This window comes from Coregonus clupeaformis, unplaced genomic scaffold, assembly GCF_020615455.1.
Source record: "Coregonus clupeaformis isolate EN_2021a unplaced genomic scaffold, ASM2061545v1 scaf0586, whole genome shotgun sequence".
In the NCBI taxonomy this organism is placed as follows: Eukaryota; Metazoa; Chordata; class Actinopteri; order Salmoniformes; family Salmonidae; genus Coregonus; species Coregonus clupeaformis.
In genome coordinates this window covers 108,478-252,656 of record NW_025534041.1, presented here as the reverse complement: position 1 = coordinate 252,656, position 144,179 = coordinate 108,478, and the positions used below count along the sequence as shown (strand labels likewise).

At 44.8% G+C, this 144,179-nt stretch overlaps 3 protein-coding genes and 1 long non-coding RNA gene across 4 annotated transcripts; 2 read left to right on the top strand and 2 right to left on the bottom strand.

Annotated features, from left to right (window-relative positions):
- The first annotated feature begins 14,019 nt into the window (after window positions 1-14,019).
- Window positions 14,020-24,918, top strand: LOC121555349 (peptidyl-prolyl cis-trans isomerase A). The gene is made up of 6 exons (XM_041869183.2): window positions 14,020-14,307; window positions 18,328-18,358; window positions 19,880-19,968; window positions 20,103-20,199; window positions 20,757-20,832; window positions 24,266-24,918. Exons 1-6 carry the CDS (start codon window positions 14,146-14,148, stop codon window positions 24,399-24,401), a joined length of 591 nt encoding a protein of 196 aa, XP_041725117.1. The 5' UTR covers window positions 14,020-14,145; the 3' UTR covers window positions 24,402-24,918.
- Window positions 24,919-38,996: 14,078 nt separating this feature from the next.
- Window positions 38,997-102,010, bottom strand: LOC121555350 (zinc finger CCHC domain-containing protein 24-like). Its single transcript, XM_041869184.2, has 5 exons — window positions 101,943-102,010; window positions 101,431-101,743; window positions 93,571-93,771; window positions 40,644-40,808; window positions 38,997-40,280 (listed from the first exon to the last, which is right to left on the bottom strand). Exons 1-5 carry the CDS (start codon window positions 102,008-102,010, stop codon window positions 40,167-40,169), a joined length of 861 nt encoding a protein of 286 aa, XP_041725118.1. The 3' UTR covers window positions 38,997-40,166.
- A 5,703-nt stretch (window positions 102,011-107,713) lies between these two features.
- On the bottom strand, window positions 107,714-111,431 carry LOC121555346. Its single transcript, XR_005997886.1, has 5 exons — window positions 111,257-111,431; window positions 110,946-111,016; window positions 110,361-110,600; window positions 109,744-109,797; window positions 107,714-107,814 (listed from the first exon to the last, which is right to left on the bottom strand). It is a non-coding gene; the product is annotated as an uncharacterized LOC121555346 (long non-coding RNA).
- A 2,556-nt stretch (window positions 111,432-113,987) lies between these two features.
- Window positions 113,988-130,512, top strand: LOC121555345 (myosin-7-like). Its single transcript, XM_041869181.1, has 40 exons — window positions 113,988-114,021; window positions 114,138-114,190; window positions 115,837-116,045; window positions 116,175-116,318; window positions 116,413-116,569; window positions 116,668-116,695; window positions 116,790-116,895; window positions 116,997-117,089; window positions 117,193-117,256; window positions 117,344-117,442; window positions 117,639-117,742; window positions 117,840-117,978; window positions 118,083-118,201; window positions 118,411-118,560; window positions 118,672-118,842; window positions 119,030-119,339; window positions 119,452-119,528; window positions 119,681-119,886; window positions 119,988-120,111; window positions 122,354-122,490; window positions 122,580-122,835; window positions 123,678-123,920; window positions 124,009-124,185; window positions 124,429-124,574; window positions 124,699-124,789; window positions 124,885-125,274; window positions 125,440-125,566; window positions 125,668-125,786; window positions 125,883-126,079; window positions 126,261-126,444; window positions 126,548-126,713; window positions 126,825-126,949; window positions 127,047-127,355; window positions 127,516-127,719; window positions 127,824-128,120; window positions 128,254-128,358; window positions 128,445-128,540; window positions 128,635-128,769; window positions 129,822-129,869; window positions 130,276-130,512. Exons 3-39 carry the CDS (start codon window positions 115,845-115,847, stop codon window positions 129,840-129,842), a joined length of 5,817 nt encoding a protein of 1,938 aa, XP_041725115.1. The 5' UTR covers window positions 113,988-114,021; window positions 114,138-114,190; window positions 115,837-115,844; the 3' UTR covers window positions 129,843-129,869; window positions 130,276-130,512.
- The last annotated feature ends 13,667 nt before the right edge of the window (window positions 130,513-144,179 follow it).

The window sequence follows — 144,179 nt, the reverse complement described above, 5'->3', positions numbered from 1 at the left end:
ACGTACATGAAAGGCACTGGATCAGAGCTAAGAGGTACAAAGCTATCATTTTGCATATATATATATTTACATATGAACAGGTTTGATTTAGTAGGCACCCCAAATCTGTAACAATCACCTTAAAGTATAGTCTTTCTGTGGAAAATACAGTTTCAAATGGGGAAAACAAAAAACAGTTAGGCTTAGGAAGGATCTGCAGGGGATGCAATGACATAATGGCTATCTGTTGGCCCTAGGATAGGCCTGTACATATGTAAATGAATAGAGACTTGTGAACAGAAATATATTCATTTTCACCTGGGTATGTGCATTGTTTTATTCAGAATACTATTAAAAAGCTTGCAACCCCTCTATTGGATGAAGACATGGCTGACTATGGAAAATTTAAAATGTCTTAGTTAGTTAAACTGTTCGCTGGTCTGTGGAGAAATCTCTTCTTGGCATTTTCGTTCCCCTTCTCTGTAATATACTTTGACCTCATTTGTTACCTAGGGGGACTGGGACAGCAATGTTTGACCGACATGTTGATATTGAGCCTATGTGTGCTAGTCTTATCACCTGCATATCTGAGGCGCTACGGTAAAACAATATGAAGAAAATACCAGGGGGGATGCTAGAGGGGGGAAGGGTCAAAACCAAAAACAGATTGTAACCAAATCTACAGTTTGTACAATTTTGTAGATCATTTTGTAGATCATGCTCAAATAGAGAGAAAGAAATCAAAATGGTACAAATCTAAGGTGATTAATTCACGAAAAAAAACATTAGTCATTCGTCTCTGTTTGTACAATCATTTCATATTCTAATAACTGGTCAGAAAAAAAAAGGAACTAATTGTGATTTTTAGTCTTGCAGAATTATTGTATGTAGCTTAGATGGTGTGACAAGCGAATATTTATCTAATAAATATGTATTCAGATGATACCTGTAAACCATTGTTTTCTTTGTCATTGGTTATTTTTCTGGATTGTAAATATGCCTCAAATTGAGGCTCTATACCATATAACTGAATAGTCAGAAGGACATGTTATGTGAGTAGGTATGTTTATTTGATTTTAAAAAACAGTAATGTATTGTAAATTATTTGTAAAGAAATTTACACTAACCACATTTCCATCCACAGTTTTTTTTTTGCAAAGTAAACTTGGAGTCACATGATGATATGGTGTGTGGTCCTCCCACTACCACTCGGGGAAACCGTGCAGTTTATTACAAATACAGGGGGGGAAATACAGGCGAAAAAATACAGGGAAAATATGTGTCCTTTCTTTATGAAACACCATTTTCCTCCACCATGGTGATTGGCTAATGCCTAGAAATGCTAGTCCCAGATGTTGCGTATCGCGTTCAGCCAATCAGATTGCAGCAGTCTGTTTACCCCTGGCTAAACGCAGGGCTCAACATCAGGAAGTAGCATTAGCCACTAGCATGGTGGTGGAAAATTGTGTTTCATAAAACATTTACATTTACATTTTAGTCATTTAGCAGACGCTCTTATCCAGAGCGACTTACAGTTAGTGAGTGCATACATTATAATTTTTTAGAATTGTTTTTTTATTTGTATTTTTTTATACTGGCCCCCCGTGGGAATCAAACCCACAACCCTGGCGTTGCAAACGCCATGCTCTACCAACTGAGCTACCTCCCTGCCAGCCATTCCCTCCCCTACCCTGGACGACGCTGAGCCAATTGTGCGCCGCCCCATGGGTCTCCCGGTCGCGGCCGGCTACGACAGAGCCTGGATTCGAACCAGGATCTCTAGTGGCACAGCTAGCACTGCGATGCAGTGCCTTAGACCACTGCGCCACTCGGGAGACAAAGAAAGAAAGAATGCATATTCTCTGAGGGTTTTTTTCTGCCTTCTAGCCATTAAATCTGTACTCCCTGTTCACCCACGACTGCGTGGCCACGCACGACTCCTACTACATGATGAGATTATTATGGACAAAAGAGCGAGATTATTTTTATTTGTCAAACGGCAGCCAGGCATCGATCATCATGTCTCCAGAATAAGACCCTCGATATTGGAAAGGAGCATCAAGCTCATCACCGTGCACTTTCACCACCCTGTGAAGTTCATCCTTATTTATTTTATCTGTAGCCTAATAAACTGCATGCGTTCCCCGAGTCGTAGTTGGAGGACCACACACCATATCATTGCGTGACTCCAGGTTTACTTTGATATGATGGTAGCCTAGCGGTTAAGAGCGTTGAGCTAGCAACGGAAAGGTTGCTGGTTCGAAGCACCTAGCCGATTAGGTGAAATGTCTTGTAAATCCCTCTGGATAAAAGTGTCTGTTAAATATGCGTTTGACTACCACCACCGATTTATTTACGCTAGCTATGCTACCAGTTTATATGAATGGGAGTTAGCATTTAGCAGTCACTTCTTCTAAACCTGAAAAGGGACAACTTCCTAAATGGTATTGTTGATGATCACAAGTTTACTGGAGAACGGAGACCAAGTAGAGACTTTCGGACAAGGTGGATGATTGTATAATATGAGGCAGTTTATTCAGAGGTAAAGATATCTGTAAATAGCGTGCACGGACCCGTTCGTCAACCTCGTAGGGAGATATCTGAGAGAGCGAGCCCCTAAACATTGTGTGCTGACATTTTATACAATAAAATAAAGTAGGTTGATTCTAGTAGTTCTGATCTTCTGATTGGTCCTGATGAGTTGGTCGAGGTCACTTCCATTGCATTGGCTCTGAGTCGGGTTCTCTGTCTTCAGATGTTCAGCCTAAGAGAAGGGGGTTTTTGTGTGTGTGTGCTTAACAATGATGATGTGTGTGTGTGTGTGTGCGTGTGTGTATGTGTGTGTGTGTGTGTGTGTGTGTGTATGTGTGTGTGTGTGTATGTGTGTGTATGTGTGTGTGTGTGTATGTGTGTATGTTTAACAATGATGATGTGTGTGTGTGTGTGTGTGTGTATGTGTGTGTGTGTGTGGGGGTGTGTGTGTGTATGTCCTCAGAGCAATAACTCGTGTGCATTGGGAGAACTGAGAGACCTATGGCGTGGGTGTTGTCCATAGCCACCTGCTGATAAGGCCGACAAGATAGAAGTCTTTGTGCATTGTATTAAATCCAAAGGCCCAACACAAGATGGGTTATGCACAAGATTTTAGTCAGACCAAGCTATAACATAATATATTTACTACGACAAATCCCTCTCTTCACGTCTCCCCAGAGACGTGACCAAGTAACAGTAAAGAAGGAAAACTTAAGACGTGACACAAGCTAACAGTGTAATTGGCAAAATAGGGAAAACTTTATCAGAAGATAAAGTTTTACATTCCCCCTCTTCACGTCTCACAAGAGACGTGACATAAAGCTTAAATGCTGCAATTTGGCAAAATAGGGAAAACTTTATCAGAAGATAAAGTTTTACATTCCCCCTCTTCACGTCTCACAAGAGACGTGACAAAAAGCTTAAATGCTGCAATTGGCAAAATAGGGAAAACTTTATCAGAGGATAAAGTTTTACATTCCCCCTCTTCACGTCTCACAAGAGACGTGACAAAAAGCTTAAATGCTATTCATCATCCAGATATCCTTGGTCAGCATCGTCAATAGCAAGCAAAGGAAACATCTGACCGTTATCTGCAGGATGTGGATCAATAGCGGTGGTTATAATCCTGGTTGTCAGCGTCCGTATGCATGGAATGCAACAGCATCCACAAAGCACTAGAATTGCAGCAAAAACAGAGATGGATACAAGTATAGAAGAAACAAGCGTTTTATATTTACCAAACGCATCCATCCAAGAGTCCCACATTGAAGTATCCACCCCTGAGTGGCTCTTCATTTTGCCATTAAGAGTTCGTAACCCTTCCAGGGCGGCAGTCAAGCTGCCATCTGTGGCTGTATTGTTGGGAATAAAGGTACAACATTGTTCACCAAACATAGCACATACTCCTCCTTTTTCAGCCAGGAGCATGTCGACAGCAATACGATTTTGGAAAGCCATGAGAGAGGTCGCAGCCAACTGGCCATGCACCGCCTCAAAACCTTGTTGTGTCCAATTGCCTAATTTTTGAACATTAAAATGGACATAATTGATTCTGTCAACATTTTTATTAATTGTGCACCACCAGCAAAATGAAGATTCAAAACCTGCGGCTACTTGGTCAATCAATTTATACTCATCTGGTACCCCCCTAGGGACCCCAATTGCATCAATGTAGGTTGGGTCCCCATGAGTAGGGCCCACAGCGCGCCTGGTCCTGGTAGGAATTAAGTCAGACACATGGGTCACCAGCTCCTGAACACCTGTTGGATACACAGAAATTGGTAGCAAAAGAGAGACTAGTGCACAGGTGCCTGTGGCATTTCCAGGCAGTCCATCAAACAGATGAACGCCTCCACACCACCACCAGACATCAGCCCTGGAAACAGGTTTAAACTCAGCATTAGGCGTATAGATAAACCGACACCATCCAACAGGTACCATACCCAACAATGGTAGACCTTTCGTGAGATTAACACAGGTAAAGTTAGCTCTAGCCACCTGATAGGAAAAAATTGGTTTCTTAGTTGCTTTAGTAACCAAGGGATGAACTACGTCCCATAGTGTACAATTGGCGGAAGGGTTGTCATGTTTCATGACAGACAGGAAGCATTCTGGCGTAATGGCGGCAGGGATAATGCGAAGCAATGGCCGTGCCCCCATACAAACCACACAACTCTGATGAGTCACCTTTGCGCTTCCTCAGTCAACAAGAGCCAGTTGTTAGAAAGGCCGGAGACACCTGTAGCGGTCAGGATTGCATCATCCAAAGTAGGTGGAGTGGTAAGTAAAATAATAGAATTATTCTTATTACCATTTTCATTAATAGCCTGTGCTTTTGTGTTATTAATATGACAAATTCGAACATTCCAATGGACTGGTGCAGTGGTACAGCTTACATAAGGAGCAAGTCTAAAGTCCTGGCAGCCTAATGCAATACCAGGATAGATAGTAAATTTGAGTCCTTTAGAGTTTTTTGTCAAAGTCAAGAGTTTCCTCCATTGTTTTCCTAATGTAGTAGAGGTGCAACTGGACCAGTCATAATTAGTCTCACATACCAAGTTTGTCCAAGTCCAATCGCTATGGGTGACCCCCACTGTCATATACCAGTCCCAGTCACGGTAGTAGGAAAGGTCTCTGAAGTCTACCCACGGCACTGTCGCAGTAGTGGTAACATTAAAGGGTATACATAATGTGGTGCTTCTATACAATTGTCTGGGCCCACAGGAAAGGGTGTTAGAGACAACTTGTCGTTTATTTACGTGGTGGCTGTGGCTTACATTCTGATCTGGGCTCAATGTGTCGGAGTGCAGGTTGGTCGGACGTATGGTTGTGGCATTGAATGTGTCGTTAGGTTTACTAGTGGGTGTAATGGGTGTCTGTGTCATGTGCTGTACTGACCAGAGTATGATTCCTAGAGTAACCCCAATAGTTACAATCAGCAAAACAAGGAGTGGAGCAGAGCACCCCAGTCTCTCCCATGGTGGTCTGTCCCTCCTCTGTTTTTCCCCTCCAGTATCTGAAGATGGGAGTCTCCTCCACATATTCAGATAGTGTTGGTGTCAAGAATTTGATCCGAATTTAATGTGATTAAATCACTTCTGACTTCAGTCAGGGTTCTGGAAGGAGTTGGTGCTGGTGTACAATGTGTCAAGTGGTGCCAAGGTGCGCCTGATTTACCTTTGACCTGGACTGAGTGTGAAGTAACCTCCTTCACTTCGTACGGTCCAGTCCACCTGGGATCTTGCCACTTTCTCTTGTGAACCTTGATCCTTACCCAGTCGCCAACTTTTACCTTCAGCAGCGCCGGATCTCCCCGTCAGCTCCCCCTCTTGGACCTTGTGAATCTGTTTGGAGAGAGCTGCAGAGAGTTCCGTTAGTTTTCTCACATATTCAGACATTACAATTTGTTGTACATCAAGGGCGGGCATATGACCTCCCTCCCTTGGTGGACCAGGCATGACTCTACCAGTCATAATCTCATGTGGAGAGAGATGGGTGCCTGCTCCTGGAGAGGCTCTCATGGCCATCAACGCCAGGGGCAGAGCTTCAACCCACGTCAACTTTGAACCTGCACATACCTTGGCTATCTTAGCCTTCAAAGTTTGATTGGCGCGTTCCACGAGGCCCTGAGATTGCGGCCGGTACACAGACCCAAACTTGTGCACAATGCCGAACCTCTCCTCCACCTGTCTCAGGTGTTGGTTACTGAAATGGGACCCGTTGTCGGATCGAATTTGTCTTGGAACCCCATACCTTGGTATGAGTTCAGTCTGCAGCCACTTAATAACTGACCTAGCATCCTCACGTGCTGTTGGTATTGCCTCAACCCATTTGGAGAATCGATCTACCATTACCAATAAGTACCTTTTCCCATTAGTTACATTATCAGCCCCCATGTCAGTGTAATCTATGCTAATGTCCTGAAAACATGCATTAGGTACTGGGTATGAACCCATGGGTGTTTGGAAAGGTTTCTTTGGGTTGTGGCTGCCACAAATGCTGCACTCATCACAAAACAAGTCTGTCATGTCCTTAATGTGTGGGTGCCACCAAATATGGGAAACCTTCTGTAAAGTTTTGAGTTTCCCTTCATGGGTGGGCCCATGAGCCTCACGTATCAGCTCGGGACAGAGATTAGCTGGGGCCACCAACCTGCCGTCATGGCATCTCCAAAGTTCATCAGGTCCTTTGGTGGCTCCCATCTGTCCCCATACCGAGTGCTCATACGGGCCCGCTGTGAATTGTAGTTCCTTTATGTGTTGGTCTGTGAGTTCTGTTCTAACTGGTTGAGTCTGCAGCACCATCTGTCTTGGAGTGTAGCCCCCCAGCTTTCTTGGCTGCTTTGTCAGCTGCGTCATTTCCCTCGCTGACTTTGTTCTTGAGTTGCTGATGTCCTTTGCACTTCATGATGGCCACCTGCTCAGGTAGTGAGACTGCTTTTATCAGTCTCTCCATTTGTGCCTTGTGTTTGATCGGAAGGTTTCCTGTTGTGGTGAAGTTACGTCTGACCCATTGTGGTCCATCTGTATGGACTGCTCCATGAGCATATGCTGAGTCAGTGTAGATGTTCACAGTCTTTCCTTCAGCCTTTTCCAGGGCTTGAGTCAAACCAATGATCTCGGCTAGTTGGGCTGAGGCAGGTTGTGGGATGATGTCTGATTCCAGGGTCACGTGTGACCCGTCTGGAAGCTGCTGTACCACTGCATATGCTGCTATGTTCCCTTCTTCTCCTCTATAGCAGCATCCATCGGTGTACAACCATAGATCAGGATTGGTAAGGGGTTCGTTTCCCAAGTCTGGTCGCAGTTTCAGTTCCTGTGCCGCCCTCTCTTCGCAGGAGTGTGCCAACCCTTCTTCTGCATTGAGTGCGTCTGCCATGTTTTTGTCGGTGTTGACAAAAGTAATGTGTGATTGGGTGCATTTATTCTGGATTTTGTTCTTTCTTTCAGCGCTGAACGTGAATTCCTTGCTCATCAGATATGCTGCAACCCCATGGTGCGTATGGATTTCCAATTTGTGGCACATTACCAGGTGGGCGGTTTTTTCAATAGCTTTTGCCACTGCAGCCACGTACCTGGAACATGTTGTCTGACCTGCTTCAATATGGTCCAACTTAGAGGAATGATACATCAGTACTCTTCTCTCCCCCTCTTGTTTCTGAAAAAGGATGGAAGAAGTGAACCCCTCCTTTTCAGAAACATCAAGATGAAATTTGTTTTTGTAGTCGGGTGCTGTCAGAGCTGCTGCCACCGAGAGATCGGTTTTTAGGAGAGCAAATGCTGTTGATGCTTCAGGTGTCCAGGTAAGTGAGGAGTGTAAGTTTCTTGGTCCTGCTTCTCTCACTATTTCTCTCAGTGGTTCAGTCCTGGATGTGTAGTCAGGGATGTGGGTACGGCTGTACCCTGTCAACCCCAGGAAGGACAACATGCCTGACACTGTGATGGGACGTGGATGATGGAGTATGGAATCTCGGTGGGATTTCGAGAGACCAGCACCTTCTCCTGAGATTTCTCTGCCAAGGAAAAGGACAGTTCTGCGACAGGACTGGACTTTGCTCATTTTGACCTTGTAGCCTTTGACAGCCAAGAAGTCAAGTAGGGTTTTTGTCATTTGTAGACAGAGATCAGATGTGGGAGCCCCCAGCAAAAGGTCATCTACATATTGGATGAGTATCACTCCTTCAGGGATTTTCAATTCAGCCAGGTGTGTCTTTAGGATATGATTGAAGATTCCGGAGAACACCTGTAACCCTGTGGAAGAACCGAATACGTATACTGTTGATGTTCATATGTGAAGGCAAAGAGAGGCTGTGAAGCCTCATCCAGTGGAATGCTGAAGAAGGCATTAGCCAGATCCACAACGGTGAAGTATTGGTGTTTTGGTGAGAGATTACTCAGTGTAATGTGAGGGTCAGGGACAGGTAGGTCAATGGGTGCAGTGACGTCGTTCACTGCTCGGAAGTCTTGTACCATCCGGTATGTTTCACCTCCTGTTTTCAAGACTGGTAAGATTGGTGTGTTCCATGGAGACACAGTGCGATATATGACACGAGCTCCCAACAACCCATCTATGGTTGGTTTGATCCCCATGGTCTGTTCAGGTTTCAGACGGTACTGTGTTCGGTAGATAGGAATTTGATCAGGGTTGAGTAAGGTGATGGTGACTGGTGCCACCTGTAGTTGTCCAACATCAAATGGGGTGTGTGTCCATATGCCTTCATCAATGGTGGAAAGCAGTGCTTGTGATGAGGGGTGGTCTGTGTAAGGTTTACCATGGTGTCTTGGGAGAGTCAAACGTTCAGGAAGGCAATGTTCCTCTGTGTCAACTGTCATAAACCTCCACATGTTCTCAGTGGTGGCTTTGATTATTCCTGGAGTTTGGGTGGGTTCCCACTGGAGTTTGGATGCTCTTCTGATCATAGGCCCAAGGCTCCTTGCTTCAAAACCGTTTCCAACTGCCAGTGTAACATGGGGAGCAGATTCTTCGCCCAGTAGGTACCAGGATTTCAAATGGGAAGGTAGGATAACCGGAGCAGCCACTCCTTCCTGTCCACACACTATGGTACAACATCTGATTGTTGGTGTCAGGTGCATCATGTTTTCATCCCAGTCATCGGTATATGGGTTGACATCATTATCAGTCACATTAAGTGTACAGTGGATTTCAGCTTGAGGAGTCTTGTATGGGTGAAATGTGTAAATGAGTTGTCTCAGCTGGTTGAACTTGAATTGAACCTCAGGGGTTCCTTTGCCGGATTCGATGCACTTCAACCAGTATATTTCTTGGGTCAGGGAGAGCACTGGGGTTGGGATGATGGGTAGCATCAGCACCCTAACTGGATGAACTGGTGTGGAGGTAATGGGATCAATGGAAACCTCCACACCCTTTTCGGTAAGGTAGATTGAACATTTCAGTTTGCACAATAGGTCCCTTCCTAATAGGTTGATTGGACAGTTGGGACAATATAGGAATTGATGCTTCAAATTGGAAGGGCCCCATTGGAAGAGCAATGGTATGGTCTTAGTGCCATGTTCCCCTCTAGGTGTCCTCCTTGCACCACGAACACAGGCGCTTGTACCACTGCAGGACTTAGGAATGGGTTATAAGGGTTAGTTGGAGGAGTGGGTGTGTATGCGGGTGGTGTGCTCTTCGCTTCCTGTGGCAGGGTCGGATACAGTGGTGCTGAGGGCGCTGGTATGTCACTCATGGACTGTGTCCCCACTATTGGTGTTGTCTCAGTTGTGGGTTCAATCACCACACCCATCATGTCTGGTTTCTTGTATGGGTGTGCTCGTCGTGTTTCCTCAATTGCCCACGTACCTATCCTTAGCTCAGCCTCTGCTCTCTCTCTGTGTTTAGTCCCTTCCTTCTTGAATAAGTGAGACTTATTCCTTTCCACTTCACTTTCTGTTCCTTCCCTCACTGCCTCCCCTAGCTCTTTCTCCATAGAGGTGAGTTGCCCTTTAGACGGGGCACCCCGCTAAAGTAACCTGCCTGTGTCCATTTGAGTTTCACTCCCTCCCACACTTTCTTCACTGTCTTATACTGTTCTTTCCCTCCCGCTCTATCCTGTATTTTTTGATCTAGATATTCATTAAATTTGAGTTTTGGGACGGTAGTGGTTGCCATGGTTATACAGTTTATTAGACTATCTTGGTGCTCTTAGCCCGTCACTGGCCGAATCCAGCAATGTATTCTTGGCGCTGACTGAGATTTATCTCTGATGTCCCACCCTCGTACACAAAAAATGTTCAATGCTTTATTATTAGGAATTATTTTGCAAAAGGTATTATTGTTTTTCAATTATTCGAATTATTATATATTTTCCCAAAAGGTATCAGAACCGCCCTTTTGGAACAATATATTAACAAACCCGAGCGCTCCCAAAACAATCATCAATCTAATTCTAGGGATTTATTTAGCAAAAGTTATTATTGTTTTTTCAGGTATTCGAGTTTTTATATATTTTCCCAAAAGGTATCAGAATCGCCCTTTTGGAAGAATATATTAGCAAACTCGAGCGCTCCTAAAATAATTACCAATTTAATTTTGGGAATTATTTTGCAAAAGTTATTATTGTTTTTCAGGTATTCGAGTTATTATATATTTTCCCAAAAGGTATCAGAATCGCCCTTTTGGAAGAATATATTAGCAAACTCGAGCGCTCCTAAAATAATTATCAATTTAATTTTGGGAATTATTTTGCAAAAGTTATTATTGTTTTTCAGGTATTCGAGTTATTATATATTTTCCCAAAAGGTATCAGAATCGCCCTTTTGGAAGAATATATTAGCAAACTCGAGCGCTCCCAAAATAATTATCAATCTAATTTTAGGAATTATGAAAATACCAACACCACAAGAGGGAAAAAGTTCAAGTCAGCTTTTAGCGCAGCGGCTACATAACAGGCAAAATAGGACTCAGTGGTCCTCTTAAAAGTTATCCACTAGTTAGTCTCATGAAACGGCCAATCTTACACAACATTCAGGTTATCATTTCAACAATTACATTTTCATTACATATCAGCATCAACACACGAATTCAGTTTAAGTTCCTCACAGTACATATAGTTGAGTGCCACGTCAACCAATTGCCCGACTATCTGAACTCGTATTTTTTTTATTATTTTTTTTTATTCTCCTCAAGGAGACTCCCAGTCGTTTAAACCATTCAACTGGCGTCTAGTCGGGAGAACCTTTTCTGGACTTGGATTCTCACGGAATTAACTCAACCCGACTATCTGAATCTTTTTATCAAGTCACCAGATCCTTCTCTTGTGGATCAAATAAAAAGGGTCCATCGCTTGTGGACCAAAACCTCTGTAATAGGCTCCTCACTAGAAAGCCGCATTTCAACAGGAAATAAAACCACTGTAACTAGACTTCTTCTCTTAGAGTCACATTTCAACAGTAAAAACCTAAGATTTCAGATATCAACAGTAAAAATAAAAAGGGTCCGTCTCTCGTGAACCACAACCTCTGTAACTAGACTCCTCCCCTAGAGAGTCACATTTCAACAGTAAGAACCTAAAGAATTCAGATATCTTTACATATGTGCCTTTTGAGTCATAATAGATATGTTATAAATTTATCAGTAATCCATACTCACGCCCAGTACTACTGATCATAATTTGGGTTTATCCTACAATACAATATGCAGATTTTGTTTTAACAGGTTCTGCTTACCTTTGTATTGACGGCCGTCTAGATCAGTTTCCTGAGGCGAGCTGGATTCCCGGCTGCTCCTGCGGACAGGTCACCCGTCCTTTCAGATCCGTCTCTTACTTGTCTCCTGTCTCTATCAACTTTTATGGACCGAATTCAGAGTTAGAAAACCATCCTCTGCTACCAAGTTTGTTGATGATCACAAGTTTACTGGAGAACGGAGACCAAGTAGAGACTTTCGGACAAGGTGGATGATTGTATAATATGAGGCAGTTTATTCAGAGGTAAAGATATCTGTAAATAGCGTGCACGGACCCGTTCGTCAACCTCGTAGGGAGATATCTGAGAGAGCGAGCCCCTAAACATTGTGTGCTGACATTTTATACAATAAAATAAAGTAGGTTGATTCTAGTAGTTCTGATCTTCTGATTGGTCCTGATGAGTTGGTCGAGGTCACTTCCATTGCATTGGCTCTGAGTCGGGTTCTCTGTCTTCAGATGTTCAGCCTAAGAGAAGGGGGTTTTTGTGTGTGTGTGCTTAACAATGATGATGTGTGTGTGTGTGTGTGTGTGCGTGTGTGTATGTGTGTGTGTGTGTGTGTATGTGTGTGTGTGTGTATGTGTGTGTATGTGTGTGTGTGTGTGTATGTGTGTATGTTTAACAATGATGATGTGTGTGTGTGTGTGTGTGTGTGTATGTGTGTGTGTGTGTGGGGGTGTGTGTGTGTATGTCCTCAGAGCAATAACTCGTGTGCATTGGGAGAACTGAGAGACCTATGGCGTGGGTGTTGTCCATAGCCACCTGCTGATAAGGCCGACAAGATAGAAGTCTTTGTGCATTGTATTAAATCCGAAGGCCCAACACAAGATGGGTTATGCACAAGATTTTAGTCAGACCAAGCTATAACATAATATATTTACTACGACAGTATGCAGCAAAAACAGCCAAAAATACTGAACAAAAATACAAACGCAACATGCAACCATTTAAAAGATTTTGCTGTTACAGTTCATAGAAGGAAATCAGTCAATTGAAATAAATTAATTAGGCCCTAATCTATAGATTTCACATGACTGGGCAGGGGCACAGCCATGGGTGGGCCTGGGAGGGCAAAGGCCCACCCACTTGGGAGCCAGGCCCAGCCAATCAGAATGAGTTTTTCCCCAAAGGGCTTTATTACAGAAATAGTCCTCAGCACCCCATGCGAATATCCCGCAGGTGATGAAGCCAGATGTGGAGGTCATGGGCTGGCGTGGTTACACGTGGTCTGCGGTTGTGAGGCCGGTTGGACGTACTGCCAAATTCTCTAAAATGACGTTGGAGGCAGCTTATGGTAGAGAAATGAACATTCAATTCTCTGGCAACAGCTCTGGTGGACATTCATGCAGTCAGCATGCCAATTGCACTCTATGGCATTGTGTTGTGTGACAAAACTGTACATTTTAGAGTGGCCTGTTATTGTCCCCAGCACAAGGTGCACCTGGTTAATGATCATGCTATTTAATCAGCTTCTTGATATGCCACAACTGTCAGGTGGATGGATTATCTTGACAAAGGATAAAATGCTCACTAACAGGGATGTAAACAAATTTGTGCACAACATTTGAGATAAATAAATATTTTTGTGCATATGGAACCTTTCTGGGATCTTTTATTTCAGCTCATGAAACATGGGACCAACACTTTACATGTTGCAATTATATTTTTGTTCAGTGTATATCCAAATCGGACTTTAGTAACCACATTGACCTCTTTACTGCATCTATCTATGCATAGAAACAGTTATGGGGTCTAACACCAACAGGGAACGCGCAAAAATGGTACACAGCATCATCTGGATATGTGTGCAACAAAAGTTCAACGTTCACCTTCTGCTACCATTTCTGTCAAGCCGTTACGCTTACAGTTTGACGCATATGTTAGATAAATCCAACGTATGCAACCACACAGAACCCACCCCAACCGCTTCTGCAAAGCAACGCTACAAGGGAAACGCCGCGTTCCATTGGAAATGAAATTGCACTTCTATTGTTTCCAAACTGCAAGACACTATCGGTGTGTTCGAGGCGTAATGGTCGTCCCTCGCCGAACTGCGCATGTGCACGCCGTCAAATCAAAGGCACTCCTTCAATATAAAGTTGTTTTTTGACGAAAATGAAAACTTGTCAGTTTGTCACTTTCATGAGGTTGGAGTAGATAACGTGTTCAACTATTTAAGAAATTGGCTCGAATCTAGGTTGTGCCTTTAGATTTCGAGAAAATTAACAACTAAGGAAGAATTGTTCACTTCTCAAACCCCGGCCTGGTTCGCAGCGTTCCCGGAAATCTCGCGATGTTGCGCCTCTGGGTTTAGAAACTCTTCCGAGTGATTGGGAAGAACTTCCTCCTGGCCATCGGCGGCATATGGAAGCACCTGACGTGGTATTTCACTCCATCTCAAGTCCATTCTGTGTTCACACGCAGCCTTAAAATGCTACTTACCGCTTTACCGAGTCGGGTCAAGCTCATTTCGGGATGTTCGTTGGCGTTTACCGCCGCTCGGATGTATTCTGCCGGCCCTGCAGCCACCAACCCAGTCGTCTACTTTGACATTGCTGCTGACCACCAGCCCGTCGGAAGAGTAACCTTCGAGGTGAGTTCAGTTGTCTTGACCAGGAACTTGATCCGATGGCTAGGTAACTAGGCTATTAAATGTGCATTTGTTTAGATTATTTTGGCCTCGGCCTTTGAGATAACGAGTAGGCATCGTATAATGCACCAGTTGTAACTTGAAACCAACGTGAAGACCGCTCAGTTGGACCTACAGCACAATGAATGAACATGCTAGGCCTACTGTACAAACTAGCTACTAGTCTGATTAATCCGCCTGTAATACCCTATTCATTGGGGAGTAAACGGCCTGAAACGAATGCCTGCAAAATCGTGTAAATATGCCTTATGTCCACCAGATGCATCAACGCTTTGCGTTCCGGCCGAAGTCATTCATTGGCAATGGAGCAGCATTGGGTGCCGCATGCGTTCAATATTTTCAACTCATAATTTGATTAATGTGTGGTGGGACCAACGGAAGCACACACAGACTATAACTAACTAGCATTTTAACTAGTTAAATGAAAAGCGAAGAAAGTGTGTCAAATGTGGATGCGGGCTAGACATCCAGCAAAACAAAACGCATATACATCTGGAGGACATCGGGCATTACGCGCCAGAACATTTAATAAAAGTACATTTAAACGGTTGTCGGTGCCGTTTGTCCATAAATTGCTCGAAATTTGAAACAACATATACACAGGAAAGTATTGTTTACCAGACGTTTTAAATATGTATATGGTTCACTTCGGCACCGAGGTAAAATTAGTTTTATATTGGATATTTATAGCTGATGAACCAAGCATGCCATGACAATAAAAAATAAAAAGTAGGTTGGAGCACAAACACCTTTTGTGTGAATTCATCATTTTTATTCAAATCTTAAATTATTGTTTAAAAAAAAAAAAGTGTATATACAGTACCAGTCAAAGGTTTGGACACACCTACTCATTTTTTAAAATTATTTTTTTAAACAATTTTCTACATTGTAGAATATTAGTGAAGACATCAAAACTATGAAATAACACATATGGAATCATGTAGTAACCAAAAAAAGTGTTAAACAAATCAAAATATATTTGAGATTCTTCAAACAGCCACCCTTTGCCTTTATGACAGCTTCACCTGGAATACTTTTCCAACAGTCTTGAAGGAGTTCCCACATATGCTGAGCACTTGTTGGCTGCTTTTCATTCACTCGGTTTGGGATGAGTCGGACCACAATCTCAATTGGGTTGAGGTCGGGGGATTGTGGAGGCCAGGTCATCTGATCCAGCACTCCATCACTCTCCTTCTTGGTAAAATAGCCCTTACACCACCTGGAGGTGTGTTGGGTCATTGTCCTGTTGGAAAAACAAATGATAGTCCCATTAAGCCCAAACCAGATGGGATGGCGTATCGCTGCAGAATGCTGTGGTAGCCATGCTGGTTAAGTGTGCCTTGATTTCTAAATAAATCACAGACCGTGTCGCCAGCAAAGCACCCCTACACCATCACACCTCCTTCTCCATGCTTTACGGTGGGAAATACACATGCGGAGATCATCCTTTCACCCACATCGCGTCTCACAAAGACACGGCGGTTGGAACCAAAAATCTCAAATTTGTACTCCAGACCAAAGGACGAGTTTCTACCCGTCTAATGTCCATTGCTCATGTTTCTTGGCCCAAGCAGGTCTCTTCTTCTTAATGGTGTTCTTCAGTAGTGGTTTCTTTGCAGCAATTCGACCATGAAAGCCTGATTCACGCAGTCCCCTCTGAACAGTTGATGTTGAGATGTGTCTGTGACTTGAATTCTGTGAAGCATTTATTTGGGCTGCAATGTCTGAGGATGGTAACTCTAATGAACTTATCCTCTGCAGCAGAGGTAACTCTGGGTCTCCCATTCCTGTGGCGGTCCTCATGAGAGCCAGTTTCATCATAGCGCTTGATGGTTTTTGTGACTGCACTTGAAGAAACGTTCACAGTTCTTGAAATGTTCTGTATTGACTGACCTTCATGTCTTAAAGTAATGATGGACTGTCGTTTCTCTTTGGTTGTTTGAGCTGTTCTTTCCATAATATGGACTTGGTCTTTTACCAAATAGGGCAATCTTCTGTATACCCCCCCTACCTTGTCACAACACAACTGATTGGCTGGAACGCATTAAGGAAAGAAATTCCACAAATTAACTTTTAAGAAGGCACACCTGTTAATTGAAATGCAATCCAGTTGACTACCTCATGAAGCTGGTTGAGAGAATGCCAAGAGTGTGCAAAGCTGTCAACAAGGCAAAGGGTGGCTATTTTTGAAGAATCTCAAATAAAATATATTTAGATTTGTTTAACACTTTTTTGGTTACTACATGATTCAATGTGTTATTTCATAGTTTTGATGTCTTCACTATTATTCTGCAATGAAAAAATAAAGAAAAACCCTTGAATGAGGAGGTCCAAACTTTTGACTGGTAGTGTACATACAGTGCATTCGGAAATTGTTCAGACCCCTTTTCCACATTTTGTTACGTTACAGCCTTATTCTAAAATTTATTAAATTGTTTTTTTTCTTCACTATGACGAAGCAAAAACAGGTTCAGACATTTTTGCAAGTTTATAAAAAATAAAAACAGATATACCATTTACATAGGTATTCAGACCCTTTACTCAGTACTTTGTTGAAGCACCTTTGGCAGCGATTACAGCCTCAAGTCTTCTTGGGTATGACGCTACAAGCTTGGCACACCTGTATTTGGGGAGTTTCTCCCATTCTTCTCTGCAGATCCTCTCCAGCTCTGTCAGGTTGGATGGGGAGCGTCGCTGCACAGCTACTTTCAGGTCTCTCCAGAGATGTTCGATCAGTTTTAGTCCGGGCTCTGGCTGGGCCACTCAAGGACATTCAGAGACTTGTCCCGAAGCCACTCCTGCGTTGTCTTGGCTGTGTGCTTAGGGTTGTTGTCCTGTTGGAAGGTGAACCTTCGCCCCAGTCTGAGGTCCTGAGCGCTCTGGAGCAGGTTTTCATCAAGGATCTCTCTGTACTTTGCTCTGTTCATCTTTCCCTCGATCCTGACTAGTATCCCAGTCCCTGCCGCTGAAAAACATCCCCACAGCATGATGCTGCCACCACCATGATTCACTGTAGGTATGGTGCCAGGTTTCCTCCAGATGTGATGCTTGGCATTCAGGCCAAAGAGATCAATATTGGTTTCATCAGACCAGAGAATCTTGTTTCTCTTGGTCTGAGAGTCTTTAGGTGCCTTTTGGCAAACTCCAAGCGGGCTGTCATGTGCCTTTTACTGAGGAGTGGCTTCCGTCTGGCCATTCTACCATAAAGGCCTGATTGGTGGAGTGCTGCAGAGATGGTTGTCCTTCTGGAAGGTTCTCCCATCTCCACAGAGGAACTCTAGAGCTCTGTCAGAGTGACCATCAGGTTCTTGGTCACCTCCCTGACCAAGGCCCTTCTCCCCTGATTGCTCAGTTTGGCCGTGCGGCCAGCTCTAGGAAGAGTCTTGGTGGTTCCAAACTTCTTCCATTTAAGAATGATGGAGGCCACTGTGTTCTTGAGGACCTTCAATGCTGCAGAAATGTTTTGACACCCTTCCCCAGATCTGTGCCTCGACACAATCCTGTCTCAGAGCTCAACATATAGACAGGTGTGTGCCTTTCCAAATCATGTCCAATCAATTGAATTGACCACAGGTGGACTCCAATCAAGTTGTAGAAACATCTCAAGGATGATCAATGGAAACAGGATGCACCTGAGCAAAATTTAGAGTTTCATAGCAAAGGGTCTGAATACTTACGTAAATAAGGTATTTCTGTTTTTCTGTTCTTTCCTGTGGATATTTAGCCTACAATATCAAGCAGCATGAGGACGAACCGCACAGACAACTGGTAGAGTTTTTAAATATCATTTTATTCAACATTCTGGCTTGGAAATAACATTTTACACGATTTTCCAGGCATTAGTTTCAGGCTGTATATATATTCAGGTTATATACCAAGTCATTGTGTATTACAGCCTGATTTAATCAGATTAGCTGCATGCAACTGACTGTCTCATAACTACCTATTTTTTTTATTTTGCAGCTGAACGCTGATGTTGTGCCCAAAACAGCAGGTAGGGGGAGAACAACAACTATTCAATAGTTTGATCAAATTTTTTTTATTTTTTATTTTAGTCATTTAGTAGACGCTCTTATCCAGAAAGCGACTTACAGTTAGTGAAAGTTTATTGGTGGCGTACACCGTTTTGCCGACGTTATCACAGGTGCAGTGACATGCTTATTAGGTGGTGGGAGGAGGGTTATCCTGGAGAGATGCCCTCCTGTAGGTTTACATCTATCTAGTCCAGGGCTCTCCAACCCTGTTCCTGGAGAGATACCCTCCTGTAGGTTTACATCTATCTAGTCCAGGGCTCTCCAACCCTGTTCCTGGAGAGCTACCCTCCTGTAGGTTTACATCTATCTAGTCCAGGGCTCTCCAACCCTGTTCCTGGAGAGATACCTCTGTAGCTCAGCTGGTAGAGCACGGCGCTTGTAACGCCAAGGTAGTGGGTTCGATCCCCGGGACCACCCATACACAAAAATGTATGCACGCATGACTGTAAGTCGCTTTGGATAAAAGCGTCTGCTAAATGGCATATTATTATTATTATTATTATTATTATACCCTCCTGTAGGTTTACATCTATCTAGTCCAGGGCTCTCCAACCCTGTTCCTGGAGAGATGCCCTCCTGTAGGTTTACATCTATCTAGTCCAGGGCTCTCCAACCCTGTTCCTGGAGAGATACCCTCCTGTAGGTTTACATCTATCTAGTCCAGGGCTCTCCAACCCTGTTCCTGGAGAGCTACCCTCCTGTAGGTTTACATCTATCTAGTCCAGGGCTCTCCAACCCTGTTCCTGGAGAGCTACCCTCCTGTAGGTTTACATCTATCTAGTCCAGGGCTCTCCAACCCTGTTCCTGGAGAGATACCCTCCTGTAGGTTTACATCTATCTAGTCCAGGGCTCTCCAACCCTGTTCCTGGAGAGATACCCTCCTGTAGGTTTACATCTATCTAGAGCAGGACTCTCCAACCCTGTTCCTGGAGAGAGATACCCTCCTGTAGGTTTACATCTATCTAGTCCAGGGCTCTCCAACCCTGTTCCTGGAGAGATACCCTCCTGTAGGTTTACATCTATCTAGTCCAGGGCTCTCCAACCCTGTTCCTGGAGAGAGACCCTCCTGTAGGATTTCACTCCAACCCTAATCTAGCACACCATATTCTAATAATTAGCTGGTTGATACGCTTAATCAGGTTAGTTACAACTGGGTTTGGAGCGAAAACCTACAGGAGGGTATCTCTCCAGGAACAGGGTTGGAGAGCCCTGGACTAGATAGATGTAAACCTACAGTAGGGTATCTCTCCAGGAACAGGGTTGGAGAGCCCTGGACTAGATAGATGTAAACCTACAGGAGGGTATCTCTCCAGGAACAGGGTTGGAGAACCCTGGACTAGATAGATGTAAACCTACAGGAGGGTATCTCTCCAGGAACAGGGTTGGAGAGCCCTGGACTAGATAGATGTAAACCTACAGGAGGGTATCTCTCCTGGAACAGGGTTGGAGAACCCTGGCTAAACATTGTTTCTCCCTCTCAGAGAACTTCAGAGCACTGTGCACAGGAGAACATGGCTTTGGCTACAAGGGATCCATCTTCCACAGGGTCATACCTCAGTTCATGTGCCAGGTGGGTAAAGTCATGTTTAGTTGTTCCTAGTGATAACCTAGACCTTTTTCATTGTGGGAACTCATTGTATCTTGGCCCCACACACGTAAGCCTGTCTCTGACCCCTCTCAATGTGTGTGTTCAACACACTCTAGGGGGGAGACTTCACTAATCACAATGGAACCGGAGGGAAGTCTATCTATGGACCCAAATTCAAAGACGAGAACTTCAAATTGAAGCACACAGGACCTGGTAAGTGATTCACCCTTTCTGTTTGTTGGCTGGGTTCAAATTAGGCTGAGTGCCAGTCTGTCTGTGCTATCATGCCAACTCCCAATCATTCATTATCATGTGAAAGAAATGGCTTGACGGTGACTGCAATGGAATTGACAAGTGCACAAACAGATCTGGGACCATGCTAGATTAAAATGTATTTGCAGAATACTGTAGCCTACCTTTGGGCTATTTGAATGAACCCCCTCCGTACCACTAGATGGCAGCATTGCACTGCTGATATTTAAACGAGCGCTTAACGGCATAACCAATTGAATGTGGTCGCGGACGATTTACCTATTTCGGTTAACACAGCCATAAGGAATCAATTGACCAAATATTGCTTTTCTTAGCTGTTTCTGATTGGGCCTCTTGATAGATGGATGGCTAACTTGATATCAAGGATGTTGTCATAGTAACTCAACTAACTGAAACTCAGCTTGTCTTCAGCAGTGCAGTGTGTGCAGTACCTCCACTGACTTGCCTGGCAGCACTTAGGGTCTAGTTACGCAATGTACCGTTTCTTTTCCATTTAGGTATTCTGTCAATGGCCAACGCTGGGCCCAACACCAACGGCTCTCAGTTCTTCATCTGCACCGACAAGACAGAGTGGTACGTACAGACAGACAGACAGACAGACAGACAGACAGACAGACAGACAGACAGACAGACAGACAGACAGACAGACAGACAGACCAGTGGTACAGACAGACATACAGACAGACCGACCAGTGGTACAGACAGACAGACAGACAGACCAGTGGTACGTACAGACAGACAGACAGACAGACAGACCAGTGGTACAGACAGACAGACAGACCTCCAGGCAGACCTCCAGGCAGACAGACAGACCTCCAGGCAGACAGACAGACCTCCAGGCAGACAGACAGACCTCCAGGCAGACAGACAGACCTCCAGGCAGACAGACAGACCTCCAGGCAGACAGACAGACCTCCAGGCAGACAGACAGACCTCCAGGCAGACAGACATACCTCCAGGCAGACAGACCAGTGGTACAGACAGGCAGACAGACCAGTGGTACAGACAGACAGACAGACCAGTGGTACAGACAGACCTCCAGGCAGACAGACAGACCTCCAGGCAGACAGACAGACCTCCAGGCAGACAGACAGACCTCCAGGCAGACAGACAGACCTCCAGGCAGACAGACAGACCTCCAGGCAGACAGACAGACCTCCAGGCAGACAGACAGACCTCCAGGCAGACAGACAGACCTCCAGGCAGACAGACAGACCTCCAGGCAGACAGACCTCCAGACAGACAGACCTCCAGACAGACAGACAGGCAGACAGACCAGTGGTACCTCCAGACCTCCAGACCGACCAGGTCCTGCTGTGTTCATAAAGCGTCTGAGGAAGACTGCTGCTTTACGGTGCCTTTAGGAAGGATTCAGACCCCTGGACTTTTTCCACATTTTGTTACGTTACAGCCTTATTCTAAAATTGATTAAATAAATAAAAATCCTCATCAATCTACACACAATACCCCATAATGACAAAGTGAAAACAGGTTTTTAGAAATGTTTGCAAATGTATTAAAAATAATAAACAGAAACCTTATTTACTTTTATTTACTTTATTTACACAACATGCCTACCACTTTGAAGATGCAAAATATTTTTTTTGTGTGAAACAACTTGAGTGTGCATAACTATTCACCCCCCCCCCCAAAGTCAATACTTTGTAGAGCCACCTTTTGCAGCAATTACAGCTGCAAGTCTCTTTGGGTATGTCTCTATAAGCTTGGCACATCTCGCCACTGGGATTTTTGCCCATTCTTCAAGGCAAAACTGCTCCAGCTCCTTCAAGTCCCTGCTGATGAAAAACATCCCACAGCATGATGCTGCCACCACCATGCTTCACTGTGGGGTTGGTGTTCTCTGGGTGATGAGAGGTGTTGGGTTTGCGCCAGACATAGAGTTTTCCTTGATTGCCAAAAAGCTCAATTTTAGTTTCATCTGACCAGAGTACCTTCTTCCATATGTTTGGGGAGTCTCCCACATGCCTTTTGCCGAACACCAAACGTGTTTGCTTATTTTTTTCTTTAAGCAATGGCTTTTTTCTGGCCACTCTTCCATAAAGCCCAGCTCTGTGGAGTGTGTAGCTTAAAGTGGTCCTATGGACAGACACTCCAATCTCCACTGTGGAGCTTTGCAGGTCCTTCAGGGTTATCTTTGGTCTCTTTGTTGCCTTTCTGATTAATGCCCTCCTTGCCTGGTCTGTGAGTTTTGATGGGCGGCCCTCTCTTGGCAGGTTTGTTGTGGTGCCATATTCTTTCCATTTTTTAATAATGGTTTTAATAGTGCTCCGTGGGATGTTCAAAGTTTCTGATATTTTTTTATAACCCAACCCTGATCTGTACTTCTCCACAACTTTGTCCCTGACCTGTTTGGAGAGCTCCTTGGTCTTCATGGTGCCGCTTGCTTGGTGGTGCCCCTTGCTTAGTGGTGTTGCAGAATCTGGGGCCTTTCAGAACAGGTGTGTGTATATATACTGAGATCATGTGACACTTAGATTGCATACAGGTGGACTTTATTTAACTAATTATGTAACTTCTGAAGGTAATTGGTTGCACCAGATCTTATTTAGGGACTTCATAGCAAAGGGGGTGAATATATATGCACGCACCACTTTTCCGTTATTTATTTTTTAGAATTTTTTTAAACAAGTTATTTTTTTCATTTCACTTCACCAATTTGGACTATTTTGTGTATGTCCGTTACATGAAATCCAAATAAAAATCAATTTAAATTACAGGTTGTAATACAACAAAATAGGAAAAACGCCAAGGGGGATGAATACTTTTGCAAGGCACTCTTCCTAGAGCTGGCCGCCCGGCCAAACTGAGCAATCAGGGGAGAAGGGCCTTGGTCAGGGAGGTGACCAATAACCTGATGGTCACTGACAGAGCTCCAGAGTTCCTCTGTGGAGATGGTTGTCCTTCTGGAAGGTTCTCCCATCTCTGCAGCACTCCACCAATCAGGCCTTTATGGTAGAGATGCCAGACAGAAGCCACTCCTCAGTAAAAGGCACATGATAGCCCGCTTGGAGTTTGCCAAAAGGCACCTAAAGACTCTCAGACCAAGAGAAACAAGATTCTCTGGTCTGATGAAACCAAGATTGAACTCTTTGGACTGAATGCCAAGCATCACGTCTGGAGGAAACCTGGCACCATCCCTACGGTGAAGCATGGTGGTGGCAGCATCATGCTGTGGGGATGTTTTTCAACGGCAGGGACTGGGAGACTAGACAGGATCGAGGCAAAGATGAACGGAGCAAAGTACAGAGATCGTTGATGAAAACCTGCTCCAGAGCGCTCAGCACCTCAGACTGGGGCGAAGGTTCACCTTCCAACAGGACAACGACCCTAAGCACACAGCCAAGACAACGCAGGAGTGGCTTCGGGAAAAGTCTCTGAATGTCCTTGAGTGGCCCAGCCAGAGCCCGGACTTGAACCCGATCTACCATCTCTGGAGAGACCTGGAATTAGCTGTGCAGCGACGCTCCCCATCCAACCTGACAGAGCTTGAGAGGATCTGCAGAGAAGAATGGGAGAAACTCCCCAAATACAGGTGTGCCAAGCTTGTAGTGTCATACCCAAGAAGACTCGAGGCTGTAATCGCTGCCAAAGGTGCTTCGACAAAGTACTGAGTAAAGGGTCTGAATACTTATGTAAATGTGATATTTCATTTTTATCTGTTATACATTTGCAAAAATGTCTTAACCTCTTGTTTTGTCATTAAGGGGTATTGTGTGTAGATTGACGGGGGGGAACAATTTAATCAATTTTAGAATAAGGCTGTAACGTAACAAAATGTGGAAAAAGTCAAGTGGTCTGAATACTTTTCCGAAGGCACTTTAGGATCAGTTATGCCATTTATATCATAAAGAATAATATTGTACGGACAGTGAGGACCTGATCCTAGATAAGCTGAGACGCTTTCTAAATACAGACCCCAGACCATTATGACTTTCTTTCCCAGTCCGGGGGGAAATATAATACACCTCTTCATCTTCTATCTCAGGCTGGATGGCAAGCATGTTGTGTTTGGCGCTGTGACCCAGGGACTGGACGTGATCAGGAAAGTGGAGATGTTCGGATCCCGGTCCGGCCGCACCTCCAAGAGGATCACCATCGCAGACTGTGGAGAGCTTAAGTAGCCTGGGAGTCCCAAATTGCATCATATTCCCTATATAGTGCACGGCAGAGGGAGATGGGACACAGGCATGGAGCGGGGCGCGATGGTTTCTATGTGAACTGGTCGATGGCAGGGTGGTGGCCCGCATGTGGTTTTATTTGGCCCCCGAAGTTTTCTGAGGAAAAAAACATTTATTTTTTATTGTTGGACATAAAAGACTATAAAAAAACATCAGGAAATGAGTTTCAAGTGATTTTAATTTAAAAAATAATTTTCCAAGTATTCCCACACATAATAGAGACACGTGATCGCATACAAACGTAAGCAAGGTTTGAAATGATCAGCATAGGTCTTCCTCTTTTAAACGCAGCCATTGTGTCTGTTCTGAGTGTTGACAATAGTGGATTATTTTTCAGGGATATTGTGTCAAACACTGTTTGGGGGGGGAAAGGGAGAGTTAGACTTATTCTGTGATGGATCTTTTCGATAAATAACTCCTCCAATGTGAACGTGTCCAATAAACCAGTTTTGTGTGTGTGCGTACGCATCAGTCAAAATGTTTTGCGGTGGGGATCGGCAGTAACATCTGAGATGAGGGTTTTAATTTCCTCTTGTGGAGAAACAGCTTGGCTCTGAATGTGTTGTATTTGGCTCTGCCTTCCATTTCACCAATGATCTTGTTAAGTCAGGAAGAACCATTTTATTTTGGGCTGGGTTTGACTAATACAAGTAGGATGAGAAGATTCAGTTGCTTATCTTGTCTGAATGATCTTTGTCACGTTGGAGTGGAAAGACTAACATGAAGAGGTGGAATTGTTCACATATACCAGCTCCGGACTAGACTATGCTAGCTAGGTTTCTACCCAATTGCTGACAGATTTTCATGTGAATATTCTTAAAATCAGCATAAAGTAATGTGCACATTTTCCCACCAGAGATGTTTCCATCAAATTGAGTTTTTGCGGATGAAAGGCTGACGCTGTGCAAATAAAAAGTACTTTTGTGGGTCAATTCCCATGTAGCCTACCGAAGTGGAATGGGTTTCCATCACATTTTCAACTCTATTGATGGTTTTGTCACTAGAAAATGGTGCGTTATGTAGCGAATGTGCCCACTCTGGTCTTGGCATGTGTGCTCTAGCTTGCGGAGATAGTCTACGTGATGAGATTATTATGGACACAAAAGAGCAAGATGATTTTGTATTTGTCAAATGGCAACCGAGCATCTATCTGCATGCTTTCCCGAGTTGTAGTGGGAAAACCTCACACCAATTGTACTTCCATATGATGGTTATTATATCAATATTTGCACAAAGGCGTTGCCATTTCTCGCGTAATTAATGTTCGACACAAAGATCCCACCTTGCCTGGTGCATTTTGTTCTGTCGTCACTGGAAAGCTTACCGCGAAATTTGCTGTCATTAATTGTATTTTTTTTCTTACATGTGCTGTGCTCGCATACTGGGGGGGAAAAAATGTAATACAGCAAGTTAATCATTTAAAAAAGATTTGTATACAAATATCCCAAAAATTGTTGTCCACGTTTAATTTTCCACAGCCAACAACACAAGTAGTCTAAGCAACAGCAAAATCAGACAACCCCATAGAGTAGTTTACCTATTCCATTGTTCAGCGTGTCGAATTCTATGCAAGAAAATAATATTCCTCTGTATACTCAGTTTTTGTAGCCTAAAACATTCTTCATGCAGTCGCGGGAAAACAAATTTTTTTGAAAGTAGTTTTGATAAAATGGATCACTGAGCTTTCTAGATTTATGTTGATAAAACAAGTTTACTGGAGAACTGAGACCAAGTAGAGACTTTGGACAGGGTGGATATGGTATAATAAAGGCAGTTTATTCAGAGGTAAAGATATCTGGAATAGCGTGCACGGACCCGTTCGTCAAACTCGTAGGGAGTTTATCAGAAGAGAGCCCCGAAACATTGTGTGCTGACATTTTATACAATAAAATGAAGTAGGTTGAATCTAGTAGTTCTGATCTTCTGATTGGTCCTGATGAGTTGGGCGAGGTCCCCTCCAGGTTAGTATCACTGTTGCATTGGCTCTGAGTCGGGTTCTCTGTCTTCAGATGTTCAGCCTAAGAGAAGGGGATTTTTGTGTGTGTGTGTGTGTGTGTGTTTAACAGTGATGATGTGTGTGTGTGTGTGTGTGTGTGTGTGTTATCAGTGATGATGTGTGTGTGTGTGTGTGTGTGTTTATCAGTGATGATGTGTGTGTGTGTGTGTGTGTGTCCTCAGAGCAAGAACTCGTGAGTTGGAAGAACTGAGAGACCTATGGCGTGGGTGTTGTCCTTAGCCACCTGCTGACAAGGCTGACAAGATAGGACTCTTTTGTCCATTGTATTGAATACAAAGGCCCAACACAAAATGGGTCATGCACAAGATTTTAGTCAGACCAAGCTATAACATTATATATTTACTACGACATTTACTAGTCTACCCTTATTTCTCAAAGCAATTAGTAAAATGCACCGTTTTAGAAGCAGAGTTATTAGCAGCAGTATGTAACCAGTAGGCTACATTTATATTTACGCTACATTAACCTTGGTTGGCTGAGTGCAGTGTAATGTTTTTTTTTTGGGGGGGGCGGGGTCTTTAAAGTCATCAATATATTACTATAACTAGCAAGAAGATAGCCAAATGTTTAGCCTTTACAGTTTGATCTAGCTAATGATTAGCCGAATGTTTAGCCTTTACAGTTTGTGATCTAGCTAATGATTAGCCGAATGTTTAGCCTTTACAGTTTGTGATCTAGCTAATGATTAGCCTTTACAGTTTGTGATCTAGCTAATGATTAGCCTTTACAGTTTGATCTAGCTAATGATTAGCCTTTACAGTTTGATCTAGCTAATGATTAGCCTTTACAGTTTGATCTAGCTAATGATTAGCCTTTACAGTTTGTGATCTAGCTAATGATTAGCCTTTACAGTTTGATCTAGCTAATGATTAGCCTTTACAGTTTGTGATCTAGCTAATGATTAGCCTTTACAGTTTGATCTAGCTAATGATTAGCCTTTACAGTTTGATCTAGCTAATGATTAGCCTTTACAGTTTGTGATCTAGCTAATGAATAGCCTTTACAGTTTGATCTAGCTAATGATTAGCCTTTACAGTTTGATCTAGCTAATGATTAGCCTTTACAGTTTGATCTAGCTAATGATTAGCCTTTACAGTTTGATCTAGCTAATGATTAGCCTTTACAGTTTGATCTAGCTAATGATTAGCCTTTACAGTTTGATCTAGCTAATGATTAGCCTTTACAGTGTGATCTAGCTAATGATTAGCCTTTACAGTTTGTGATCTAGCTAATGAATAGCCTTTACAGTTTGATCTAGCTAATGATTAGCCTTTACAGTTTGATCTAGCTAATGATTAGCCTTTACAGTTTGATCTAGCTAATGATTAGCCTTTACAGTTTGATCTAGCTAATGATTAGCCTTTACAGTTTGATCTAGCTAATGATTAGCCTTTACAGTGTGATCTAGCTAATGATTAGCCTAATGTGGTAAATGGGCAATCCTCAGCCTATTAATTACTAGCCACTATGCTACATCAGGTGGGCTGCATCAGGTGGGCTACATCAGGTGGGCTACATCAGGTGGGCTACATCAGGTGGGCTGCATCAGGTGGGCTACATCAGGTGGGCTGCATCAGGAGGTAATAACTATTGCTAAATAGATCACCTGCCTGATCGTATGGACTAATAAGTTATATTGGGATCATTTCTGGAGGGTGTTTATATTGTCTGCATTTTATTTTCATTTTGTAATAGGATGTCATCGTAGGCCTCTGGGTTCATGTCCAAGGAAACACGTGTAATAGGATGTCATTGTAGGCCAATGGGTTCATGTTCAAGGAAACACGTGCACACTGACCGTAGCGCCGAACCTACCGAGTTGATTTATGCCCTGTAGAATGTTTTAATTGTATGTCGCCGTCAGTAATACCCACATACGTATTACATTTCACTTCAGTCCACTGACTATTCATCTCTTTCAATTTGTAGCCTACATGTTGCTTCACTCCATTACATCGTTCATTTATATTTCTTTCCTCTATCAAGTCTGTGTGGTCGTTCCTGATGGTCGTTCCCGAGTGGCGCAGTGGTCTAAGGCTGTGCCACTAGAGATCCTGGTTCGAATCCAGGCTGTGTCCGGGAGACCCATGGGGCGGCGCACAATTGGCCCAGCGTCGTCCAGGGTAGGGTAGAGCATGGCATTTGCAACGCCAGGGTTGTGGGTTCGATTCCAGTATAAAAAATAAAAATGTATGCACTCACTAACTGTAAGTCGCTCTGGATAAGAGCATCTGCTAAATGACGTAAATGTAAAATGTAGTGGTTCATATTAGGCTAACGTATTACAAGTTTAGGACATGTAGCCTATTTGAATCATTATGGAACGCAGACCACGTAGCAGTTTGAACTGTTTACGACTGAACTGTTGTCATTTAGGGTGGATTTATATTGTTTAACCCCTAATATACACGTTTCTCATCTTCCAATATTTCATGGATTGAACAATTGGATATGGTGACTTTCAGGATGAAGCAAACCCCTATTTTTCATTCACTAATGTCATAAAAATAAAGGGAACACTAAAATAACACATCCTAGATCTGAATGAATGAAATAATCTTATTAAATACTTTTTTCTTTACATAGTTGAATGTGCTGACAACAAAATCACACAAAAATTATCAATGGAAATCAAATTTATCAACCCATGGAGGTCTGGATTTGGAGTCACCCTCAAAATTAAAGTGGAAAACCACACTACAGGCTGATCCAACTTTGATGTAATGTCCTTAAAACAAGTCAAAATTAGGCTCAGTAGTGTGTGTGTGGCCTCAACGTGCCTGTATGACCTCCCTACAACGCCTGGGCATGCTCCTGATGAGGTGGCGGATGGTCTCCTGAGGGATCTCCTCCCAGACCTGGACTAAAGCATCCGCCAACTCCTGGACAGTCTGTGGTGCAACGTGGCGTTGGTGGATGGAGCGAGACATGATGTTCCAGATGTGCTCAATTGGATTCAGGTCTGAGGAACGGGCGGGCCAGTCCATAGCATCAATGCCTTCCTCTTGCAGGAACTGCTGACGCACTCCAGCAACATGAGGTCTAGCATTGTCTTGCATTAGGAGGAACCCAGGGCCAACCGCACCAGCATATGGTCTCACAAGGGGTCTGAGGTTCTCATCTTGGTACCTAATGGCAGTCAGGCTACCTCTGGCGAGCACATGGATGGCTGTGCGGCCCCCCAAAGAAATGCCACCCCACACCATGACTGACCCACCGCCAAACCGGTCATGCTGGAGGATGTTGCAGGCAGCAGATCGTTCTCCACGGCGTCTCCAGACTCTGTCACGTGCTCAGTGTGAACCTGCTTTCATCTGTGAAGAGCACAGGGCGCAAGTGGCGAATTTGCCAATCTTTGTGTTCTCTGGCAAATGCCAAACGTCCTGCACGGTGTTGGGCTGTAAGCACAACCCCCACCTGTGGACGTTGGGCCCTCATACCACCCTCATGGAGTCTGTTTCTGACCGTTTGAGCAGACACATGCACATTTGTGGCCTGCTGGAGGTCATTTTGCAGGGCTCTGGCAGTGCTGCTCCTTGCACAAAGGCGGAGGTAGCAGTCCTGCTGCTGGGTTGTTGCCCTCCTACGGCCTCCTCCACGTCTCCTGATGTACTGGCCTGTCTCCTGGTAGCGCCTCCATGCTCTGGACACTACGCTGACAGACACAGCAAACCTTCTTGCCACAGCTCGCATTGATGTGCCATCCTGGATGAGCTGCACTACCTGAGCCACTTGTGTGGGTTGTAGACTCCGTCTCATGCTACCACTAGAGTGAAAGCACCGCCAGCATTCCAAAAGTGACCAAAACATCAGCCAGGAAGCATAGGAACTGAGAAGTGGTCTGTGGTCACCACCTGCAAAACCAGTCCTTTATTGGGAGTGTCTTGCTAATTGCCTATAATTTCCACCTGTTGTCTATTCCATTTGCACAACAGCATGTGAAATGTATTGTCAATCAGTGTTGCTTCCTAAGTGGACAGTTTGATTTCACAGAAGTGTGATTGACTTGGAGTTACATTGTGTTGTTTAAGTGTTCCCTTAATTTTTTTGAGCAGTGTATTTACTGTGTAAAGGTTCTCCATCCCTGTTTATGCATCATTCATAAATACTTTCCTAACCCTAAATAATATACAAGATCAGAGCATAATTTTTTTATTTATTTGTATCTACCAATTGGTGCTGAAAAGGAGACGAATATGCATGTATTTAGATAGGTTCAGAATAGGGATCAATGAAAGAAATCTGTCTCTATATATATTCTAGTGAGTCTGTCAAGGAACATTTGTATTAAAGGTACACCGTATTTAAAGGAATGGCTTTAGATAAATGTACTAAAAACCCTATTAAATGAACTCCACAAGAAAATCTGTTGGTCAGCAAGTGGGAGGGTGTTCACACCTGCAAAACCTTATATACACCTGCATACAGTCAGTCTGAATACCAACTTCTGAGAAGTGCTTTAATCAAATAGTGTAAAAAATGAATAGATTTCATAAGTCTGAATCGGGCCCATTGTGCGTACTGTTGGTTTCACAGCAGGAGTTAGAACACCCTTCACAGTTTCATCAGAATCCCCTTCACGGTTCCATCAGAACACCCTTCACGGTTCCATCAGAACACCCTTCACGGTTCCATCAGAACACCCTTCAAGGTTCCATCAGAACACCCTTCACGGTTCCATCAGAACACCCTTCACGGTTCCATCCGAACCCCCTTCACAGTTCCATTAGAACATTTCCATTTTTACAGTACTGAGCCCATATGATTTAGCCTGGTCCCAGATCTGTGGTCTCCTTCTATAGCCTGGTCCCAGATCTGTGGTCTCCTTCTATAGCCTGGTCCCAGATCTGTGGTCTCCTTCTATAGCCTGGTCCCAGATCTGTGGTCTCCTTCTATAGCCTGGTCCCAGATCTGTGGACTCCTTCTATAGCCTGGTCCCAGATCTGTGGTCTCCTTCTATAGCCTGGTCCCAGATCTGTGGACTCCTTCTATAGCCTGGTCCCAGATCTCTGGACTCCTTCTATAGCCTGGTCCCAGATCTGTTTGTGCTCTTGCCAACTTCATTGTCACCTGTCAAGCCAAGGAATTGGCATGATGGCACAAACACTGGCAAAAACAGCTATATATGATCACTTATCCCTAGTTAAACTTCCTTCCAATCCAAACATTCAGGAAGTAATGCATGCATGTAACTTATCCTATTACTGTGGGTACATCCTTTTCACTAGGAGGGAGGCAACATTGTATTTCATACAAGTCAATTATTTTGTCAACAATGTCAGTTAAAGTGAAATATACATTGCAGCATTAAAATTGTTTTATTTATTTCATATAGCACAGTGGTGAATTACTATCTAGTTTTGGTGCAAAAGAGTATTGGTATAATATCTGCTCCATATAATGACAATTTCCATTCATAATAGCATTAGTGCTTCAATATTCCATTTGGTTTAACAAAAACGTATTTGGAATGGTAGCGTACATACCCTACACAATAAGCACTTTTTCACAGATAAAAATATAATGAGGTATAAGGCACTTGTTTGTTAATACAAATAGCATATTGCTAGACAAAATAATAAGGGGTTCCCACATATGCTGAGCACTTGTTGGCTGCTTTACCTTCACTCTGCCGTATTGCTAGACAAAATAATACACAAAACAGTTAATGGCTTTTCAAAGATATTCAAAAAAGTATGTACCATCCTTTAAAACCGATATTAATTATACAGATACACATTTACTATTTCCTTATTAGATATTTGTTGCATATTTTATACAGAAAAAATCATAGTACAGAATATATATAGTACCAGTCAAAAGTTTGGACACACCTACTCATTCAAGGGTTTTTATTTTATTTTTGCATTGTAGAATAATAGTGAAGACATCAAAATGATGAAATAACACATATGGAATCATGTAGTAACCAAAAAAAGTGTTAAATAAATCAAAATATATTTTATATTTTAGATTCTTCAAATAGCCACCCTTTGCCTTTATGACAGCTTTGCACACTCTTGGCATTCTCTCAACCAGCTTCACCTGGAATACTTTCCCAACAGTCTTGAAGGAGTTCCCACATATGCTGAGCACTTGTTGGCTGCTTTACCTTCACTCTGCCACCCGACTCATCCCAAACCATCTCAATTGGGTTGAGGTCAGGGGATTGTGGAGGCCAGGTCATCTGATGCAGCACTCCATCACTCTCCTTCTTGGTAAAATAGCCCTTACACAGCCTGGAGGTGTGTTGGGTCATTGTCCTGTTGAAAAACAAATTATAGTCCCACTAAGCCCAAACCAGATGGGATGGCGTATCGCTGCAGAATGCTGTGGTAGCCATGCTGGTTAAGTGTGCCTTGAATTCTAAATAAATCACAGACAGTGTCACCAGCAAAGCACCCCCACTCCATAACACCACCTCCTCCACGCTTTACGGTGGGAAATACACATGCAGAGATAATCCGTTCACTCACACCGCGTCTCACAAAGACATGGCAGTTGGAACCAAAAATCTCCAGACCAAAGGACACATTTCCACCGGTCTAATGTCCATTGCTCATGTTTCTTAGCCCAAGGAAGTCTCTTCTTCTTATTGGTGTCCTTTAGTAGTGGTTTCTTTGCAGCAATTCAACCATGAAGGCCTGATTCACGCAGTCTCCGCTGAACAGTTGATGTGTCTGAGACTTGAACTCTGTGAAGCATTTATTTGGGCTGCAATTTCTGAGGCTGGTAACTCTAATGAACTTATCCTCTGCAGCAGAGGTAACTCTGGGTCTTCCATTCATGTGGCGGTCCTCATGAGAGCCAGTTTCATCATAGCGCTTGATGGTTTTTGCGACTGCACTTGAAGAAACTTTCATCAAAGTTCTTCAAATGTTCTGTATTGACTGACCTTCATGTCTTAAAGTAATGATGGACTGTCATTTCTCTTTGCTTATTTGAGCTGTTCTTGCCATAATATGGACTTGGTCTTTTACCAAATAGGCCTATCTTCAGTATATCCCCCCTACCTTGTCACAACACAACTGATTAGCTCTAACAAATTATGTTTTAAGAAGGCACACCTGTTAATTGAAATGCATTCCAGGTGACTACCTCATGAAGCTGGTTGAGAGAATGCCAAGAGTGTGCAAAGCTGTCCTCTGTAGCTCAGCTGGTAGAGCACGGCGCTTGTAACGCCAAGGTAGTGGGTTCGATCCCCGGGACCACCCATACACAAGAAATGTATGCACACATGACTGTAAGTCGCTTTGGATAAAAGCATCTGCTAAATGGCATATTATTATTATTATTATTATCAAGGCAAAGGGTGGCTATTTGAAGAATCTCAAATATAACATATTTTGGTTTGTTTAACACTTTTCTTTTGGTTACTACATGATTCCATATGTGTTGTTTCATAGTTTTGATGTCTTCACTATTATTCTACAATGTAAAAAATAGTAAAAAATAAAGAAAAACCCTTGAATGAGTAGGTGTGTATATACATGATGTACACTACCGTGTCCTTGTTTTCCATGAAAACATGCATGAAATGAGTTTGAATAGGAAATATAGCAAAATGCATAGGAAATGTAGTCATTGACAAGGTTAGAAATAATGATTGTAAATAGAAATAATAATTGTGTCCTTCAAACTTTGCTTTCGTCAAATAATCCTCCATTTGCAGCAATTACAGCCTTGCAGACCTTTGGTATTCTAGTTGTCAATTTGTTGAGGTAATCTGAAGAGATTTCACCCCATGCTTCCTGAACCACCTCCCACAAGTTGGGCACTTCTTACGTACCATACGGTCAAGCTGCTCCCACAACAGCTCAATAGGGTTGAGATCCGGTTACTGTGCTGGCCTCTCCATTATAGACAGAATACCAGCTGACTGCTTCTTCCCTAAATAGTTATTGCATAGTTTGGAGCTGTGCTTTGGGTCATTGTCCTGTTGTAGGAGGAAATTGGCTCCAATCAAGCGCCGTCCACAGGGTAGGGTATGGCATGGCGTTGCAAAATGGTGATAGCCTTCCTTCTTCAAGATCCCTTTTACCCTGTACACATCTCCCACTTTACCACCACCAAAGCACCCCCAGACCATCACATTGCCTCCACCATGCTTGACAGATGGCATCAAGCACTCCTCCAGCGTCTTTTCATTTGGTCTGTGTCTCACAAATGTTCTTCTTTGTGATAAAAACACCTCAAACTTCGATTTTTCTGTCCATAACACTTTTTTCAAATCTTCCTCTGTCCAGTGTCTGTGTTCTTTTGCCCATCTTAATCTTTTCTTTTTATTGGCCAGTCTGAGATATAGCTTTTTCTTTGCAACTCTGCCTAGAAGGTCAGCATCCCGGAGTCGCCTCGTCACTGTTGACGTTGAGACTGGTGTTTTGCGGGTACTATTTAATGAAGCTGCCAGTTGAGGACCTGTGAGGCATCTGTTTCTCAAACTACACACTCAAATGTATTTTCCTCTTGCTCAGTTGTGCACCGGGGCCTCCCACTCCTCTTTCTATTCTGGTTAGAGCCAGTTTGCGCTGTTCTATGAAGGGAGTAATACACAGCGTTGTACGAGAGCTTCAGTTTCTTGGCAATTTTTCGCATGGAATAGCCTTAATTTCTCAGAACAAGAATAGACTGACGAGTATCAGAAGAAAGTTATTTGTTTCTGGCCATTTTGAGCCTGTAATCGAACCCACAATTGCTGGTGCTCCAGATACTCAACTAGTCTCAAGAAGGCCAGTTGTATTGCTTCTTTAATCAGCACAACAGTTTTCAGCTGTGCTAACATAATTGCAAAAGGGTTTTCTAATGATCAATTAGCCTTTTTAAAATGATAAACTTGGATGTATATATGTATGTGTGTATATGTACAGTGATGAAAATTACAGGCCTCTCTCATCTTTTTAAGTGGGAGAACTTGCACAATTGGTGGCTGACTAAATACTTTTTTCCCCCACTGTATATACACCCATGTGTGTGTGTGTGTGTGTGTGTGTGTGTACAGTTGGGTGTATGTGTGTATGTATATGTGTGTGTATATATATGTATGTGTATATATATATATATAGTAAGGGAAAAAAGTATTTGATCCCCTGCTTATTTTGTACATTTGCCCACTGACAAAGAAATGATCAGTCTATAATTTTAATGGTAGGTTTATTTGAACAGTGAGAGACAGAATAACAACAAAAAAATCCAAAAAAACGCATGTCAAAAATGTTATAAATTGATTTGCATTTTAATGAGGGAAATAAGTATTTGACCCCCTCTCAATCAGAAAGATTTCTGGCTCCCAGGTGTCTTTTATACAGGTAACGAGCTGAGATTAGGAGCACACTCTTAAAGGGAGTGCTCCTAATCTCAGTTTGTTACCTGTATAAAAGACACCTGTCCACAGAAGCAATCAATCAATCAGATTCCAAACTCTCCACCATGGCCAAGACCAAAGAGCTCTCCAAGGATGTCAGGGACAAGATTGTAGACCTGGAATGGGCAACAAGACCATCGCCAAGCAGCTTGGTGAGAAGGTGACAACAGTTGGTGCGATTATTCGCAAATGGAAGAAACACAAAAGAACTGTCAATCTCCCTCGGCCTGGGGCTCCATGCAAGATCTCACCTCGTGGAGTTGCAAGGATCATGAGAACGGTGAGGAATCAGCCCAGAACTACACAGGAGGATCTTGTCAATGATCTAAAGGCAGCTGGGACCATAGTCACCAAGAAAACAATTGGTAACACACTACGCCGTGAAGGACTGAAATCCTGCAGCGCCCGCAAGGTCCCCCTGCTCAAGAAAGCACATATACATGTCTGAAGTTTGCCAATGAACATCTAAATGATTCAGAGGAGAACTGGGTGAAAGTGTTGTGGTCAGATGAGACCAAAATCGAGCTCTTTGGCATCAACTCAACTCGCCGTGTTTGGAGGAGGAGGAATGCTGCCTATGACCCCAAGAACACCATCCCCACCGTCAAACATGGAGGTGGAAACATTATGCTTTGGGGGTGTTTTTCTGGTAAGGGGACAGGACAACTTCACCGCATCAAAGGGACGATGGACGGGGCCATGTACCGTCAAATCTTGGGTGAGAACCTCCGTCCCTTAGCAAGGGCATTGAAAATGGGTCGTGGATGGGTATTCCAGCATGACAATGACCCAAAACACATGGCCAAGACAACAAAGGAGTGGCTCAAGAAGAAGCACATTAAGGTCCTGGAGTGGCCTAGCCAGTCTCCAGACCTTAATCCCATAGAAAATCTGTAGAGGGAGCTGAAGGTTCGAGTTGCCAAACGTCAGCCTCAAAACCTTAATGACTTGGAGAAGATCTGCAAAGAGGAGTGGGACAAAATCCCTCCTGAGATGTGTGCAAACCTGGTGGCCAACTACAAGAAACATCTGACCTTTGTGATTGCCAACAAGGGTTTTGCCACCAAGTACTAAGTCATGTTTGGCAGAGGGGTCAAATACATATTTCCCTCATTAAAATGCAAATCAATTTATAACATTTTTGACATGCGTTTTCCTGGATTTTGTTGTTGTTATTCTGTCTCTCACTGTTCAAATAAACCTACCATTAAAATTATAGACTGATCATTTCTTTGTCAGTGGGCAAACGTACAAAATCAGCAGGGGATCAAATTCTTTTTTCCTTCACCGTGTATATATATATATATATATATATGTGTGTGTGTGTATATATGTATATGTGTATGTGTATATATATATATATATATATATATTTGTGTGTGTATATATATGTGTATATATACACTGCTCAAAAAAATAAAGGGAATACTTAAACAACACAATGTAACTCCAAGTCAATCACACTTCTGTGAAATCAAACTGTCCACTTAGGAAGCAACACTGATTAACAATACATTTCACATGCTGTTGTGCAAATGGAATAGACAACAGGTGGAAATTATAGGCAATTAGCAAGACACCCCCAATAAAAGACTGGTTTTGCAGGTGGTGACCACAGACCACTTCTCAGTTCCTATGCTTCCTGGTTGATGTTTTGGTCACTTTTGAATGCTGGCGGTGCTTTCACTCTAGTGGTAGCATGAGACGGAGTCTACAACCCACACAAGTGGCTCAGGTAGTGCAGCTCATCCAGGATGGTATATCAATGCGAGCTGTGGCAAGAAGGTTTGCTGTGTCTGTCAGCGTAGTATCCAGAGCATGGAGGCGCTACCAGGAGACAGGCCAGTACATCAGGAGACGTGGAGGAGGCCGTAGGAGGGCAACAACCCAGCAGCAGGACTGCTACCTCCGCCTTTGTGCAAGGAGGAGCAGGAGGAGCACTCTCAGAGCCCTGCAAAATGACCTCCAGCAGGCCACAAATGTGCATGTGTCTGCTCAAACGGTCAAAAACAGACTCCATGAGGGTGGTATGAGGGCCCTTCGTCCACAGGTGGGGGTTGTGCTTACCTGTGCAGGACGTTTGGCAGGACGTTTGGCATTTGCCAGAGAACACCAAGATTGGCAAATTCGTCACTGGCGCCCTGTGCTCTTCACAGATGAAAGCAGGTTCACACTGAGCACATGTGACAGAGTCTGGAGACGCCGTGGAGAACGTTCTGCTGCCTGCAACATCCTCCAGCATGACCGGTTTGGCGGTGGGTCAGTCATGGTGTGGGGTGGCATTTCTTTGGGGGGCCGCACAGCCCTCCATGTGCTCGCCAGAGGTAGCCTGACTGCCATTAGGTACCGAGATGAGATCCTCAGACCCCTTGTGAGACTATATGCTGGTGCGGTTGGCCCTGGGTTCCTCCTAATGCAAGACAATGCTAGACCTCATGTGGCTGGATTGTGTCAGCAGTTCCTGCAAGAGGAAGGCATTGATGCTATGGACTGGCCCGCCCGTTCCCCAGACCTGAATCCAATTGAGCACATCTGGGACATCATGTCTCGCTCCATCCACCAACGCCACGTTGCACCACAGACTGTCCAGGAGTTGGCGGATGCTTTAGTCCAGGTCTGGGAGGAGATCCCTCAGGAGACCATCCGCCACCTCATCAGGAGCATGCCCAGGCGTTGTAGGGAGGTCATACAGGCACGTGGAGGCCACACACACTGCTGGGCCTCATTTTGACTTGGTTTAAGGACATTACATCAAAGTTGGATCAGCCTGTAGTGTGGTTTTCCACTTTAATTTTGAGGGTGACTCCAAATCTAGACCTCCATGGGTTGATACATTTGATTTCCATTGATAATTTTTGTATGATTTTGTTGTCAGCACATTCAACTATGTAAAGAAAAAAAGTATTTAATAAGATTATTTCATTCATTCAGATCTAGGATGTGTTATTTTAGTGTTCCCTTAATTTTTTTGAGCAGTGTATATATAACACATTGGTTGAGTGTCACCTCTTCATAAACCACTGGAGGTTTAAGTGAGTTAAAGGCCAGGGCAGTGAACTTGGCTCCGGGGTGAAGTTTACCCTTACCCTAGGATCAGCTTCCCCTCCCCCAGACCTAACCTTAACCATTGGTGGAGAAATTGCTAAACTGACCCAAGAACAGTGTCTAGGGGGCAACTCCATGAACAGGTAACGGCAGGTTATTATTGATCTGTCTAGGGGGCAACTCCATGAACAGGTAACGGCAGGTTATTATTGATCTGTCTAGGGGGCAACTCCATGAACAGGTAACGGCAGGTTATTATTGATCTGTCTAGGGGGCAACTCCATGAACAGGTAACGGCAGGTTATTATTGATCTGTCTAGGGGGCAACTCCATGAACAGGTAACGGCAGGTTATTATTGATCTGTCTAGGGGGCAACTCCATGAACAGGTAACGGCAGGTTATTATTGATCTGTCTAGGGGGCAACTCCATGAACAGGTAACGGCAGGTTATTATTGATCTGTCTAGGGGGCAACTCCATGAACAGGTAACGGCAGGTTATTATTGATCTGTCTAGGGGGCAACTCCATGAACAGGTAACGGCAGGTTATTATTGATCTGTCTAGGGGGCAACTCCATGAACAGGTAACGGCAGGTTATTATTGATCTGTCTAGGGGGCAACTCCATGAACAGGTAACGGCAGGTTATTATTGATCTGTCTAGGGGGCAACTCCATGAACAGGTAACGGCAGGTTATTATTGATCTGTCTAGGGGGCAACTCCATGAACAGGTAACGGCAGGTTATTATTGATCTGTCTAGGGGGCAACTCCATGAACAGGTAACGGCAGGTTATTATTGATCTGTCTAGGGGGCAACTCCATGAACAGGTAACGGCAGGTTATTATTGATCTGTCTAGGGGGCAACTCCATGAACAGGTAACGGCAGGTTATTATTGATCTGTCTAGGGGGCAACTCCATGAACAGGTAACGGCAGGTTATTATTGATCTGTCTAGGGGGCAACTCCATGAACAGGTAACGGCAGGTTATTATTGATCTGTCTAGGGGGCAACTCCATGAACAGGTAACGGCAGGTTATTATTGATCTGTCTAGGGGGCAACTCCATGAACAGGTAACGGCAGGTTATTATTGATCTGTCTAGGGGGGCAACTCCATGAACAGGTAACGGCAGGTTATTATTGATCTGTCTAGGGGGCAACTCCATGAACAGGTAACGGCAGGTTATTATTGATCTGTCTAGGGGGCAACTCCATGAACAGGTAACGGCAGGTTATTATTGATCTGTCTAGGGGGCAACTCCATGAACAGGTAACGGCAGGTTATTATTGAACGCGACGACAGTAGTAGCCGAGGACTTTGCATTTTTCACACAGATGCTGTGGATGTTCCTTGTTCTGGTCCGAAACATCTAAACCATCAGGCTTCTCCAGAGGTCTCTACACAGAGAAACACAGGTAACACACTTTACATTAAGCTATTTCAAACACAGTGTATTCAACCTTTTATTTATCCAGGTCCCATTGAGGTCCGAAGACCTCTTTTACAAGGGAGACCTGGCCACAGGTATTTATAGGATTTATAAAGGGCTTTATAAGTAGTTTAGAAATTGTTAAGTAGTAGTTTATAGATCAGTAATAAACAACAATCAGTTGAAATAATGTGCTTTGTCCTTGAGCCAATAGAACAGTTGGATGGTCATGGTAGCCTGGTCTCATATGTAGACCTATATGCAAGACAGCACAAACAGATCTGAGACCAGGCTAATATCATGGATAGGAAATAAAAATTGAAGTATTTACCTGCTTCTGAGGGTAAACGTTGATGTGGCACTTCATACATTCTTGTCCCATGTTGGCCCAGGAGTTCCCGCTCATCCACTTCCTCTTGCATTTAGGGCACTTGTATTCCCCGAAACACCTCTTCTTGCCCTGATACGGGGTCAGGCCTTCCCCTTTAGGCCGAGCCTGGAGACAAAGCAAATGGAAGAGTTCTGCGTTTATATCTGCAGTTTGAACTGGCAATTCATCAGATAAAACACCAAATGGTCACATTGTCATTATTGTAGTATATTGAGAGAATATAAAGTCCCTGTGCACTGCAGGTCTTCTACATCCAGGTGCTGCTTTTGGTAACTAGCGCCCCCCCCCCCCAAAAAAAAAAAAAACGGTGTAAAAACTGCACATTAGAAACGACCGCGACCGACCTTGACTTCTTTTTATTCTTCAGTTCTATTTATGTTTCATTTGCAGTGAATCAGCTGACCATGTGTTGCACAGACAGCTTTTTCAGTTTCACTGAATGACAGTGATGTTACGACCACTGACCATGGTCTTGACTCTTGGTCCACATATATTGAGACATACTGTACATTACTTGCCCAAATGCACACGGTTTCTCAACCCTCACACAGCTGTATGCAACACAGTGACTTCAGAAAGTATTCATACTTTTATTTTTTTGTATTTTTTATTTCACCTTTATTTAACCAGGTAAGCCAGTTGAGAACAAGTTCTCATTTCCAACTGCAACCTGGCCAAGATAAAGCAAAGCAGTGCGATAAAAACAACAACACAGAGTTACATATGGGGTAAAACAAAACATAAAGTCAAAGATACAACAGAAAATATATATACAGTGTGTGCAAATGTAATAAGTTATGGAGGTAAGGCAATAAATATGCCATAGTGCAAAATAATTACAATTTAGTATTAACACTGGAATGCTAGGTGTGCAAATAGAGATACTGGGGTGCAAATGAGCAGAATAAATAACAATGTAAATAACAATATGGGGATGAGGTAGTTGGGTGGGCTACCCCTTGACTTATTCCACATTTTGTTGTTACAGCCTGAATTCAAAATTGATTTTTTTTCTCGCACCCATCTACACAAAACCCCATAATGACAATGAAAACATGTTTTTAGAAATGTTTACAAATGTATTGAAAACGAAATACATAAATATCTCATTTACATAATTATTCACACCCCTGAGTAAACATGTTGGCCCTTTGTCCTGCAACGAAACAATTATGTCCCACTTTTTATCAACAAATTCAAACACCAGTCATTTAGAAAAAATCCCGTATTTCAGTCAGACATTCCAACCTGTCTTTTGCAGTCACATTGTGCTTATGTAAAGATATATACTGTATCATCAGGACGTGGTAGTGGTGATGTTAAACACTTCTCCAATCATTGTTGAGATCTGATATTCTGCGCAAGACGAGATGTAGGCCAATGTCATAGGCCTCAATGTCCAATCACATTCCTCAAATCTTCACTCAATTCCATTTTAAAACGTACATTTTTCTCTCTGCCGTCAAGAGAAGGGCCACAAATGTTTTGCCATGAGGTGGGGGGCCCCCCCAAACAAATCTCACTTAGGGCCCTCAAAAGTCTAGAGTTGGCCCTGCTCTCCACCCACTACCCACCCAGCCACTGCCCCTCTCTCCAGCCTCTCTCCAGCCTCTCTCCAGCCTCTCTCCAGCCTCTCTCCAGCCTCTCTACACACAACAGTGGGTGACAGGTTAAAACAATGTAGATGTTGGAGCTAGTATACTAACTGTACATTTAATTAATTTGTAAGGAGAAAAAGTTTCTATAGTAAAAGTTTCCCAATAGAACACAAAGTGGGTTCTATGGTTCCACTAGAACACCAAGTGGGTTCCACTAGAACACCAAGTGGGTTCCAGTGTTCTATGGTTCCTCTCTCCAGCTGTGTTCCTTGAGGAGTGTAACAGAAGCCCAGGCCCAGTGATGCACCAATCACAACCCTCCTCTACAGGACAGATACCTCAGCCTCTCTGTCATCCCTCCCAGCTGGCCTCTGTCGACCAATCAGGACTCCGAGAACTTGGGGGGAGGAAATCAACCACAGATGAGCTTCACTCCACTTGAATAACATGAGAGAACTCTAAACCCATCATAAATAAATCACTTCAACATCGACTGGTTTGAATTAAAAGCACACTGGAGGTTAAAAGAGCTGTGGCAACCAGCCGTTGTTAGGGCAACCAGCCGTTGTTAGGGCAACCAGCCGTTGTTAGGGCAACCAGCCAAATTACACCAATTCTGTATCATCTGATTGGTTGTCGTTAGGACACCCTCAGAGCAGAGACACACCTTTTCTAGGGTTGAATGAGTGTTGACTTTTCCGCTGCCATGTACAGTATCACTGTAACAGTGAACAGATGTGGTTAAATATATTGTACCCAACTATTTCAATAATTTCAATACATTTATCCATCCGTCACCTTGCATTCCATATCCACAAAGTCCAAGAAGCATCCCAGTGTTGTTCTGATGACTGGCACCCTGCAGTAGTAATGTTCTACCTCAGTGAGGAGCCATCTATAGCCCAGTTTTAAAAAACACTCCGTTTATACCCGCCGTTAACATGAGTCTTTTGTCCTGATCTTGTCTGTTTACACTTATAAAATCTCATCACAATCAGATCACAATGCGTCTTTTAATCGTCTACACCTGTCTGTAAATGTGGGCACAATCAAAATGTGGACAAGATCAAGACAAAGGATGCATGTTAGAACCAGGTATAAACAGGGCTAGTGAAGGTGGCCTGTATCCTGTCTTACCACTCTCTCCCTTTCATCAGCCCAGTTAAAGGCTGCACTATGCCCTATTTAGTCTGCTACTCTGGGCTCCCGAGTGGCCCAGCGGTCTAAGGCACTGCATCTCAGTGCTTGTCACGATCGTCGGGAACAGAGGACCAAGGCGCAGCGTTGAAGGCGAACACACTTTTTATTTAATGATTACACGAACAAAACAATAACGTGACGTCCTCGGTCTAACACAAACCACACTGGAACAAGATCCCACAAACACTGTGGGAACACAGCCTGTCTAAATATGGTTCCCAATCAGAGACAACCAGCAACAGCTGACACTCGTTGCCTCTGATTGAGAACCACTCTGGCCAACATAGACATACATGAACTAGAAAAACAAAGAACACTCACACCCTGGCTCAACATACAAGCCTCCCCAGAGCCAGGGCGTGACAGTACCCCCAAAGGCGCGGACTCCGACCGCGCCAACCAAATACCACAGGGGAGGGACCGGGTGGGCACTCCGCCTTGGCGGCGGATCCGGCTCCGGGCATGATCCCCACTCCCTCTCTAACCCCCCAAAGTACCCCTGGTCCGGTCTGGCCCTGCTGACCGGAGCTGGACTGCACACTGGTGGAGCGGATTGCTCTAGCTCCGGCGTGAAGCAGCTGACCCGTGCCGAACCAGGCACCGGTGGAACAGGCACGGGCTGTGCCGGACTGACGACGCACACCACTGGCTTGGTGTGGGGAGCAGGAACGGGCCGAGCCGGGCTGACGAAACGCACCCCTGACTTGGTGCGGGGAGCAGGAGCGGGCCGGACCGGGCTGACGAAGCGCACCACTGACTTGGTGCGGGGAGCAGGAGCGGGCCGGACCGGGCTGACGAAGCGCACCACTGACTTGGTGCGGGAGCAGGAACGGGCCGAGCCGGGCTGACGAAGCGCACCACTGACTTGGTGCGGGGAGCAGGAGCGGGCCGAGCTGGGCTGACGAAACGCACCACTGACTTGGTGCGGGGAGCAGGAGCGGGCCGGACCGGGCTGACGAAACGCACCACTGACTTGGTGCAGGGAGCAGGGGCGGGCCGGACCGTACTGGGAACACACACCACTGGCCCTACGCGGGGATCAGGAACAGGCCGGACCGGACTGGCAACACACCCCAGTACCTCTCGCCGTGCCTCTACATCCTCTTTCCCCCTGGTGACCAGTGACTCCCGTAACCTGGTGGCCTCCTGCTGCCCCGTCGTCCACGGCGTGAGCCCCCCCCTAAAAATGTTCTGGGCGTCTCTCCTACCCGTGGACCAGGTCTCCATGTCTCTCGCCAGACTTTCGAACTAGAAAAACAAAGAACACTCACACCCTGGCTCAACATACAAGCCTCCCCAGAGCCATGGCGTGACAGTGCTTGAGGCGTCACTACAGACCCCCTGGTTCGATTCCAGGCTGTATCACAACCGGACGTGATTGGGAGTCCCATAGGGCGGCGCACAATTGACCCAGCATCGTCCGGGTTTGGCCGGTGTAAGCCGTCATTGTAAATAAGAATTTGTTCTTAACTGACTTGCCTAGTTAAATAAATATAGGGTGCCATTTGGGACGGCCTGACAGTGAGACAGCCAGAGAGACAGCCAGAGAGACAGCCAGAGAGACAGCCAGAGAGACAGCCAGAGAGACAGCCAGAGAGACAGCCAGAGAGACAGCCAGAGAGAGAGACAGAGAGACAGCCAGAGAGACAGCCAGAGAGACAGCCAGAGAGACAGCCAGAGAGACAGCCAGAGAGACAGCCAGAGAGACAGCCAGAGAGAGAGACAGAGAGACAGCCAGAGAGACAGCCAGAGAGACAGCCAGAGAGACAGCCAGAGAGACAGCCAGAGAGACAGCCAGAGAGAGAGACAGAGAGAGAGCCAGAGAGACAGCCAGAGAGACAGCATGGTCTTCCTGCTGAAGGAAACAGCTTTCACAAAACAAGCAGTGTATTCTATAACCAGTGGGGGGTGGAAGTGGATGAAAATACAATATCTCAACACTGATAACTTTAAATAAGCCTGCTAGCATTTTATTGTCTTCTAAATATGAGTGATGTATAGCTTATTTGGCAATATGTAATATGCATCAACTTATATTTTTATTTAATCATACACGCAATGAGAGAAGCCTATTGTGATAGGCAATGCTGGATATTAAAAGGTGACTGAAACATCTCCGATATTTTTTCTACAATGTTATTTTTTTCTCTACTTGGAGATCAATGTGGTGATTGTGTTTAGGAAGAAACCACACCATCTGTAGATGTGAATCAAAAGCATATTTTCATGGTGCTTACTGACTGCTTGGTTTGAAATGTGTGACAGCTTCAGAACCACTTCAGAACCACGGGTCTACTCTGGTGTATAAAAGCATGAGCACACAGGAAACAACACACACTGGATGTAGCAAACTGCCAAGTCCTTCCAAACCTAAGCGATACTGGCATGAGCAATGAGCCGAGTCCTTCGTCTAAAGCATTGCCATGCACATTCCAAACAGATCTCAACTACAATTCCAAACTCCTTACTTAGATTAGAACTGAGGCATTTTCCCTCATTCTACATTACTAACAAAACCAGATTTGCTTTCTAGATTATTCCAAGAAGACGGCAACTCTTCCAGATAGGCCAGGCTTGTGTACATTAGGGCAACGGAAAACATTTATAAATCTTTTACAACGGAACACGAGAACGGAAAACAAAAATGATCATTTTTCATTGGACCCTACATTTTTCTGTCGTTTTCTTCGGTTTGGTGTCTAATGAACAGGACCCTGGTGTCTAATGAACAGGACCCTGGTGTCTAATGAACAGGACCCTGGTGTCTAATGAACAGGACCCTGGTGTCTAATGAACAGGACCCTGGTGCCTAATGAACAGGACCCTGGTGCCTAATGAACAGGACCCTGGTGTCTAATGAACAGGACCCTGGTGTCTAATGAACAGGACCCTGGTGTCTAATGAACAGGACCCTGGTGCCTAATGAACAGGACCCTGGTGCCTAATGAACAGGACCCTGGTGCGTAATGAACAGGACCCTGGTGCCTAATGAACAGGACCCTGGTGCCTAATGAACAGGACCCTGGTGCCTAATGAACAGGACCCTGGTGCCTAATGAACAGGACCCTGGTGCCTAATGAACAGGACCCTGGTGCCTAATGAACAGGACCCTGGTGTCTAATGAACAGGACCCTGGTGCCTAATGAACAGGACCCTGGTGCCTAATGAACAGGACCCTGGTGTCTAATGAACAGGACCCTGGTGCCTAATGAACAGGACCCTGGTGCCTAATGAACAGGACCCTGGTGCCTAATGAACAGGACCCTGGTGTCTAATGAACAGGAGCCTGGTGCCTAATGAACAGGACCCTGGTGTCTAATGAACAGGACCCTGGTGTCTAATGAACAGGACCCTGGTGTCTAATGAACAGGACCCTGGTGCCTAATGAACAGGACCCTGGTGCCTAATGAACAGGACCCTGGTGCCTAATGAACAGGACCCTGGTGCCTAATGAACAGGACCCTGGTGTCTAATGAACAGGACCCTGGTGTGTAATGAACAGGACCCTGGTGTCTAATGTCTCTCTCAGCCTACCTTCCTCAGCGAGCCTCCCTCCCTCCCTCCCGTATTTCAGCCTCCATCCCTCCCTCCCCTATTTCAGCCTCCCTCCCTCCCTCCCCTATTTCAGCCTCCCTCCCTCCCCTATTTCAGCCTCCCTCCCTCCCCTATTTCAGCCTCCCTCCCTCCCTCCCTCCCTCTCTCTCTCTCTCTCTCTCTCTCCCTCCCTCCCTCCCTCCCTCCCTCCCTCTCTCCCTCCCTCCCTCCCTCCCTCCCTCCCTCCCTCCCTCCCTCCCTCCCTCCCTCTCTCCCTCCCTCCCTCCCTCCCTCCCTCTCTGTAGAGGACCAACGTCTATGGGGCTCTGGTCAAAAGTAGTGCACTATGTAGGGAATAGGGTGCCATTTGGGATACAGTTTTAGCTTAGCCCCTAATGTACCGTAGAAACAGAAACAGGTTCAAGTTACAGAGTAGGCTACAAAGTGCATCTCTGAATGGCGCAACGCATGATCCAAACAGGTCTGGACAGATGTTTACGTTGTCTTTATAGTATTGTAATCTTGTATTGTAAATAACCTTTAGTATGGGCCTAAACAGTACCAAAGGGGGGAAAAATGACATGCTGGGAGAACGACTGTGGTTTAGTTTCCTCCAAATCATTGATCAGTAAAGATTTGCTAACAGAACCTCAATATGATAACCTATAGCAAGATGTGTGGTCAAATTATGAAAAAGCGGCAGTCGATAAAAACGGTCATGCATGTAATGTAAAAGGCTTTATAAAGGGAAAAAGTGTACATCTAAAAGTAGCCTAAAGAGTCCTTCGTATTGAAGCCTACATTATATATATGGGGCGGCAGGTAGCTTAGTGGTTAAGAGCGTTGTGCCAGTAACCGAAAGGTCGCTGGTTCTAATCCCAGGGCCGACTAGGTAAAAAATCTGTCGCTGTGTCCTTGAGCAAGGCACTTAACCCTAATTGCTCCTGTAAGTCGTTCTGGATAAGAGCGTCTGCTAAATGACTAAAATGAAAATGTAAATATTGGACAGTGGCCTCGCTCATGCATACAGAAAGCCATGCGCCTTTACGCATTGTCATACACTTGTAATGCACTGTGTTCTTCTGCTGCGACTCCATCATAGCCCGTCCCCAATATATTTGTAGTTCAGTTTAAATTCTTATATTACAGTCCTTGGCCTTTCTGTACACTACAATGTTTTGAAATATTTGATTTTGCGCTGGCATTGGATGGGAGAGACAACCGTGAAGTTGGCCCTGGTCAAAAGTACTGCATCATGTTGCCATTTCAAAATGAAATTGTATTTTTCACATGCACGGAATACAACAGGCGTAGACTTTACCGTGAAATGCTTAATTACGATCCCTTTCCCAAGAATGCAGAGTTAAAAAGTAAGTAACAAATAAAATAGTAACACAATAATATAACAATAATGATGCTATATACACCGGTACCGAGTCAATGTGCAGGGGTGCGAAGTAGTTGAGGTAATATATTATGTACTTCAGAAAGTATTCGTACCCCGTTTACTTATTCCACAATTTGATGTGTTTCAGCCTGAATTCAAAATGGATGAAATATATTTTTCTCTCTCACCCATCTACACACAACACCCCATAATACATTTTTGCAACATTTATTGAAATTAAATACAGAAATATCTCATTTAGATACAGTGGAGGGAAAAAGTATTTAGTCAGCCACCAATTGTGCAAGTTCTCCCACTTAAAAAGATGAGAGAGGCCTGTAATTTTCATCATAGGTACACGTCAACTATGACAGACAAAATGAGAAAAGAAATTCCAGAAAATCACATTGTAGGATTTTTTATGAATTTATTTGCAAATTATGGTGGAAAATAAGTATTTGGTCAATAACAAAAGTTTCTCAATACTTTGTTATATACCCTTTGTTGGCAATGACACAGCTCAAATGTTTTCTGTAAGTCTTCACAAGGTTTTCACACACTGTTGCTGGTATTCTGGCCCATTCCTCCAAGCAGATCTCCTCTAGAGCAGTGATGTTTTGGGGCTGTCGCTGGGCAACACGGACTTTCAACTCCCTCCAAAGATTTTCTATGGGGTTGAGATCTGGAGACTGGCTAGGCCACTCCAGGACCTTAAAATGCTTCTTACGAAGCCACTCCTTCGTTGCCCGGGCGGTGTGTTTGGGATCATTGTCATGCTGAAAGACCCAGCCACGTTTCATCTTCAATGCCCTTGCTGATGGAAGGAGGTTTTCACTCAAAATCTCACGATACATGGCCCCATTCATTCTTTCCTTTACACGGATCAGTTGTCCTGGTCCCTTTGCAGAAAAACAGGCCCAAAGCATGATGTTTCCACCCCCATGCTTCACAGTAGGTATGGTGTTCTTTGGATACAACTCAGCATTCTTTGTCCTCCAAACACGACGAGTTGAGTTTTTACCAAAAAGTTATATTTTGGTTTCATCTGACCATATGACATTCTCCCAATCCTCTTCTGGATCATCCAAATGCACTCTAGCAAACTTCAGACGGGCCTGGACATGTACTGGCTTAAGCAGGGGGACATGTCTGGCACTGCAGGATTTGAGTCCCTGGCGGCGTAGTGTGTTACTGATGGTAGGCTTTGTTACATTGGTCCCAGCTCTCTGCAGGTCATTCACTAGGTCCCCCCGTGTGGTTCTGGGATTTTTGCTCACCGTTCTTGTGATCATTTTGACCCCACGGGGTGAGATCTTGCGTGGAGCCCCAGATCGAGGGAGATTATCAGTGGTCTTGTATGTCTTGTATGTTCAAACCAAGCTGCTTACCTATTGCAGATTCAGTCTTCCCAGCCTGGTGCAGGTCTACAATTTTGTTTCTGGTGTCCTTTGACAGCTCTTTGGTCTTGGCCATAGTGGAGTTTGGAGTGTGAGTGTTTGAGGTTGTGGACAGGTGTCTTTTATACTGATCACAAGTTCAAACAGGTGCCATTAATACAGGTAACGAGTGGAGGACAGAGGAGCCTCTTAAAGAAGAAGTTACAGGTCTGTGAGAGCCAGAAATCTTGCTTGTTTGTAGGTGACCAAATACTTATTTTCCACCATATTTTCCTCAATTTGTCTGTCATAGTTGACGTGTACCTATGATGAAAATTACAGGCCTCTCTCATCTTTTTAAGTGGGAGAACTTGCACAATTGGTGGCTGACTAAATACTTTTTTTCCCCCACTGTAAGTATTCACACCCTGAGTCAATACATGTTAGAATCACCTTTGGCTGCGATTACAGCTGTGAGTCTTTCTGGGTAAGTCTCTAAGAGCTTTGCACACCTGGATTGTACAATATTTGTGCATTATTCTTTTTTAAAATTCTTCAATCTCTGTCAAGTTGGTTATGGATCATTGCTAGACAACCATTTTCAAGTCTTGCCATAGATTTTCAAGCCGATTTAAGTAAAAACTGTAACTAGGCCACTCAGGAAGACAACCATTTTCAAGTCTTGCCATAGATTTTCAAGCCGATTTAAGTAAAAACTGTAACTAGGCCACTCAGGAACATTCAATGTCGTCTTGGTAAGCTACTCCAGTGTATATTTGGCCTTGTGTTTTAGGTTATTGTCCTGCTGAAAGATAAATGTGTCTCCCAGTGTCTGTTGGAAAGCAGACTGAACCAGGTTTTCCTCTAGGATGTTGCCTGTGCTTAGCTCTATTCTGTTTATTTTTAACCTAAAAAACTCCCAGTCCTTGCTGATGACAAGCATACCCATAACATGATGCAGCCACCACCATGCTGGAGAATATGAAGAGTGGCTTTCAGTAATGTGTTGTGTTGGATTTGCCCCAAACATAACACTTTGGATTCAGGACATAAAGTTAATTTCTTTGCCACATTTTTTGCAGTTTTACTTTAGTGCCTTATTTCAAACAGAATGCATGTTTTGGTATATTTTTATTCTGTACAGGCTTCCTTCTTTTCACTCTGTCGTTTAGGTTAGTATTGTGGAGTAACTACAATGTTGTTGATCCATCCTCAGTTTTCTCCTATCACAGCCAACAATTAACATCTTAAATGCAATGGCAAAATGTAGATTTCCGCCTAAATAGACATAACCGAAAGTAACTGCTATTCATGTGTAACTACATGATTCCGAAAAACGTATATTTGGAAAGAAGACATCTGGGAGATGATGAGGAAATGATCAGAAGATAGATAGGAGTTACATAGTTCAGAATACACACAAAATAACAGGTTTTTTTTATTTTGAAAGTCATCTTTCATTGACAAGCTATAAGTGAATTATTGATGACTGGAGCTGGAAACACATCAGATGGTTCCACAACATGGACCTAATAACTAGAACTGGGCAGATGTTTTAGTAAGTGGTGTCAGGTGTGTTCACGGGACGTTTCCAAGCGTCCCTAAACCTCTCCAAAGTGCCATATGTCTGTAAATTTAGATAATTTCAGTGCTATTACATATTTGCAATCCCTAAAAGTTATTGTTCACTATAAAAACAACATTTCTACAACACCAACCTCTCTCAAACATTGTGGTGGTGTCGGGGGACATACAGGGGATATGGATGCCTACAGCGGGTAAGCAGGCAACATCATATTTTTGATGCGCAAAGATATAGTCCCTCCGTGGACATTCGATGTTGCCATTAAGTCATACATCATCATCAGATAACATTGGCAATAGGCTAGATAGGATTCATTTGATACCCCCCATGTAGCTATAGCTCAAACACAGACCAAATCTAAGCTTACCTTGTAAGATGTTTGGTGTTTGGTGAAAACGTTGTGTAAAATAAACATTTTTACTTTCGGGGCTGGTGATCAATAACGGTAGGTCACAGGCAGACAAATAAGACCTCGTCGTGATCTGTGGAGTCCCGGCTTTCGGTGTGTATCGACGTATTCCGTGTTTATTTAGTTTATGCTTCACAACGCTAACCGGAATGTAGGTAGCAGCCATCTTGAAATGAGGTTATCGGCTCGGCCTGTCCTTATAAATTCGTATGCCCATATATGGTATTAACTCATACCAAAGATTTGAAGGATCCAATCAATAGCCAAGATACTCAGCTTTCCGCAGACACCCTGCTTTTGCAAATAGGGCCTACCGTTCTCATAAAATAAAAATAGGGACTTTACATTTAAGAGGTTTTAAACTCTGTAACTGTTTTAAGGTCACCATTGGCCTCATGGTGAAATCCCTGAGCGGTTTCCTTCCTCTCCGGCAACTGAGTTAGGAAGGACGCCTGTATCTTTGTAGTGACAGCTCAGCCTTCAATGCCATAGTGCCCTCTTAGTTCACCACAAAAAAGCTCACGGCCCTGGGACTAAACTCCTCCCTCTGCAACTGGGTCCTGGACTTACTGACGGGCTGCCCCCTGGTGGTGAAGGTAGGCAACACCTCCTCGACAATGATCCTCAACATGGGGGCCCCACAAGGGTGCGTCTTCAGTCTCCTCCTGTACTCCCTGTGTACCCACAACTGCGTGGCCTCACACAGTTTCAACTCCATCATCAAGTTCGCTGACTACACGACAGTAGTAGGCCTGATCACCAACAACGATGAGACGACCTACAGAGAGGAGGTAGGCTCTCTGACGGTGTGGTGCCAGGTAAACAACCTCTCCCTCAACGCCAGCAAAACAGAGGAGGTGATTTTGGACATCAGGAGGAACTGGGCATAACTACTTGTTATGACGGTCTACCGGTGGCCATCAAGGAAAACGCTATGTCTGGCGCAAACCCAACACCTCTCATCATCCCGAGAACACCATCCCCACAGTGAAGCATGGTGGTGACAGTATCATGCTGTGGGGATGTTTTTCCATCGGCAGGGACTGGGAAACTGGTCAGAATTGAAGGAATGATGGATGGCGCTAAATACAGGGAAATTCTTGAGGGAAACCTGTTTCAGTCTTCCATTGATTTGAGACTGGGACAGAGGTTCACCTTCCAGCAGGACAATGACCCTAAGCATACTACTAAAGCAACACTCGAGTGGTTTAAGGGGAAACATTTAAATGTATTGGAATGGCCTAGTCAAAGCCCAGACCTCAATCCAATTGAGAATCTGTGGTATGACTTAAAGAGTGCTGTACACAAGCCGAACCCATCCAACTTGAAGGAGCTGGAGCAGTTTTGCCTTGAAGAATGGGCAAAAATCCCAGTTGCTAGATGTGCCAAGCTTATAGAGACATACCCCAAGAGACTTGCAGCTGTAATTGCTGCAAAAGGTGGCTCTACAAAGTATTGACTTTGGGGGGGTGAATAGTTATGCACGCTCAAGTTTTCAGTTTTTTTGTCTTATTTCTTGTTTGTTTCACCAAAAAACATATTTAGCATCTTCAAAGTGGTAGGCATGTTGTGTAAATCAAATGATACAAACCCCCGAAAAATCCATTTTAATTCCAGGTTGTAAGGCAACAAAATAGGAAAAATGCCAAGGGGGTGAATACTTTCGCAAGCCACTGTATGTTTGTTCCCCCCCACAGTGCTTCTTGACTTACCCACTTTTTTAACAGGTTAATATGATAAACCTGTTCTGGCTTCCATCTCCCTGGCTGACAGATGAGGTAGTTCACGGGCCCCATTTTCTGCAACAGCTCATAGGGACCCCGCCATGTGGCCAGGAATTTACATTCCGTCGTGGGACAGTTAAACACTCGACTCTGGCCTTCTGCTGTAAATGATCCTTCATGATGGGCATTACGCTGCTTATGCGTTCTCTCATTTCTTCTAAATGTTCTATTAATCAATTTCGTAAATCAGGAAGGGGAACGTTCTTGTGTTTTTTCTCTCTGTAAAGGTCCTCCCAACAAGTGGCTATGGGCCAGGCTCAGCACTGTCCGACGAAACGGGGTTGGAACCAACAGCTGCTCCACTGTGGCGTCATTTGGACTTCGTGACCTGGTATAAGAGATTATTTCTCATGGAAAAATGAGGAAAAGTGAGTACATTAGCAGGATTTATAGGTATACCATCTATTACCTTGACATTCTGTCTTGCATTCTGTAGTGTGGGGTCTTCCAGCTGAGCAGTACCAAACTTTCCCCTATATTGGGTTAACTCAGGAAGAAAAATCTGGTAAGAATTTCCAGGCCCCTCGCCCTGCTCTTCTGTTTTCTGGACCATTTATCCCCACTGGGATGTCTCTTCGATGTCCTGTCTCTTCGTCGGTTTCTTCCCCTTCCTCTCCTATGAAGTGAGTGTTGGCTAAAGGAGTCAGGCTGTCACGCCCTGGCTCTGGGGACTCTTATATGTTGAGCCAGGGTGTGTAGGGTCTATGTTTTGTGTTCTATGTTCAGTTTCTAGTTCATGTGTTTTCTAGGTTGGCCGGGGTGGTTCTCAATCAGAGGCAACGAGAATCAGCTGTTGCTTGTTGTCTCTGATTGGGAACCATACTTAGGCAGCCTGTTGTGCACTTGTGTTTTGTGGGATCTTGTTCCGTGTTGTTAACCGAGGACTTCACGTTTCGTTTTGTTGTTTTGTATCGTGTTGCCAGTACTCTATTGAAGAGATGTACCCATATCACGCTGCACCTTGGTCCAATCATTATGACGATCGTGACACAGGCAGGCAACTACCGATTTGTTAATTTTCCTTTCATAGGACCGGGAGTTCTTTGGTAGCGGTTTAATTTTTTTTACACTGGAAATGGAAATGGTACCTGGCCTGCCATATTACTGGCACAGCCATCTATCTCCTTTGTCCTGTAGTCCTTTCCACAATTCTTGAAAATATGGACAGTCGCGACCCAGTAGCACGGGATATGTATATAGATAAATATAAATATAAAGATAAATAAATATATATATATATAGATTTTCAATCAACCTTAGGTTGCCTCTGAACTGCCTTCTGGTGGTGTTAATCTCTACGTCTGCAGTTGGGTTGGATAAGTGTTGGTGTCCCCATGTACACAGGTTATGTCCATGGTTGGAGCTGCAGTCCTCTGTGGCTGGGTTAGTAGTGAAGTCACGATGAGGAAGACCATGCTCCCGGAGTCTAGAAGAGCAGTCTACTTCTTTCCCTTGTACCTGTACCCGACTGAGGTGCGGTGGGGTGGCGGTGGGCTGGCGGTGGGCTTGGACATGGGCAGAAATGACCTGGCAGTGGTGTAGATTGGAAATGTCGACCTAAATGGGTTCCTCCTTCTTGGGACAGTTCCATGCGATGTGTCCTATCTCGCCACAGCGGGAGTACTCCCGGGGGTCGGTATCAACCCCTCTATTCCTCGTCTTTGCTTCAGGTTGGACAACATGGTCCTGGCGCCCACGTTCCCCATCCGCCCTTTGGAGTCTTTCTTTCCAAACCCGGGGTGGCTGCAGTTGGGATGTTTTTCTTCCTCCTTCTTTGAGGCCTCCCTTTTCATGGGCAGTTCTGTTCAGACGGCTGGGTTTGAGCAGTTCGTCAGTTGCTTGACATCTTTCAACGAGGTCCACCTCTCCGTCCGCGGTGGTGGCACTGCCCTGGCTGACAACCTGCTTTAACCCGTAAGGTAAGTCCCGGATGTAGTGGTCAACCACTATTCTTTCCACCATGTCCCCAGTACTGAGGGTCGCGAGCTCTAGCCATTTTTTTACTAGGTGGACCAGGTCAAACATCTGTGACCTGGGTGCTTCTCGGGTTGATACGTCCAAGTGTGGAACCGCTGTGCCCTCAAAGAGACAGTGACTCTCAACCGTGCTAATATTTCCTTCTTCAGTGTGTCATAGTCATTGGCTTCTGTTGCTTCCAGATCAGACCATGCCTGTTGTGCATCCCCACAAAGAAATGGAGCCAGTATTCCTGCCCACTTTATGCCTCTCATTCTGCCATGTGCTCAAATGTCTTCAGGAAAGCCTCAACGTCATCATCCGGCGTCATTTTCCGCAGATACCGAGTGGCCACGATGGGTAGACCTGCGGTCTGTTGAGCAATTTTCACCGCAGTGATTTCAGCCGTTAACTTTTGCATGTCCATATTCACCTGCAGTTGACACTTCCTTTGTTCCTCCAATAACAAGCGATTGGTTTCCGCTTGCTGCCTATTGGCTTCTTGATGCATGTTATTGGAAGTGACTAATTGCTTCAACAGATCTTCCATGGTTGTCTGCCCTTAAAACAACCCAAAAATAATAATAATAATAATAATAATAATAATAATAATAATAATAATAATAATAAATAGTAATAATAATAAATATATATATTGTGCGGTTGTGTGTGTTCTCACTGCCTTTCCTGCATTCTCCACCAATGTAGCGGTTTCGGTGCCGGGTTCTTTGTAAGGCAGCGTTTACACATACAGCCACACACCACCAGTCCAAGTAAAGGGTTAAACCTGTTTATTATGATCAGGCTTTGGCAGCGTTCTTGATACATATAACCACTTCACCACCAGTGGAAGGTCCTCCAAGCTTTGTCTTTGGGGGTTCAAACCTTGTGGTAATCATATTTTCCTTCCTTCTTTAAAACCTCCACCGTACGCTCTGTCTCTCTAATAACCTCCTACTCCTTCACCTGCCGGGCCAAAAAAGACAAAGACAGAAACCCAAGGCTCGGTTAAATAGAGAAACTGATTGGTTTCACCTGTCTGCAGTTTGGCTCTGATTACAACTGGAGACAGGTGTGGCTGTTCAGCTGTAGTCTAGAAGTTTCCACTGAGCTGTCCGTGGCCCTGCCTATGGGGGAATACCTCACATTGCTGTCCGTGGTCCAGGCAGCCAAAAAACGAAGAAACCTCGCAGACACATAACGTCTATCCACAACATGTCCCTTGTTTCCATGGATACTATACTTCCTTCCTGAAAACATGGGTACTAGGAAACACAAGCATGGAATAGTGACACAGAGCTGTCTTTATGGACCCAGGATAGTCCATCACGTAGAGCTGTCTTTATGGACCCAGGATAGTCCATCACGTAGAGCTGTCTTTATGGACCCAGGATAGTCCATCACGTAGAGCTGTCTTTATGGACCCAGGATAGTCCATCACGTAGAGCTGTCTTTATGGACCCAGGATAGTCCATCACGTAGAGCTGTCTTTATGGATAGTCCATCACGTAGAGCTGTCTTTATGGATAGTCCATCACGTAGAGCTGTCTTTATGGATAGTCCATCACGTAGAGCTGTCTTTATGGATAGTCCATCACGTAGAGCTGTCTTTATGGATAGTCCATCACGTAGAGCTGTCTTTATGGATAGTCCATCACGTAGAGCTGTCTTTATGGATAGTCCATCACGTAGAGCTGTCTTTATGGATAGTCCATCACGTAGAGCTGTCTTTATGGATAGTCCATCACATAGAGCTGTCTTTATGGATAGTCCATCACGTAGAGCTGTCTTTATGGACCCAGGATAGTCCATCACGTAGAGCTGTCTTTATGGATAGTCCATCACGTAGAGCTGTCTTTATGGATAGTCCATCACGTAGAGCTGTCTTTATGGATAGTCCATCACGTAGAGCTGTCTTTATGGATAGTCCATCACGTAGAGCTGTCTTTATGGATAGTCCATCACGTAGAGCTGTCTTTATGGATAGTCCATCACGTAGAGCTGTCTTTATGGATAGTCCATCATGTAGAGCTGTCTTTATGGATAGTCCATCACGTAGAGCTGTCTTTATGGATAGTCCATCACGTAGAGCTGTCTTTATGGATAGTCCATCACGTAGAGCTGTCTTTATGGATAGTCCATCACGTAGAGCTGTCTTTATGGATAGTCCATCACGTAGAGCTGTCTTTATGGACCCAGGATAGTCTATCAAAGTGAATTAATGATAGCTACATCACACATCGCCTTAGTCCACCATCCAACAGAGCTCAAGTTCCTGACCAATGGTGAAGTTGATGACTTATACAGCTGTGGGTTAGCATTACATTTCAGACTCAGTGAATGACAGGGGCAGGTGGGCTGGCACGCAACACAAAATATCCCATATCTTATTTCAAAACATGAGAGAGTGAGTGAGATTCAAGAGAGGCCATGGTTTATCAAAATGTTATAAAAAGTAGAACAGCAAAAAAAATAAAACATGAGAGAGTGAGATTTAAGCAGTGTTGGGAAACGTTACTTTTCAAACTCGTTAGGTTACAATGTTACTGCCATTAAAAGTACCTTGTTACGTTACACCGTTGCCTACTGTGGAAAGTAACTCGTTAGCCGTTACATTACTTTTGCGTTACCAAAAACAGAAAACTCTCTGAAAATGCCCAGTAGAGGGTGAACACTACCGTAGAACGCCTACTTAGTACCCGCGGGATATTCAAAGTGGAACGGTCCGCTAAGCACCTAACGAGTTGTCAATGCGCCACGCTGTCAGCAGCACTGGTGTCATCGGACATCGTTGGAGAGGTCAAGACCGAGATCTCTGTCAGATTTCCTAATAGTTGTTTCAGTTGTTGTAGTAAATTGCACCGTGTATTTTGCAATAAACAAAGTCTTATTTTATTTTTTTATCACATTATTATTTGGCCTTTGTCGTTCAGCAGCCTATATTGAAATGTAACTGTTCCACAAAAACTGCGAGATGCTGGAGAAATGTATACACATTATGATAATAAATAAAAAATATGTCTAAATAATAGCCTATGTCCAGGTGTTAAACATATTAAACTATCGAAATGTCTGATGAATGCAAAGAAGTGTTGCATCACAACGACATTGTATCTTATAAAGCATCAAAGGAACATTGTCCATAAATCAAAACCAACATTTAGGCAGCTTTATGAAAGTAAATATACACATCAAAGCCACTAAATACAGGCTATTAAGTCACAACAAGCCCGACTTGAAATATCGACATGGAAATTAAAATACCTTGCACATTAAACTGCTGACCACGAACGCAAACCTGTCAAATACATCCTATACATAATGCATTGAAATAAATGGCATGCAATTAAAGTAATTACTTACAATCATCAAAGATGCATACATGTTCATTTAGTTCTGGCGCGGTGACAGGTTTAAATGAACAGAAATCTAGCTTTTGCTGTTTTGGAACAAGAAGCACCTTCATCCTCAGCATCAACGGCAATCAACTGGCGTGGGTCTGCTGGAGCTGTGCTTGGCCTGAAGGTGCTCCTTGATATTTGAAGTTTTCTTCTCAGTTGACAGGCGTTTATCCCCGAGGCTCAGTTTGCATTCTCTTATGATGTTTCTCTCCTTTTCTTCTAACAATTCTAAATAATGTGAAAACTTCCACGATGTAAAGGCTGTTGTCTCTGCCATCTTGCTAGCTAGCTAGCTTTCCGCCACAACATTCTTGAAGAAACAGGAATATCGTGAATTTAGGGGAAGGGAATGAAATAATATTTAAAAGTAACTATTTGCTTATTTGAAAAAAGTAACTGATTACTTAAATTGAAAAACGAACACGCTAAGTTACTCGTTACCACCAAAAAAGTAATTTGGGTACTCTAACGCGTTACTTTGTAACGCGTTACCCCCAACATTGGATTTAACACAGAGTTATTAAAACTTTATGCTTGAAGCAAGCAACACAAACTAATGAAAGAGACAAAAAAACAATAACATTCAAAACAGAGTGAGTCAGATTCAAGACCGGCCACACTTTTAGAATTAGTGGTGACTCAAGGAACCCTGGAGATCCTCAAGGAACCATGGAGATCCTCAAGGAACCATTGCTAGTGAATGGTTCATATTTGCACCTTCGGTTAGTTGGGGGGTTCTTGGAGGAACCTTTAATGGCTCAATGTAGCAACAGGTTCCTGAAGGAACCCTGGAGTGGAGGCTTGGCTTAGTAGAGGCGTGGCTTTAAGATATATATTTTTATGGCGACCTGAGTAAATGTCATTCCTGTTCATCTGTTCTGTTGCTTTGTCATCACATGTTAAGGTTCAACACTGACAGTTGTGTAGCTTCAATGATGCAGAGGTCTATGAGTTCCTCAAGAGCCTATGCTAATCCCAAAGGTGGAATAGTTAGCCCTTTATTACTATATGTAATCAGCAATGTTAATATTATTAATATTAGAATATGTAATATGCATCAATATTCAAGGAAAGTTCAAATTTGCAGTGTACAAACTTGATGAACAGGAATGACATTTATGCTAATTGGTGGCAAGAAATAACTAGCTGAAAGCCATGCCTCCAATCTGATTGGCCACCTCTACAATATATTATTAAAAAGGTTGAAAATTGAACCCCTCCCATAACAAAAAGGTTCTGGTTTGAACATTTACACAGAGGTTCCTCGAAGACCCTTTTCAGAGCGGTTCCTCAAGGAACCTTTTTGAACTGGAAAGGTTCCGCCGGTGTGGCGACCCAAAAGGTTCTTCCAGGCACCTTTACTTCTAAGAGTGCAAGGTATTCAAAATGTTATGGTTTAGGGGGAGAGGAAATGTGGTGCTCCGTCATGTCTACACTGCAGATCCTATGGTCGTTGTCTGCATGTTTAATAACCATAGGAGTTGGCAGGACAGCGCAAATAGATCTGGGACCAGGCTAAACTAATCCATTTCACCATTTCAAAGTACTCTTCACTGGAAACCAGGTGCCATTCTGGCAAAGTGAACATGTGTACATGCTACTTATCCAAGAAGATGATGTCAGTCTCTTCCTCTCCTTTCCCTCTCCTGCTCTCCTCACATAGTGGAGCGTTGGAGTAGACTACCACATAGTGGAGCGTTGGAGTAGACTACCACATAGTGGAGCGTTGGAGTAGACTACCACATAGTGGAGCGCTGGAGTAGACTACCACAAAGTGGAGCATTGGAGTAGACTACCACATAGTGGAGCGCTGGAGTAGACTACCACATAGTGGAGCGTTGGAGTAGACTACCACATAGTGGAGCGTTGGAGTAGACTACCACATAGTGGAGCGCTGGAGTAGACTACCACATAGTGGAGCGTTGGAGTAGACTACCACATAGTGGAGCGCTGGAGTAGACTACCACATAGTGGAGCGTTGGAGTAGACTACCACATAGTGGAACGTTGGAGTAGACTACCACATAGTGGAGCGTTGGAGTAGACTACCACATAGTGGAGCGTTGGAGTAGACTACCACATAGTGGAGCGTTGGAGTAGACTACCACATAGTGCAGCGTTGGAGTAGACTAACACATAGTGGAGCGTTGGAGTAGACTACCACATAGTGGAGCGTTGGAGTAGACTAACACATAGTGGAGCGTTGGAGTAGACTACCACATAGTGGAGCGTTGGAGTAGACTACCACATAGTGGAGCGTTGGAGTAGACTACCACATAGTGGAGCGTTGGAGTAGACTACCACATAGTGGAGCGCTGGAGTAGACTACCACAAAGTGGAGCGTTGGAGTAGACTACCACATAGTGGAGCGCTGGAGTAGACTACCACATAGTGGAGCGTTGGAGTAGACTACCACATAGTGGAGCGTTGGAGTAGACTACCACATAGTGGAGCGCTGGAGTAGACTACCACATAGTGGAGCGTTGGAGTAGACTACCACATAGTGGAGCGCTGGAGTAGACTACCACATAGTGGAGCGTTGGAGTAGACTACCACATAGTGGAGCGTTGGAGTAGACTACCACATAGTGGAGCGTTGGAGTAGACTACCACATAGTGGAGCGTTGGAGTAGACTACCACATAGTGGAGCGTTGGAGTAGACTACCACATAGTGGAGCGTTGGAGTAGACTACCACATAGTGGAGCGTTGGAGTAGACTACCACATAGTGGAGCGTTGGAGTAGACTACCACATAGTGGAGCGTTGAGTAGACTACCACATAGTGGAGCGTTGAGTAGACTACCACATAGTGGAGCGTTGGAGTAGACTACCACATAGTGGAGCGTTGGAGTAGACTACCACATAGTGGAGCGTTGGAGTAGACTACCACATAGTGGAGCGTTGGAGTAGACCACCACATAGTGGAGCGCTGGAGTAGACTACCACATAGTGGAGCGTTGGAGTAGACCACCACATAGTGGAGCGTTGGAGTAGACTACCACATAGTGGAGCGTTGGAGTAGACTACCACATAGTGGAGCGTTGGAGTAGACTACCACATAGTGGAGCGTTGGAGTAGACTACCACATAGTGGAGCGTTGGAGTAGACTACCACATAGTGGAGCGTTGGAGTAGACTACCACATAGTGGAGCGTTGGAGTAGACTACCACATAGTGGAGCGTTGGAGTAGACTACCACATAGTGGAGCGTTGGAGTAGACTACCACATAGTGGAGCGTTGGAGTAGACTACCACATAGTGGAGCGTTGGAGTAGACTACCACATAGTGGAGCGTTGGAGTAGACTACCACATAGTGGAGCGTTGGAGTAGACTACCACATAGTGGAGCGTTGGAGTAGACTACCACATAGTGGAGCGTTGGAGTAGACTACCACATAGTGGAGCGTTGGAGTAGACTACCACATAGTGGAGCGTTGGAGTAGACTACCACATAGTGGAGCGTTGGAGTAGACTACCACATAGTGGAGCGCTGGAGTAGACTACCACATAGTGGAGCGTTGGAGTAGACTACCACATAGTGGAGCGCTGGAGTAGACTACCACATAGTGGAGCGTTGGAGTAGACTACCACATAGTGGAGCGTTGGAGTAGACTACCACATAGTGGAGCGTTGGAGTAGACTACCACATAGTGGAGCGTTGGAGTAGACTACCACATAGTGCAGCGTTGGAGTAGACTACCACATAGTGGAGCGTTGGAGTAGACTACCACATAGTGGAGCGTTGGAGTAGACTACCACATAGTGGAGCGTTGGAGTAGACTACCACATAGTGGAGCGTTGGAGTAGACTACCACATAGTGGAGCGTTGGAGTAGACTACCACATAGTGGAGCGTTGGAGTAGAATACCACATAGTGGAGCGTTGGAGTAGACTACCACATAGTGGAGCGTTGGAGTAGACTACCACATAGTGGAGCGTTGGAGTAGACTACCACATAGTGGAGCGTTGGAGTAGACTACCACATAGTGGAGCGTTGGAGTAGACTACCACATAGTGGAGCGTTGGAGTAGACTACCACATAGTGGAGCGTTGGAGTAGACTACCACATAGTGGAGCGTTGGAGTAGACTACCACATAGTGGAGCGTTGGAGTAGACTACCACATAGTGCAGCGTTGGAGTAGACTACCACATAGTGGAGCGTTGGAGTAGACTACTACATAGTGGAGCGTTGGAGTAGACTACCACATAGTGGAGCGTTGGAGTAGACTACCACATAGTGGAGCGTTGGAGTAGACTACCACATAGTGGAGCGTTGGAGTAGACTACCACATAGTGGAGCGTTGGAGTAGACTACCACATAGTGCAGCGTTGGAGTAGACTACCACATAGTGGAGCGTTGGAGTAGACTACCACATAGTGGAGCGTTGGAGTAGACTACCACATAGTGGAGCGTTGGAGTAGACTACCACATAGTGGAGCGTTGGAGTAGACTACCACATAGTGGAGCGTTGGAGTAGACTACCACATAGTGGAGCGTTGGAGTAGACTACCACATAGTGGAGCGTTGGAGTAGACTACCACATAGTGGAGCGTTGGAGTAGACTACCACATAGTGGAGCGTTGGAGTAGACTACCACATAGTGGAGCGTTGGAGTAGACTACCACATAGTGGAGCGTTGGAGTAGACTACCACATAGTGGAGCGTTGGAGTAGACTACCACATAGTGGAGCGTTGGAGTAGACTACCACATAGTGGAGCGTTGGAGTAGACTACCACATAGTGGAGCGTTGGAGTAGACTACCACATAGTGGAGCGTTGGAGTAGACTACCACATAGTGGAGCGTTGGAGTAGACTACCACATAGTGCAGCGTTGGAGTAGACTACCACATAGTGGAGCGTTGGAGTAGACTACCACATAGTGGAGCGTTGGAGTAGACTACCACATAGTGGAGCGTTGGAGTAGACTACCACATAGTGCAGCGTTGGAGTAGACTACCACTGAGATGGGACAGGAGACCCAACTAGTAATCTATAGTATGTATTCCAACTGACAGAATAATTACTTTGAAACATTTATTGTTAAAAATGTGAAATAATGATTTACTGTAACTATCTGACTATGCCAGCGACACCAGGCCACGTCTATACAACATTATTTCCATCCATGTATGTTAGTTTTACTGTTGAGGACAGAACCATCGGTGTGTGGTGTGTATGTGGTATGTGTGCGGGGTGTGTGTGTCTGTGTGTGTGTGTGTGTGTGTGTGCGGGGTGTGTGTGTCTGTGTGTGTGTGTGTGTGTGTGTGCGGGGTGTGTGTGTGTCTGTGTGTGTGTGTGTGTGTGTGTGTGTGTGTGTGTGTGTGTGTGTGGGGGGTGTGTGTCTGTGTGTGTGTGTGTGTGTGTGTGTGTGTGTGTGCGGGGGGTGTGTGTTTGTGTGTGTGTGTGTGTGCGGGGGGTGTGTGTGTGCGGGGGTGTGTGTCTGTGTATGTGTGTGTGTGTGTGTGTGTGTGTGTGTGTGTGTGTGTGTGTCGGGGGTGTGTGTCTGTGTGTGTCTGTGTGTGTGTGTGTGTGTGTGTGCGGGGGGTGTGTGTCTGTGTGTGTCTGTGTGTGTGTGTGTGTGTGTGTGTGTGTGCGGGGTGTGTGTGTCTGTGTGTGTGCGGGGTGTGTGTGTGTCTGTGTGTGTGTGTGTGTGTGTGTGTGCGGGGGTGTGTGTCTGTGTGTGTGTGTGTGCGGGGGGTGTGTGTGTGTGTGTGTGTGTGTGTGCGGGGGGTGTGTGTCTGTGTATGTGTGTGTGTGTGTGTGTGTGTGTGTGTGTGGTGCGGGGGTGTGTGTCTGTGTGTGTCTGTGTGTGTGTGTGTGTGTGTGTGTGTGTGTGTGTGTGTCTGTGTGTGTCTGTGTGTGTGTGTGTGTGTGTGTGTGTCTGTGTGTGTGTGTGTGTGTGTGTGTGTGTGTGTGTGTGTGTGTGTGCGGGGGGTGTCTCAGAGACGTCTTAATCTACACCACATTCCAGTCTCCTCTCTATCACATCCTCCAGCTCTCTAACAGTTCTCCCAGCCAGCAGCAGAACCCATCACAACCCCCCCCACATCCTCCAGCTCTCTAACAGTTCTCCCAGCAGCAGCAGAACCCATCACAACCCCCCACATCCTCCAGCTCTCTAACAGTTCTCCCAGCAGCAGCAGAACCCATCACAACCCCCCCCACATCCTCCAGCTCTCTAACAGTTCACCCAGCCAGCAGCAGAACCCATCACAACCCCCCCACATCCTCCAGCTCTCTAACAGTTCTCCCAGCCAGCAGCAGAACCCATCACAACCCCCCCCACATCCTCCAGCTCTCTAACAGTTCTCCCAGCAGCAGCAGAACCCATCACAACCCCCCCCCACATCCTCCAGCTCTCTAACAGTTCTCCCAGCAGCAGCAGAACCCATCACAACCCCCCCACATCCTCCAGCTCTCTAACAGTTCACCCAGCCAGCAGCAGAACCCATCACAACCCCCCCCACATCCTCCAGCTCTCTAACAGTTCTCCCAGCAGCAGCAGAACCCATCACAACCCCCCCCACATCCTCCAGCTCTCTAACAGTTCACCCAGCCAGCAGCAGAACCCATCACAACCCCCCCACATCCTCCAGCTCTCTAACAGTTCTCCCAGCAGCAGCAGAACCCATCACAACCCCCCCCACATCCTCCAGCTCTCTAACAGTTCTCCCAGCCAGCAGCAGAACCCATCACAACCGCCCCCCACATCCTCCAGCTCTCTAACAGTTCTCCCAGCAGCAGCAGAACCCATCACAACCGCCCCCACATCCTCCAGCTCTCTAACAGTTCACCCAGCCAGCAGCAGAACCCATCACAACCCCCCCCACATCCTCCAGCTCTCTAACAGTTCACCCAGCCAGCAGCAGAACCCATCACAACCCCCCCACATCCTCCAGCTCTCTAACAGTTCTCCCAGCAGCAGCAGAACCCATCACAACCCCCCCCACATCCTCCAGCTCTCTAACAGTTCTCCCAGCAGCAGCAGAACCCATCACAACCCCCCCACATCCTCCAGCTCTCTAACAGTTCTCCCAGCAGCAGCAGAACCCATCACAACCCCCCACATCCTCCAGCTCTCTAACAGTTCTCCCAGCAGCAGCAGAACCCATCACAACCCCCCCACATCCTCCAGCTCTCTAACAGTTCTCCCAGCAGCAGCAGAACCCATCACAACCCCCCCACATCCTCCAGCTCTCTAACAGTTCTCCCAGCAGCAGCAGAACCCATCACAACCCCCCCCACATCCTCCAGCTCTCTAACAGTTCTCCCAGCAGCAGCAACCCATCACAACCCCCCACATCCTCCAGCTCTCTAACAGTTCTCCCAGCAGCAGCAGAACCCATCACAACCCCCCCCACATCCTCCAGCTCTCTAACAGTTCTCCCAGCAGCAGCAGAACCCATCACAACCCCCCCACATCCTCCAGCTCTCTAACAGTTCTGCCAGCAGCAGCAGAACCCATCACAACCCCCCACATCCTCCAGCTCTCTAACAGTTCTCCCAGCAGCAGCAGAACCCATCACAACCCCCCACATCCTCCAGCTCTCTAACAGTTCTCCCAGCAGCAGCAGAACCCATCACAACCCCCCCCACATCCTCCAGCTCTCTAACAGTTCTCCCAGCCAGCAGCAGAACCCATCACAACCGCCCCCCACATCCTCCAGCTCTCTAACAGTTCTCCCAGCAGCAGCAGAACCCATCACAACCCCCCCACATCCTCCAGCTCTCTAACAGTTCTCCCAGCAGCAGCAGAACCCATCACAACCCCCCCACATCCTCCAGCTCTCTAACAGTTCTCCCAGCAGCAGCAGAACCCATCACAACCCCCCCACATCCTCCAGCTCTCTAACAGTTCTCCCAGCAGCAGCAGAACCCATCACAACCCCCCCACATCCTCCAGCTCTCTAACAGTTCTCCCAGCAGCAGCAGAACCCATCACAACCCCCCACATCCTCCAGCTCTCTAACAGTTCTCCCAGCAGCAGCAGAACCCATCACAACCCCCCCCACATCCTCCAGCTCTCTAACAGTTCTCCCAGCAGCAGCAGAACCCATCACAACCCCCCCACATCCTCCAGCTCTCTAACAGTTCTCCCAGCAGCAGCAGAACCCATCACAACCCCCCCCACATCCTCCAGCTCTCTAACAGTTCTCCCAGCAGCAGCAGAACCCATCACAACCCCCCACATCCTCCAGCTCTCTAACAGTTCTCCCAGCAGCAGCAGAACCCATCACAACCCCCCACATCCTCCAGCTCTCTAACAGTTCTCCCAGCAGCAGCAGAACCCATCACAACCCCCCACATCCTCCAGCTCTCTAACAGTTCTCCCAGCAGCAGCAGAACCCATCACAACCCCCCCACATCCTCCAGCTCTCTAACAGTTCTCCCAGCAGCAGCAGAACCCATCACAACCCCCCCACATCCTCCAGCTCTCTAACAGTTCTCCCAGCAGCAGCAGAACCCATCACAACCCCCCCCACATCCTCCAGCTCTCTAACAGTTCTCCCAGCAGCAGCAGAACCCATCACAACCCCCCCACATCCTCCAGCTCTCTAACAGTTCTCCCAGCAGCAGCAGAACCCATCACAACCCCCCCACATCCTCCAGCTCTCTAACAGTTCTCCAGCAGCAGCAGAACCCATCACAACCCCCCCACATCCTCCAGCTCTCTAACAGTTCTCCCAGCAGCAGCAGAACCCATCACAACCCCCCCCACATCCTCCAGCTCTCTAACAGTTCTCCCAGCAGCAGCAGAACCCATCACAACCCCCCCACATCCTCCAGCTCTCTAACAGTTCTCCCAGCAGCAGCAGAACCCATCACAACCCCCCCCACATCCTCCAGCTCTCTAACAGTTCTCCCAGCAGCAGCAGAACCCATCACAACCCCCCCCACATCCTCCAGCTCTCTAACAGTTCTCCCAGCAGCAGCAGAACCCATCACAACCCCCCCCACATCCTCCAGCTCTCTAACAGTTCTCCCAGCAGCAGCAGAACCCATCACAACCCCCCCCACATCCTCCAGCTCTCTAACAGTTCTCCCAGCAGCAGCAGAACCCATCACAACCCCCCACATCCTCCAGCTCTCTAACAGTTCTCCCAGCAGCAGCAGAACCCATCACAACCCCCCACATCCTCCAGCTCTCTAACAGTTCTCCCAGCAGCAGCAGAACCCATCACAACCCCCCCACATCCTCCAGCTCTCTAACAGTTCTCCCAGCAGCAGCAGAACCCATCACAACCCCCCCCACATCCTCCAGCTCTCTAACAGTTCTCCCAGCAGCAGCAGAACCCATCACAACCCCCCCACATCCTCCAGCTCTCTAACAGTTCTCCCAGCAGCAGCAGAACCCATCACAACCCCCCCACATCCTCCAGCTCTCTAACAGTTCTCCCAGCAGCAGCAGAACCCATCACAACCCCCCCCACATCCTCCAGCTCTCTAACAGTTCTCCCAGCAGCAGCAGAACCCATCACAACCCCCCACATCCTCCAGCTCTCTAACAGTTCTCCCAGCAGCAGCAGAACCCATCACAACCCCCCCACATCCTCCAGCTCTCTAACAGTTCTCCCAGCAGCAGCAGAACCCATCACAACCCCCCACATCCTCCAGCTCTCTAACAGTTCTCCCAGCAGCAGCAGAACCCATCACAACCCCCCACATCCTCCAGCTCTCTAACAGTTCTCCCAGCAGCAGCAGAACCCATCACAACCCCCCACATCCTCCAGCTCTCTAACAGTTCTCCCAGCAGCAGCAGAACCCATCACAACCCCCCCCACATCCTCCAGCTCTCTAACAGTTCTCCCAGCAGCAGCAGAACCCATCACAACCCCCCACATCCTCCAGCTCTCTAACAGTTCTCCCAGCAGCAGCAGAACCCATCACAACCCCCCCACATCCTCCAGCTCTCTAACAGTTCTCCCAGCAGCAGCAGAACCCATCACAACCCCCCACATCCTCCAGCTCTCTAACAGTTCTCCCAGCAGCAGCAGACCCATCACAACCCCCCCACATCCTCCAGCTCTCTAACAGTTCTCCCAGCAGCAGCAGAACCCATCACAACCCCCCACATCCTCCAGCTCTCTAACAGTTCTCCCAGCAGCAGCAGAACCCATCACAACCCCCCCCACATCCTCCAGCTCTCTAACAGTTCTCCCAGCAGCAGCAGAACCCATCACAACCCCCCACATCCTCCAGCTCTCTAACAGTTCTCCCAGCAGCAGCAGAACCCATCACAACCCCCCCACATCCTCCAGCTCTCTAACAGTTCTCCCAGCAGCAGCAGAACCCATCACAACCCCCCCACATCCTCCAGCTCTCTAACAGTTCTCCCAGCAGCAGCAGAACCCATCACAACCCCCCCACATCCTCCAGCTCTCTAACAGTTCTCCCAGCAGCAGCAGAACCCATCACAACCCCCCCACATCCTCCAGCTCTCTAACAGTTCTCCCAGCAGCAGCAGAACCCATCACAACCCCCCCACATCCTCCAGCTCTCTAACAGTTCTCCCAGCAGCAGCAGAACCCATCACAACCCCCCCACATCCTCCAGCTCTCTAACAGTTCTCCCAGCAGCAGCAGAACCCATCACAACCCCCCCCACATCCTCCAGCTCTCTAACAGTTCTCCCAGCAGCAGCAGAACCCATCACAACCCCCCACATCCTCCAGCTCTCTAACAGTTCTCCCAGCAGCAGCAGAACCCATCACAACCCCCCCCACATCCTCCAGCTCTCTAACAGTTCTCCCAGCAGCAGCAGAACCCATCACAACCCCCCACATCCTCCAGCTCTCTAACAGTTCTCCCAGCAGCAGCAGAACCCATCACAACCCCCCCACATCCTCCAGCTCTCTAACAGTTCTCCCAGCAGCAGCAGAACCCATCACAACCCCCCCACATCCTCCAGCTCTCTAACAGTTCTCCCAGCAGCAGCAGAACCCATCACAACCCCCCACATCCTCCAGCTCTCTAACAGTTCTCCCAGCAGCAGCAGAACCCATCACAACCCCCCCACATCCTCCAGCTCTCTAACAGTTCTCCCAGCAGCAGCAGAACCCATCACAACCCCCCCACATCCTCCAGCTCTCTAACAGTTCTCCCAGCAGCAGCAGAACCCATCACAACCCCCCCACATCCTCCAGCTCTCTAACAGTTCTCCCAGCAGCAGCAGAACCCATCACAACCCCCCACATCCTCCAGCTCTCTAACAGTTCTCCCAGCAGCAGCAGAACCCATCACAACCCCCCACATCCTCCAGCTCTCTAACAGTTCTCCCAGCAGCAGCAGAACCCATCACAACCCCCCACATCCTCCAGCTCTCTAACAGTTCTCCCAGCAGCAGCAGAACCCATCACAACCCCCCCACATCCTCCAGCTCTCTAACAGTTCTCCCAGCAGCAGCAGAACCCATCACAACCCCCCACATCCTCCAGCTCTCTAACAGTTCTCCCAGCAGCAGCAGAACCCATCACAACCCCCCACATCCTCCAGCTCTCTAACAGTTCTCCCAGCAGCAGCAGAACCCATCACAACCCCCCCCACATCCTCCAGCTCTCTAACAGTTCTCCCAGCAGCAGCAGAACCCATCACAACCCCCCACATCCTCCAGCTCTCTAACAGTTCTCCCAGCAGCAGCAGAACCCATCACAACCCCCCACATCCTCCAGCTCTCTAACAGTTCTCCCAGCAGCAGCAGAACCCATCACAACCCCCCCCACATCCTCCAGCTCTCTAACAGTTCTCCCAGCAGCAGCAGAACCCATCACAACCCCCCCACATCCTCCAGCTCTCTAACAGTTCTCCCAGCAGCAGCAGAACCCATCACAACCCCCCCCACATCCTCCAGCTCTCTAACAGTTCTCCCAGCAGCAGCAGAACCCATCACAACCCCCCCCACATCCTCCAGCTCTCTAACAGTTCTCCCAGCAGCAGCAGAACCCATCACAACCCCCCACATCCTCCAGCTCTCTAACAGTTCTCCCAGCAGCAGCAGAACCCATCACAACCCCCCCCACATCCTCCAGCTCTCTAACAGTTCTCCCAGCAGCAGCAGAACCCATCACAACCCCCCCACATCCTCCAGCTCTCTAACAGTTCTCCCAGCAGCAGCAGAACCCATCACAACCCCCCCACATCCTCCAGCTCTCTAACAGTTCTCCCAGCAGCAGCAGAACCCATCACAACCCCCCACATCCTCCAGCTCTCTAACAGTTCTCCCAGCAGCAGCAGAAACCCATCACAACCCCCCCACATCCTCCAGCTCTCTAACAGTTCTCCCAGCAGCAGCAGAACCCATCACAACCCCCCCACATCCTCCAGCTCTCTAACAGTTCTCCCAGCAGCAGCAGAACCCATCACAACCCCCCCCACATCCTCCAGCTCTCTAACAGTTCTCCCAGCAGCAGCAGAACCCATCACAACCCCCCCACATCCTCCAGCTCTCTAACAGTTCTCCCAGCAGCAGCAGAACCCATCACAACCCCCCCACATCCTCCAGCTCTCTAACAGTTCTCCCAGCAGCAGCAGAACCCATCACAACCCCCCCCACATCCTCCAGCTCTCTAACAGTTCTCCCAGCAGCAGCAGAACCCATCACAACCCCCCACATCCTCCAGCTCTCTAACAGTTCTCCCAGCAGCAGCAGAACCCATCACAACCCCCCACATCCTCCAGCTCTCTAACAGTTCTCCCAGCAGCAGCAGAACCCATCACAACCCCCCACATCCTCCAGCTCTCTAACAGTTCTCCCAGCAGCAGCAGAACCCATCACAACCCCCCCACATCCTCCAGCTCTCTAACAGTTCTCCCAGCAGCAGCAGAACCCATCACAACCCCCCACATCCTCCAGCTCTCTAACAGCTCTCCCAGCAGCAGCAGAACCCATCACAACCCCCCACATCCTCCAGCTCTCTAACAGTTCTCCCAGCAGCAGCAGAACCCATCACAACCCCCCCACATCCTCCAGCTCTCTAACAGCTCTCCCAGCAGCAGCAGAACCCATCACAACCCCCCCACATCCTCCAGCTCTCTAACAGTTCTCCCAGCAGCAGCAGAACCCATCACAACCCCCCACATCCTCCAGCTCTCTAACAGTTCTCCCAGCAGCAGCAGAACCCATCACAACCCCCCCACATCCTCCAGCTCTCTAACAGTTCTCCCAGCAGCAGCAGAACCCATCACAACCCCCCCACATCCTCCAGCTCTCTAACAGTTCTCCCAGCAGCAGCAGAACCCATCACAACCCCCCCACATCCTCCAGCTCTCTAACAGTTCTCCCAGCAGCAGCAGAACCCATCACAACCCCCCACATCCTCCAGCTCTCTAACAGTTCTCCCAGCAGCAGCAGAACCCATCACAACCCCCCCACATCCTCCAGCTCTCTAACAGTTCTCCCAGCAGCAGCAGAACCCATCACAACCCCCCCCACATCCTCCAGCTCTCTAACAGTTCTCCCAGCAGCAGCAGAACCCATCACAACCCCCCCACATCCTCCAGCTCTCTAACAGTTCTCCCAGCCAGCACCAGAACCCATCACAACCCCCCCCACATCCTCCAGCTCTCTAACAGTTCTCCCAGCAGCAGCAGAACCCATCACAACCCCCCCACATCCTCCAGCTCTCTAACAGTTCTCCCAGCAGCAGCAGAACCCATCACAACCCCCCCCACATCCTCCAGCTCTCTAACAGTTCTCCCAGCAGCAGCAGAACCCATCACAACCCCCCCCACATCCTCCAGCTCTCTAACAGTTCTCCCAGCAGCACCAGAACCCATCACAACCCCCCAGGTACCACATTTATCAGACCAACCACAACCAGACAGAATCAGCCCCAAGTGTTGCTTGAGAATCCCCAGTTGCACATTGAACTGTGAATCTGATTGTTCTGTTGAAATAAAAGCACAGTCCAAATGCTGTTGCCATAAATAGCTATATTGGTGTCGTTACAGTTTTATTTTCCAAAACCACATAAAGAACATTTGGTCGGTACCTTTCTGTCTTTAAACTGAGTTTGTTCTAAAAAGAATTACAGCATGGAATTAAACACTATCTGCCTCTTCTGCAACAATCACCCCAAATCTTTTGATAGAAAAATATATATTTTGTTTTTTTCAACCAGACATTTCCGATCGCTGCCTTTTAAAAGATGGCACTTAAGACTGTATCTGAGCGGGCCCTCTGACTTTCTCAGAGTAAAAAAGAGAAAACTCAGTGATGACTAAAATCTCCGTCATGTTTTGGACACATTTCTGACTAATCACAGGCTTCTAAAAGACGTTCATATCTCTGACTTTCTCAGAGAAGGAAGAAATGACTTCATGACTTAATGACTCGAGGCCAGCAGAACTACAGAGCTGCAGCAGACACACACAACACACACAACACAACACACTCAACACACACAACACACACAACACACACAACACACACACACAACACACACAACACAACACACTCAACACACACAACACACACAACACACACAACACACACACACAACACACACAACACACACAACACAACACCACACACACAACACACACACACAACACACACAACACAACACACACAACACACACACACAACACACACAACACAGACACACAACACACAAAACACAAACACAACACAACACACACACACAACACACACAACACAGACACACACAACACACACACACAACACACACAACACACACAACACACACAACACACACAACACAACACAACACACACAACACACACAACACACACAACACAACACACACAACACACACACACAACACACACAACACAGACACACACAACACACACACACAACACACACAACACAGACACACAACACACAACACACAAAACACAAACACAACACACACAGCGATGACTTCATGACTTCATGACTCTAAGCCAGCAGAGCTGCAGCAGGGAGACAGGCTAGGTAGCAGACCTGGGTTCAAATACTATTTAAAAATCATTGAAAATACTTTATCTGGGCTAAAAGTATTTGAAAGATTTTAAATAGTATTTGAACCCAGGTCTGCTAGGCAGCACCTCCTCTTAGTGAACAATACAGCCGTGACTCTCTGACCTCTCGGTTCACGGAGCCTTTAGAGAAACAGTGGACTCCTTATGTAGCCCCAGCCCGTTCCCCTTCCCACCACCGGACCAGTTACTGTCAGTCAGCACACTGTCTTCATCTAGTCACTGGCTTCATCTAGTCACTGTCTTCATCTAGTCACTGTCTTCATCTAGTCACTGTCTTCATCTAGTCACTGTCTTCATCTAGTCACTGTCTTCATCTAGTCACTGTCTTCATCTAGTCACTGTCTTCATCTAGTCACTGTCTTCATCTAGTCACTGTCTTCATCTAGTCACTGTCTTCATCTAGTCACTGTCTTCATCTAGTCACTGTCTTCATCTAGTCACTGTCTTCATCTAGTCACTGTCTTCATCTAGTCACTGTCTTCATCTAGTCACTGTCTTCATCTAGTCACTGTCTTCATCTAGTCACTGTCTTCATCTAGTCACTGTCTTCATCTAGTCACTGTCTTCATCTAGTCACTGTCTTCATCTAGTCACTGTCTTCATCTAGTCACTGTCTTCATCTAGTCACTGGCTTCATCTAGTCACTGGCTTCATCTAGTCACTGTCTTCATCTAGTCACTGTCTTCATCTAGTCACTGGCTTCATTGGTTAAAGAGTCACAGGGCTATGGGTATGACCTTGTGTGTGTGTGTGTGTGTGTGTGTGTGTGTGTGTGTGTGTGTGTGTGTGTGTGTGTGTGTGTGTGTGTGTGTGTGTGTGTGTGTGTGTGTGTGTGTGTGTGTGTGTGTGTGTGTTTGCTGATGTGGCAGATGTGGTGGTGACACGTTTATTACAATATGTGGACTGATCCCGTATTCTTTACACTATAATCAGTGATTATTTGTTAGCACTGGATACTGTGTGGATATTTACAGAATAAACAAGCATTTGATGAATTGACTGTACAACATTATTTATGATATTTCTTTTGCTTTGTCAACTGAAGTGTCATTCATTATTTTCATTGAGTGCAGTTGCCATGCAGTCAGCAAATCCATACAGTACACATAGACTTCATACACAATACCACAGGACAGTCCTCAACATCCCAAAAACAGAAAACAGTTTGTTCATTAGTTCCAGCCACCGCATGTTTCAGCTTCATTAGTTCCAGCCACAGCATGTTACAGCTTCATTAGTTCCAGCCACAGCATGTTACAGCTTCATTAGTTCCAGCCACAGCATGTTACAGCTTCATTAGTTCCAGCCACAGCATGTTACAGCTTCATTAGTTCCAGCCACAGCATGTTACAGCTTCATTAGTTCCAGCCACAGCATGTTACAGCTTCATTAGTTCCAGCCACAGCATGTTACAGCTTCATTAGTTCCTGCCACAGCATGTTACAGCTTCATTAGTTCCAGCCACAGCATGTTACAGCTTCATTAGTTCCAGCCACAGCATGTTACAGCTTCATTAGTTCCTGCCACAGCATGTTACAGCTTCATTAGTTCCTGCCACAGCATGTTACAGCTTCATTAGTTCCAGCCACAGCATGTTACAGCTTCATTAGTTCCTGCCACAGCATGTTCCAGCTTCATTAGTTCCAGCCACAGCATGTTACAGCTTCATTAGTTCCTGCCACAGCATGTTCCAGCTTCATTAGTTCCTGCCACAGCATGTTCCAGCTTCATTAGTTCCAGCCACAGCATGTTACAGCTTCATTAGTTCCTGCCACAGCATGTTCCAGCTTCATTAGTTCCTGCCACAGCATGTTCCAGCTTCATTAGTTCCAGCCACAGCATGTTACAGCTTCATTAGTTCCAGACACAGCTTCTCAAGAACTGACACACACACACACACACACACACACACACACACACACACACACACACACACACACACACACACACACACACACACACAAGAATTCCAAGCAGGCCAGCATAAAGTGTTTCCAGACTGCAGCACATTAAAAGGGGTGTGGCTCTGCTAGAAGAGAATCATAACTATCTCCCAGTATCCACTGACATCTTTACCGTCTCATGGAGCACGGGATGATGTATCTCCTCAGAATGTTGTCAACAGCATGTTGCTCTAGCATCCTACCACTCCAATACACAGGGTAGCATCCTACCACTCCAATACACAGGGTAGCATCCTACCACTCCAATACACAGGGTAGCATCCTACCACTCCAATACACAGGGTAGCATCCTACCACTCCAATACACAGGGTAGCATCCTACCACTCCAATACACAGGGTAGCATCCTACCACTCCAATACACAGGGTAGCATCCTACCACTCCAATACACAGGGTAGCATGGATTAGATTTTTAAGTTGTTGTAAACATTCTGACTGGCTGTAAATCGATTCTTAGAAGTCGTGGGGTTTTCTGACAACAGTTTTTCCCAGATAATGACATTAAAGGACATTTACCCTAGTTCATTTATTTGGTCTTTAACAGGAATTTGTCTCGCATTCAATAGCACTGAGGTTACAGACAACATTAAACCATTGGACATACGAACATATCAGAGACAGAGGGAAGAAAACCAACCGACCACTGACTAAACTGTCCCAAAAAAAAATCACTGTGTTTATAGTAACTTACGCAGGTTAGCGTTTTTCAAAATTAATCATCTTAAATGACATGCAGCTTATAAAGCCTTCATAAAGCCTTTATAAACACTACATAAATGTGTTTGCTAATAATCTATAACCGTATGTCATGCTCTATAAAGGGTTCATAAATGTGGCATAACTGTGTGACATAATCACCAATGTCAAATGTGACATACACATGTGTTTTATAAAGGGTGGCATAAGCACTGCTTAATAAAGGCTTTATAAACCATATTAAATTGAGGCTTCACAAAGCATTTATAGCATTGTCATGCAGCAACGCCAGGATAGTGGGTTCGGTTCCCGGGACCACCCATACGTAAAACTGTAGGCAAACATTACTGTAAGTTGCTTTGGATAAAAGTGTCTGCTAAAAAGTGTCTGCTAAAATGTGTCTGCTAAAATGTCTAGGATGTCCCAACCTCTTTCCCTCTTGGGTGCATAGTCAATATTGGACCTGACCTCAAATTCCCCCAGAATGCTGTGCTGCAGGATGACACACACTCTAAAGTGCAGTCATGCACAGCAAAATACTTTGATATGGGCTTTTAAAAATCCGTTTGATTATTTATTATTTTTTCTCCGTTTTTGTTTTCCAGGTTTTGGATTTCCCCCATTTTTCTGGTTTTCCCCCAGTTTCTTAAAACTTTTTTTTAAATAGAAAAACAACACAATTTGATTTGATGTGGTTTAAGCATTGTTGTGAACACATCAGGGGAAGACTTTTGAGGTCTGGGAAAAATCGAAGAAGCTTTCAGTTTTTTTGAGTGTAGTTGCCCTTTAATTCAGTGTGCATGCCCTGCACTGTTGTTTGGTTAGCGGTGTCTCTGTAGCTCAGTACGCCACATGTAATGAGTTCGCAAATCAAATGCCCACTTGTGGTGCCACTGGACAGCGAAAAACGAGCATGTTAACCTTTATTTTATTGTAATTTAAATGAGTTTGTAGTAGTGAAGTGTTGCGTTAGATTACATAGCTACCTCAATCGTTATTTCAAATAATTTTGGCCACTACACAGTTATTGCTAGCTAGCTAGCAAACTAACGAAATGTATCTAGCTAGCAGGCTCAGCTAAATAAAACTCCCCCTAGAAACAGCCACGTTTCATAGTCACGTCATGAAAAATGAATATAATAATAAAAATTGAATGGAGTTTCCCATCTCCCCTTTTAGAGTATATATTGTGCAGCACAGAATTGACCTTATCCAGATGGTGTGACAAAGGCATTTCCTCACAGACCTGCTAACGTTATTTGGTAGGTTTAAGGTTGGAACCAACATGCAGGACCTCCAGCAGACAGAGAGGTAAAGAACCATTCGTCCTCCAGCTCAGGGACAAGCTCCACTATTCACAGCCCTGTGTAATGTTCAGTGTCATTGCATTGCTGGACTTTTTGAAGCTTCATGTATTTGTATTGTTTTAAAAATGTACAAATAAAAAGGAAATGTATGGTTTAAGCATGTCCTTAATGTTTATTTGTTTTAGCTGTTAGTGATAAGCTCCTAAGTGTTAATATATTTGTGTTTACATCATTAAGTCTTTACGTTTGTGTTATGAATGACCTAATGGTCTGACCTTATAGTGAATACAGAGTCATATGATTCAAGGCATTTACGTACAGTGTTATGAAAGACCAAGACTTTAAAGTACAGCGTCAAGCGATAAGAGTCTTTATGGATGTGTTACAAATGACCGAATGTGTCTCGCTTCAAACAAAGTATTACAGGACACACTACATGAAGTGTCAATAAACAGGTTAATTAACATTCTGCTGATTTATGAAGAACAGACACAAAGTCATAATTATGTCTAAACCCTGCCCATTTCCACAATTCCTCTTCTTAAAATTAGATTTTAAACCTAACGATAACTAATGAAAGCCAAGTTTGATGCGTTGATCCACCAGACATTCCGTGTACCCTGCTTAACCCTGACCAAACTAACATTCCTTCTCTTTGTTCCGCAGTGCATGTCGCTTTGCATGACACTGCATGTCACTATGCCCCACATATTGACTCTGTACCGGTACCCCCTGTATATATAGCCTCCCTACTGTTATTTCACATTGACTCTCCACCGGTACCCCCTGTATATATAGCCTCCCTACTGTTATTACACATTGACTCTGTACCGGTACCCCCCCTGTATATAGCCTCCCTACTGTTATTACACATTGACTCTGTACCGGTACCCCCTGTATATAGCCTCCCTACTGTTATTACACATTGACTCTGCACCGGTACCCCCCTGTATATAGCCTCCCTACTGTTATTACACATTGACTCTGCACCGGTACCCCCTGTATATAGCCTCCCTACTGTTATTACACATTGACTCTGCACCGGTACCCCCCTGTATATAGCCTCCCTACTGTTATTACACATTGACTCTGTACCGGTACCCCCTGTATATAGCCTCCCTACTGTTATTACACATTGACTCTGTACCGGTACCCCCTGTATATATAGCCTCCCTACTGTTATTTCCCATTGACTCTGTACCGGTACCCCCTGTATATATAACCTCCCTACTGTTATTTCCCATTGACTCTGTACCGGTACCCCCCTGTATATATAGCCTCCCTACTGTTATTTCCCATTGACTCTGCACCGGTACCCCCCTGTATATATAGCCTCCCTACTGTTATTTCCCATTGACTCTGCACCGTACCCCCTGTATATATAGCCTCCCTACTGTTATTTCCCATTGACTCTGCACCGGTACCCCCCTGTATATATAGCCTCCCTACTGTTATTTCACATTGACTCTGTCCCGGTACCCCCCTGTATATAGCCTCCCTACTGTTATTACACATTGACTCTGCACCGGTACCCCCTGTATATAACCTCCCTACTGTTATTACACATTGACTCTGCACCGGTACCCCCTGTATATAGCCTCCCTACTGTTATTACACATTGACTCTGCACCGGTACCCCCCTGTATATAGCCTCCCTACTGTTATTTCCCATTGACTCTGTACCGGTACCCCCTGTATATATAGCCTCCCTACTGTTATTTCACATTGACTCTGTACCGGTACCCCCTGTATATAGCCTCCCTACTGTTATTTCCCATTGACTCTGTACCGGTACCCCCCTGTATATATAGCCTCCCTACTGTTATTTCCCATTGACTCTGCACCGGTACCCCCCTGTATATATAGCCTCCCTACTGTTATTTCCCATTGACTCTGCAACGGTACCCCCCTGTATATATAGCCTCCCTACTGTTATTTCCCATTGACTCTGCACCGGTACCCCCCTGTATATATAGCCTCCCTACTGTTATTTCCCATTGACTCTCCACCGGTACCCCCCTGTATATATAGCCTCCCTACTGTTATTTCACATTGACTCTGCAACGGTACCCCCCTGTATATATAGCCTCCCTACTGTTATTTCCCATTGACTCTGTACCGGTACCCCCTGTATATAGCCTCCCTACTGTTATTACACATTGACTCTGCACCGGTACCCCCCTGTATATAACCTCCCTACTGTTATTACACATTGACTCTGCACCGGTACCCCCCTGTATATAGCCTCCCTACTGTTATTACACATTGACTCTGTACCGGTACCCCCTGTATATAGCCTCCCTACTGTTATTTCCCATTGACTCTGCACCGGTACCCCCCTGTATATAGCCTCCCTACTGTTATTTCCCATTGACTCTGTACCGGTACCCCCTGTATATATAGCCTCCCTACTGTTATTTCACATTGACTCTGTACCGGTACCCCCCTTGTATATAGCCTCCCTACTGTTATTTCCCATTGACTCTGTCCCGTACCCCCTGTATATATAGCCTCCCTACTGTTATTTCCCATTGACTCTGCACCGGTACCCCCTGTATATATAGCCTCCCTACTGTTATTTCCCATTGACTCTGCAACGGTACCCCCTGTATATATAGCCTCCCTACTGTTATTTCCCATTGACTCTGCACCGGTACCCCCCTGTATATATAGCCTCCCTACTGTTATTTCCCATTGACTCTCCACCGGTACCCCCCTGTATATATAGCCTCCCTACTGTTATTTCACATTGACTCTGCAACGGTACCCCCCTGTATATATAGCCTCCCTACTGTTATTTCCCATTGACTCTGTACCGGTACCCCCTGTATATATAACCTCCCTACTGTTATTTCCCATTGACTCTGCACCGGTACCCCCCTGTATATATAGCCTCCCTACTGTTATTTCCCATTGACTCTGCACCGGTACCCCCTGTATATATAGCCTCCCTACTGTTATTTCCCATTGACTCTGCACCGTACCCCCCTGTATATATAGCCTCCCTACTGTTATTTCCCATTGACTCTGCACCGGTACCCCCCTGTATATATAGCCTCCCTACTGTTATTTCACATTGACTCTGTCCCGGTACCCCCTGTATATAGCCTCCCTACTGTTATTACACATTGACTCTGCACCGGTACCCCCCTGTATATAACCTCCCTACTGTTATTACACATTGACTCTGTACCGGTACCCCCTGTATATAGCCTCCCTACTGTTATTACACATTGACTCTGTACCGGTACCCCCTGTATATAGCCTCCCTACTGTTATTACACATTGACTCTGCACCGGTACCCCCTGTATATAGCCTCCCTACTGTTATTACACATTGACTCTGTACCGGTACCCCCTGTATATAGCCTCCCTACTGTTATTTCCCATTGACTCTGTACCGGTACCCCCTGTATATATAGCCTCCCTACTGTTATTTCACATTGACTCTGTACCGGTACCCCCCTTGTATATAGCCTCCCTACTGTTATTTCCCATTGACTCTGTACCGGTACCCCCCTGTATATATAGCCTCCCTACTGTTATTTCCCATTGACTCTGCACCGGTACCCCCCCTGTATATATAGCCTCCCTACTGTTATTTCCCATTGACTCTGCAACGGTACCCCCCTGTATATATAGCCTCCCTACTGTTATTTCCCATTGACTCTGCACCGGTACCCCCTGTATATATAGCCTCCCTACTGTTATTTCCCATTGACTCTCCACCGGTACCCCCTGTATATATAGCCTCCCTACTGTTATTTCACATTGACTCTGCAACAGTACCCCCTGTATATATAGCCTCCCTACTGTTATTTCCCATTGACTCTGTACCGGTACCCCCCTGTATATAGCCTCCCTACTGTTATTACACATTGACTCTGCACCGGTACCCCCCTGTATATAACCTCCCTACTGTTATTTCCCATTGATTCTGTACCGGTACCCCCCCTGTATATATAGCCTCCCTACTGTTATTTCCCATTGACTCTGCACCGGTACCCCCCTGTATATATAGCCTCCCTACTGTTATTTCCCATTGACTCTGCACCGGTACCCCCCTGTATATATAGCCTCCCTACTGTTATTTCCCATTGACTCTGTACCGGTACCCCCCTGTATATAGCCTCCCTACTGTTATTACACATTGACTCTGTACCGGTACCCCCCTTGTATATAGCCTCCCTACTGTTATTTCCCATTGACTCTGTACCGGTACCCCCCTGTATATATAGCCTCCCTACTGTTATTTCCCATTGACTCTGCACCGGTACCCCCCCTGTATATATAGCCTCCCTACTGTTATTTCCCATTGACTCTGCAACGGTACCCCCCTGTATATATAGCCTCCCTACTGTTATTTCCCATTGACTCTGCACCGGTACCCCCCTGTATATATAGCCTCCCTACTGTTATTTCCCATTGACTCTCCACCGGTACCCCCCTGTATATATAGCCTCCCTACTGTTATTTCACATTGACTCTGCAACGGTACCCCCCTGTATATATAGCCTCCCTACTGTTATTTCCCATTGACTCTGTACCGGTACCCCCCTGTATATATAGCCTCCCTACTGTTATTTCCCATTGACTCTGCACCGGTACCCCCCTGTATATATAGCCTCCCTACTGTTATTTCCCATTGACTCTGCACCGGTACCCCCCTGTATATATAGCCTCCCTACTGTTATTTCCCATTGACTCTGCAACGGTACCCCCCTGTATATATAGCCTCCCTACTGTTATTTTATTTTACTTTTGCTCTTTTTTTTTCTCAACACTTTTTTTGTTGTTGTTTTATTTTTACTTTTTTGTTAAAAATAAATTGCATTGTTGGTTAAGGGCTTGTCAGTAAGCATTTCACTGTAATGTCTGCACCTGTTGTATTGGGCGTACAGTGGGGAAAAAAAGTATTTAGTCAGCCACCAACTGTGCAAGTGTTCCCACTTAAAAAGATGAGAGAGGCCTGTAATTTTCGTCATAGGTACACGTCAACTATGACAGACAAAATGAGGGAAAAAATCCAGGAAATCACATTATAGGATTTTTTATGAATTTATTTGCAAATTATGGTGGAAAATAAGTATTTGGTCAATAACAAAAGTTTCTCAATACTTTGTTATATACCCTTTGTTGGCAATGACACAGGTCAAACGTTTTCTGTAAGTCTTCACAAGGTTTTCACACACTGTTGCTGGTATTTTGGCCCATTCCTCCATGCAGATCTCCTCTAGAGCAGTGATGTTTTGGGGGCTGTCGCTGGGCAACACGGACTTTCAACTCCCTCCAAAGATGTTCTATGGGGTTGAGATCTGGAGACTGGCTAGGCCACTCCAGGACCTTGAAATGCTTCTTACGAAGCCACTCCTTCGTTGCCCGGGCGGTGTGTTTGGGATCATTGTCATGCTGAAAGACCCAGCCACGTTTCATCTTCAATGCCCTTGCTGATGGAAGGAGGTTTTCACTCAAAATCTCACGATACATGGCCCCATTAATTCTTTCCCTTTACACGGATCAGTCGTCCTGGTCCCTTTGCAGAAAAACAGCCCCAAAGCATGATGTTTCCACCCCCATGCATCACAGTAGGTATGGTGTTCTTTGGATGCAACTCAGCATTCTTTGTCCTCCAAACATGACGAGTTGAGTTTTTACCAAAAAGTTATATTTTGGTTTCATCTGACCATATGACATTCTCCCAATCCTCTTCTGGATCATCCAAATGCACTCTAGCAAACTTCAGACGGGCCTGGACATGTACTGGCTTAAGCAGGGGGACACGTCTCGCACAGCAGGATTTGAGTCCCTGGTGGCGTAGTGTGTTACTGATGGTAGGCTTTGTTACTTTGGTCCCAGCTCTCTGCAGGTCATTCACTAGGTCCCCCCGTGTGGTTCTGGGATTTTTGCTCACCATTCTTGTGATCATTTTGACCCCACGGGGTGAGATCTTGCGTGGAGCCCCAGATCGAGGGAGATTATCAGTGGTCTTGTATGTCTTCCATTTCCTAATAATTGCTCCCACAGTTGATTTCTTCAAACCAAGCTGCTTACCTATTGCAGATTCAGTCTTCCCAGCCTGGTGCAGGTCTACAATTTTGTTTCTGGTGTCCTTTGACAGCTCTTTGGTCTTGGCCATAGTGGAGTTTGGAGTGTGACTGTTTGAGGTTGTGGACAGGTGTCTTTTATACTGATAACAAGTTCAAACAGGTGCCATTAATACAGGTAATGAGTGGAGGACAGAGGAGCCTCTTAAAGAAGAAGTTACAGGTCTGTGAGAGCCAGAAATCTTGCTTGTTTGTAGGTGACCAAATACTTATTTTCCACCATAATTTGCAAATAAATTCATAAAAAATCCTACAATGTGATTTTCTGGATATTTTTTTCTCAATTTGTCTGTCATAGTTGACGTGTACCTATGATGAAAATTACAGGCCTCCCTCATCTTTTTAAGTGGGAGAACTTGCACAATTGGTGGCTGACTAAATACATGTTTTCCCCACTGTATGTGGCCAATAACATTTGATATGATTTGATTTGATTTACTTAGCGTTATCAGGTTTTTTGTATTTTTTTGTTGTTGCTCCTGCTCCCGTCAGGTCTCGTTCACTAACCTCTACGCTGTTCGTCTCTCAACCTCGCTGTTGAAATCAGTTGGCGCTTCATGCTTTAGTGTTTTTTTATTTAGTTTTCAATGGCTCTTTATATCTTTACATCCATCGTACCCCTCATATCATATCGCTGGGAATGGGCTGCGGACCAGCAATTTACTGGCTTTCACAACATTTCCTCTCTGCAAAGCCGGCCAGCCTCTAGCAGCTCTCCCCCTCTCAGGTCCCGCTACCCAACCTGCTCTATCTCCACAGCCTCTAGCAGCTCTCCCCCTCTCAGGTCCCGCTACCCAACCTGCTCTATCTCCACAGCCTCTAGCAGCTCTCCCCCTCTCAGGTCCCGCTACCCAACCTGCTCTATCTCCACAGCCTCTAGCAGCTCTCCCCCTCTCAGGTCCCGCTACCCAACCAGCTACCCGCTGGCCCCATGTCCACTGCTACAGCAGCGTCTCCCAGTGACGTCATCTCTCCCCGCCTCAGACCCCGCCGGCTCATGACCGCTGCTCCCTTGGTGACACACCCTCCCTCTCCACCGGTGACGACCTCCATCTTCGCCTCTGGTCCCACTGGTCCGGTGAACGCCACCTCTGCGGTGCCTCACCTTTTTCTCTGCCAGCTACGACCGCTCAGCCGGCTCAGCCAGCTATATGCTCCTGCTGCTCACAGCTGTGGCTCGGTCCCTGTTCCTCACAGCTGTGGCTCGGTCCCTGTTCCTCACAGCTGTGGCTCGGTCCCTGTTCCTCACAGCTGTGACTTTCTCTCAGTTCAGTGAGCCGATTGCCTCGATGCTCCAGTTTCACTGCTGGCCGCAGCCCTGCGCTCCGGCTCACCATTCCCTCTTGACAGCAGCTCATCCTCCACCCAACACTCCACTTCGATTCACATCCAGTTTGTTCCTCTCTTCCTACAAGGACCTGCTGGCCCCGTGACCACTGCTACAGCAACGGCTCACCCCCTCTCTCTGCCAGTGACTTCCTCTATCCCCACCTCGGGACCCTCCGGCCCCGTCCTTGGCCTTCTCGTACCACAGGGACGTCATCTCCTCCGCTCACCCTTCTCACCCTTCTCGCCTCTAGGAGTTGGATAACTACCACTCCGTCGTTATGGATCTGGACGTTTTTTGTTTTGGTGTCGCAAACAATCTGCGACTGCCATTGCCTGTTTCGGCTGTCAGTGCCTCCAGCCTCCTGCCGTGGAATGTCATCCCGTACTGGGGCATTCTCCAGAGCTGTACTGTAGCCTCTTCGCCAGCAGGGTGTCCTTCGCCTGCGACCTCTGCGGTTCTCCATCCCACCCAGCCTGCGTCCTGTCTGTCCTGACGTCAGCGGCCCCCTGCCTCTATTTGCTGCTCTGCTCTGCTCTGCCCCCTTCCTTCCTTCCTTCAGCTGTCGTCCCTCGTGCTCCAACGACCTGGTTACTACGTTTGCCTTCGACAACCATTCGATACTCCGGTGGCGGCTTACCCCCCGCTGGTCCCGTTACTGCCAGCCCCGCAGCTTCTCACCTTCCATCCCTACCAGAAATTAACTCCCACATCCCAGCCAGCTCAGCAAGTTATGTGCCAACTGCCCCTGCAGGGGTTCGGCCCCCTGGTCTTACCAGCTGAGACCCTCTCCTAGATCAGTGAACCAACTGCCCCTGCAGGGGCTCGGCCCCCTGGTCTTACCAGCTGAGACCCTCTCCTAGATCAGTGAACCAGCTGCCTCTGTTCAAGACTTCAACTGCCAGCCACAGAACAGCTTCGCCAAAGTCAGCCCCCCCCTTGTTGCCAGCCCATCACATTTTTACATTACATTTTAGTCATTTAGCAGACGTTCTTATCCACCATTAGTTTCTTTACATCCTCATCTTGCAAAAGTATTCATTCAGTTCGCAAATCAAATGTCCACTTGTGTTGCCACTGGACAGAGAAAAACAAGTTCACCTTTATTTATTGTAATTTAAATTAGTTTATAGTAGTTAAGTGTCGAGTTAGATTACATACTGTAGCTACCTCAATCATTATTTCACATTTCGGTGACTTCACAGCAATTGCTAGCAAGCCAAAATGTTGCTAGCTAGCAGACTCTAAATACAGTGCCTTGCAAAAGTATTCATCCCCCTTGGGGTTTTTCCTATTTTGTTGCGTTACAACCTGTAATTTAAATGGATTTTTATTTGGATTTCATGTAATGGACATACACAAAATAGTCCAAATTGGTGAAGTGAAATGAAAAAAATAACTTGTTTCAAAAAATTCTAAAAAATAAATAACGAAAAAGTGGTGCGTGTAACGATCCCGGCAGTCTGAGTCGGGTCCTGTCTGTGGACTAGTTTTTTCTGTTCGTGACCTCCAGTTTCCCGAGGGTTCTGGAACGCTCCGGGGAGCTCTCTTGATTTCCGCACCTGCATCCCATCAGCAATCTGCACACCTGGTCCTGATCATCACCCTTCTTAGGCTCTGGCCTAACATCCATTCCCTGCCGGATCGTTAGCCATAAACAGTATGTTTTGCCAGCGTACCAGCCTCAGAGTACTAGCGTTAGTTTTGTTGTTTTTTGCACCTTGTTGACCTGCCTTGTACTTACCTCCGTTTGTTCTGTCTACAGTCATTCTCCCGGAACCTTCACCCAACCCCTGCCGTGCCATCAGTTCATCTGCTACTTCACCACCACCTACTCATCTCCGCCACCCGCTCCGTCTACTGGACTATTCTGCATCTTTTATCTGTAAATAAACACTCTCATTCGTTCAACTCACCTTGTCCTGGTCTGCTTCTGGGTTCGGTCTTAGAGAACCGTGACAGTGCGTGCATATGTATTCACCCCCTTTGCTATGAATCCCCTAAATAAGATCTGGTGCAACCAATTACCTTCAGAAGTCACATAATTAGTTAAATAAAGTCCACCTGTGTGCAATCTAAGTGTCATATGATCTGTCACATGATCTCAGTATATATACACCTGTTCTGAAAGGCCCCAGAGTCTGCAACACCACTAAGCAAGGGGCACCACCAAGCAAGCAGCACCATGAAGACCAAGGAGCTCTCCAAACAGGTCAGGGACAAAGTTGTGGAGAAGTACAGATTAGGGTTGGGTTATAAAAAAAATATCAGAAACTTTGAACATCCCACGGAGCACCATTAAATCAATTATTAAAAAATGGAAAGAATATGGCACCACAACAAACCTGCCAAGAGAGGGCCACCCACCAAAACTCACGGACCAGGCAAGGAGGGCATTAACCCGAGAGGCAAAGATAACCCTGAAGGAGCTGCAAAGCTCCACAGCGGAGATTGGAGTATCTGTCCATAGGACTGTGGTCCTCTGTAGCTCAGCTGGTAGAGCACGGCGCTTGTAACGCCAAGGTAGTGGGTTCGATCCCCGGGACCACCCATACACAAAAATGTATGCACGCATGACTGTAAGTCGCTTTGGATAAAAGCGTCTGCTAAATGGCATATTATTATTATTATTATACTTTAAGCCGTACACTCCACAGAGCTGGGCTTTACAGAAGAGTGGCCAGAAAAAAGCCATTGCTTAAAGAAAAAAATAAGCAAATTGGTGTTTGCCAAAAGGTATGTGGGAGACTCCCCAAACATATGGAAGAAGGTACTCTGGTCAGATGAGACTAAAATTTAGCTTTTTGGCCATCAAGGAAAACGCTATCTGGCGCAAACCCAACACCGCTCATCACCCCGAGAACACCATCCCCACAGTGAAGCATGGTGGTGGCAGCATCATGCTATGGGGATGTTTTTCATCGGCAGGGACTGGGAAACTGGTCAGAATTGAAGGAATGATGGATGGCGCTAAATAAAGGGAAATTCTTGAGGGAAACCTGTTACAGTCTTCCAGAGATTTGAGACTGGGACGGAGGTTCACCTTCCAGCAGGACAATGACCCTAAGCATACTGCTAAAGAAGGAGAAACATTTAAATGTCTTGGAATGGCCTAGTCAAAGCCCAGACCTCAATCCAATTGAGAATCTGTGGTATGACTTAAAGAGTGCTGTACACAAGCCGAACCCATCCAACTTGAAGGAGCTGGAGCAGTTTTGCCTTGAAGAATGGGAAAAAATCCCAGTGGCTAGATGTGCCAAGCTTATAGAGACATACCCTTAGAGACTCGCAGTTGTAATTGCTGCAAAAGGTGGCTCTACAAAGTATTGACTTTGGGGGGTGAATAGTTATGCACGCTCAAGTTTTCTGTTTTTTTTGTCTTATTTCCTGTTTGTTTCACCCAAAAATATTTTGCATCTTCAAAGTGGTAGGCATGTTGTCTAAATCAAATGATACAAACCCCAAAAAAATCCATTTTAATTCCAGGTTGTAAGGCAACAAAATAGGAAAAATGCCAAGGGGGGTGAATACTTTCGCAAGCCACTGTACCCACATCCCTTATCCTCTCAGCATGTCAGACATCACCATCCTCTACAAAGATAACTTCACCATCAAACACAGGAAACCGATCAGTTTGGCAGAAACACGCCAGTCTAGAGAAAGACGGACGATAGGCCGATATTCAATATCATTAAAATTTGAAAAAGTGTATGACAATTTCCCAGAAACAGCCATGAATGCGTTAATGCCTCCATTTAAAAAATCAACCAGTAAATGTGACATCATCGTCAGGCCGGGGTAGTTAGGCTACCCCCCGGATCCTTCATCTACATATTTTAATTATTTGATAAAACATTGAATTTTGCCTTTACTACTGTAGCCCACAGAAAGGCATTGAATAACATTAATAAATGGCAAAACTGACAGTCCAAAAATAAATCAGAAGGTTTTGAAGTGTCTTTCCTTCCAGCTTTTTTGGACACATGCAGCGCCTTTAGAAAGTTTTCACACCCCTTGATTTTTTTAGAGTGCGATTAAAATGGATTTAATTGTCTTTTTTTTTTGTCAATGATCTACACAAAATACTGTAATGTCAAAGTGGAAGATTTTTATTAATTTTTTTAAACGCTAATATATCTTGATTACATAAGTATTCAACCCCTTGAGTCAATACATGTTACAAATCAACTTTGGCAACGATTACAGATGTGAGTCTTCCTGGGTAAGTCTCTAAGAGCTTTCCACACCGGGATTGTGCAACATTTTTTATGGTAATGTTCAAAATACAGTACATCAAAGCTAACTGTCGGGGTTTGGCCCGACCAGCCCCCCTCTCTCTCTTTCCACTAAAGTACACCTCTCTCACTGAAAGGCTGTAGAAGCAGGGGAGCAGACCTTGACTTCGTCCCAAATTACACCCTATGGGCTCTGGTCAAAAGTAGTGCACTACGTTACCCATAAGGCTCTGGTCAAAAGTAGTGGACTACGTTACCCATAGGGCTCTGGTCAAAAGTAGTGGACTACGTTACCCATAGGGCTCTGGTCAAAAGTAGTGGACTACGTTACCCATAGGGCTCTGGTCAAAAGTAGTGGACTACGTTACCCATAGGGCTCTGGTCAAAAGTAGTGGACTACGTTACCCATAGGGCTATGGTCAAAAGTAGTGCACTACGTTACCACCAGGGGGCCCTGGTCAAAAGTAGTGCACTACGTTACCACCAGGGGGCCCTGGTCAAAAGTAGTGCACTACGTTACCACCAGGGGGCCCTGGTCAAAAGTAGTGCACTACGTTACCCATAGGGCCCTGGTCTAAAGTAGTGCACTAAATAGAGAATAGGGTGTCATTTAGGACACACCCACTTCCTCAGTGCTTCTCCTTTGGTTTTACTGAGCATTCTTTGATTCCTATCCACCTCTGGTCCAATCCAACCCAGTCAACTATGGAAGCCAGGACCAGGATCAGCAGCCATTCCAGGAATCAGACAAACACCCTCTGGAGTTCAACAAACCAAACCCCTTTTCTCTCCCCACCCTAACAATGGTGAAAACTGCTGATTATTTTCCTAAGATAGAGCTGAAATGCAACCCCATTTCTATGGTAAGTAGTGAGAGACAGCTTCCGCTCCCTCATCAACCAGCTGTCTTTCTTAATATATATTGTACCTTCAACCCTGTGCAAAAATCCCAAAGTTGTCCTACCTTACGCCCCCTGCCTTACGCCCCCCTGCCTTACGCCCCCCTGCCTTACGCCCCCCTGCCTTACGCCCCCCTGCCTTACGCCCCCCTGCCTTACGCCCCCCTGCCTTACGCCCCCTGCCTTACGCCCCCTACCTTACGCCCCCCCTACCTTACGCCCCCCTGCCTTACGCCCCCTGCCTTACGCCCCCTGCCTTACGCCCCCTGCCTTACGCCCCCCTGCCTTACGCCCCCTACCTTACGCCCCCCTGCCTTACGCCCCCTGCCTTACGCCCCCTACCTTACGCCCCCTACCTTACGCCCCCCTGCCTTACGCCCCCCTGCCTTACGCCCCCCTGCCTTACGCCCCCTGCCTTACGCCCCCCTACCTTACGCCCCCCTACCTTACGCCCCCCTGCCTTACGCCCCCCTGCCTTACGCCCCCCTGCCTTACGCCCCCCTACGCCCTACCTACGCCCCCCCTACCTTACGCCCCCCTGCCTTACGCCCCCCTGCCTTACGCCCCCCTACCTTACGCCCCCCTGCCTTACGCCCCCCTGCCTTACGCCCCCCTGCCTTACGCCCCCCTGCCTTACGCCCCCCTGCCTTACGCCCCCCTGCCTTACGCCCCCTGCCTTACGCCCCCTGCCTTCGCCCCCCTACCTTACGCCCCCTGCCTTACGCCCCCCTGCCTTACGCCCCCCTGCCTTACGCCCCCTGCCTTACGCCCCCCTGCCTCTAGCGCCCATGTTCTAATCTTGTCCACATTCTGATTGTGCCCACATTTTCCGACAGGTGTAGACGATTAAAAGACTCATTGTGATCAGATCATCCTGACCACCTCCGGAGGATAGTCTGGATAGTTTACAAATGTAGACTGATTTGGATCGTGAAACCATTTAAATCATCAGTATCCAATCTTCTAAAATCATTGCCAGGTGGCACCATTGACTTATGGTATCAATTTTTCTTAAAATAAACAAGTACTATTGTTGAAAGAATGGCGGTCCATTAATTTGCATACAGGGAGGGATCAAGAAATCTGTTCACAATGTGGACACGGTGGACGGATATGAGACACATTTTAATACCATGTGTAAACATATTTTAGATAATGTGGGCACAAAAGGAATGCGGACAAGGTCAGGACAAAAGACGCATGTTAGTGGCAAGTATAAACAAGGCTAAAATAAGTGAGCACTTACAACAGAACAGCTATCATAAATGACCTACGTAACTGTTATTGGTAGTTGTAACAACAGATTGGTAATAAGGTTGTATGCATGACTGTAAGTAAAAAAATGCACGCATGACTGTAAGTCGCTTTGGATAAAAGCGTATGCTAAATGGCATATTATTATTATTATTATTATTATTATTATTATTATTATTATTATTCAATCAGATCCAGCATTAGCTGGCGATAGCCGACACCTGTAGAGCGGATGTTTTGGTGTTGTCGGAGGAGGAACTGCATTGGAGCCTCAAATCTATTGTTAGAAGTTCAGAACAAGAAGGGGACGGCTATATAGAAATAATGACTCTCAGATTGATAAATCATTCAACTAAATAAAGAGGAGGCGTAGATCACATCTCACATTCCAGTGTTGGGACTTGTAAACATTTCTCTCAATGTGACTGCATGTAGCCAATGGCAATGTCTGCTTTAGGTATAAATCCGGGAGCCGTTGTGGATTTTACAGCTCTTACACAGTTCCCCCTCCGACACGTCAAAACATCAGCTATGTGGATTTCGGCTAAAGCGGATCTGATTGAATAGGGACCAAAGTCAACTGATCTGTTTAGTGTTTCCCCAACAACAGGAAACCATTCCTGTAACACTCTATTGCCTAATTTTGTTTGATTGCAGCTATTCAGAATGTTACTATGGCATTTCACATTAAACATCTATGCTTTAACTTTAACGGAGGACTTGAAACTTGAGGTTAAATGTCTAGTTTATCTAACGCTGCATGACACTTATGAATATATCCTCCTATCGATAAATCATTGTATCCCTTCCCATCAAATCAGACCTAGGCCTAGATTCAATCGTATTCGCTCTGGCCGTAACATATGCTGTCTGGGGTTGTTTTGACAGTGTCAGCGGCTCCATTGGATGCACCGAGTCGCATTAGTAGAAACCCCATGCAGCCGTGTTACAAGTTCCAACACTGGCATGTGATGTAATCTACACCTCAACATTTTCTGAACTTCTGACGAGGGCGGAACGGGTGTGGCTTCGTGACAATGACCACGGGAGCAGCCGCTCACCGTTTTGACAGCTCTAAGACGGTTACACTGTTAAAACACCACGCGGGTGTCGGCTAGCCTGGGTTAACCCGGGGGCCAGTATGAAAAACGTATGCACTCACTAATTGTAAGTCGCTCTGGATAAGAGCGTCTGCTAAAATGACTAAAATGTTTTAAAAAATGTCAATCTGATGCCTTATTCCAGTTATTTTGAAGATGACTATTAGTCTCATCCACAGCTACATTTGTTGGTCGCCACTCAAGCATTTTGAGTGTTCGACCAATAGCTGACTAGCGTAAAAAGCAGTGGTGATGTTTTATCCTCTGACTTGCTACAGCAGGATGCTGCTTCAACAGCATACGGATTAATCATGTTAGCCCTTCCTATTCAATCAGACCAGGTACTTCACAGAGACTTGTGAAAGTCATCCATATTCCATCCATGACTAAAAGGCTAGTGTACATAGTGGTAATGTTTTACATAGGACTGTAGCTTTGCCAGAAGGAGAGGGGAAGCTGCTTCGCTTCAGTGGGGGGCCACGCCCGGCTCACCTGAGGCTTCAGTGGGGGGCCACGCCCGGCTCACCTGAGGCTTCAGTGGGGGGCCACGCCCGGCTCACCTGAGGCTTCAGTGGGGGGCCACGCCCGGCTCACCTGAGGCTTCAGTGGGGGGCCACGCCCGGCTCACCTGAGGCTTCAGTGGGGGGCCACGCCCGGCTCACCTGAGGCTTCAGTGGGGGGCCACGCCCGGCTCACCTGAGGCTAGTCGTTGATGGTGCATGCGTACGTGCGTGTGTTCATGTGTGTGGAGGGGCTGTGCCCAGCTCACCTGTGGGCAGTCTTTGATGTAGTGTCCTTTGTTGAAGCAGAGATGGCACAGGTAGTTGGGCGGCGGTCGCTTGCTGGGTTTGCGTGGCTCAGAGGAGAGGGAGAGGTCAGAGAAGGGGTCTGTCAGAGAACTCAGGCCGTCTATGATGTTGTTGAGCGAGCCGTAGGGAGTGGAGATTTTATACAAGTTGTTGTTTAAGGCCTGCGGATAGAAAACAGTGAGAGCTCTAGTCAATCCGTAGCGCTGAACATCCGCTTCATCGCGTGATTGGCAAAGGCAATGTGGTTGAGGAGACTGCATTCACGGTAAACGCTGCATATGTCCGCTCAATCTAAAATTACCTTTACATTTTTACACGGATCTTCAGCGATAATTCTGAGATACAGATTGAATAGAGCCCTGAGTAAAATATGGGCATGGATTTTAATTGATAACAAAGTCTAATGGGAAAGAAACTAGTCTGGCTGAAAACGTCAATTACAGATGAGCCTGTCTCTAACGCTGCATTAAGAGTGAATAACACTTGGTTTAGAGCATGTTAAAGGATATTAGACACCACAACTTGATAGATGTTCCTGTTTGTTAGTCTGCTCACTCCGCACAACAGAACCAGACCTTCTTTTAACGCGTTGTCATTCAGTCTACGAGCAGAAAGAGTTCCATTTCCGTGGAGGAACAGGATGCCTTTGTTGAAGATCTTTAGCTAATTCCCTCTATTGGGTTGACACAATCAGTACCAGTGTGTCTAAGCTCCAGGGAAGAGAACTGACTATGGTCCCAGTGTGAAGATTGTTACAGGCTGCACATAACATGTGTTGTGGAATGGAACTATGTCAGGACGCAAGGCAATCTAATCTTCACTACTTTGGCTGATCTCATAAGGCTGTCATAACTGCTACATAAGGATGAACAAATAAATATACTCAAACTATAGGGGATAACCTTACCCTGGCGCAGGAGGCCTAGCTTTCTATAGGGGATAACCTTACCCTGGCGCAGGAGGCCTAGCTTTCTATAGGGGATAACCTTACCCTGGCGCAGGAGGCCTAGCTTTCTATAGGGGATAACCTTACCCTGGCGCAGGAGGCCTAGCTTTCTATAGGGGATAACCTTACCCTGGTGCAGGAGGCCTGGCTTTCTATAGGGGATAACCTTACCCTGGTGCAGGAGACCTGGCTTTCCATAGGGGATAACCTTACCCTGGTGCAGGAGGCCTGGCTTTCTATAGGGGATAACCTTACCCTGGTCAGGAGGCCTGGCTTTCTATAGGGGATAACCTTACCCTGGCGCAGGAGGATAACCTTACCCTGGCGCAGGAGGCCTAGCTTTCTATAGGGGATAACCTTACCCTGGCGCAGGAGGCCTAGCGTTCTATAGGGGATAACTTTACCCTGGTGCAGGAGGATAACCTTACCCTGGCGCAGGAGGCCTAGCTTTCTATAGGGGATAACCTTACCCTGGCGCAGGAGGCCTAGCTTTCTATAGGGGATAACCTTACCCTGGCGCAGGAGGCCTAGCTTTCTATAGGGGATAACCTTACCCTGGTGCAGGAGGCCTAGCGTTCTATAGGGGATAACCTTACCCTGGTGCAGGAGGCCTAGCGTTCTATAGGGGATAACCTTACCCTGGCGCAGGAGGCCTAGCTTTCCATAGGGGATAACCTTACCCTGGCGCAGGAGGCCTAGCTTTCCATAGGGGATAACCTTACCCTGGTGCAGGAGGCATAGCTTTCCATAGGGGATAACCTTACCCTGGTCAGGAGGCCTAGCTTTCTATAGGGGATAACCTTACCCTGGTGCAGGAGGCCTAGCGTTCTATAGGGGATAACCTTACCCTGGCGCAGGAGGCCTAGCGTTCTATAGGGGATAACCTTACCCTGGCGCAGGAGGCCTAGCTTTCTATAGGGGATAACCTTACCCTGGTGCAGGAGGCCTAGCTTTCTATAGGGGATAACCTTACCCTGGTGCAGGAGGCCTAGCTTTCTATAGGGGATAACCTTACCCTGGTGCAGGAGGCCTAGCTTTCTATAGGGGATAACCTTACCCTGGTGCAGGAGGCCTAGCTTTCTATAGGGGATAACCTTACCCTGGTGCAGGAGGCCAAGCTTTCTATAGGGGATAACCTTACCCTGGTGCAGGAGGCCTAGCGTTCTATAGGGGATAACCTTACCCTGGTGCAGGAGGATAACCTTACCCTGGTGCAGGAGGCCTAGCGTTCTATAGGGGATAACCTTACCCTGGTGCAGGAGGATAACCTTACCCTGGTGCAGGAGGCCTAGCGTTCTATAGGGGATAACCTTACCCTGGTGCAGGAGGCCTAGCGTTCTATAGGGGATAACCTTACCCTGGTGCAGGAGGATAACCTTACCCTGGTGCAGGAGGCCTAGCTTTCCATAGGGGATAACCTTACCCTGGTGCAGGAGGATAACCTTACCCTGGTGCAGGAGGCCTAGCGTTCTATAGGGGATAACCTTACCCTGGTGCAGGAGGCCTAGCGTTCTATAGGGGATAACCTTACCCTGGTGCAGGAGGATAACCTTACCCTGGCGCAGGAGGCCTAGCGTTCTATAGGGGATAACCTTACCCTGGTGCAGGAGGCCTAGCTTTCCATAGGGGATAACCTTACCCTGGCGCAGGAGGCCTAGCGTTCTATAGGGGATAACCTTACCCTGGTGCAGGAGGCCTAGCGTTCTATAGGGGATAACCTTACCCTGGCGCAGGAGGCCTAGCGTTCTATAGGGGATAACCTTACCCTGGCGCAGGAGGCCTAGCGTTCTATAGGGGATAACCTTACCCTGGTGCAGGAGGCCTAGCTTTCTATAGGGGATAACCTTACCCTGGTGCAGGAGGCCTAGCTTTCTATAGGGGATAACCTTACCCTGGTGCAGGAGGCCTAGCGTTCTATAGGGGATAACCTTACCCTGGTGCAGGAGGCCTAGCTTTCTATAGGGGATAACCTTACCCTGGCGCAGGAGGCCTAGCTTTCTATAGGGGATAACCTTACCCTGGTGCAGGAGGCCAAGCTAATCTCACAAGCCAAATGAATCCTAGCTTCTTCCTCGCCAGGTCTGATGAATGTGGTATCCTCCTTGACATGCTGCACTATTCGGCAGGTAGCTTAGTGGTTAAGAGCATTGTGCCAGTAACCGAAAGGTCGCTGGTTCTAATCCCCGAGCCGACTAGGTAACAAATCTGTTGATGTGCCCTTGAGCAAGGCACTTAACCCTAATTGCTCCTGTAAGTCGCTCTGGATAAGAGCGTCTGCTAAAATGACTAATTATATTCTATATTTCAGACTTCTCCTGAGAGGAGAGAAGTTAACTGAGTTTAGCAACACCACCACCAGGCCCTGTGCAGTACGTCCCTTAATGGCACCCTGTCCCCTATGTAGTGCACTACTTTTCACCAGAGTTACATGGTCCCTGGTCAGAAGTAGTGCACTACTTAGGCAATAAGGGGGCCATTTGAGACACAGACTGTACTCTTCGGACCGGGGGGAGTCGGTGTCGGACCTACACTCTAAAAAATGCTGGGTTGTTTGGTTGACCCAACTGGACCCAACTGCTGGGTTGTTTGGTTGACCCAACTGCTGGGTTGTTTGGTTGACCCAACTGCTGGGTTGTTTGGTTGATCCAACTGCTGGGTTGTTTGGTTGATCCAACTGCTGGGTTGTTTGGTTGATCCAAATGCTGGGTTGTTTGGTTGATCCAAATGCTGGGTTGTTTGGTTGATCCAAATGCTGGGTTGTTTGGTTGATCCAAATGCTGGGTTGTTTGGTTGACCCAACTGCTGGGTTGTTTGGTTGATCCAACTGCTGGGTTGTTTGGTTGATCCAACTGCTGGGTTGTTTGGTTGACCCAACTGCTGGGTTGTTTGGTTGACCCAACTGCTGGGTTGTTTGGTTGATCCAACTGCTGGGTTGTTTGGTTGATCCAACTGCTGGGTTGTTTGGTTGATCCAACTGCTGGGTTGTTTGGTTGATCCAACTGCTGGGTTGTTTGGTTGACCCAACTGCTGGGTTGTTTGGTTGATCCAACTGCTGGGTTGTTTGGTTGATCCAACTGCTGGGTTGTTTGGTTGACCCAACTGCTGGGTTGTTTGGTTGATCCAACTGCTGGGTTGTTTGGTTGATCCAACTGCTGGGTTGTTTGGTTGACCCAACTGCTGGGTTGTTTTGTTGATCCAACTGCTGGGTTGTTTAGTTGACCCAACTGCTGGGTTGTTTGGTTGATCCAACTGCTGGGTTGTTTGGTTGATCCAACTGCTGGGTTGTTTGGTTGATCCAACTGCTGGGTTGTTTGGTTGATCCAACTGCTGGGTTGTTTGATTGACCCAACTGCTGGGTTGTTTGGTTGATCCAACTGCTGGGTTGTTTGGTTGATCCAACTGCTGGGTTGTTTGATTGACCCAACTGCTGGGTTGTTTGGTTGATCCAACTGCTGGGTTGTTTGGTTGATCCAACTGCTGGGTTGTTTGGTTGATCCAACTGCTGGGTTGTTTGGTTGATCCAACTGCTGGGTTGTTTGGTTGATCCAACTGCTGGGTTGTTTGGTTGACCCAACTGCTGGGTTGTTTGGTTGATCCAACTGCTGGGTTGTTTGGTTGATCCAACTGCTGGGTTGTTTGGTTGATCCAACTGCTGGGTTGTTTGGTTGATCCAACTGCTGGGTTGTTTGATTGACCCAACTGCTGGGTTGTTTGGTTGATCCAACTGCTGGGTTGTTTGGTTGATCCAACTGCTGGGTTGTTTGGTTGATCCAACTGCTGGGTTGTTTGGTTGATCCAACTGCTGGGTTGTTTGGTTGGTCCAACTGCTGGGTTGTTTGGTTGATCCAACTGCTGGGTTGTTTGATTGACCCAACTGCTGGGTTGTTTGGTTGATCCAACTGCTGGGTTGTTTGGTTGACCCAACTGCTGGGTTGTTTGGTTGATCCAACTGCTGGGTTGTTTGGTTGATCCAACTGCTGGGTTGTTTGGTTGATCCAACTGCTGGGTTGTTTGGTTGATCCAACTGCTGGGTTGTTTGGTTGACCCAACTGCTGGGTTGTTTGGTTGACCCAACTGCTGGGTTGTTTGGTTGACCCAACTGCTGGGTTGTTTGGTTGACCCAACTGCTGGGTTGTTCGGTTGACCCAACTGCTGGGTTGTTCGGTTGATCCAACTGCTGGGTTGTTCGGTTGATCCAACTGCTGGGTTGTTTGGTTGACCCAACTGCTGGGTTGTTTGGTTGACCCAACTGCTGGGTTGTAGGTGTTCGGTCACTTAGTTGAGTTGTTTTCTTGAAAAAAAATAGCAAGGTTGAGTTATTGGTGCTGGGTTATTGAGATATGACCCAGCGGGTTAGATCAGAAGTCTGGAGGCATAGTTTAGTAGGGTCGTGGCTTTCAGATGGTTATTTCTAGCCACCCGTGAGAGTAAATGTCATTCCTGTTAATCTGTTGTGTTGTGTAGTTCTCACATGTTAAGGTCAAACATTGACATTATTGTACCTTCAATGAGGCTTACAGAAGTGTAAAATGCACAAAATATATATTTGCAGTATGTTAACTTACCATGATGAACAGGAATGACATTTACTCTCACGGTGGCAAAGAAGAGCTATCTGAAAGCCATGCCTCTAATAAGCCACGCTTCTTTGTAGATCCTTTTTTAAAGAAACATACCGGGAGTTTTTTAAATTCTGGCTTGCCATAATATATTGTTAAAATTGTGTTGATTCAACTTGTCAATCAGGTTTGCTAGCTCAGGAATAGCTGGGGGCCCTGAGGAGAGAATTGAGAACCACTGATTTAGTCAACAGTTCTCAATTGACACAAAGCCATACGTGAGTCTTTCACAAGACACTATCACTGGCCGTAGTCATATTTAACATGTAATGACATAACACAACAGATTAGATCAACTGGAATGACACTCACATTCACCGTTGCACAAAAAGAGCTGTGCTCAAACCACGCCCCAACATTCTAATTAGCCACCGCCCCTGCATTTTAATTGTCACTAAAAGAGCAAAGAACCCTTTTGTGAACTGCAAAGAACCATTGAAGGACTCCACATAGAACCCTCTTTTCCTAGTGTGTAGCATAGCCTACATACAGCTAATCACCAGTCACCAATCAGTGTGGTGGAGCTAGGTGTTTACTGTACAGTGTGGTGGAGCTAGGTGTTTACTGTACAGTGTGGTGGAGCTAGGGGTTTACTGTACAGTGTGGTGGAGCTAGGGGTTTACTGTACAGTGTGGTGGAGCTAGGGGTTTACTGTACAGTGTGGTGGAGCTAGGGGTTTACTGTACAGTGTGGTGGAGCTAGTGGTGGAGCTAGGGGTTTACTGTACAGTGTGGTGGAGCTAGGGGTTTACTGCACAGTGTGGTGGAGCTAGGGGTTTACTGTACAGTGTGGTGGAGCTAGGGGTTTACTGCACAGTGTGGTGGAGCTAGGGGTTTACTGTACAGTGTGGTGAAGCTAGGGGTGGAGCTAGGGGTTTACTGTACAGTGTGGTGGAGCTAGAGGTGGAGCTAGGGGTTTACTGTACAGTGTGGTGGAGCTAGGGGTGGAGCTAGGGGTTTACTGTACAGTGTGGTGGAGCTAGGGGTTTACTGTACAGTGTGGTGGAGCTAGGGGTGGAGCTAGGGGTTTACTGTACAGTGTGGTGGAGCTAGAGGTGGAGCTAGGGGTTTACTGTACAGTGTGTTGGAGCTAGGGGTTTACTGTACAGTGTGGTGGAGCTAGGGGTTTACTGTACAGTGTGGTGGAGCTAGGGGTTTACTGTACAGTGTGGTGGAGCTAGGGGTTTACTGTACAGTGTGGTGGAGCTAGGGGTTTACTGTACAGTGTGGTGGAGCTAGGGGTTTACTGTACAGTGTGGTGGAGCTAGGGGTTTACTGTACAGTGTGGTGGAGCTAGGGGTTTACTGCACAGTGTGGTGGAGCTAGGTGTTTACTGTACAGTGTGGTGGAGCTAGGGGTTTACTGTACAGTGTGGTGAAGCTAGGGGTTTACTGTACAGTGTGGTGGAGCTAGGGGTTTACTGTACAGTGTGGTGGAGCTAGGGGTTTACTGTACAGTGTGGTGGAGCTAAGGGTTTACTGTACAGTGTGGTGGAGCTGGGGTTTACTCAGTGTGGTGGAGCTAGGGGTTTACTGTACAGTGTGGTGGAGCTAGGGGTTTACTGTACAGTGTGGTGGAGCTAGGGGTTTACTGTACAGTGTGGTGGAGCTAGGGGTTTACTGTACAGTGTGGTGGAGCTAGGGGTTTACTGTACAGTGTGGTGGAGCTAAGGGTTTACTGTACAGTGTGGTGGAGCTAGGGGTTTACTGTACAGTGTGTTGGAGCTAGGGGTTTACTGTACAGTGTGTTGGAGCTAGGGGTTTACTGTACAGTGTGGTGGAGCTAGGGGTTTACTGTACAGTGTGGTGGAGCTAGGGGTTTACTGTACAGTGTGGTGGAGCTAGGGGTTTACTGTACAGTGTGGTGGAGCTAGGGGTTTACTGTACAGTGTGGTGGAGCTAGGGGTTTACTGTACAGTGTGTGGCACATTGTATTGGTACCCTTGCTGAAAATGAGAAGGAAAGATTTAGAGCCCTATGGGATGAGTATAATAATGTATTATAATCCAAACCAAATCATATAAGAACCTATTTGTGCTCCAAGTGAATGGGTAGGCATACGCAGCTTTTATGTTAATTATTAAACATTGTCATTGTAATTCACATTATTAAACCTGCTTTTGTCTCAAGTTTGTTCCATGTATGAAACAATACAATGTTGGATTAAGTTTAATACAAGTTGTTTGGCATGTCAAGATACAGTTTGTGGAAATAACATATCTGAAATTATATACATCTAAAAAAAAGACATGTTTACCTCATTCCTCTGAAGTTGCAAGAAGTTGTTGAGATGGTTGGAGTTGAGCGCAGTGCTCAGGTCGACAGCAGCAGCGCACGGCTGTTTGTAGTTGTTCAGGTCGGGTGGAGAACTCTGGGATTCCGGTCTGAACGCATCGAAGGCATTGGTCTGGTGGGTGTCATGGAGGGACGTATAGAGCCAGTTCAGTAGTTGTGCTGGTTGGTACACAGCGGTACCCGTGTCTATGGCAGACATCATGTTGATCTTTGGAAAAGGAACGCACAGCGCGTCCTGGAGTTGAAGCTCCACCGTTATTTCTGCAGAAGCCCAACCAAATCACCTAAATATATATATGTTTTTTTTTTATCATTCGACCTCTTCAAGCTGATAAAAAATGTAAATCCTTGCGTTCACCTCAAAGAGCTCTATGGGACTCCAATCTCTGGTTTATGGTCACGGGAGAACCGTGGTGAAGGCATGACAGGGCGAAAAGTGTGTGCCAGTCAAAACATTCGACTCCCTTCCAGTACTATTCACAGCAGGCCACAGCAGGGATGAGCTCATTGCATATTTTCTCTCGGTCATTGGAGAGCGTCATTACGAATATAGGAGGTCCGATGCTTGGAGGATATGAATGGCATCGGCCTATTGCCGAGGAACAGTATCCCAACAGCAGTAATAATAGTAATAAAATACTAGTACTGAAGTAGTAATAAAATACTAGTACTGAAGTAGTAATAAAATACTAGTACTGAAGTAGTAATAAAATACTAGTACTGAAGTAGTAATAAAATACTAGTACTGAAGTAGTAATAAAATACTAGTACTGAAGTAGTAATAAAATACTAGTACTGAAGTAGTAATAAAATACTAGTACTGAAGTAGTAATAAAATACTAGTACTGAAGTAGTAATACAAGTAAGTCAATTAATTTGTTGTAGGTCTGTTAGCCTAATCTTGCATTTCATATTTACACACCCCTCGAAATGATCATTCAAAGTGTGTCTCTTGAGTGGCACAGTAAGTTAGCCATTCGCATGACTGTGTAATAAAGGTGTTATATCAAATCCCCAGTATAAAATGTTCATGTAAATTAGAACTTTGCTAATTAGAAGAAAAAAACGTGTGACATTGGAATATACTGGAATAAACTTTGGCAAATTGCAATGAGTGACTTAATAGGTCTACCTCAAAATCAAATAAAATCACATTTCATTTGTCTCATACACATATTTAGCAGATGTTATTGCGGGTGTGGCGAAATGCTTGTGTTCCTAGCTCCAGCAGTTCAGTAGTATCTAACAATTCACAACAATACACACAAATCTAAAAGAATGGAATTAAGAAATATATAAATATTAGGACGAGCAATGTCAGAGTCTGGAGTATAAATATATATACAGTGAGGGAAAAAAGTATTTGATCCCCTGCTGATTTTGTACGTTTGCCCACTGACAAAGACATGATCAGTCTATAATTTTAATGGTAGGTGTATTTGAACAGTGAGAGACAGAATAACAACAAAAAAATCCAGAAAAACGCATGTCAAAAATGTTATAAATTGATTTGCATTTTAATGAGGGAAATAAGTATTTGACCCCTCTACAAAACATGACTTAGTACTTGGTGGCAAAACCCTTGTTGGCAATGACAGAGGTCAGACGTTTCTTGTAGTTGGCCACCAGGTTTGCACACATCTCAGGAGGGATTTTGTCTCACTCCTCTTTGCAGATCTTCTCCAAGTCATTAAGGTTTCGACCCTGACGTTTGGCAACTCGAACCTTCAGCTCCCTCCACAGATTTTCTATGGGATTAAGGTCTGGAGACTGGCTAGGCCACTCCAGGACCTTAATATGCTTCTTCTTGAGCCACTCCTTTGTTGCCTTCGCCGTGTGTTTTGGGTCATTGTCATGCTGGAATACCCATCCACAACCCATTTTCAATGCCCTGGCTGAGGGAAGGAGGTTCCCACCCAAGATTTGACAGTACATGGCCCCGTCCATCGTCCCTTTGATGCAGTGAAGTTGTCCTGTCCCCTTAGCAGAAAAACACCTCCAAAGCATAATGTTTCCACCTCCATGTTTGACAGTGGGGATGATATTCTTGGGGTCATAGGCAGCATTCCTCCTCCTCCAAACACGGCGAGTTGAGTTGATGGCAAAGAGCTCCATTTTGGTCTCATCTGACCACAACACTTTCACCCAGTTCTTCTCTGAATCATTCAGATGTTCATTGGCAAACTTCAGATGGGCATGTATACAGTGAGGGAAAAATGTATTTGATCCCCTGCTGATTTTGTACGTTTTGCCCACTGACAAAGAAATGATCAGTCTATAATTTTAATGGTAGGTTTATTTGAACAGTGAGAGACAGAATAACAACAACAAAATCCAGAAAAACGCATGTCAAAAATGTCGTTTCTCTTTGCTTATTTGAGCTGTTCTTGCCATAATATGGACCTGGTCTTATACCAAATAGGGCTATCTTCTGTATACCACCCATACCTTGTCACAACACAACTGATTGGCTCAAACACATTAAGAAGCAGTGGTGTAAAGTACTACTTAAGTAGTTTTTTGTGGTATCTGTACTTTACTTTACTATTTATATTTTTGACAACTTTTACTTTTACTCCACAACTATCCTGAAGAAAATAATGTACTTTTTACTCCATACATTTTCCCTGACAACCCAAAGTACTCATTACATTTTGAATGGTTAGCAGGACAGGAAAATTGTGAAATTCACGCACTTATCAAGAGAACATCCCTGGTCATCCCTACTGCCTCTGATCTGGAGGACTCATTAAACACAAATGCATCTTTTGTAAATAATGTCTGAGTGTTGGAGTGTGTCCCTGGCTATGCGTAAATTTAAAAAACAAGAAAATGGAGCCATCTGCTTTGCTTAACATAAGGAATTAGAAATGATTTATACTTTTACTTCTACTTTAGATACTTAGCAATTAGATTTACTTTTGATACTTAAGTATATTTAAAACCAAATACTTTTAGACTTTTACTCAAGTAGTATTTTACTGGGTGACTTTTACTTTTACTTGAGTAACTTTCTATTAAGGTATGTATACTTTTACTCAAGTATGACAATTGGGTACTTTTCCCACCACTGTTAAGAAGGAAAGAAATTCCACAAATTAACTTTTAACAAGGCACACCTGTTAATTGAAATCCATTCCAGGTGACTAACTCATGAAGCTGGTTGAGAGAATGCCAAGAGGTTGCAAAAGCTGTCATCAAGGCAAAGGGTGCCTACTTTGAAGAATCTCAAATATAAAATATATTTTGATTTGTTTAACACTTTTTGGGTTACTACATGATTCCAGATGTGTTATTTCATAGTTTTGATGTCTTCACTATTATTCTACAATGTAGAAAATAGTCAAAATAAAGAAAAACCCAGGAATTAGTAGGTGTCCAAACCTTTGACTGGTACTGTACAGCAATAGTTGAATAGGATAGGACTTGACTAGAATACAGTATATACATATGAAATGAGTAAAATAGTATGTAAACATTATTAAAGTGACCAGTGTTCCATGTCTATGTGCATAGGGCAGCAGCCTCCAAGGTGCAGGGTTGAGTAACCGGGTGGTAGCCTGCAACAAAAGTATTACCACAGAGAGGGGCAAGCACATTTAGCCTGTACAATATACTAGAAAATAACAGTCGACTCACCATACAATTAAATACTTTCATTATAACTCCAGAAGTTGCATTAAAATTCTTGACTCAAGTTTCAGAAGCCTACTACTTCTCTCTCACTCATGAGATGACTGCCATCTACTGTTCATGTCAAGTATTGTAAAAATGTACAGATGGCATCGGATAAAAATTGATTTGAAATGTATTCAAAACGCATCGAAATGCCTGGTAAATGATATGTAAAGAAATACTGAATGTATACATGTTATACATCCTACATATAGCTAACCCCAACCAAGGCTAAATACTAGGCCTACATGGCAACAAAACCACAATGCAACTACAATGCAACTAATCCTTCCAGTTGTTACATGACTGTTCAGAATCTGCAGAATATAAAGAGCCACTAGGCTGTATTAAGAAAGGGGTCAACATGGTGCCCTCCATCACACAAGAACACAAAGGGACACACACAAACAGAATTAACTATGTTTATTCAAACAGTCTTTCATTGACAGAAATGCAGTTTTAAGAAAAATAAGTTTTAAGTAAAAAATAGATAAGTAAAAATAAAGAAATAAGAAAAATAGAAGGAAAAAAAAAATCATTAAAGAGCAGCAGTAAAATAACAATAGTGAGGCTATATACAGGGGGTACCGGTACAGAGTCAATGTGTGGTGGCACCGGTTAGTCGAGGTAATTGAGGTAATATGTACATGTAGGTAGAGTTAAAGTGACTATGCGTAGATAATAAACAGAGAGTAGCAGCAGCGTAAAAGAGGGGGTGGGGGGGAAATGCAAACAGTCTGGGTAGCCATTTGATTAGCTGTTCAGGAGTTATGGCTTGGGTGTAGAAGCTGTTAAGAAGCCTTTTGGACCTAGACTTGGCGCTCCGGTACCGCTTGCCATGCGGTAGCAGAGAGAACAGTCTATGACTAGTCTTTGGCAGTTTTTAGGGCCTTCCTCTGACACCGCCTGGTATAGAGGTCCTGGATGGCAGGAAGCTTGGCCCCAGTGATGTACTGGGCCGTATGCACTACCCTCTGTAGCGCCTTACGGTCGGAGGCCAAGCAGTTGCCATACCAGGCAGTGATGCAACCAGTCAGGATGATCTCTATGGTGCAGCTGTAGAACTTGTTGAGGATCTGAGGACCCATGCCAAATCTTTTCAGTCTCCTGAGGGGGAATAGGCTTTGTCGTGCCCTCTTCACGACTGTCTTGGTGTGCTTGGACCATGATAGTTTGTTGGTGATGTGGACACCAAGGAACTTGAAGCTCTCAACCTGCTCCACTACATCCCCGTCGTTGAGAATGGGGGCGTGCTCAGTCCTCCTTTTCCTGTAGTCCACAATCATCTCCTTTGTCTTGATCCCACTGAGAGAGAGGTTGTTGTCCTGGCACCACACGGCCAGGTCTCTGACCTCCTCCCTATAGGCTGTCTCGTCGTTGTCGGTGATCAGGCCTACCACCGTTGTGTCGTCAGCAAACTTAATGATGGTGTTGGAGTCGTGCCTGGCCATGCAGTCATGAGTGAACAGGGAGTACAGGAGGGGACTGAGCATGCACCCCTGAGGGGCCCATGTGTTGAGGATCAGCGTGGAAGATGTGTTGTTACCTACCCTTACCACCTGGGGGCGGCCCGTCAGGAAGTCCAGGATCCAGTTGCAGAGGGATGTGTTTAGTCCCAGGGTCCTTAGCTTAGTGATGAGCTTTGTGGGAACTATGGTGTTGAACACTGAGCTGTAGTCAATGAATGGCATTCTCACGTAGGTGTTCCTTTTGTCCAGGGGTGAAAGGGCAGTGTGGAGCGCAATAGAGATTGCATCATCTGTGGATCTGTTGGGGCGGTATGCAAATTGGAGTGGGTCTAGGGCTTCTGGGATAATGGTGTTGATGTGAGCCATGACCAGCCTTTCAAAGCACTTCATGGCTACAGATGTGAGTGCTACGGGTCAGTCGTCATTTAGGCAGGTTATCTTAGTGTTCTTGGACACAGTCAAACCATGAAACAAGTCTCAGAAGTGCCAGAGGAGCCCCACTTTCAAACAACATCTATTTCAACATAAAGGAAAACTGTTGTCCATAGGGAGGATTTAAGATTGTCATTGGGAGTTTTTTTTGTCTTATCAAGTCATAGATTATGGAAAACTAACCTAAGCACTACATATCTTACCGCATAACGACGCCATCTATTTTCTTTTGTGGGTCACAAAGCAATGCACAATATTAATGAGACATTTAGGAAACAGTTTTATGCTTTATCAATTTATTAAATTAATTACATTACTATACTGATCAACATAATATTTATTAAACAAAACATTAACTACATTACTGTATTGATCAACAAAATATGTATTCAACAAAACATGAATTACATTACTGTACTAATCAACTAAATATGTATTCAACTAAACATTAACAACATGACTGTCAACAACATATGACAACAGATGATACATTTCCATTGATCATCCTTGAGATGTTTCTACAACTTGATTGGAGTCCACCTGTGGTAAATTCAATTGATTGGACATGATTTGGAAAGACACACACCTGTCTATATAAGGTCCCACAGTTGACAGTGCATGTCAGAGCAAAAACCAAGCCATGACGTCGAAGGAATTGTCCGTAGAGCTCCGAGACAGGATTGTGTCGAGGCACAGAACTGTTTGGCTGCATTGAAGGTCCCCAAGAACACAGTGAAGAATAGTGAAGGCTGGCACATTTTCTAAATATACTGAACAAAAATATAAAAACAACATGTAAAGTGTTGAAATAAATAAATTAATAAAAGATCCCAGAAATTGTACATGTGCACAAAAAGTGTATTTCTCTAAAATGTTGTGCACAAATTTGTTTACATCCCTGTTAGTGAGCATTTATCCTTAGTCAAGATAATCCATCCACCTGACAGGTGTGGCATATCAAGAAGCTGATTAAACACCATGATCATTACACAGGTGCACCTTGTGCTGGGGACAATAAAAGGCCACTCTAAAATGTGCAGTTTTATCGCAAAACACAATGCCACAGATGTCTCACGTTTTGAGGGAGCGTGCAGTTGGCATGCTGACTGCAGGAATGTCCACGAGAGCTGTTGTCAGAGAATTTAATGTTAATTTCTCTACCATAAGCCACCTCCAACGTTGCTTTAGAGAATTTGGCAGTATGTCTAACCGGCCTCACAACCGCAGACCACGTGTAACCATGCCAGCTCAGGACCTCCATATCCAGCTTCTTCACCTGCGGGATCGTCTGAGACCAGCCACCCGGACATCTGATGAAACTGTGGGTTTGCACAACCAAAGCATTTCTGCACAGTCAGAAACCGTCTCAGGGAAGCTCATCTGCGTGCTCGTCGTCCTCACCAGGGTCTTGACCTGACTGCAGTTCGGCGTCGTAACCGACTTCAGTCGGCAAATGCTCACCTTCGATGGCCACTGGCATGCTGGAAACGTGTGCTCTTTGTGGATGAATGCTCTCTGTTTCGACTGTACCGGGCAGATGGCGGACAGCGTGTATGGCGTCATGTGGGTGAGCGGTTCGCTGATGTCAACGTTGTGAACAGAGTGCCCCATGGTGGCGCTATGGTATTGGCAGACATATGGTACGGACAACAAACATAATTGCATTTTATCGATGGCAAATTGAATGTACAGAGATACCGTGACGAGATCCTGAGGCCCGTTGTCGTGCCATTCATCCGCCGCCATCACCTCATGTTTCAGCATGATAATGTATTGCCCCATGTTGCAAGGATCTGTAAACAATTCCTGGAAGCTGAAAATGTCCCAGTTCTTCCATGACCTGCATACTCACCAAACATGTCACCCATTGAGCATGTTTGGGATGCTCTGGATCGACGTGTACGACAGCGTGTTCCAGTTCCCACCAATATCTAGCAACTTTGCACAGCCTTTGAAGAGGAGTGGGACAACATTCCACAGGCCACAATCAACAGCCTGATCAACTCTATGTGAAGGAGACGTGTCGCGCTGCATGAGGCAAATGGTGGTCACACCAGATACTGACTGGTTTTCTGATCCACTCCCCTACCATTTTTTTTAAAGGTATCTGTGACCAACAGATACATATCTGTATTCCCAGTCATGTGAAATCCATAGATTAAGGCCTAATGCATTTATTTCAATTGACTGATTTCCTTATATGAACTGTAACTCAGACAAATCTTTGAAATTGTTGCATGTTGTGTTTATATTTTTGTTCAGCGTACATTCAGAACAAGAGGTACACTTACTTAGTAATGCTACACTACAGACTAAATAAGGTTTTTCTATATCAAATAGGTGCATTTTGATGTTTTGGCCCTTAAAACCATGTAACAACACATCCTGTAAAGACCATACAATGCAAACAATTCTACTCAGAGAGCTCTGGATGCAGACTCTGTTATCGACCTGCGTTTGGGGCAACTCCCAGACATTACCTGGATTAGTTGGTGTGAAGAGTGTTGTGAGTATTAGCGTTCCCATTGGGCAGAATTCTCTGAATTTCTGCCATCATGGCTGATTGAACGTTTGCAATAGGGCTACATGAGTGGTGAGTTTTGACTTTTTAATGATTTGATTCTTTAAACATGAGATTTTCTCTGATTTTTGGGAGTCAAATATGAGGTTACCTAAAATAAAGAAACACATGCTGTTACCTCAGAATGATGATAAATCTCCCGTTGTTATCCTCCTAGATGCTTCTGTGGTCCCTGTGGAAAGAACCACTGCTTATAAGAAATCTAAGGTGTGTCAAATAAATTATATCCAGCTCAGGGCTCCAGCTATGCATTAGGTTTGCTAACTTTCTAGCTCCTTGGTTACAGCAGAGACATTCAATCCAGTCCTGGATCAAGATCTCCGTTTCCCTAATTGTTTTGTGCGTTCCCCCCCCCCCCCAAAAAAAGTGTTAATAAATAAATAAATATACAGTATACCCCAGTATTGTACAGAAACAGTATGACAATCTGAATACCGCCTAACCCTAGTGTTATCGTCACTCAAAGACCCTTCAGGTAAAATAATTCCTGATTTTTAAGCATTTAAAGTTAGTGCGTAAACACTGAGCTATTACCCTCATTGCTGACATGAATCCAGATCTGTCTTGTTTAAAGCTCAACCAGTACGTCTGAGTAACATAACACAGTGATAATAGATGGAATAATGACCGATAGAGGAATGTATTACAGCAAATAGAAATGACCAAAGTAGTGCAATGGCATGAACAGACTACAAATCATGTACAGATCAAAACAAGACCAAGTGTTTTACATACTTAGAAAACTGTTAACGGGACCTCAACTGTTCTGGAGTCCAAAGATTAGAAGACGTGGAGACGACAATCACATAACCTGAAATGATCTGATGTACAGACGTAGTGGGAAGAAGGAACCTGAAATGATCTGATGTACAGACGTAGTGGGAAGAAGGAACCTGAAATGATCTGATGTACAGACGTAGAGGGAAGAAGGAACCTGAAATGATCTGATGTACAGACGTAGTGGGAAGAAGGAACCTGAAAGCAAAAGGAATCAGATGAAAGAGATGAAAAGTGAAATGCATCAAATTGAAAAAAGAAAGGGAATCATACAGATACGCTGGTTTAAAAGTTAACCTTCGTCCTGATTAAAATCCAATAAACAGCTTACATTGTACAGTAAATTCAATTGAAAAAAACGTTAGATTAAAATAAAATGTGCAATTATGCTTCCTGCCACAATGCTCTGCAGGCAGCGTGACGCAAGTAAACAATTATAATTTTACCATCTGTGTGTTCATGGTCTCAAAAGACAGAAATTAAAGACATTTAGCAGAACAGCGTAATAGATAAGAGATACATTTTTAAAGTGTCATCAAATACCTTTATTTTGCTTTTGGCTGTCAGTTACTGTCTCTTCAGGGATGTTGTGGCGGGGAAATCCTGAGGGCCAACTGAGATGATGGGAGGCATAATTTTCATAACCTAAGCACGAATGCAAAACCAGCTAGCATAACGGCCGCAATATTTCACTAATGCAAAAGACACATAAACGGTGATCACAATTAGTCCAATTTTAAATAGACGGCAAGATTTGTGAATTGTAACAGAGTTTGTCAACAGCATGATACAGGTGGAGCACGCAAAGGCAGATGCAAGGGGCGCTATTCAGAACGCTCGTCTTTTTATCTCACCGTTGTTTGTTCACAGCGTGTCTTTGCATGAGGAAAAGGTTGCCCAAGGTGCGTTTCAAAGTGTGTCCAGGTCTCTCTTGCAAAAGCGATTTGTCTCAATGTGCTGTGTTTAGGGTTGTGGATCACGGTCTCCTCTTTCACTCACCCCATCAGGGAGCTCACGTGCCTTGGTTGAGGGAAGACATGGTCTCAGCCCTGGGGGGAGCAGTGGAGAACGCATGGCAGTCTGACATTCTATGGCGTTCAAGGTGAGTCCATATGTTGAAGTACATCAAGCAAGACTCAAATACATCCATAGCACAGACACATACAAGACAGCTGGGAATGGGAGCCTTAACAATGTCACTGAGGGACACGGTCTGGTATGTTCAGATCTAGAAGCTAATTACAGAGGCTCAAGGCTGAAGCTAGGCACAGGTGTGAAGTTGTGGGAGTCAAGGGGGCTCCTACAGTTTACAGGAGAAAATACAGGGCATTAACCCCATGCACACACAGGTCTCGAAGGAGCTAACTTTCTTTCCAGTTATGTCAACCACCACATTACAGCCTCGTAGACAGCTTCACACTTTCACTGTCTCGAAGGAGCTAACTTTCTTTCCAGTTATGTCAACCACCACATTACAGCCTCGTAGACAGCTTCACACTTTCACTGTCTCGAAGGAGCTAACTTTCTTTCCAGTTATGTCAACCACCACATTACAGCCTCGTAGACAGCTTCACACTTTCACTGTCTCGAAGGAGGTAACTTTCTTTCCAGTTATGTCAACCACCACATTACAACCTTGTAGACAGCTTCACACTTTCACTAATGTCTTCTCACATCCACCGTTCCAATAATCACATTATTGTGTGCATATAATCATACACAATGTCTGTTGCAATTGAGACCCCAAAAAACTATTTCTGAATAATAACCTTGCCTGGGACATTGTGGCACGCAGGTCAAAAAGTTTGTTACTCACCTGATATTGTATTGACCACCAAATAACGTAATAACTTAGTACATTATCTGGGAAACAGTTACATATCAGTTCAACCGTTTTATTAAATTAACTGGCTTTTTATGACATTATCCGATTTTATTACATGACAAAATAATAAATTACATTACCCCGGGTTTTATTACATTATAAAATAAGTTTATTACATTATCCAGTGTTATAACATTATCCATTGTCAAAGGGCAGGATAATGTGCCCTTATGATCGTCTAGAACTTGTTCATATCAGTGTTGTAACCAGGCCTTAAGACTGACTTCATGTAAACATTAAACAGAGGATGCTAATAAACTATAGAAAAGGCTATTTACCAAGGTAGCTTTAGTGGTTAAGAGCGTTGTGCCAGTAACCGAAAGGTCACTGGTTCTAATCCCCGAGCCGACTAGGTGAAAAATCTGTCGATGTGCCCTTGAGCAAGGCACTTAACCCTAATTGCTCATGTAAGTCGCTCTGGATAAGAGCGTCTGCTAAATGACTAAAAATGTAAATGTAATTGTTTCAAATGGGATATTGTCTTTTGAAGGTGAACATGTTAACTGGTATGTGTCATGGTGGAAGCAGATGCATAACGCACCTAATGCACTCAAGCACATTGTGGTCAGTTGGAATCCAAGAACAATTTGACAGGTTTATCTTTGTCCTCAAGGATAAAGGAAAGGAACAATGACGCATAAACAAGATGGGGCCTAGGGTTATACTTACCGTAGCTGTTGCTCTGTGACAATGGAAAGGACCGTGACCTTGCCTTGGTGAACAAAGGAGGACAGCTGCAGTTGTCTTGCAATGATTTCAGTAAACGCGTCAGATTTTTTTTTTTTTAAACCTTGTTTCTATTGAACATTGCCATACTAATAAAGGCATTTTTTATGAATTATATGAAGAGAGCCTTGGTCCTCCTTTCATTATGATGAACAATTCACCCCTTTTGACCAAAGAGCACCTTCTGTCTACCAACATCTACTACTGTGTACCTTGGTAGCGCTTCCCTTCCTCCTCTTTCTACTAGACAGTATAATTGGTATGAATAGTACGGGGGGAGGAAACAACCCAACACCTTTATACTTGCCTTTCTTCTTCTTTCTTACTAGCACAGATTTGCCCGATTAGCTGCTTTATTGAGGAAAGGTTGACTTACTATGACTGTGGTTGTCAGACTTAAGTAAGTCACTTTGAACAATAGCGTCTGCTAAATGACTAAAATGTAAATGAATCTGCACACCGAGTTCAATTCGGTCCTAGCAAGTACTGTTGATTTGCCGCACCTGGAGGAAAAAGGTGTGCTGTCCTGAATGTTGCACTTTATAGAAAATGCTTCAAGAGAATCATACTTGTTCTACTTAATATATATCTATCTGCATTTATTAAAAAGCACAATTATATGATAAAACAACAATCAACATGAGATTCTCAATCTCTCCTTGCGCAAACATACATACCGCACATGGTGTCTGAGACTGACCCGTGGAGGAGGGTGCTAAAACGGGATCCGAAATGTTGTCAACACGAAGTCATCTCATAAAGTGACAGTCCAAATTAGGAGTTACGCACCCTGGGTTTTTTTTTGTTGTCCCCTCCTCTGCCCTCATTGATAGCCCGTCTTCTACACACCTCTACTTCCAAATACAGATATTTTTAAAATAATCGGAGTAACTTTTGCAAGGCCCTTGTCCATATAGGGCCGAACAACACCCTTTATAAAGAGGAGGATGCAGGGTCTGGAGAGAAACAGACCAGGGAGACAGAAGGCACCGGACTGTCATCCTAAAGGTAAGCACATAGAGGCAGTCTGCAACAACTATGATTCCCACAAGGCACAAATCAGCAAATACACAGCTGGTCAGGTGATTGATGTTGGTCTTTGTATTTGTCTATTTCATTCTCAGTAGAGATCCTTTCCACTAAACTCTTCCAAGAGGTGACCACTGACCAACAAGCGGTAAGGATCGTTAACTTCCACACTAAGGTTGTAGAGTGTAGACACTCTCTTGACTAAGGCACAGGCCTACATATATATATTTAAAGTCATGGGATGCATTTGCTTGGTTATTTAAGTTATTGATGTGAATTTTTTATAGGGTTTTACAGCAGTACATTTTGCCTTAACTGCATCTGCAATTAACTGAATTTGGGCCATCAAAAGTCTGACCGTAATTAAGATAATATGCCATTTAGCAGACGGTTTTATCCAAAGCGACTTACAGTCATGTGTGCATACATTTTTACATATGGGTGGTCCCGGGGATCGAACCCACTACCCTGGCGTTACAAGCGCCATGCTCTACCAGCTGAGCTACAGAGGACCACCAAGGTGATTTAATTCGTAATTAATTACACAAGAGCATGTGTTGAGGATTGAAGATTGCAGTCTCTCTAGCTTGGGTTCAACTTGTTATTCATCCAGGACACCAATTGAGAATCCGAGCCTAGAGTAACACTTTATTGAAGCCAAACAAATATTATTAAGACATGATCATTATGCATTATAAGACTTGTCATAAGTGACTATGAACTGCTTATTATATATAAGTATCGTTGCGAACGGCGGGGCAGGGAAGCAAACCCGGGCCGCTGGTATGAAAGGCAAACACCCTACACATCGCGCTGATAGGGTTAACTCACTTAGAGGGAATTGTAACATGGCTCATATTAGTGAGGATCGTTACACTGCCCCTTCCGAACAGGAAAGGCGCATCCCAGGGCTTCGACCACATCAGCCCCTTCCGAACAGGAAAGGCGCATCCCAGGGCTTCGACCACATCAGCCCCTTCCGAACAGGAAAGGCGCATCCCAGTGCTTCGACCACATCAGCCCCTTCCGAACAGGAAAGGCGCATCCCAGTGCTTCCACCACATCAGCCCCTTCCGAACAGGAAAGGCGCATCCCAGGGCTTCGACCACATCAGCCCCCTCACACATCTGTCCGTGCGTTCCGATGGCCTCGTGGCTGACATCCCACTTCTAACACCAATGTTAACCTACTCGGTGGGAATTGTAACGTGGCTCATATTAACGAGGATTGCTACAGTATCCTCTTACAATAAGCCAGAGCTATTATCAGTCATTTAGAACCTATTATAAATTGCCACATAGAAAGACAACATATATGTTATAAGTTGATTTATGAAACATTGTAAGGCTCATACATATAACAGTAATAATAATACATTATAACTGTACACCATAATTCATTCACACAAAATAAACCATGTCAGCATCTGTGAAATGCAAGCTCATGCAAATCTCATTCAAAATGTAATTTGCTTATACAGTATTAACTATTACCTAATGATTCTAAGACTAAAGGTCCAATCCCTGTGAAGTAAAAAGTAAACAATCTTCTTTAGCATGTACTCAACAAAACCACGCATTTAGTGTGAAACAAAACAAAAAGGAACATCAAACTGCTGATCAATTCAGACTGCACAAGATACATACTATTTCAAACTATCCTGGAAACACAGTTTTCACTATTTCATTCAACAGATCATTTTCAGGATTTACCAACTAATGCTAATGTCAGAATGGGATATTTTGGAATGAAACTGTGGATGTATGTAGATATTTTCTGTTCCTCCCTGTACAGATTTCAGGATGGGGGACATGGCGATGGAGGAGTTCGGGGCGGCAGCTCCCTTTCTGCGTAAACCAGACAAGGAGAGGATGGAATGCCAGACTAGACCCTTTGATATAAAGAGGGAGTGCTATGTGCCTGACCCTGAGGTCGAGTACGTCAAGGGCACAATCACCAGCAGAGACGGGGACAAGATCACAGTCGATACGGAGTACGGGAAGGTAAATATATCAAGAAAAGGTTTTAAACATGGATAGACAACAGGAACAATATGTACTCTATATAATGATTTATCCATTGTACTTTGAATATAAAATGAAACAAACTGTGGAAATGTAATTTACTTTCAGACTGTTGTCGTGAAGGAGATTGACTGCCACCCCCAGAACCCGCCAAAGTTTGATAAAATTGAAGACATGGCGATGTTCACCTTCCTGCACGAGCCCGCTGTGCTGTTTAACCTCAAAGAGCGTTATGCAGCCTGGATGATCTACGTAAGTAATAACCTGCCCGCTGACATCTCCATTATATCAAAACATTGATTCAAATGAATATAACTTAAATCTGCACCTCTCTCGTCTTCCACAGACCTACTCAGGGCTGTTCTGTGTCACGGTCAACCCCTACAAGTGGCTGCCAGTGTACGATCAGTCTGTTGTCACTGCGTACAGAGGCAAGAAGAGGACTGAAGCTCCTCCTCACGTCTTCTCCGTCTCTGACAATGCCTACCAGTACATGCTGTCAGGTAAAATGCAACTGCTGCTTTCTAAGTACATTGAAAACATCAAACTATAGTTGGAAAATGACATATGCTATTAACTGATATTCCTTTTCTTTCAACAGACAGGGAAAATCAGTCTGTCCTCATCACGTAAGTACATCAACCAAAGGTTTATATCAATTTGAGTCTATTTACAATTAGGAGAAATGTCGTAAACAAACAATATTTGTATTTCCAATCGCAGTGGAGAATCCGGTGCTGGAAAGACTGTGAACACCAAGAGAGTCATCCAGTACTTCGCCAGCATTGCTGCTGTTAGCGGAAAGAAAAGTGCAGCAGAAGAAAAAAAGGTAAACAGAACGTTCGTCCCAAATGAAACACACTTCCTGTTGACAAAATCAATGAGATATTCATTGCAGAGATGTAACACTGTGTGGGTGTTGGTTTGTAGGGGACCCTGGAGGATCAAATCATCCAGGCCAATCCTGCCCTGGAGGCTTTTGGTAACGCCAAGACCATCAGGAATGACAACTCCTCCCGATTCGTACGTTTTTCCCTCTTGTTTGAGAACACGTCATTATTATAAAATCACCCCATTACCTTGTGTATATGGGCGCATTAATTAATATGTTGGTAAAATCTCATAGGGTAAATTCATCCGAATTCATTTTGGAGTCACTGGGAAACTTTCATCTGCTGACATTGAGACTTGTAAGTAAAAGTTCAATTTGATCAGGTTTGAACAAATCTCTTTGATAACAGATTCATAAAATACACGTCATTTTTCATGCATATCAGATCTTCTGGAAAAGTCACGTGTCACTTTCCAGCTCAAGGCTGAGAGAGACTACCACATCTTCTATCAGATCCTGTCCCAAAAGAAACCGGAACTTCTAGGTGAGTATTAGAACATTCAACTAGGTACTGAACACTATAGTTCAGTGTCTCTCAACCTCAGGTCTGTGGACCAGCACCAGTCCTTGGGATGTTACTGATCTTTGTCAGTAAATTATCTGCCACAGTTTTCAAAAAAAGGTTGAGAAACACTGCATAGTAAACAGTACCGTCAACTGTGCTGTTCAAATCTTTTCAGAGATGCTACTCATCACCAGCAATCCCTATGACTACGCCTTCATCTCCCAAGGAGAGATTACTGTAACTTCCATTAATGATGCGGATGAGCTAATGGCTACTGATGTAAGTAAATGTTCATGGCAATTTACATTTATCTTGACTTGTTCATCTGTCCAACTTTCTCCGCAATACAAAAAAATGTACTATTATCCGGAACTAGGATGCCTTCGATGTGCTGGGCTTCTCCCAAGAGGAGAAGAACGGCATTTACAAGCTGACTGGTGCCATCATGCACTATGGCAACATGAAGTTCAAGAACAAGCAGAGGGAGGAGCAAGCAGAATCTGACGGCACCGAGGGTGAGCGCTGAGGATTTAAAACCTCTCACTTTAATATACAATCATCTTTGAAAATTCTGACGGTCAGAATGCCTCCTCCCAACCATAAAACCTTGCCTTTCCAGATGTTGACAAAGTTGCATATTTGATGAGCCTGAACTCTGCTGACCTGATCAAGGCGCTGTGTCACCCAAGGGTCAAAGTAGGAAATGAATGGGTCACCAAAGGTCAGAGTGTCGACCAGGTGAGTATAATTTTTTTAAATACATTTCCAGGAGCTAATAATTGTGAGCATAACACTTCTGTATAGAGTTGCTAATATTTTCATGAGTGATTCCCCATTGAGCGTGATGTTTAGTCCAGGGCTAGAACTAATCTGTGTCTGGGAAAATGTCCCCATGTGTTTATGTTGAGGCAATTTTTTTGCAAATTAATTTTCTTCATATTTTGTAGGTGTACTACGCCATTGGTGCACTGTCCAAATCGATTTACGAGAAGATGTTCCTCTGGATGGTGATAAGAATCAACCTTTCTCTGGACACTAAGAACGCTCGTCAGCATTACATTGGTGTGCTGGACATCGCAGGCTTTGAGATCTTTGATGTGAGTGTATGATGTAGACTATAGTTCCATATAAAAGGCCACGTCACAAAAACTGATTTATCTAAAACATTACAGCTGACAAAATAAAGTCACTGCCAACTTCCCTTCCAGTTCAACACCTTTGAGCAGCTGTGCATCAACTTCACTAATGAGAAGCTGCAGCAGTTCTTCAACCACCACATGTTCGTGCTGGAGCAGGAGGAGTATAAGAAGGAGGGTATCGTCTGGGAGTTCATTGACTTCGGCATGGACTTGGCTGCCTGCATTGACCTCATTGAAAGGGTTGGTGTCTTCCGTTTTTCAGTAGTTAAAATGAAGTGTCCTGAGTTATCTTTAGAGATTTCAAACATTTAATGGAAGTACATTTAAAATGAGCATTACAAGCGCAATCTTCAATAGACAAATGATTCTGATATTTATTCACTATGCTTTTCCCTTAGCACTAATGTATTTTCATTCCTTCCCCTAGCCCATGGGTATCATGTCCATCCTTGAAGAGGAGTGCATGTTCCCCAAGGCCAGCGATGCTACATTCAAGGCTAAGCTGTACGACACCCATCTGGGCAAAAATAACTGCTTCCAGAAGCCCAAGATCGTTAAGGGTAGACCAGAGGCCCATTTCTCCCTGGTTCACTATGCTGGCACTGTAGACTACAACATTGGTAACTGGCTGGTGAAGAACAAGGACCCGCTGAATGAGACTGTGGTCGGACTGTTCCAGAAGTCAAGTCTTAAGTTCCTGGCCAACCTCTATACTGGCTATGCTGGTGCAGAAGGAGGTACTATATGTTTCTGTCTGCAAAGACTACAAACCACTAAAGTATAACAATTGACATGATAGTAGTAATAATAGTATTTGTATTTATTTATTGTTATTTCATTATCACACAGGTGAAGAAAAAGCAGCTGGGGGAGGAGGAAAAAAGAAAAAAGGTGGTTCCTTCCAGACTGTGTCTGCATTGCACAGGGTAAACTTTTCAATTCATATATTTCTGATGTTTTTGCATGGCAGAATATTAACAAATGTATTATATTTGCAACTGTGGATTGGAATGTTAGCATTACATCCTCATTCTCTGAGACTCACTGATGGAGAATTCTTCATGTGTCATACTCACAGGAGAACTTGGGTAAACTCATGACCAACTTGAGGTCTACTCACCCCCACTTTGTGCGTTGCCTCATCCCCAACGAGACCAAGACTCCTGGGGCCATGGAGAATCCTCTGGTCATGCACCAGCTGCGCTGTAACGGTGTGCTGGAAGGCATCAGGATCTGCAGAAAGGGCTTCCCCAACAGGATCCTGTATGCTGATTTCAAACAAAGGTAAAAATAAGGTTATACATTTTCTTTATAAAATAAATGCAGCTGCTTGCCTAACCACGTGTTCCATTATTGAAGATAATTGTTTTGTGATTTTAATTCAGATACCGCATCCTCAATCCAAATGCTATCCCTGAGGGTCAGTTCATGGACAACGTGAAGGCAGCAGAAAAACTGCTGGGCTCTCTGGACATTGACCACACCCAGTACAGATTAGGCCACACTAAGGTAAGTTCTCTAAATAGATGGAAGGCAATATGGCCTGTTGGATCAGGAGAGAAAAGTAGGAGCAACATATTGCCATACCAAACTGAGTTATACCCATAGAGTACTACTAGAGAGCTGATCTACTGTTTTTGCAATGGCTAATATTCCTACAACATTAACATTTTAGCAGACGCTCTTATCCAGAGCAATTAGGGTTATTATTATATTATTATTATTAAGTGCCTTGCACAAGGGCACAGCGACAGATTTTTCACCTAGTCGGCTCAGGAATTAGAACCAGCGACCTTTCGGTTACTGGCACAACGCTCTTAACCACTAAGCTACCTGCCGCAACAGAACAACAGGTGTAGGCTACATATGGACATTGCACAAACATCACCCAGCTTGAGTGGGTTCGTGTTACAAAGACAAAACATGTTCTGCTGTAAATATCAGCTAATGTTCCCTACTTAGCTAAAGGTACTCGCCAACACCAGTGTTTTGACGGTTGACAGGCAGCAGAAGTGACCGTGTCGGATTTAATCCATTCCTGGACATCTGGCAATGTTGTTGAAATGCATTGGAAGTTTGCACTAACTTTATGGAAACCCATTTTCACTACTATTTGCCGAGCAAAATGTGCGTGCGCAACTATATGAGGACTTGACAACCATGTCCACATAGCAGCTGGGGGCGGACCATGTCTCCGGGCAATTGGAGTCATTAGAAATGTATTCCATACCCAACCCTCCAGTAAATCGTGACAAACTAACACAACTCAGTTTTAGACGAGACTGATTTTATGACAAAAATTATCCTATTTACACTTTGTTGTCAATTCTGACACTATAATTAATGTTTCTGACTCATATAGATGCCACATCAACGACCGTTTAAAAACAGAGAACTTGGTTTAAGGGGCAGTTGACCCCCTTTTGAAGTAGTGAATTTATTTTTCTTATAAGTAATCCTTCTATATATCTGTATAAAGCCAAGGTTGGGGATTTACTGCCACCTGCTGTTATTGAATGCTCAGGAGTATAATTCATTGGCTGACCCCTCCTGCTGATCTGAATGGAATTTTGTGATCCATCCTTTAAAACGGCAATCTGCAATTGCTACATACATTTCTGGACGTTTGTACCCATTGATTCTTGAAGACTAAAATGTATGAATGCCTCATGAGCTTAGTTCAATTGCCGTACCCCATTGGTAACCCAAAATATAAGCTTCAAACCTTTGTTATGGTTGGAACTGAGGCTTGCCCCTTTAACCCATATAAAGTCACAAAATTGTGAAAGCCCTCATTGGCACTGCCCTACTTAAAAAGGCTTTGGGCCATGTGCACCCTCAATGGTCCTCTGTAGCTCAGCTGGTAGAGCACGGTGCTTGTAATGCCAGGGTAGTGGGTTCGATCCCCGGGACCACCCATACGTAAAAATTTATGCACACGTGACTGTAAGTCACTTTGGATAAAAGCGTCTGCTAAATGGCGTATTATATTATTATAATCAAACTCTATGGCAATAACTATTTTTTTTGTCATTTAGCAGACGCTCTTATCCAGAGTGACTTACAGTTAGTGAGTGCATACATATTATTATTATTATTATATTTTTCAAGAACTATTGACGGATACAAATATGTGCTTGTCATAGCGTGGTCCTCTGTAGCTCAGCTGGTAGAGCACGGCGCTTGTAACGCCAAGGTAGTGGGTTCGATCCCCGGGACCACCTATATACAAAAATGTATGCACGCATGACTGTAAGTCGCTTTGGATAAAAGCGTCTGCTAAGTGGCATTTTATTATTATAGCGCCACCATGTGGCAGATCAGCATCTGGCTCCTTAAAAGCAATTACAAGTGACAGGCCACACCCTCATGGCAGTTCATTGTGCCCATGCTATTAAAGATAGACTATCCGTACATGTTTTAAAGACATTGGTCCTTAGATGTTATATACTAAACGTCATACGAATTTATCAAACTTCATAAAAGTAACATTTAGGTGTTGTTAATAAAATTCTAAGCTAGGGCTGAATTTTCAATTCAATTGCTCATTTCAGGGCCACCTTGTGGTCAATTTGTCCCATGTTCATTTGGAGGTAAGAATTTAAGAATCTAAACACCACCTCCAGGTTTTGTAAATCTGAAGGACACCACCTTAAAGTTATTTCTTGTCGAAGGGAGGGGGGAAAAATCAATGGAACCAAATACAAGGCAATCCAAACAGCACCTTATGTTCTCTGTATATCTTTATTAGGTGTTCTTCAAGGCTGGTCTCCTGGGTACCCTTGAGGAGATGAGAGACGACCGTCTCGCTCTCATCATCACTGGCCTCCAGGCCCGAGCACGTGGTCTACTTGCCAGGGTTGAGTTCCAGAAAATTGTTGACCGCAGGTTGGAAAAACAATAGATAGAACTTCGGCAGACAATATGGTGGAGGTGGGAAAGGTTGCATAACAAGCTAATTTTATAACATTTCACAGGGATGCCATGCTTGTGATCCAATGGAACGTTCGTGCATTCATGAGTGTCAAAAATTGGCCCTGGATGACGATGTACTTCAAGATCAAACCTCTGCTGAAGACAGCAGAGACTGAGAAAGAGATGGCCAACATGAAGGAAGAATTCCTGAAGCTTAAAGAGGTTTATGCTAAAACGGATGCCCGTAGGAAGGAGCTGGAAGAGAAGATGGTCTCCCTTCTCCAAGAGAAGAATGACCTGCAGCTCGCTGTCCTTACTGTGAGTAAAAGCTACATTGATGTAACTTTAACTGTACTAGTTACTTTCCTGCAGTCACATCCTTTGTCAAAATGGCCTTTGTTAGTTCTCAGCCTGAATGAGGCCCAAACCCAAACCAGCCCCTAGCACCTACCAACTCGCTTGGGGCTCCCTCTGTTGCCAAATTTGCTGACGAAACTCAAAGGGTGACTTCCGGAGCGGCGAGGGGGATCAACTAACCTGACAAACTACAGGACACACTCGTGACTTCAATTATGCAATTCATGTAAAAATGTATAATAATGAGACAAGCATGAAAATCGAATTCATAAATTCTTACAAAATATAACAAGATTAACGAGATACAAACCTCTGTAACAGTTAAACATTTCAATTTGTTACATGTTTCACGTGTTGAAAATAAGACACAAGCAAATGCACGTGTCATATCATTAGGCATGCCTTTCCATTATATCATATGAAATTGTGCAAAGGCTGAACATATTCCGGCGCGTGTTGGGATAGCACTTCACCCTGGAGCCTACAGCATTGCTGGTCAAAGTGGCTATCGGAGGGTCTCTAGTTAGCCCCTACCCCCTTTGATAATTTTCACTCCCTCAGCTTTGGGACACCTGTGAATATGGCAGAGGCAAATCGAGGGCTTAGGGGAAGGGACTGGTTTGGGATTCAGCAAGATGCATGGAAAGGGGGAAGAGACATGATTTGATAAATCCAAAGGTCATACAATTACTGGAGCAATTGGACATCCATTGTAGTGTCAGAATATTTTCCAACCAACCAAATTTCTGAAATGTGTAGGATTTATATATATATATACTTACAATATATTGACACGTTGACAGTCAGAAGACACTCTTGGTGATGCTGAAGAGAGATGTGAGGGGCTGATCAAGAATAAGATCCAGCTTGAGGCCAAAGCCAAAGAGCTGACAGAGAGGCTGGAGGACGAGGAGGAGATGAATTCAGAGCTGACTGCTAAGAAGAGGAAGCTGGAGGATGAGTGCTCAGAACTCAAGAAGGACATTGATGATCTGGAGCTCACTCTGGCTAAAGTGGAGAAGGAGAAGCACGCCACGGAGAACAAGGTCAAAGCTTCTCATTCATTCTAGGGTTGTTAAAACTCCAAATAATTGATGTGGATGACAGTGTAATGACACTGCTCTGTTTCTTTAGGTTAAAAACCTGACTGAGGAGATGGCGGCTCTGGACGAAACCATTGCCAAGCTGACCAAGGAGAAGAAGGCTCTGCAGGAGGCTCATCAGCAAACGCTGGATGACTTGCAGAGTGAGGAAGATAAGGTCAACACGCTGACCAAGGCCAAAGTCAAACTGGAACAGCAAGTTGATGACGTGAGAATCAAATTGGAATTGACAAAAAACATCCTAAAAATGGGCTACAGTAAATTATTTACTCAGAATATTGTTTAATATATATTTTACCAGTGGTGTTTCAGAGTATGGTGTTTGTAACGCCAAAGGTAGTGGGTTCAATTCCCACGTGTAAAACCTATGCACGCATGATTTAAGTCCCTTTGGAATAAAACGTCTGCTAATTATTATGTATATTATTATAGTATATTATATTATTATCAGCTTGAAGGGTCTCTGGAGCAAGAGAAGAAGGTGAGGATGGACCTTGAGAGAGCCAAGAGAAAGCTGGAGGGAGACTTGAAGTTGACCCAGGAGAGCCTAATGGACCTGGAGAACGACAAGCAGCAGATGGAGGAGAGGATGAAGAAGTAAGATCACAAATAAAATACAACTATTTACATACTGGTATTATTTTATAGCAGAAAAGATCACAACTCCCAAAAAATCATTAAAAATAGACATTTCAAAGAAATATGTTTTTTTACTCATCAGGAAGGACTTTGAGATGAGCCAACTCAACAGCAAGATTGAGGATGAGCAGGCCATGAGTGCCCAGCTTCAGAAGAAACTGAAGGAGTTGCAGGTATTTAAATATTATTGTTCCAATTATAATCTTTCTGTTACACTTGTTTATGTTCTGCTCTTACCAGAAAAGTTTTTAATTTCCGACCATTTCAGGCCCGCATTGAGGAGCTGGAGGAAGAGCTGGAGGCCGAGAGAGCTGCCCGTGCCAAGGTGGAGAAACAGAGGGCAGACTTGGCCAGAGAGCTGGAGGAGATCAGTGAGCGGCTGGAGGAGGCTGGTGGAGCCACGGCTGCCCAGATTGAGATGAACAAGAAGAGGGAGGCGGAGTTCCAGAAGGTGCGCAGAGACCTTGAAGAGGCCACTCTGCAGCACGAGGCTACAGCTGCCTCTCTGAGGAAGAAAAATGCGGACAGTGTGGCTGACCTGGGAGAGCAGATCGACAACCTTCAGAGAGTGAAGCAGAAGCTGGAGAAGGAGAAGAGTGAGCTCAAGCTGGAGCTGGATGATGTGGTCTCCAACATGGAGCAGATTGTCAAGACTAAGGTCGGTGGATTCATCATTATGAAATACAAGCATTTTCAGAGATCAGATAGTTATCGCAAAATGACACTGTACATGCTCTTCAAATCAAATCAAATCAAATCAAAGCTTCAGAGAGATGATCTATGAAGGTTGTGCTGTGTTACCTAAAAGAAAACTTGTTTTCAGACAAACTTGGAGAAAATGTGCCGCACTCTAGAGGACCAGATGAGTGAATACAGGACGAAAGCTGAGGAAGGACATCGATCCATCAATGATTTCACCATGCAGAAAGCAAAGCTTCAAACTGAGAATGGTATAATAACTTAACATGAACATTCACATAAACAGCCACAATGAATCGCCACGTCCACAATAACAGACTAATCGAAAATAATCAAAAATCGATGAAAACAGGTGAACTTGCCAGACAACTGGAGGAGAAGGACTCTCTGGTCTCCCAACTGACCAGGGGTAAACAGTCCAACGTTCAGCAGATTGAAGACCTCAAGAGACAACTGGAGGAGGAAGTCAAGGTATTTATACAATAAATGTAGAATCTATTATCCAACTACATTCATCCTCCGGCATAACGACATTCTTTTTTATTTATTTTTACATTTATTTTCCAGGCAAAGAACGCACTTGCCCATGCGGTGCAGTCTGCTCGCCATGACTCCGACCTGCTCCGGGAGCAGTATGAGGAAGAGCAGGAGGCCAAGGCTGAGCTGCAGCGTGGCATGTCCAAGGCCAACGCTGAGGTGGCTCAGTGGAGAAACAAGTATGAAACTGATGCCATCCAGAAGACCGAGGAGCTTGAAGAGGCAAAGTAAGGATGTTTTTCTTACTTTCTCTTACTTTCATGGCTATTCAACCTTGTCTGAATGAGCGATACAAAAAAGTTTATGATGAATGATACATGAATTACCTGATATACAAACATTATATATATATATAGAGAAGAAAAAAAGTCTGCTGTTCTGAAATGTTTCCTATCTATGTCAATCTAGGAAGAAGCTGGCTCAGCGTCTGCAGGATGCAGAGGAAGCTGTGGAAGCTGTTAACGCTAAATGCTCCTCCCTGGAGAAGACCAAACACAGACTCCAGAATGAGATTGAAGATCTCATGGTGGATGTGGAGAGATCCAATGCAGCTGCTGCCGCTCTGGACAAGAAGCAAAGGAACTTCGACAAGGTGTTATTATGGGATACACAAGTCTTCTTAACTTTCATTATAATACACGGTAATCATATGCTGTTTACTCAAACCATTTACAATACCTGTGTGATTCTACTAGGTCCTGGCTGAGTGGAAGCAGAAGTTTGAGGAGTCTCAGACCGAGCTGGAGAGCTCCCAGAAAGAGGCCAGATCTCTCAGCACTGAGCTCTTCAAACTCAAGAACTCTTATGAGGAGTCTCTGGATCATCTGGAGACCATGAAGAGGGAGAACAAGAACCTGCAAGGTCAGAGCGTCAGTATTATTGGCCTGCATTTCAGGCAATCATTTAAATATTATTACAGAGATTTGTTATCACAAGATTCTGATGTGCAATTGTTTTTTCCCCCCCACACAGAGGAAATTTCTGACCTGACTGAGCAACTTGGCGAGGGAGGAAAGAGCATCCATGAGCTGGAGAAGGTCCGCAAACAGCTGGAGCAGGAGAAGGCTGAGATACAGACTGCTCTAGAGGAAGCTGAGGTGAGACTGGAAGATATTTACTGATAGGGATAGACACAATTGACTGCTGGTAAAATATTAGAAGATTTTACATACAATGTGTGCTGTGTTCCCATAGGGCTCCCTGGAGCATGAGGAGGGCAAGATCCTGAGGGCACAGCTGGAGTACAACCAGGTCAAAGCTGACATTGAGCGCAAACTGGTGGAGAAGGACGAGGAGATGGAGATGAATAAGAGGAACCAGCAGAGAGTGGTGGATAACCTGCAAAGCTCCCTGGAGTCAGAGACTCGTAGCAGGAACGAAGCTCTCAGGCTGAAGAAGAAGATGGAGGGAGATCTCAATGAGATGGAGATCCAGCTCAGCCAGGCCAACAGGCAGGCAGGAGAGGCCCAGAAGCAACTTAAGGGTCTCCATGCCCATCTGAAGGTAACACTTCCACAGCATTTAATCAAAAACACCATACCTACTACATTTTTATTATAATGATGAAGCCAAAAAAGACTTGTTAAACAGATCTGGGGTCTTTCTGGGACCTCTTTCTAACGAATCTAAGAAACAAATCTAAAATCCTCAATTCTCTCCACAGGATTCTCAACTGCAGCTGGATGATGCCCTACGTGGTGGTGACGACCTGAAGGAGAACATTGCCATTGTGGAGAGACGCAACAACTTGATGCAGGCTGAACTGGATGAGCTGAGGTCCCTGGTGGAGCAGACGGAGAGAGGCCGCAAACTGGCCGAGCAGGAACTGCTGGATGTTAGTGAGAGAGTTCAGCTGCTGCACTCTCAGGTAAGGCATTGATGGACAACAACAATGGATAGCCTTATTAAATATACACAACTTGAAAAAATGTTTAAGATACTATGAAAGTAATTCCTCAAACATACGTGTAGAACACCAGCCTGTTGAGCCAGAAGAAGAAGCTGGAGGGCGACACATCCCAGCTTTCGACCGAAGTGGAGGAGGCTGTGCAGGAGTGCAGAAACGCTGAGGAAAAGGCCAAGAAGGCCATTACGGATGCTGCCATGATGGCCGAGGAGCTGAAGAAGGAGCAGGACACCAGCTCTCACCTGGAACGCATGAAGAAGAACATGGAGCAGACCATCAAGGACCTGCAGCACCGCCTGGATGAAGCTGAACAAATCGCCATGAAGGGGGGCAAGAAGCAGATCCAGAAGCTGGAGGCCAGAGTAAGTGTTTGAGACTAACCTACCCTCTCTTCTATAAATTACAAATTATTTTTCATATTTCTAGCTTCAATGTTGAATGTAGTAGTAACAACATAATTGGAAATAGTGTTAACATCCCATCATATCTTTCTAGGTGAGGGAGCTAGAGACGGAAGTGGAAAGTGAGCAGAGGAGGGGTGGCGATTCTGTGAAAGGAGTCCGTAAATACGAGAGACGCATCAAGGAACTCACCTACCAGGTACATCAAAGTTACACTATGAACATGCTCAGAATAAAATGGTTAATATATGACCATCTTTTTTCCCCCTTGTTTTTCTGGTGCAGACTGAGGAAGACCGTAAAAATTTGAGCCGTCTTCAGGACCTGGTGGACAAACTGCAGCTGAAGGTCAAATCCTACAAGAGAACTGCAGAGGAGGCTGTAAGTACAAAACCTTCCGCCATCCAACTGATGCATCTGTCATTTATGAATTGTTGCGTTTGCCAGAGACTAAATCATCCATATTTTTCTACAGGAGGAACAAGCCAATTCCAATTTGGGCAAGTTCCGCAAGATTCAGCATGAACTGGATGAGGCAGAGGAGAGGGCTGATATTGCCGAGTCTCAGGTCAATAAGATGAGAGCCAAGAGTCGTGATGTCGGTTCCAAGGTCAGTAGTTTCAATCTTCTATTAATTATAATTTTCAGATTCCCTCATGTACTGTATGGCTGAAGCCTTAACGTTGAATACTTTTAAGGCATATGATATCCAATAGCCATAATACCATTAACCTCTGAATATCTAAATGTATATTCATTAATTTGCTGGCATCCATTGTGTTGTAAAACTACACAAGACAGGATCAAGTCTAAATGTAATAGCTTGCTGCTAATGGTCCCAATGGTTTCATAGATACGTTTTCTGGAGAGAAAAAAAAAGGCCCCACTTTACATTAAATGTATTCCCATGGTAGTTTTATAAGTAGTTACAGTGTAATAACAGTCAAAAATGATACTTTATACTATACCTGTTGCAGATTTTTTATATTCATTAATTTGATAAAGAAATTCAAATTAAAGGACAATATTAACTTTGATATTTCAATCTTGTGTCTACCATAGCCTTTTATTAATTTCCGCCGTAGCAAATCACTAAAGCTTATGATGTCATAGGGTAATTGCCCAATTATACAGTATGTAATACCCACTCCACTCTGCAACATTGATATTCATTACATGCTTTGATTTAAATAATTTAGTCTTCAGTAACAATATGTACCTACACTGCAGATTACACTGAAACGTTGTACCTACCTATGTAGGTAAATGAACTACAATTGACATTGGACATTTCTAAAGAAACTGGGACCAAAAAGAGAATGTTACATTGCATTTTTTAAAACAGATTTTCTGTAATACCTACTGCTTAAGAATGAAATGAATCTACAGTTCATTTTACTTGAATTGTTCATTGGACAGTATTGCAACTATAAATGTTTTGCAAACGTTTTATTGATTACATAGTAGATCTAAGGAGAATCAGGACATGTTTGGTGTCTGTATAGGGGACAACATGATGTTCATAGTTTATTCCAAGTGTATACTACTTACTTGTTGACGTTTATTGTAATTTTAACTAGAGCACATTGTACATGGCAATATATAAAGGTTTTCCTGTAGGATTACAATTTTCTTAGAACCAATCTATCTTCTCTGTCACAGAAAGGAAAGGATGAGGAGTGAGGCCAAGAGTTGTGACCCTGTTCCCAGGTCAGTTGCTTTGGTTATCATTTGCACACTTCCTGGTTTTAGTGGTCACTTACCATGCAATTGCATCGTTGTTGGAGATGTTTATTGTAATAAGGACTGTAGTTGAAATTAAAGCAATAGCCAAAGTAATTGAATGTTAATTGAATTATTTGATTTGACATCATTGCACCTTTAAAAGTTTCGTAAAATCTTAGTTAATTTGCTAGCAAACACAGTTGGTGTAATGTTAGGACCATTTCATGAACAGTGTTTTAGTGCATGATATTTTGTGTATTCCATACCTTAATAAACACTCATTGGAGTTGCCCCATTGTGTAATTTACATTTCAAGACCCAAAGTATATAATACAAATGTTTCCAGAATATACAGTTCATTTTCACAACCTTTATCCATCTTCTGTCACAGAAAGGGCATGATGAAGAGTGAAGCTCTCGGATGGACCTTTCTGAAAATCTCCTGCTTTCGTTTTTCTCTATTCTCCATGTAACATGAGCCGAATAAAGACAATTGAAATTGCATCTCTGTGTATTGCTTGTGATATGTTACCTTGTGTGCCAAAGGGTTTTCATGTCTGGTATAGACATAAGGTTTTCTATCCATATCGGGTGAACTGTTTAGAAATTACAGCACTTGTTGTACATAGTTCCCCCATTTTAGGGGACCAAAAGTATTGGGACGAATTCACTTATGTGTATTAAAGTAGTAAAAAGTTACATATTTGGTACCATATTCCTAGCACGCAATGAATACATTAATAATTTGAATAATGATTCTTGAAATATGTTATTTTCACTGTGTTTCAAATATGAGCTAACCTAAAATAAAGAAACACATGCTTGTAACCTCAGAATGATGTTAAATCTCCCGTTGTTATCCTCCTAGATGCTTCTGTAGTCCCTGTGGAAAGAAAATACTATCCTCAGATTATATTGAATGTGATCTAATGTTACAAGTGCATCCACATCCAATATTATTTTACATATAATTAATTAATTAATTTGGTATATTACACTTATGTATTGTGCAATACATTGATCTTTATTACAGGCATGTGTAACAGTATAGAGCCCTTCAGTGGACACATCATAACACCCATAACACCTTGCGGTCAAACATGGAAATGGTTCCAATAGATTTTCCCCAATGAATTTTTCCCCATAGGGGATTTTAGAACCACTTCAAAAAAGGTCTGTTTCATGTAGGCTTTCCCTGGCGTGACCTTTTGATAACCGTGTAAATCTCTCTCGGGCAAGGTGACTTCAGCTTTAATTACTCTTAAGACACGGAAATGCTAATTACAATCAAAGTAGACATCATGCAAGACTACAAATCACGGCAAGATCCCGCACGTCGTCTCTAGCTGACACCTTTGCTCTCAGCTAGCTAGCTACTAGCTACCTTCATCCAAAACGAAATATATACTCTACACTTTCATTTACTGTCCCATATTTTATTTAACTAATATCTGTTGGCTTATTTATGCGTTTGGTCTCGTGTCTTGTACAGAATACTATCCTAGTAGCGGTCAGATATTTACAATGTGACATCATACTAGACTATTTTTTTGCGAAGAAGCTAGCTAGCTACCTATCTACCTAGATGATATTAGCAACATACCCTTATTTTACCAGATCCTCTTCTCCTTCACCCGATGGAAGTCTAAACGCAGCTATATCAACACCCTTCTTGTCAATTTAACAGGCCTATGTTGCTGCTGTCAATTATGAGCAGCACATCTACCTCTGCATTCAGTCTGAACCCCAGAATAAGCAGGAGGACGACAGCATTACACAGGTGGGGGAAAGGCAGCAAAAACAGCACACCACAACACTTTTAAAGGTGTTACTGAGTCTAGATGTTATCCAATCAGGAGAAGAACAAGTGATGGAAGCAGCATAGGATAAATGGGTGAAGGTAGGGTGGGTTTATAGAGATCAGATGGAGAGTTCCAAAGTGTCTGAAGTTGAGGGACCAGGGGGCATAAAAGGCATAGCGTGGAATAAGGAGTAGCTAGAGGGATGGTCGGCCATGGAATAAACATAACATGGGGTGCTGGTGTGTTAGCCTACAAAGCTGGAAGCTACCAGTATTTTCTTCCATTGTAAAGTGTTCTAGCCTGTAATGGACTAGCCTGTTTTGGACCCTACAATGATTCTCTACACAAAGACTGCTTGTTTTGTCACATAAACTATTCTAATTTTAACAACCAGGAAATGGCGGAGCGATTTCTGCATAGTGCACCTTTAAAAATGGAATTGTCAACTCAAACAAATGTATCCAATTTATTAACTACTAAATTTAGCTAACATTAGATAGTTAATCCAGAGTTTCTTACCTTTGCCTCGATTCGACATCATGGCCCTGGTGAGTGACATGAAGCTTAAGACAGGCATTTGTAGTTCTGTATGATGAATTAGCCACATTAGCGGCTAATTAGGATTTCATTTGTGGGGGGTAAATACAGTGGTGGAAAAAGTCATCAATTGTCATACTTGAGTAAAAGTAAAGATACCTCAATAGAAAATGACTAAAGTAAAAGTGAAAGTCACCCAGTAAAATACTACTTCAGTAAAGTCTAAAAGTATCTGGTTTAAAATGTTCTAAAGTACAGTGGTGGAAAAAATACAAAATTCTCATACTTGAGAAAAAGTAAATGCTATACATCAAATTCCTTATATTAAGCAAACCAAATCCCAAAAATGTCTTGTTTAAAATTACGAACAGACAGGGGCACACTCAGACATAATTTACAAACGCAGTATGAGTGCCTGAGTGGCGCAGTGGTCTAAAACTGTGTCACTAGAGATCCTGGTTCGAATCCAGGCTCTGTCGCAGCCGGCCGCGACCGGGAGACTCATGGGCGGCGCACAATTGGCCCAGCGTCGTCCAGGGTAGGGGAGGGAATGGCCGGAAGGGATGTAGCTCAGTTGATAGAGCATGGCGTTTGCAACGTCAGGGTCGTGGGTTTGATTCCCACGGGGGGGCCAGTATAAAAAAAATGTATTCACTAACTGTAAGTCGCTCTGGATAAGAGCGTCTGCTAAATGACTAAAAATGTAAATGTAAATAGTGAGTCCACCAGATCAGAGGCAGTAGGGGAGACAACACGTTATATTGATAGGTGCGTGAATTGGACCATATTGCTGTCCTGCCTGAGCATTCGAAATGTAAGAGTACTTTTGGGTGTCAGGGAAAATGTATGGGAGTAGAAAGTACATATTTTCTTTAGGAATGTATTGGAGTAAAAGTAAAAGTTGCCAAAAATAGTAAAGTACAGATACCCAAATAAACTACTTAAGTAGTACTTCAAAGTATTTTTACTAAAGTACTTTACACCATTGGGTAAATACAGGCAAATATATTGATACAAGTCACCTTTTCCGAGAGATTTACACTGTTATCAAAACGTCAAGCCAGGGTAAGCCTACATGAAAAACAGCCCTTATTTGAAGTGTATCTAAAATCCTCTATGGGAAAAATGAATGGTGGAAAAGACGATTGGAACCATTTCCATGTTTGACTGCTAGGTTATTGGTATTATGACTCATACTGTGGTACTCTACTGCTCCCACCCTTCTCCTTGCCCCATCATGGGCTCCAACCAGGGACCCTCTGAACATATCGACAACTGTCAACTCATGAACTGAAGTATCATTAGCTGTCACTCCAAAAAAGCCGCGGACCTTGCAGAGCAAGGGAAATAACTAGTTAACTAGCCAGCTAACTTAGCTAGTTAGTTTAGAACTGATTCATTAAGACAAAACTCCACACACACATTTCGTAAAGAATCTCCATAATGTCCACGTTATATTACCAGGTTCACACGGGCACACGGGACAATCAGATGGACTGGACGTCAATACACATTAGCTGTCTCTCCCGTTTGAAGATGAAAACGAAACTGAAACAATGCTAACGTTAGCTAGCCACCGAACACTGAAAACTAGCAAGGTGCTAACATTAGCTTGTTAGCTCGTAATGTTAGCTAGGTAACTTTTGCTAGCTAGCTACCTTAGGAAGACAAACTTATATAACATGAATTCCTGACACCACACAAAGACATCGTTTACACTGTATGTGACTAATATTGATGGCAACGTTTTCAGAGGTTACAAACTCCATTTATTTAGTGACTTTTATACATTTAAAAGGGGGAGAGCAGGAGAAAGCATCCCTACCTCTCCAGTCTCCATCAGTCGGAAAATCTAACGGCTTTTACTCCCGCCGCGCGCAGCGCTGACGTCACACCCTAACAGAATACAGTAGGTTGCCCATGTATAAAACAAGAAAATACTAAATACATACAAATATATATATATATAATAATTAGAAAAAATATGAACAATTTCAAGTGCAATTGTATTCACTCAGAAAAAAAATCTAATTATAATGATTCAGGAATATGTTATTATTTTTGTTATTAACTATGGATAATGTCTTAACAAGATGATTCAATTCAATCAAAAATATTTGTGATTTTGGTATAGAATTCTGGCATTTTTGTTTGTGTATAAAGTATTTGGCAACAAGAATTAAAAAAAAATCACAATCATTTAAATGGTATTGTTGTCATAGAAATAGTAACATATTGTCTCCTTCATGTCAAAAACATGTGCAGTGTTCAAAAAGGTAAATAAGTATTCTGCTAGGTTTTCTCAAAAATCTATCACAGATTTACATTCATTGAACAAGTGAGTAAGATTTTCACCTTTTTCTCAGAAAACGCAGATATCATCAATATCAACAAATTTGGACAACATAGAATTACATGGATATATCTTCTGTATAATCTTAAAGTGCACTTCCTTAAATTTGTTTGGTATACAATATTTGTAAGGCATCAACCAAGCTTTTTTTCAGACAATGTCAGGAATAAGCAAATTCCAGAAAAATTTTTCCTCTAGGCATAAATTGGTTCCATGAATGGAAAATGTGTCTATACTTGTGTCTGTTTTGTTAGACATGTATGATGTAGGGATGTAAGTTGTTGATAATTTTGTATAATGATTAATAAAAAAATTAAAAAACATCAAAAGATTAAATAATAATAATTGGTTGGGCCACAGATAGAACAATTACCTCTTCTTCTTCTTCTTCTTCTTCTTCTTCTTCTTCTTCTTCTTCTTCTTCTTCATTGGCATTTATCGGCGGTTGGCATCCAACGTTATGGTGCATTACCGCCACTTAATGTACTGGAGTGTGGGCCAGAGACAGGGAGAAACTAAATCCTACCTGCCAGCTCCGTTGCTCTTAAAAAAAGATAACAAAATATTTGAGACTATATCTAATGATGTTCTACTCAATGTACTCTTTAAACTAATTTCCTGTATCCCCTTCTCCCTCATACTAGATCTCAGCCTCTCTCTTTCCCACTGATACTGCCCACACGGTAGCAATACATGCTCCACGGTCTCTGTTTCCTGGCAATAATCACATGTTCCTGTTGGATGCTTTCCTATCACATTTCAGGTCTTATTCACCGGTTGTAAAATCTTGTAAAAATAGCCCCCTCTCTTCTGTCCCTTCCTGCCGTCCTCCCCTCCTTTCCGATGGTACTTGAAATAAATGCCTTCCCTTATTATCTCCACTGCTCCTGCCATCTCTGCACCATCACTGTCCATATCAGGCTATTTACCTCTGCCTTGCTCATTGAAACTACAACATCAACTTCCCAACAACTAAGTGCTTGTTTAGCCAGTACATCAACTGCCTCGTTCCCCTCCACCCCCACATGGGCTGGGACCCAAGTAAATCTTATCTGTATACCTATTTGTCTAACCCTGCCATGGGTTTGTAATACATCATAAAGCAGGTATTGTCTGCTACTTGAGCTAAAGGACTGGAGACTCATTAACACTGCACATGAATCAGAGGAAATAACTACTCTGTCTGGCTTGACTTCCTCCACCCACTGCAAGGCCAACAGGATGGCCATCAGCTCTGCCATATATACAGCCAGATGATCTGTAATACGTTTCCTGACTTCCACCCGACATTCCTGCACTACAAATGCTGACCCAGTACATCCTGTCCTTGGATCTTTTGAACCATCTGTGTAAATGGCCACAAAATCCTGATACACAGTATCCAGACGTCTCTTAAACAAATCAGATGGATCAACACCCTCCCTATCTTTGTGTAGTCTCTCGAACACTTCTAGATCAACTACTGGATACGAGAGTAGCCATGGTGGATTTACAGGAATAGCTACCGTTGGACTAAACTCCCTCGATACAGTCCCATCTCCTTCGCCTGGGTATTAACCACCCACCCAAAGCTCATGTTCTGTCTTCGCTCATGTTCCCAACATGCCTGTAAAATCCCTTTCGCAGGATGAGACACCCCATGTCCATGTAGGTTGACCCAATAATTCATTGCACGATGCTGCCACCACCATGCTTCGCCGTAGGGATGGTGCCAGGTTTCTGTTACGGAGTCTAGTTGATAGGTAATCGACTAGTTGGACTGTTCCCCAGACTCCACGCGTAGGGATTTGTACAAGGCTTAACAAGGCTATTGAACTGAACATTGGTGTCTGTCTTTATTCCTTAATCCAACATATCATACAGAAACATGGTATCAGAAGTGGCTCGGAAAACACACGTTTGTTATTTTTGTAGCTAAGTACAGTATAGGCGCAGTTACGTTCCATATGCGAACACAAGCCGTTTCCTACTCACAACACTGATCAACTCGTGTTAGCTGGCTAGCTAGCATCACTACCTACCTCCATGACTGAAGACAAAGAAATCTCCTATTCCATTGCTATGGCAGCGAACATTCCGCCACCAAATCACATGGTTCTCACAGGGGACTGGAATACTAATTGGGACAACTTCAGGGATGAATTCGAGGACTATGCGCTGGCGACCGGTCTACATGAGAAACCCAACGAGGTACAAGCGGCAACTCTGAGGAGTTTAATGGGCAGCGAATGCAGGCATATCTACCGGCACAATCTCACCCTCACGGCACGACAACAGTGTGATGCAAAGGCTATATTGGATGCATTGGAGAATTACTTCAAACCCGCCAGAAACGTAATTTACGAGCGGTTCGTTTTCGGAAGCTGCAAACAGGAAGAGGGTGAGTCAGTACACAACTTTGTAACCCGTTTGAGAGAGAAATCCGCCACTTGTGAATACGGGGGATTGAAAGATGAACTGATTCGTGACAAAATAGTACTGGGAATTGCAAATGAGAATACGCGCCGGCGTCTACTGAGAGAGAGAGGCTTAACATTAATAACTGCCATCGAAATGTGCCGCACTGCTGAAGTCACTGACATGAGAATGAGAGCAATGGAAACGGAAACCCCACGCTCCGACGTTGATACTGTTCACGCTGTTGCTAGGCAGACATTCAGACAAAACCAATCGAGGCAGAGTAATTCACCACGAACGGTGAACACAGAGAGCCCCGTAGCATGTAAATACTGTGGGAATACACACACACGTGGCAAAGTGCACTGCCCGGCCTATGGAAAACCATGCAGAGCTTGTGGAACTAATAATCACTTTGCAAAAGTGTGTCTCAAAAGCAAAAGAAGGGTGAGTGAGGGCAAGATTCACTGTGTTGATGATGTTACTCAATGTTCAGAGCTGAACAGTGAAAGTGACATTTACATGCATGAATCCATTGGGGCTGTACACTCAAGAGGGAAGAAATGGTTTGTGACACTACGATTACACAACAAGCAACAACAATGTCAACTGGATTCGGGTGCTACATGCAACGTAATGAGCTACAAAGACAAAATCAATCTGGCACCTGACACACATCTATTTCCCAGCGATACTAGACTAAAGCTGTACTCAGGAGAACTAATGAGCTCTATGGGCACCTTTGAGACCGAATGTGTTATTCGGGGACGCAAACACAAGCTGGAGTTCGAGATTGTGAAAACCAGTCAAAATCCTCTCCTCTCAGGCTCTACATGTGAACGCCTGGGACTGATGCAGTTCACTGTACCAAATGACCTGCACATTGTGGATCATGTCCAGCATGGACCCCTGTCCAAAGAACAACTACTCAGCAGATATGACGATGTATTCAACATGCCCGTTGAATCAGTGCCTGGGGAGGTACACTTTGAAGTGGATGAGAGCATTACTCCAGTCCAGTGTGCTCCTCGCAATGTGCCCATTGCAATGAAAGTGGCTGTGAAGGCCCAGCTGGACAAGTATGAGGCCGATGGCCACATGACATCTGTGACTGAACCAACTGACTGGATCAGCAATATGGTCATAGTGAAAAAACCAGAGAAGCTGAGGGTCTGCATCGACCCAAAGCATCTGAACCAAGCACTGAAACGATCCCACTACATCATGCCGACACTAGAGGATGTCCTCTATAAGCTTCCCAAGGCCAGGATTTTCACCTTGGTGGATGCCCGAGATGCATTCCTTCAATGCAAGCTGGACGAAGAAAGCAGCTTCATGACTACCTTCTGGACCCCCTGGGGTCGGAAACGCTGGCTCAAGCTCCCGTTTGGTGTCTCAGTGGCGCCTGAGGTATACCAACGCAAGCAGCACGAGTTACTGGCTGGGCTCAAGGGCATTGAACCCATCGCCGATGATATCCTGATCGTAGGCTGTGGTGAAACAGACGAAGAAGCAGAACGCGACCACGATGTGAAGCTCCTGGCACTGATGGAGCGCTGCCGATCAGTTAAGCTTCGTCTTGGCCTGAAGAAGCTGCAGTTCAAGGTGAAAGACGTCCACTTCCATGGCCACATTCTCTCGGCAAAAGGCCTGAAGCCGGACCCAGACAAGGTCCAAGCGATCCTCGACATGCCAAACCCGTCTGATGCAAAAGGAGTACAGCGTCTCATCGGCTTTGCAAACTATCTTGCAAAGTTCATGCCACACCTATCAGCAGTCTGTGAGCCTCTGCGCCGGTTGCTGGACAAAGACACACCATGGCACTGGCTACCCAAGCACGAGGCCGCAGTGCAGGAGATGAAATCTCTGGCTTCATCCATGCCAGTGTTGCGCTACTACGACGTCACGAAGCCTGTCACAATCCAGAGCGACTCTAGCCAAAGGGGACTTGGATGCTGCCTTATGCAGGAAGGCCAGCCCGTTGCGTTTGCCTCGAGAGCGCTCACCCCCACCGAACAAAACTATGCACAAATTGAGAAAGAGTGCCTCAGCATCGTCTTCTCCTGCCAGCGATTCCATCACTACTTATATGGTCGAGAGCTGGTCACCGCTGAAACTGACCACAAACCACTCATTGCCATATTCAGTAAACCTCTCCTCAACGCGCCCAAGAGGCTTCAAAGTATGCTCCTGACTCTGCAAAACTACAGCCTGAAGGTCATTTACAAGCCAGGACCTGAGATGTACATCAGCGACACACTGAGCAGGGCAACAGCACAATGTACAGGTAGAGGCACTGCCTATCAGCGGCAGGCCATCTGTTCGCTACAGCAGGAACAACAAGATGTTCAACAGATCAATCAGGCAGACTACTTAAACGTGACAGATCACCGCCTAGCCCAGATCAGGCAACATACTGACAAGGACGAACACCTACAGTCACTGAAGTCCATGGCTCTAGCAGGTTGGCCATATCTGAAAGAGGAGACACCTTTCACAGTGAGAGAATACTGGACCTTTCGAGATGAGATCAGTGTGCAAAATGGCGTCTTGTTCAGAGGTCAGAAGGTCATTATTCCCAAATCACTACGTCCAGAGATGCTTACCCGCATACACTCCAGTCACGTCGGAGGTGACGCATGCTACCGTCAGGCTCGTGAAACATTATACTGGCCAAACATGCAAGCAGAAATTAAAGACTTTGTCAGCAACTGTACCACATGCAACGAGTATGCTCATGAACAGCAAAAGGAAACCATGATGTCACACGAACTGCCCACAAGGGCCTGGCAAATCATCAGCATGGACTTATTCAGCCACAGACAAAAGGACTATCTTCTCCTCGTTGATCATTACTCTGACTTTTGGGGAAATTGAACTGCTCCCTGACTTGTCCGCAGAGACGGTCATAAAGCGCTGCAAGGCGCAGTTTGCAAGGCAAGGTCAGCCTGACAAGGTAATCACGGACAATGGCCCACAATTCACTGCACAGTTCAAGCGTTACGCTCAGAATGGGAGTTTGACCACGTGACCTCCTCTCCAAGACACCCAAAAGCAAATGGCAAGGCAGAATCAGCTGTCAAGATTGCAAAAAACCTGTTAAGCAGGGCCTTGCGCGACAGCAACGACCCATGGAAAGCGATCTTACAGTGGAGGAACACACCCACCGAAAACATGGACAGCAGCCCAGCACAACGCCTTCTGTCCAGACGTCTGAAGACTACTATCCCCGTAGCTAACAAGCTACTTGAGCCCCTGCGTCATGGTTGGCGTCACGGACAAACTGCGTCACAGAAAGCAGCTCGCTAAGTGCTTCTACGACCGGACTGCTCGAGACCTACCAGAGCTGGAGGTGGGTGAAACTATAAGGATGAAACCGCTGCCGGGAGACCACACAGGACTTTGGAGGCTGGGCACATGCCTACAGAGAGTTGCACCACGTTCTTACCTGGTGGATGTTGGTGGCTCCCTCTATCGTCGCAATCGGGTGGATCTGCGCGTAGCAGAGCAGACAAACCAGAACATGCCATACACTCACTTAGATGAGCTGGATCACAGTCCAGGCCTAAGGGTAAGGGGGTGCAGAATTGAGACATGAGCCAACTGAAGGTGAAGCTTCTACCCCACCAAACTCTCCAGCTCGTGGCCCTAATCCTACCCCTGTCAGAGCCAATACTTACTCACGGGTGGGTCGGCTGTGCAAGCCACCGGACAGGCTTACTCTGTAAGCAAGAGACTTAACTTGTTGTCTGTTAATTTAAAAAAAAAAAAAAAAAAAATTAAAAAAAAAGGAAGATGACAGCTGAAGTAAAAAGAAAATGTCATGCTTTTCAATTGTTATGACTTGACTGTTAAGAACGCAATGTTATGCCATTATGTTTGCACTTTCTATTGAAAAGGATGATGTTACGGAGTCTAGTTGATAGGTAATCGACTAGTTGGACTGTTCCCCAGACTCCACGCGTAGGGATTTGTACAAGGCTTAACAAGGCTATTGAACTGAACATTGGTGTCTGTCTTTATTCCTTAATCCAACATATCATACAGAAACAGTTTCCTACAGACGTGACGCTTGGCATTCAGGCCAAAGAGTTCAATCTTGGTTTCATCAGACCAGAGAATCTTGTTTCTCGTGGTATTTAGGTGCCTCTTAGCAAACTCCAAGCGGGCTGTCGTGTGCCTTTTACTGAGGAGTGGCTTCCGTCTGGCCACACTACCATAAAGGCCTGATTGGTGTAGTGCTGCAGAGATGGTTGTCCTTCTGGAAGGTTCTTCCATCTCCACAGAGGAACTCTGGAGCTCTGTCAGAGTAACCATCGGGTTCTTGGTCACCTCCCTGACCAAGGCCCTTCTCCCCCGATTGCTCAGTTTGGCCGGGCAGCCAGCTCTAGGAAGAGTCTTGGTGGTTCCAAACATCTTCCATTTAAGAATGATGGAGGCCACTGTGTTTTTGGGGACCTTCAATGCTGCAGAAATGTTTTGGTACCCTTCCCCAGATTTGTGCCTCGACACAATCCTGTTTCGGAGCTCTACGGAGAATTCCTTCGACCTTATGGCTTGGTTTTTGCTCTGACTTGCACTGTCAAATGTGGGACCATATATATAGACAGGTGTGTGCCTTTCCAAATCATGTCCAATCAATTGAATTTACCACAGGTGGACTCCAATCAAGTTGTAGAAACATCTCAAGGATGATCAATGGAAACAGGATGCACCTGAGCTCAATTTCGAGTCTCATAGCAAAGGTTCTGAATACTTATGTAAATAAGGTATTTTTGTTTTTGTTTTGTTTTTAAATTTGCAAAAAATTCTATAAACCTGTTTTTGCTTTGTCATCATGGGGTGTTGTGTGTAGATTGCTGAGGAAATTGTTTTATTTAATCCATTTTAGAATAAGGCTATAACGTATCAAAATGTGGAAAAAGTCAAGGGGTCTGAATACTTTCCAAAGGCACTGTAAATGCTGGCCTAATGACAATTGCCAAATGTCATTACACTCTTTGGTGTTTTGTGTAACAGATACTGTATCTCTTTCCATTCAACACGGTTTGGAGGCTGGAAATATGAGTGGATGAACATGCGCAGATAGCCTAGTAAAGGAGACCTTTGAAGTGATTGTTTGACAATCAGATGAAAATATCATGACTGGTTGTGTTTATGCCACAATAAAAGGTCATACATTTTTTAAGTTAAATGACAAATTTTTACTACTAGGTCCACAGAGATACTATTGAATTAATAGGGATTCTATTTGTAATTCTGTGATTAGGCCCATACATTTTTTTGGTGCACACGCAAGCGCGTGCACATATAGGAGGTCCCGTACCGGGAAGAAATGAATTATACTTTCATGAAAAGGGGCATGAGGAAAGCCCTACAATATTACGTTTTTCTAAGTAGTGAGAATGCTCGGGTGAAGGCAATGTTGAAAAGTAACCTTTAAACATGTTGTACTTTTCTTAAATGTTGTTTTGTAATTGACTGAAACAAGCAGACAACAAGAAAATTGCATTTGAAAAAGTTTTTGCTGTGAGCCATTGGGGTAACTTATGTAACCACAGGTTGTTTTCCCCATAGGCGGGCGGGGCCTTAACGTTCTATCTAATACCGACTGGGACTATGCTGGATTACCATGGTAATGTAGAATGTTCGTTCAAATGATGCTAACTGATGTGGCTCATGCAATGGAATGTATTTTTTTGTAATGTCAGTTGAGTTGACTCAACAAATCACAGCACAGCTTGAAGGGTACACTTCCTGGTTTTACTTCCTGGCATGGGTCTAGGTTGAAGATGGGAAGGTTAGGACAACGCAATAATTCCATGCGGAAGCTTTCGAAAAATAAACAAATTCATGGGACCAGCGCCGTTGTTGGGTTCTACAGGATTAGCATTGAAAACGTGACCAGCGGTCAGGAAATCCAGTAAGAAAGTGGATGTAGATTATTTAAAAAATGTCTAAAGGAATAGAATGACAGTAAAGTAGTTATGTTATGTGTTCGCTGAGTAGTTCGCTGAAAGTCACTACGATTAAGTTAGTTTTTCACTTTGATGGCAAACTTTCTGTGCTGCTACCATTCACTCCCAGTCATTCCGAATGCAGAAGTTGGGGACTTGTTGAATGGTGGCGCAAAGAGTTATTGGATACTAGAATCCTAACATTCATAACTTAAGTGTTTTTTCTCAACATTTAATTTCAAACATTAACATCCCTAACACATAGAGTCCCCCTTGTTAAAACTAGCATGAGCTTCTTGAGGAAAGTGACATTTTTAATAATACTTTTAGTATGACTCCATGTGTGGCTTAAAGTAATGTACTTATGTGAGCTTCATATACTGTATGCTAGACAACAATTTCAAAGGGTTAATTTTCGCATCAAGGACACGCGGGTAGTTCCGCGAAATTAGTGCCTTTTGCATCCCTTTGATATTTTATATAGAAATTGTGCGCTAATATTGAATTTTAAAAGCCAGTTATTTTCAATTAAGTGCCTTTAATATAGACCACATAAAGACTTGCTAAAGTGCCAAAATTCAGCATTTTGACATGTCCCTCTGTGCACCCTCTTTGACTTCCAGGAAGATTTGAACCCACTTAACCCCAACATTTCTCCAAGTTGTCACCATCGTTGTAAAGCCCTAGTTATTGTTGTTGCTTTGACAAAGTCATTTCTGAAGATCATTCTGTATTTAATGTGATTAGTGATTCATTTTAAGGTAAAAAAAATAAAAAATCCCTCATTTTAAAGTCAACCCTGTTACGTGAACTGAACTCTTTAAATATCGAGAAACTATTCCTTTTAAAATATGTTTTTCAAAAGAAACATTGAACATCTAATAATCAAATCATAGTGTAAAAGCTGGTTGAACTCTATTTGGTCATTTTCTGGTGTTTTGTGGTGGAAAACTGAGTGGGTCAAGCACAACATGTCAACCCTGTTAACCATAGATAGACAGGCTAGAAATGTTTTTTTTTGTGTGAAGCTTGCATCCAATTGCCCCTTCCCTGTTGCACACACCAAGCTTCCATTTCCCCTGTCTCAAGGATTTATGGCTGATTTAAGATGAAATCGTCAACCCTGTTACTTTATTTGGCACTTAAAATAGTCTTTATTATTTATATATTTTAAATTGATTGGAAAACGTGTTTTTGATTAAGTTCAACATGAGCTCTTGATGACAGAATGTTAAAATTAGGTGAAATC

Excerpts from the sequence above, each read along its gene's own strand:
- LOC121555349 (XM_041869183.2), top strand. The coding sequence starts at position 14,146 with ATGCTACTTACCGCTTTACCGAGTCGGGTCAAGCTCATTTCGGGATGT. Across the intron at positions 20,200-20,756 it reads ATTGAAGCACACAGGACCTG|GTATTCTGTCAATGGCCAAC; the intron begins GTAAGTGATTCA and ends TTTTCCATTTAG. Across the intron at positions 20,833-24,265 it reads TGCACCGACAAGACAGAGTG|GCTGGATGGCAAGCATGTTG; the intron begins GTACGTACAGAC and ends CTTCTATCTCAG.
- LOC121555350 (XM_041869184.2), bottom strand. The coding sequence starts at position 102,010 with ATGACGCTCTCCAATGACCGAGAGAAAATATGCAATGAGCTCATCCCT. Across the intron at positions 93,772-101,430 it reads TGCAACTTCAGAGGAATGAG|GCCTTAAACAACAACTTGTA; the intron begins GTAAACATGTCT and ends TTCTATCCGCAG. Across the intron at positions 40,809-93,570 it reads ACATCAAAGACTGCCCACAG|GCTCGGCCTAAAGGGGAAGG; the intron begins GTGAGCTGGGCA and ends CTTTGTCTCCAG.
- LOC121555345 (XM_041869181.1), top strand. The coding sequence starts at position 115,845 with ATGGGGGACATGGCGATGGAGGAGTTCGGGGCGGCAGCTCCCTTTCTG. Across the intron at positions 119,340-119,451 it reads CTATGCTGGTGCAGAAGGAG|GTGAAGAAAAAGCAGCTGGG; the intron begins GTACTATATGTT and ends ATTATCACACAG. Across the intron at positions 122,836-123,677 it reads TGCAGCTCGCTGTCCTTACT|TCAGAAGACACTCTTGGTGA; the intron begins GTGAGTAAAAGC and ends ACACGTTGACAG.